The sequence below is a fragment of the Populus nigra genome, chromosome 1 (genome assembly GCF_951802175.1).
Source record: "Populus nigra chromosome 1, ddPopNigr1.1, whole genome shotgun sequence".
Lineage (NCBI taxonomy): Eukaryota > Viridiplantae > Streptophyta > Magnoliopsida > Malpighiales > Salicaceae > Populus > Populus nigra.
This window is the reverse complement of record NC_084852.1, coordinates 35,918,003-36,061,504: the sequence shown is the minus strand read 5'-3', so window position 1 is coordinate 36,061,504 and position 143,502 is coordinate 35,918,003. Positions and strand designations below refer to the sequence as shown.

At 34.2% G+C, this 143,502-nt stretch overlaps 13 protein-coding genes across 16 annotated transcripts in view; 9 read left to right on the top strand and 4 right to left on the bottom strand.

The window, feature by feature from the left end:
* The window catches only part of LOC133673066 (pectinesterase-like), a 4,891-nt gene extending 2,444 nt beyond the window's left edge, over positions 1-2,447 (top strand). Inside the window, exon 2 of the mRNA XM_062093692.1 lies at positions 1,494-2,447. Within this exon, the coding sequence (XP_061949676.1) occupies positions 1,494-2,185 (692 nt within the window). The 3' untranslated portion in view covers positions 2,186-2,447. The remainder of the gene's footprint in view (positions 1-1,493) is intronic.
* Positions 2,448-14,906: 12,459 nt separating this feature from the next.
* On the bottom strand, positions 14,907-17,135 carry LOC133676029 (pectinesterase-like). Its single transcript, XM_062097604.1, has 2 exons — positions 15,961-17,135; positions 14,907-15,832 (listed from the first exon to the last, which is right to left on the bottom strand). Exons 1-2 carry the CDS (start codon positions 17,033-17,035, stop codon positions 15,141-15,143), a joined length of 1,767 nt encoding a protein of 588 aa, XP_061953588.1. The 5' UTR covers positions 17,036-17,135; the 3' UTR covers positions 14,907-15,140.
* A 12,457-nt stretch (positions 17,136-29,592) lies between these two features.
* Positions 29,593-31,818, top strand: LOC133678058 (pectinesterase-like). Its single transcript, XM_062100231.1, has 2 exons — positions 29,593-30,764; positions 30,893-31,818. Exons 1-2 carry the CDS (start codon positions 29,690-29,692, stop codon positions 31,582-31,584), a joined length of 1,767 nt encoding a protein of 588 aa, XP_061956215.1. The 5' UTR covers positions 29,593-29,689; the 3' UTR covers positions 31,585-31,818.
* Positions 31,819-33,126: 1,308 nt separating this feature from the next.
* Positions 33,127-36,022, top strand: LOC133681064 (pectinesterase 3). Its single transcript, XM_062104152.1, has 2 exons — positions 33,127-34,349; positions 35,211-36,022. Exons 1-2 carry the CDS (start codon positions 33,263-33,265, stop codon positions 35,888-35,890), a joined length of 1,767 nt encoding a protein of 588 aa, XP_061960136.1. The 5' UTR covers positions 33,127-33,262; the 3' UTR covers positions 35,891-36,022.
* A 3,209-nt stretch (positions 36,023-39,231) lies between these two features.
* On the top strand, positions 39,232-43,969 carry LOC133692265 (alanine aminotransferase 1, mitochondrial-like). The gene is made up of 15 exons (XM_062113123.1): positions 39,232-39,388; positions 40,071-40,121; positions 40,267-40,317; positions 40,631-40,696; positions 40,778-40,839; positions 41,078-41,156; positions 41,259-41,363; positions 41,449-41,559; positions 41,807-41,944; positions 42,088-42,162; positions 42,268-42,388; positions 42,478-42,632; positions 42,830-42,904; positions 43,222-43,425; positions 43,534-43,969. The coding sequence occupies exons 1-15, from the start codon at positions 39,353-39,355 to the stop codon at positions 43,648-43,650; spliced, it is 1,446 nt and encodes a 481-aa protein (XP_061969107.1). The 5' UTR covers positions 39,232-39,352; the 3' UTR covers positions 43,651-43,969.
* Positions 43,970-45,402: 1,433 nt separating this feature from the next.
* On the bottom strand, positions 45,403-49,691 carry LOC133691129 (proteasome subunit alpha type-5). The gene is made up of 9 exons (XM_062111475.1): positions 49,535-49,691; positions 49,350-49,431; positions 48,279-48,359; positions 47,611-47,724; positions 47,413-47,514; positions 46,802-46,860; positions 46,174-46,276; positions 45,852-45,917; positions 45,403-45,678 (listed from the first exon to the last, which is right to left on the bottom strand). Exons 1-9 carry the CDS (start codon positions 49,546-49,548, stop codon positions 45,586-45,588), a joined length of 714 nt encoding a protein of 237 aa, XP_061967459.1. The 5' UTR covers positions 49,549-49,691; the 3' UTR covers positions 45,403-45,585.
* Positions 49,692-65,236: 15,545 nt separating this feature from the next.
* On the bottom strand, positions 65,237-69,083 carry LOC133702198 (uncharacterized). The gene is made up of 5 exons (XM_062126468.1): positions 68,601-69,083; positions 67,900-68,473; positions 66,741-67,251; positions 66,574-66,655; positions 65,237-65,531 (listed from the first exon to the last, which is right to left on the bottom strand). The coding sequence occupies exons 1-5, from the start codon at positions 68,655-68,657 to the stop codon at positions 65,307-65,309; spliced, it is 1,449 nt and encodes a 482-aa protein (XP_061982452.1). The 5' UTR covers positions 68,658-69,083; the 3' UTR covers positions 65,237-65,306.
* A 3,760-nt stretch (positions 69,084-72,843) lies between these two features.
* LOC133673050 (uncharacterized) lies at positions 72,844-73,705 on the top strand. Its single transcript, XM_062093668.1, has 3 exons — positions 72,844-73,099; positions 73,178-73,305; positions 73,427-73,705. Exons 1-3 carry the CDS (start codon positions 72,941-72,943, stop codon positions 73,560-73,562), a joined length of 423 nt encoding a protein of 140 aa, XP_061949652.1. The 5' UTR covers positions 72,844-72,940; the 3' UTR covers positions 73,563-73,705.
* A 771-nt stretch (positions 73,706-74,476) lies between these two features.
* LOC133673031 (1-phosphatidylinositol-3-phosphate 5-kinase FAB1B-like) lies at positions 74,477-84,375 on the bottom strand. Of its 4 annotated transcripts, none has more exons than XM_062093638.1 (12): positions 83,976-84,374; positions 82,749-83,884; positions 81,420-82,169; positions 80,986-81,139; positions 80,501-80,845; positions 79,292-80,140; positions 78,888-79,219; positions 78,423-78,546; positions 78,176-78,346; positions 76,030-77,577; positions 75,320-75,586; positions 74,477-75,163 (listed from the first exon to the last, which is right to left on the bottom strand). In XM_062093638.1, exons 2-12 carry the CDS (start codon positions 83,366-83,368, stop codon positions 74,837-74,839), a joined length of 5,487 nt encoding a protein of 1,828 aa, XP_061949622.1. In that variant the 5' UTR covers positions 83,369-83,884; positions 83,976-84,374; the 3' UTR covers positions 74,477-74,836. The 4 variants fall into 4 exon arrangements, with proteins under 4 accessions (XP_061949622.1, XP_061949630.1, XP_061949639.1 ...); XM_062093646.1 differs by having other exon boundaries at positions 82,749-83,829; XM_062093655.1 differs by having other exon boundaries at positions 81,420-82,163; positions 82,749-84,375.
* Positions 84,376-86,874: 2,499 nt separating this feature from the next.
* Positions 86,875-89,279, top strand: LOC133678152 (uncharacterized). The gene is made up of 5 exons (XM_062100376.1): positions 86,875-87,539; positions 87,761-87,913; positions 88,028-88,169; positions 88,544-88,785; positions 88,978-89,279. The coding sequence occupies exons 1-5, from the start codon at positions 87,093-87,095 to the stop codon at positions 89,182-89,184; spliced, it is 1,191 nt and encodes a 396-aa protein (XP_061956360.1). The 5' UTR covers positions 86,875-87,092; the 3' UTR covers positions 89,185-89,279.
* Positions 89,280-115,560: 26,281 nt separating this feature from the next.
* Positions 115,561-116,585, top strand: LOC133680929 (FCS-Like Zinc finger 17-like). Its single transcript, XM_062103978.1, has 2 exons — positions 115,561-115,911; positions 116,058-116,585. Exons 1-2 carry the CDS (start codon positions 115,640-115,642, stop codon positions 116,269-116,271), a joined length of 486 nt encoding a protein of 161 aa, XP_061959962.1. The 5' UTR covers positions 115,561-115,639; the 3' UTR covers positions 116,272-116,585.
* Positions 116,586-125,287: 8,702 nt separating this feature from the next.
* On the top strand, positions 125,288-128,053 carry LOC133674395 (subtilisin-like protease SBT1.5). The gene has a single exon (XM_062095480.1). The coding sequence runs from the start codon at positions 125,426-125,428 to the stop codon at positions 127,745-127,747; it is 2,322 nt and encodes a 773-aa protein (XP_061951464.1). The 5' UTR covers positions 125,288-125,425; the 3' UTR covers positions 127,748-128,053.
* Positions 128,054-137,193: 9,140 nt separating this feature from the next.
* LOC133673022 (ethylene-responsive transcription factor RAP2-12-like) lies at positions 137,194-139,930 on the top strand. The gene is made up of 3 exons (XM_062093618.1): positions 137,194-137,611; positions 138,672-139,584; positions 139,676-139,930. Exons 1-2 carry the CDS (start codon positions 137,338-137,340, stop codon positions 139,532-139,534), a joined length of 1,137 nt encoding a protein of 378 aa, XP_061949602.1. The 5' UTR covers positions 137,194-137,337; the 3' UTR covers positions 139,535-139,584; positions 139,676-139,930.
* Positions 139,931-143,502: the final 3,572 nt, after the last annotated feature.

The following is a 143,502-nucleotide window of genomic DNA, read 5'->3' as shown; positions in this document are numbered from 1 at the left end:
CATCTTTTCGGGATGTCTGAAAATATTTTTTAAAAATAACTAGAAATAAAAAAAATCAATTTTAAAACATAGAAACAATCGAGTCTTCCTCTCCGCGCGTTACCATGGTTTTCCTTCTGTCTTCTTTCGATCTTGTAAGCAATTGGAACAGTGTTAAAGTTTGAAAAGTAGTCGTTACGAACCGAGCATAGATATGTGTAAAAAACAAACTCCAAATTAATTGTAAGCTCAGGTGCCATTTTCTGTGATCTTTGTTTATGGAGGAAGTGCTGGACAGCTTGGGCATTTTCTAGTGGCAAGGAAGCTAGCTAGCTCATTGTCCTCTTGGACTTTTCCTCCTTTTTTCCTGCCATTAGATGCTTGCGCGAGGCTTCTTCGATGCTTCCCCATGTTGTTGCTTGTTTCCTTCAATTACGACTCGCTGGAAATTATTAATTAACTCTTATATATCCGACACATTTTGTATGTTTATGGGCTGTGGAGGAAGAGGATGGCTAACCGGCAATTGTCTCAGGTCACAAGTCATCTCCTTGCTTACTCTGTGTGCGCGCATCTAAAGTCCCATAACACATGAATTTTGGTCATTCTTCTTGACAATTAGAAATGTGAATTTCTGCTGGAGAAAGAGATGATTATGCTTCGACCACTTAAGTTCATTCAATTTGAAAATGAAGTTTATAGACCTCTTCTAGCATGTCATTTGGTGTCTGTTTAAATTTAGTGTGTTTTTTTTGTTTGAAAATATATTTAAATAATGATTTTTTTAAAAAAATTATTTTTAACATTAACCCATTAAAAAAAATCTAAAATCATAAAAAAATTAATTTAAAACAAAAAAAAAATTTAAATTTTTTCAGTAGCATTTTTAAAATGCAAAAACAAATGAAATCTTATGTTTTTACCTGCGTTTTTATTTTTAAAACATCTTTTGATGTATATAGAAACTCATTCCACGCTGAATTTCATGCTTTTATTGGAACCGTTTGTTTTTTATATTATTTGTTTGATATTTTTAGATCGTAAAAAATAAAAAATATATTTTTAATATAATTTCAAGCAAAAAAAAAAACATATTGAAAATTTGAAATATAACCATCAGCATGATAACAAGCTACTCCTATCATGGCTATATTTATTCTTGCCGGGCATGGATATCATTTTTTGACAAAAATAATTAGATTTGGATGCCTTCTTTCTCCATTCATTCTACTAGATATGTAATGCCAAAAGAGTAGATATATCAATAGCGCTGGACATCAATTAGAGGGGGTCTTGTTAGATGATGAGGTTTGAAATTGAATACCCCATAACTAGTTTTGTGCCCCAGCTAATATAACTAGTGGACTGGTATCTGCCTTTATTTTATTTAGTATTTATTAATTTATTTAGTTGAAAACGTAGCGGATTTTAGGTTAGGACCTTGTTGATTGTTTGGTAACAAAGATTAGTAGTTAAAACATTAATTACTTTAACTGTTTTCCTTAACATTGCAGCTGCGGTAGGTCAAGGGTTCCTAGCCAGGGGCGTAACTTTCGAAAACACAGCTGGTCCCTCTAAGCACCAAGCCGTGGCGCTGAGGGTCGGGTCTGACCTCTCAGCATTTTACGAATGTGACATGCTAGCCTACCAAGACACCCTCTATGCCCACTCAAACCGTCAGTTTTTCATAAATTGCTTCATAGCAGGCACCGTTGATTTCATTTTTGGCAATGCTGCTGCTGTTTTCCAGGACTGTGACATCCATGCTCGACGCCCCGATTCAGGCCAAAAGAACATGGTAACAGCCCAAGGCAGGACTGACCCTAATCAGAACACTGGCATTGTGATTCAAAAGAGTAGGATTGGTGCCACTTCTGACTTGCTACCTGTTCAGAGCAGTTTCCCAACGTATCTTGGGAGGCCCTGGAAGGAGTATTCAAGGACTGTCATCATGCAATCATCCATAACTGATGTGATACAACCAGCCGGGTGGCACGAGTGGAGTGGCACCTTTGCACTGAGCACATTGTTTTATGCAGAGTATCAGAATTCTGGGGCTGGTGCTGGGACCTCCAGTAGGGTCACATGGGAAGGATACAAAGTGATTACAAGTGCAACTGAGGCTCAAGCGTTCGCCCCTGGAAATTTCATTGCTGGCAGTAGCTGGTTGGGGTCTACCTCCTTCCCATTCTCTCTTGGTTTGTAAACTATATGTATTGTCTTCGTGGCGCAACCATGTTGCATGTACTTCTAGCAGTGTTGATCGGGTGTCTTGTGTGGCCAGTGAGCACGTGTTTTCACATGTTGTGTTTTCTAAGCCTCCGAAATCAAACAAGTGATGAGAAATGTCTGACTCACAAAGATTGATAGTCGAGATTCCATAACCTATTCAACAATCTCTCTCGAGATCATTGATTATTTTATATGATTAAGAAAATATATGATTATGTGTGGTGATTGTCAGTCAATCATGGATCAATTATGTAATAGTAGAGTTCAACATATCTTTCTGAGACATGATACTGTCATACAACTAATTGAGAATTGAATTATTTTTATAATTTATGTAAGGTCAGAAAGAAACTTAGCTGGTCCTAAGCAAGAAGGCTAGTGAATGAAACATCGAAGAAGATATGATTATTATGAATTATAATTACAGTTATTATAAAAAAATTAAAAGAACTCAGATATACACTGTGACTTCTGAGGTGATGCACTGTTGATTTAAGCAGTGCATATCGTTGTTTGCCTGCGATTTCTCACAAGATTTATCACTTTTGTTGGCTAATGCTGGCTGCGGTTGATTCAATTTTTTTTTTAATCGAAGACTGGTCTTGGGTCTTGGCTGTGACAGCTTGGGTGAGCCTCGCTGGTGGGCTGCTTGGCCGTTTATTGCTGTCTCTTGGCGCGGAACTTAGCCGATTGGCTGGGTCAAGTGGGCATTGCCTTCTATTGTTCAATGGATATGGAATGATTGTGCATTAATCTACTTGTATTGTCCTTTGTATGTTTCTTCTGTTCATTGGTGTAATGGGATTTCTTCGGGGAGACTTGTCGATTGCTTCATTGGTGGATCGTTCGGTTGCTGCTCTCTCTTCTCTGTTAGCTGGGCTCCGCCAGGTAAGTCCCCTTCTCTTTTGCTCATTTAGCCGGTCTCTGACTGCCTGTTTCTTGTGCTCTTTTCCAGGCAATTTCATGTCAGCTGCTTCTGTTTGTGATTGAGATGTTTGTGGTGTGGGTGATTGGGTTCGTGGTGTTTGTTGAATTTTAAATTCATTGGGTTTCGGATGTTGTTGGTTTGTGGGATGGTCTATTGGCTTTTCTATTTTTTTGCCTTTTCTTTTAGCAAAGAAGGTTCGGTTGTTTTGTGTTGTGGGGTGCTTAATTTGTTTCTTTGTTTGTTAGAAAGTATTTTTTTTGAAAAGTGAATTTTTTAAAATAAATTCTTAAAAAATAAATTATTTTTTTTATGTTTGATAGTGAAATGAAAAATAAGTTAGAAAATACTTTCCAGTGTTTGGTTATAAAATTATAATTATAATTATTTTAATTTCATCATCTTTCAATTTTTTTTATCTGTTAGATTTGATCTCTATTATTTTTTTTATTATTTATTTTATTTGAGATAATTTATGAAATTAGATTTTTTTTCAATTTCATTCTTATTTAATCTTTAAATTTATAAGATTTGTTCCTTATTATTTTAATAAATTAAAAAAAAAACATTAATAAGCTATTTTCCAACTTATTTTCCATAACATAACCAAATACTGGAAAATATTTTCCAACTTATTTTCCGATATTCAGTAGTATCATGGAAAATAAGTTGGAAAATATTTTCCTGAAAACCAAGCCAAATTTTCCTTAGACATTACCAAATATCAGAAAATAATTTACTTTCCCAAAATTCACTTTCCAAGGAAACCACTTTTCAAAAAGAAACTACTTTCCTATAAACAAACGAAGCCAAAAGAAAAACTCTTTCTTGAAAACCAAACCAATTTTTCTTAGACTGAAAAATGTTTTCCATAATTGAGAATAACAGAATGACTTAGGTTGGCCTTAGCCAACCTTTCCTATTTATATATGTAGGGCAGAATACAGCAGTAACCGTAGGGATTACAACATTGGAATAATCCTACTTTAATTTCCAATTCAGAGATATACATGTTATACATTCTATAATATACCCCCTCAAGCTGAGGGTGGAGGATCGACCCGAAGCTTGAACCTGAAAGCAGTAAAGGACGCAACGGAAAGTGGTTTGGTGAAGACATCAGCAAGTTGATCACTAGAAGGGATAAAGCGAATTTGAATTTCCTTCTTCGCAACCCAGTCGCGGACAAGATGATAATCTACCTCAACATGCTTAGTACGAGCATGAAAGATAAGATTCGCCAAGAGATAGGTTGCGCCAAGATTATCAAACCAAATGGTAGGAGCAGAGATCTGTTAACAAATATTGAAGCTAGATGACCTCAGCAGTACCATCTGCTAAGGCTTTATACTCAGCCTCAGTGGAGGAGTGGGCAACTGTACGTTGCTTACCGGATTTCCATGAAATTGGTGTCTGACTAAAGAAAACAAGATAGCCACTCATAGACTTGCGATCATCAATACTACCAGCCCAATCGGTATTTGGAAAACCATGAAGAGCAAAAGAAGTACCTCAAGTGATATGAAAACCATAAGATGCCGTTCCTTGGAGGTAGCAGAGTATGCGTTTAACAGCAGCCCAATAAGAATTTGTAGGAGCATGCATGTACTGACAGACTCTGTTAACAACAAAACAAATATTTGGACGAGTGAATATAAGATACTAAAGAGCACCCATAATTTGACGAAATTATGTGGGATCAGAGAATGGATGATCCGGATGTATAACAAGTTTGGAAGGAGAGACTGAAGTATCAACGGGTTTGCAAGAAGTCATACCAGCCCGAGTGAGGATGTTAAGAATATATTTGTGTTGGCGCAACATCAGACCCATACCTGTAGACTGAACCTCAATACCCAAAAAGTAGTGAACATCACCTAAGTCACGAAGCTTGAATTTAGAGCTTAGTAACTGGATTAGGCGATGAAGCATGGCAGAGTTGCTGCCCGTAAGCAGAATATCATCAACATAGATCAGGGGATAAAAGATATTAGTACCATCAAATAAGATAAATAGGGAGGTGTCAACCTTGGAGGCACGAAAACCAATAGAGAGTAAAAAATCACTCAGACAAGTGTACCATACCCTTGATGCTTGTTTTAAACCATATAATGACTTGTGCAATCTACATACATGAGATGGAAGAGTAGGGTCAACAAAACCTGGAGGTTGTTTAATGTAGACCTCTTCAGCAAGAACACCATTGAGAAAGACATTATGAATATCAAGCTGATGAATCTTTCAATGATGGGAAACTGCAATGGAAAAGACTAATATGACGGTGGCCTGTTTAATAACTGGGTTGAAAGTTTCAGAATAATCAATGCCTTCCTGTTGAGTAAAGCCTCTAGCAACTAGACGGGCTTTATAACGTTCAATGCTGCCATTAATACGATGTTTAATGTGATATACCCATCGACTGCCCACAACATTCATCGAAGGATGAAAGGGCACTAGGGACTAAGTGTGATTGGATCGCAAAGCCTTGATCTCATCACACATAGCATCATGCCAAACAACATATTTATCTGCATCAGAAAAGGCAACAGGTTCAGAGGAAGGAGAGAGCAATACCTGGGTGGCAGCTGTATCAGCTGCAGTAGAGGACACCATATTTGCGGTTTTGGGCTGCAGCGATCTAAGGACCATAGGGTGGCATCTGAGCAACGGTGGTGATGCAGGAGAGGTAGGCGTCACAAAGGTGTTCTGATGCAGTGGATAAGCGGAGAGATCAACCACAAGATTTAGACTAGAGGAAGAAGTCAGGGAAAAAGCTGTCGCAAGTAGAGGGCTGGCAGCAACAACCGGGCTGGCAACAGAGACAGAGTCTGCAGAAACTGGGTGACTAGCAGAATAAAGAGAGGCAGAGGAAGAACTAGAGGGTGCCCTAGCACTAGCAAAGACATCGTGCTAAAGAGCAGGGAAAACCGATCTGCAACCTGTACCTGCAATAGCATGGTGAGATAAAGATGCATGTGGTGAGCGGCAAAGGAAAGGTGAAGGCTGTGGTGTTTGGGTAGGAGGTGAAGGCAGGGCAGAGGCAGAGGCGAGATGGGGGGTGGTATGATCGGTGAACAATGGGGAGTGGGTTAAATTTGGGAGGATGGTAACAGGAGATAGGGTGTGGGTTTGAGTCGAGACCTTTGCAATCTGTTCAGATTTATCAAACGGAAAAACATGTTTATGAAAACGGACATGACGAGAGATATACATGCGATGAAATTCAATGTCAAAACATTGATAACTAAGGTGAGAGGAATTGTAGCCAAAAAACACACATGGGGAAGACTGAAAATCCAATTTATGATTATTATAAGGACACAAAAAAGGAAAATAGAGACATCTAAAAGTACGTAAAAAATGATAATCAGGAGACCGTTGAAACAAACAATCAAATGGAGATCGATTATCAAGAACAAGAGTAGGCATGAGATTAATGAGATAAACTGAAGTGTCAAAAGCATAATTCCAAAAACAAAATGGAGCTTTACATTCGCCTAGAAGAGTAAGGCCAGTTTCCACAATATGCCTATGGCGTCTTTCTACTGTTCTATTTTGTTCATGAGTATGAGGACATATCAGACGGTGATGAATACCAATAGTCTGAAAGAAAGTGGAGAGTTTGTGATATTCACCGCCCCAATTAGTTTGAACAGATTTTATTTTTAATGAAAACTGACGTTTGACAAGAGTTTGAAATTGATGAAAAACAGAATAAACATCAGATTTTGCAACAAGTGGATAATACCATATATATTTTGTGTGCGCATCAACAAAGATAACAAAAAAGGGGAGCAGGACCCCACACATCACTAAAAATTAATTCAAGCGGAGCAGAAGTTTTGTGACCAGTAGGTCTTAAAGACAAACACGATGATTTCCCTAAGGGACAACTTTGACATTGAAAATTAAGATGTTTGTTGTTACAAATGATCTTATTTTTCAAGACTAAAAATTGAAAAATACGAGAGGTAGGATGACCTAGGCGACGATGCCACAAATCAGCAGAAGCAAAGATGCAGGGAGACCAATAGGCTTGAGGAACTGACGGGATGGAAGACCTGAACTTCGACAAAGTATAGAGACCATCTTTACTCTGTCCTGAGAGGAGTACTTTTTTGGTGTTGAAATTCTTGACATAAAATAGAAAATGGTGAAATTCAAAATAAATATTATTATCGAGACAAAATTTCTGAACAGAAAGCAGGGGTTTCGTGATTGCAAGAACATGCAGGACATTAGATAAAGTGAACGAACGATGTGGGGTATATAGTTTTGTATGGCCAATATGAGATATGGGAAGTCCTTTACCATCACCAACATGCAAATTATCATTACCATTGTATGGTTCTGAAGCAGTCAAGGTTGCAAGGTCAAGTGTGATGTGTTGATTTGCACCGGTGTCTGGAAACCATTCAGCAGTACCTGCAGGATTATGCAGTGCCAGATTAACACTATGCTACTGTCCATAACCATGTTGCTGAAGTTGGGAGCACTGAGGAGCAGTATGTCCGAAGGCTTGACATAACTGGCAGCAGGAATTGGATCCTTTACTGCGCTGCCAATTTCCTCGCCAGTTGCTGTGTCTGTTGTCGTTGCTGGGAGTGCTATGGAAGCTACAAAAGTCAGGCCTCGAACCAGAAGTGCGAGACCCTCTGTGATGGAACTGTTGAGGACGCTAGTTGCCATGAGAATGACCCCTATTGCGTCCAAACTGAGCAGCAAGCTGCCGGTGAGAAAGGAGTGTTGAAGGAGGGATGTTTAGCGTGGGCAACAAGGGTGCATAAATTGCAGCAGACCCCATAGATAAATGGGAGGATTTATGAATAAATTCATGAGTTAGTAGATGGCTAAACAAATCTGCATACGGTAGAGGATCTGCCTTTGGAATAAGACTTGTCACTAAGTCTTTAAAATCTTCGCGAAGGCCACGAAACACATATTGATTGAAATCGGCTAGCGAAATAGGCCGGTCAACAGCTGCTAGCTCATCAAATAAAGCCTTAGATTTTTTCAAAAATTGAATTACTGAATCATCACCTTGTCGAAGGTCTTGAAGAGAGCCATGAAGTTGCATAATACGAGAATTGGATGTAGAAGCTAGAGCTTGCTCAAGTGTATGCCAGACAGAACGTAAGGTTGTGTCGATACACGACGTCGGGCGACGGCTCCCGCTTTTTTTGTTTATTTAACAAAAAGGGGTTTTTTTCTCGATTGGGGGAAATAAAGATTTTATTGGAGTCGCCATCTAGTAATTTGAGGGAACTAGAAATCCCAAATTAGACACTGGTCCCAGAGATTCGGGTACGATTAAGGGAAGTTAGACACCACCCTTAAAACATCCTTTCAATAGAAAGGTTACCCTTACTTGTGTGTTTTCTATTTGATTCAAATGCGATTATATTTTGGGCTGATTTGTAAATTTTTTTAATGATTAATGTCGGTCCCTAAAAATAGGAGACATTAAAAATGACATCAGTCCCTAAAAATTAGGAGACTCGTCTAAAATATTGACGCTTGTCCCTAAAAAGGAGAATTACGTCTGGATTACCAAAAGAAATAATGGATATAATCCATTATATTTTGGGTTTATTGGTAACTTGTTTTTTTTTTAAAATGGTTAACGTCGGTCCCTAAAAATAGGAGACGCGTTAAAAATGACATCAGTCCCTAAAAATTAGGAGACTTGTCAACTTTGGTTTTTGTATTTTTTTACAACATGCAAGAAAATTTACAAGCATTTATATATAAAAAATATCAAAAATACCAGTTGAAACCCAAAAAATTACCTGAGTGTCAATGTATAGGTAAAAGACTGAAATACACTCGGATTTCTCGAAAAATTACGAAAATGCCACTGGCGGCGCGTGTGGCACACGCGCGGTTACTGTGGGCGGCGGCGAGATTTCTGTCCAACCGACGGTCGATCCTGGTAGATCTGAGAACGAGGATTCTGATGGAGGTGGTATCGTCGGCCGTTGATGGCTGACGAAGGAGAATCGACGACTTGAAGCTTCGGTGGCCGCCGACAATCGCGGCCCTTTTCCGGCCAAATGAGGCGGCGAAATCAATGAAAACCACCGGGGTTTTTCTTTACATCAGGGGAGAAACCTTTATGTGGTGGTGCGGAGGCTGGAGACGGCCGGAGATGGGAGATCGGGGGAGAGAGAGAGAGTCGCCGGCGAGAGGAGAGAGAGACTCTGAGCTGTGCTATGGTGTGAACGCGCGCATGGTTCACCGGTGCATCTGAAGGCTGTGAACCGTTGGATCGTCGTTGAACTGATCCTGCGGCTGCGATTGGATGGATCTGCAAGTTGATCGGACGGTCCGGATGAGAGGAGCCTTGATCTGGTGTGGCGCGGTGCACCGAAAGCTCGGTACACCGAGTGACGTGGCGCCACCGGATCTAAGGGAGAATTGTTTTAAGGGCTGAGATTGATTTGGGTTTTAATTGGGTGTGGTAAGCCCTATTGTACCCTATTAAATCAACGGTTCAGATCTAAACACTATAGATCTAACGGTTAAGATATATTTGGTATTTTTCAAATTGTTTTTTTTGAAAATCAATATCCTACTCGCATGAAGAAATAGTGAAAAAACGTGAATAGTAAAGATTTTTTTTCTTTCTTTCTTTTCTTTTTTTTTTTCTTTCCTTCCCCCTCCTTTCTGGCGAACTATCACTGGCTATTTATAGTCAATGACAGGAGACAACATGGATCTGCTTTAAGAAAAATTGTATACGCACAACTACTCCGCCTACAATTAGTGTAACTGCCCTGCCTAATATAACAAATTTGTATTATTAATTTTGTTTTATTATATATAATAATAAACAAATCAGTATTAGAAAAATCTCGTTTCAACCGCTAAAAATCAATTTTAATGACCGAAAATAATAGTTTTGACCCAAAATAACCGGAAACTCATTTTTTACCCCGGTCGACATGGTTGGACCCGTATGGACTCGGTGGACTCGGTTTTGACCGAATATGACGGTTTTGACCCAAAACGACCTGACACTTATTTTTTACCCTGGTCGACATGGTTTGACCCGTATTGACTCGATGGACTCGGTTTTGACCGAAAATGACGGTTTTGACCCGAAACAGCCTGAAACTCATTTTTTACCATGGTCGACATGGTTTGACCCGTATTGACTTGGTAGACTCGGTTTTGGTCAAAAATGACGGTTTTGACCCGAAACGGCCCGAAACTCATTTTTTACCCTGGTTGACATGGTTTGACCCGTATTGACCCGGTGGACTCGGTTTGGACCGAAAATGACGGTTTTGACCCGAAACGGCCCGAAAATCATTTTTTACCCTGGTTGACATGGTTTGACCCGTATTGACGCGGTGGACTCGGTTTTGATGGAAAGATGCGGTTGACTCGAGAAAAGTATATTTTTGAATTTTTAAACTTTTTTCTTAATTTTTTTGGATTTTTATAAATAATAATAGAAATAAAATAACATTCGAGAAAATCTTGGTGGATCCAAAATTAGGTTACAACAGGTTGGACAATCAACAACAAGGTGAAGAACTTCCATGGATAGCAAAGAGAGTAGGGCACCTAGATAGAGTTGGTCATGTTGTTTTCAACGAAGAAAATGTTAAGATACGTGAAGAGAGACACCATCGACAACAAGAATATGTGGAGAAGGGCAGGAGTTTGAACCATCAACAAAGCTGAAAACTTCCTGGCCTAAAAGATATGGCTTCATCTGCATTTGCCAATACAGATAATTGGTGTTTGTCAGTTTCAGATAGATGTCCTGATGAGTGTGGGAGAGGGACACAATTGCCATGGAAGAAGCTGCAGCGACTTCAGCAGAAGGGGACGACAGCAGAGGAGCATTATTGGGTTGAAGAGAGCATGGCCAATATCTGTAAGTTGTGGCCACTACAGAACTGAAGCTAAAGAAGAAGGTGGTGCTGCGGCAGGAGAGCAGGATGGCACAACCGATGCTACTGTAGAGGAAGAGATGGTTGCCGGCCGGGAAGGATCCATTGCAGAGAGGAGAAGAGGTGTTTTAGTTTATTTAGGACTCTGATACCAAATTGAGAATAACAGAATGACTTAGGTTGGCTTTAACCAACCTTTCGTATTTATATATGTAGGGCAGAATACAGCAGTAACCGTAAGGATTACAACATTGGAATAATCCTACATTAATTTCCTATTTAGAGATATACATGCTATACATTCTATAATATCCGTTGACCAACTTTTCTAATGACAAACAAACACAAGAAAGTTTGAAAAGTGGTTTCATGAAAACCACTTTCCGGAAACAAACACACCCTTTATCTTTAAACTTTTTTTTGGCAGGGACTACCTTGGCATCCATCTTCAATTGCTGCTTTTAGTGGATGGGATGCTAGGTTGATATGTTGGTCTCATCTGTAGCGTCTTGGTCGTCATAGGGGAAGGAGGATATGGTTGTTTGTTTGTGCATGGGTTATAGCCTCTCCGAGCTATATATATTTGGGTTGTTGCTGCCTGCTGATCGTTTCGTTCGTGCATTTGCTACGTTTTCAGTTTATAAACTGCATGGCATTTATGGATTTATTGGCTTTTTAGTTTATAAAAACTAATGGCTGGTTTTGGCTGCTTTTCGATGGTGATTCAGTGGATATGCATGTTAAGTCGATTCTTTAAGATTCAAAGGACTTCACAACTTTGTCATTGTCTCAGGTCAGTAGAAGACTTCTTTAAGCTAAGGCTCATGATCACATCATGATCACGAGGTTAATGGTTGGCTGTCCCAGAATGAATGCAACACTGGAGTAAAATGCCTAAAAATCTAATTTTGTGCATCCATCCTGCCATGGTGACACAGCCAATAAGGCTATGTTTAACTATATGTTTTTCCATTTATTTATTTTTGTTTATTATTATTTCATTTTCCTTCGTAGCTACTTCTTTATCAGCTGCTCATGTCGCTCTGCATCAATTTTATATGTTCTGTTCATATTTTACTTGAATGGTTATCAGCTCTTTTGCCTTTTCCTTCGCAGGATTTGATCGCCTTCAACCTTTTATCCATTTTCTGTGACCCCTTTTTCTTAGCTTTGGTACCAATTTCAGCTTATTAACTTGTAATTTGCTTTGAAAATATTAACTTGCTGCTACATCCTCCTTGCCCTTTCTCACTGTGCTTGCTGCATCCTCAACAACTGCACTTCTTTTTAGGAGACTGCTCCTTAATTGTTGTTTCCCATGGCATCCGCTCATAGCTTATGCTCATCCTTGTCTACTTACTCACATTCATTATAGCTTTAGAATTCTTACATCAGCTGTATGCATGCCTTGGCAATTTGAATCTTTGTTTATTAACAGTGACAAACAACATGGACCTCTGTTAATATTTTGCGTATAGAATTCTCTAATGTTAGAATGCTTTAGGTTTGCTTTTTGAATGCAAGATAACAATGTCTGTGTTTATTTACCATACGGTGTTGCATTTCACAGTTGATTTTATTCTCTCCCTTGTAAACCATTCTAAAACTAAGAGTGATTATTTTCGGTTCGATTCGGTTTTTATATAAAAAAAATAATTAAACCGGTTTTTTTTAAAAACCAAAACTGGTTCAAACTGATCGGTTTTGGTTCGGTTATTTTAGAACAAAAACCAGTTTTTTTCCGGTTTGACTCGGTTTTTTTCTGGTTTGGCTTCGGTTCAGTTTTTTCTGTTTTAGGTTTATAAAACTGAAACCGAACTGAACCAGTTGATTTTTTAAAAATTCTAATTAATTTAATCAGTTTTTTGTATAGTTTTTTTTTCAATTATTTATTTTCTAGTTATCTCAATTGAATTGATTTTTTAATTTTTTTATCCATCCCTAACAGAGAAACATGTGATTCGCACAATGGAAGGTTATGCTTGCGGCGGAGCGCTGGCACCACAGTTAATACTATAGACTAAAAAAGTTGAGGTTTTGACATGGTGCTTCATAGTATTTTTTTTTTCTTCTGTTTTTTTCGTCTTGTTTGTCCTCAGTGTTTTTGGTTTAATCCTTGTATAAAAACAAAATTAAAAGAGGATCATAATGTAAAATGCATTGAATATGCATGGTCAAGCCCATATATTTCACATTTCTTATTTTGATTTTCAAGTTTATTTCTTATTTTTTTAGTTTATGGGAGAGAAAGTAATTGAAAAAGAATTCTAGTGATGACGTTGGTGCCAACATATTTATTTTAATGAGATGAGAGGAGTTTGATTTTTATTTTGTTGGCCAAAGTAGTTTGAGATTTGAAAAGATTATTAAGAGATATATTAATAAAAAAATTGAATTTATTTTCAACAAATACTTGTTCTCTATTTATTTCAATTAACTTAAATTTTTTTAAAGTTTTTATTTTAATCACTGCTCCCTTTTACTAGAAAAATGTACTCCCGATAACAATAAAAACCAAAGTTGTTCTTGAGAAGATTGCATAATTGTTTTAGATAATAGTATGTTTTTGTTTTATAGATAATTATGTATTAGCAAGATATATGAAATATTAATAATAATTATGATAATAAGATATCTTTATTTACTCACATTCTTTTTATTATTATTAAATTAAGAATATCTATGACCAAAAAATTATGTTTTTTTGTTGAGAAAATATATTAATTAGAAAAAGAAGGGATTATATGAGAATTGTTTTTTCAATGGAGTTTAAATTACCTTTTCTAATAAAAAATGATATTATTGTTGTATAATTAAATAAGAAAATTTGAAGAGCTTGACATAATATGACATTATATATTTTAATATATATTTTTATTTCAACTCTTTAACTTAAATTTTGGTTAGAATAAACAGACTTGTTATCATTTATTAGTATATATATATTAGATTCATGTATAAATTTTTTAATTGACCATTATAGTTTTTTTTCATGGGAAAAGAATTGCATCATCACCCATTTATTTCTTTGCATTAATTCCTTTTGCTTTATAAGCATGAAGAATCAAACTAATTAAAACACAAAATAACCTTTTTATGTTGGACCTAGTATTTATTTAAAAACTTAATCGAAATTATAGAATACTTATAAATTCTACCTCGAAAAGGAACAATTAGAGGAATATTTATTTATGAGAATATCGTATCATATGTGTGCACTTGTGATAGTGTAGTAATGTAAAATAAAAAAATTATTATTTTAATATATTTTTTTAAAAAATAACTATTATGATACTTTCAAATGTAAATAAAAGATTTTCAAGTACATAGAAATGATAATGGTAATGAGAAAGTGCACCACAATAGTCTTTATCTGAGAACTTGTTTATTTTTTCGTTTTAAAAACAGTTTTTTTAAATATTTTATTTTATTTTATTTTAAATTAATATTTTTTTAGTGTTTTAGATCATTTTAATTTTAATATATTAATTTTAAAAATAATTTTAAAAAACTAAAAAATAATATTATTTTAGTACTTTAAAAAACTTCAAAATCATTGCTTAACGGGCCAAGCTCAATTGGTGATGTGGTTGAAAATCATTGCTGGGCCTTGTGTTAGATTCTTCACGGCATGAAAACCATGAAAAAACACAGAATTGTTAACCATCATCTCTGTTCTTGTCTTTACGTGGAGAATCCTTATCCTTAATTTATATCGTAAGCGGGCGGGTTCCACAGAAAATGAACACATCTCTTGTAGGATGGACATGTTTTCATCTCTTAAAGAGGAAGAATGGATATCAACCCAACCAAGCACTGATAATAGCAAAGGTATATGCTTATAAATTTAAGCAGCATCAACAAAGTAAACTTCAATGATTTCACACACTATTATTCATAATTAAGAGTCCAAGCTAGGACCAAAAAGACAAGCTCCACAAACGGAGGAGAACGTGACGAACACCATAAACAGGAAGCGAAACTCTTAAACAAGGGAATGATAAACTAAGACATGCAGGTGATAAAAAGACAACCAATCGACAATCCAAGTACGCAGCGGAGGTAGTTAAGATGGTACGTAGCGTCATAAATAGACACGTTTAGAGATCCAAAGAGAATGGGAAGGTAGTGCATTTCAACCACGTACTACCAGCAATGAAATTGCGAGGAGTAAAGCTTTTAGCTTCAGTTGCAGCAGTAATCACCTTGTATCCTTTCCAGTTGACCCTTTCAGAGGTTGCAGCACCAGCCCCGCTGTTATTATACTCTCCGTAATACAACGTGTTCAGTGCATATTTTCCCCTCCACTCTAGCCACCCAGCCGGGTTTATCACATCACTTATGGTTGATTGCATGACAACCGTCCTTGAATACTCCTTCCAGGGTCTACCGAGATACGCAGAGAAATTGCTCGTGACTGGCAGTAGATCAGAAGTGGCGTGAATCCTGCTTTTCTGAATTACAATGCCAGTGTTTTGATTAGGATCGCTCCTCCCTTGGGCTGTTATTGTGATTCTTTGGCCTGGATTGGGACGACGAGCATGGATATCACAATCTTGGAAAACAGCTGCGGAATTGCCGAAGATGAAATCGACCGTGCCTGCTATCAAACAATTTATGAAGAACTGACGATTTGCGTGGACATGGAGGGTGTCTTGGTATCCAAGCACGTTGCATTTGTAGAATGCCGCGCGGTCAGAACTAACACGCAACGCCACGGCTTGGCGGTTGGACGGGCCGGCTGTGTTTTGGAAGGCGATGTCCCTGGCCAGGAATCCTTCACCCATTGCGGCTGCATTGTTCATGAGAAATGTAAGTATAAGAGCCTAAATATCTCTAGAATTATTCTATTTGTATCATTTTTTCTTAAAAAGAAAAGGAACAGTGTGAAAAATGAAGGGATCGAAAAACGAAAAATACCAACGGTGGCAGAACGGAAGGCTGTGATGCCATCCACCACACTCCTGCTTGCTGTAATGATCGTTTTCCTTCTTCCATCTCCAAGAAACATTAAGTTAGTCTTATTGACTGGTACTTGCACAGTTTCCCTGTAAACACCTGCCTTGATTCTGATAATGTACCTCTTACTGCTTCTCGTTGGGGCAGCAGCAACTGCAGCTGATACTGTACAATAATTCCCGCTGCCATCAGCAGCCACCACCACATCTGGTGTCAATGATGATGAGTACTGCAACAACCTCCTGTTGGCTACTGACAACCACTTTGGCCACCCACTTTCATTTCTACTGTTTTCCTCCTTGAGATTCCTCTTTGTGGTTTTAAGCTCATTGGCAACGCGAGTGGCTGTGATGTTCATGTTCATTGCCAGAGTATTCATGCACATTTTTCTAACATTATCTACTCCATCCGAAATATCTTTACGCACCTGCTTGTCTGCGGCGGTATGAGAGAAACCATCCATGATCGTGTCTTGGTAGGTTATGCAAGAACTCAGTGGGGTATTGATGTCCGGCTCAGTATCTTGATCGCTAAGAGGAATCTCGTTAGTATAGTACTGGAGACTGTTTAGAGCGTTTTGTAAATCACTTTGAGACAATTCATTGTTGTCCGTGGAAGCATCGAGAGCATCAGTTTGCTGATTGGTGAGTTTCATCTTATTGGTGGTTTTGTAACTCTCTATACCGGCGGTATTGGTGTCAATAGCTTGTTGAGTGGCTCTTATGGATTCTGTAAGAACATCGTTTTCGTCGTTGATAGCTGCCAAACTGGCGGCAGCTCCAGGGCCATTGGCAATCGCAGAGTAGCACAATTCTGGGTATCTTGTGGAGCTGCATGACATCTTTATAATGGAATGAGCAGCATCATTTTTGTTGGAGTTCTGTGAATTTACGGGAGTAACAACGGCAGCTATAGTGGCGACAAGCAAGAGAGAAACAAAGAGAGCTGAAGAGAGGCTTTTGTTTTTTTGGGAGAAGGAAATGTGCTTGCCAGAATCTGATATTTCGGTCAAGCTTCCATGATCCTCTTGGATCATTTTGATTCGACTGTGTAGAAAAAAAATGGAAAGAAATGAAGGGCGGGTATAGAGTCTGTAGACTTGCAGTGATGGTGTGTTTGATGGAGCATACACAAAACTGGACCATATATATAGAGACAAAGAAAGCAATTAATATTAAGACTTGGGATTTAGTGTTAATGTGTATGCATGCTGGTCTCCCTTGTGGCTCGCCGATCTAGTGTTTTGTGTTAATTTCTTTTTTGTAATCAGAAAACTCAAGTGGGGTCCTCCCTTTGTGATTGGAAGCTCTATATTAGGGAAGTCATTCCGATTCCTCTATCTTCTTCTGCTTTTCCTTTTCTTTTATTAAATTAACATATTAACTTTTCAATTTGTATTTACAATTCTTGTTGAATGTAAAAGAACAATATCATCACCCACATATTTTTTTTGTATTTAGAAAAAGATTGCTCCATCCGGCTAATTAAGTAGCGTGAAGAATCAAACTAGTTAAAACACTAAGTTACCTCCTAATTTTAGTCCTTGTTTTTATTTAAAAACTTAATTTAAGTCATCAAATACTTATAAATTCTACTTCGATGATGAACAATTAGAGGAATTACTTATGAGACTATCATATTACATGTGTGCACTTGTGATGGTGCACTTATCTACTCTTGAGAAGTTACACAGAAAATACCTATCGTATCAAAGATATTGTTTCAGGGACTCATGAAATAAGCTTAAAAAACAATGCTTTCTGTGTGATTCTATTAAAAGATCCTTCCCTCTTTCTTTTTTTAATCCATTTCTTATCTTTATTTGTCTAGCTAGTTCATGTTTATCCATAATATTTTGCCAGCAAGAACATCTAATGCCTGGCAATGTAGACGAGATTCTAATTATATATATTCTTGCTATATTCCGTTCTTCGTTCCCTCTTCTGCACTCCATGTCGATGCATTTTCCCTCTTTAGCATCTCCAGTTCTTTTTACGAGCAGTGATATAATGAATGAACGTTTAAAGGAAAAAGGAAGAATAAAGCGATAAGAAGATGGAGACCCAACATTATTAATTTATTACAAAGTAACATTTCTCTGGTAGATGTTCCTGCCTTCTGGGACCTTGTTGCCATAGCTCTACATCACGCCAATGATGCCATCAGAGTCTTCCATTGTTCCTTTCACTTTATAAATTGTTTTTTTTTCCTTCTTCTTTCAAAGATATAATTTTCATGTCGAGGGAGGTGTTGCACCCCATTGTCGTGATTAACGTGCATGTCTAAAGCTCCTGCACTAACATTACATAAGAATCAAGTAAAGTAGTATATAACATAAGAATTGAAAAGAGAGGAGAAGATAAGGACCCAGTAAATTAAGTAGTGTCAAATTAACGTGTAATACGAACACTGAAAAAAAAAAGCAGAAGAAGATGGAGGAATCGGAATGATGACTTGCTAGAGGAAAAAGTATACGATCACCTCGAGTTTGATTTTTTGGAGTGGCTGTTCATCTGTGAATTATGTCCAGAAAAGTATTCATAATATAAAAAGAAGAAGAAGAAGAAGAAGATAAACTCAAAATTCATTAGTCTAGTTTGAAAATTAAAGTATTTTTCCAGGTTTGTAAGTTAAGTTCTCACGCAGACCCAAGTGAGAGTTCAAGTAATACCCTACTATAGAACCATCTTTAACACAAACGTAGGATCCAACTTCAGTTTTCTGGTTACAAACAAGAAATTAACACAAAACACTCACAAATAATTAATTTCTTGGCAGATTCTTTATTTCAAAAATAATGGTTAAGGATGTAAAATTTTTGTTTTTAAATCATGATACCTTTTTTGATGTTGTTTTTTTTATAAGATTGAACATTATATATATGATGTTTATTATAAAGAAAGATAAATGGTGTGGTTATTTTATTGTTTGAAAATCGCTTTTCACCATCTTCCATATTATTATGGATTGGAACAATGATTTTTTTTAATTTTATTTAATTTTTAAATTTTTATTTTTTCATGATTGAACTCTTATCAACCCAAATTAGCATCCAATTACATGCTTTTTTAAAAAATAATTGAATTGAAAGATAAAGAACTGAAGTAAAAAAACACGGGTATAATAGATGGTGCCTTTCAATTTTATTTGAAAAATACATTTGGGTCCCCTATTTTTTTAAGCTATTAGGTGACCGGTCTATCTAATTATAAAAAAAACTATTTTGAAAACTAAAATTTATTTTCATCATTTTCTAGTTTATTAATTGCATGTATCAACTTTTTAATTAACAATTATAATTATTCATTAGTGTGAATAATCAAACTAGTTAAAACACTAAATAATCTTTTTATGCTGGACCTAGTATTTATTTAAAAACTTAATCGAAATCATAGAATACTTATAAATTCTACCTCGACAAGGAACAAATAGAGGAATATTTATTTATGAGAATATCGTATCCTATGTGTGCACTTGTGATGGTGCAGTAATCAAAGATATTGTTCAGGGACTCGTGAAAAACAATGCTTTCTGTGTGATTCTATTAAAAGATCCTTCCCTCTTTGGTTATATTCCGTTCTTGCTTCCCTCTTCTGCACTCCAAATATTTCGATGCATTTTCCCTCTTTAGCATCTCCAGTTCTTTTTATGAGTAGTCATATAATGAATGAACGTTTAAAGGAAAAGGAAGAATAAAGCGAGAAGAAGAAGAAGGAGAAGGAGGAGAAGAAGAAGGAGATTACCCTGCCCCAAGATTATTAATTTACTACAAAGTAACATTTCTCTGGTAGATGTTCCTGCCTTCTGGGACCTTGTTGCCATAGCTCTACATCACGCCAATGATGTCATCAGAGTCTTACATTGTTCCTTTCACTTTCTAAATTGTTTTTTTCCCCCCTACAAAGATATAATTTTCAATTACATTAAAAAAATCTTTTCACATCATGATTAATTAAGCTGGTTTAAAATAATATTCTCTGTGAATAGAAATAATAAGGTGTTTAAAGTCATCTATGAAAGCCAAAAAACATGCAAATAAGATTTTATAAAAAAGAAATAAAATACACGAAAAAGGGGTCACCAGGAGTGTATTTTCACCATTAATAAAAATATTGTTTGGTAATTAGTTGTTATATTTTTACTTAAAAAATAGTAGATCCGGCCTGTAATAAATTTATTTTTTTAATTAAAAAAACATGGGAAACAAAAACAGTTTTTTTTAATGTATTTTAATTTCAAATTACAAGAACTTAACAATTTTAAATAGACACATATACTCCTTGGATTTGGCTTATTTTCAGTTAGTGATAATTAACATGATATATATATTATTTCGGTGAAATCTTAAATCATTGGTTTTGAGATTAATAATTTAAATTTAAATAAAAAACCCACCAATTTTAAAAAGTTTCTAAGCATTCACTAATTTGCATGAAGTTTTAACGATTGAAAATCAGACTCATAATATGGATTCTACGCACTAGCTTTATTCGTAATTTTACTGTTAACTCAAGAGAAGCATAGTCAATCTTTGTGAAGGCACCCATGTTTTGATAAAAAATATTTACAAGTCGCGAGGGGTACTGTTGCACCCAATTGTCGTGATTAACGTGCTAACATTACACAAGAATCAAGTAAGGAATCAATTAAAGAAGTATATAACATAAGAACTGAGAAGAAAAGGACGACGAACCCAGTGAAGAAAAGGGCGAACCCAGTGAATTAAGTAGTGTCAAATTAACGCTGTAAATACAACAAGTGAAGGAAAAAAAGAAGCAGAAGCAGAAGAAGATAGAGGAATCGGAATGATTTGCTAGAGGGATACAAACAGGAAATTGACAGGAAAAAACTCTGACAAATCATTTATTGTTTATTTCAAAATAATGGGTAAGGGTGTAAATCTTGTTTTTGAAGCATGTTTTGTATACTAATTGAAGAATAAAATATTATAGAAAAAGAGAGAGAGATGTGAAGTGTTTTTATATGTGAATGATTAGGAATAAAAAGTAGAAGCTTAGGGTGTCGATACACAAAGATCAAAATTCATTAGTCTAAGTATGTGAGTTAAAGTATAAGTGTTTTTCAGGTTTATGAGTTAAAGTGTTTTTCATGTTTATATTTTAACTTCTCACGCAGACCTAAGTGTGAGTTCAAGTAATTCCCTAATATAGTCCTTCCCATCACAAAGGGAGGATGCAACTTGAGTTTCCTGATTACAAACAAGAAATTAACACAAAACACTCACAAATAATTTACTTAGCAGATTGTTTCTTTCTAGAATAAGATTTTGTTTTTTAAGCATGTTTTGTTAGTTTGTGTTTTGGCGAAAAAAAAAAGAGGAGGAAAAAAAGAAGAAGGAAAAGTAATAAGAGAAAAGAAAAACATGCATATTAATAAGGAATGATGAGAATTTGATGTAGTTGAGTTAGTGATAACAGCTGATTCTGAACAATTAGATGTGAGTTTGCTACAACTAGATGAGGATCTGTCTTAGAAAAATTACGTAGATGACCTATCAAATACATTTACGGACCAGTAAGACAGGTCCAGGTCTAAGATAAGGTTTGGTCGTGCCATACCAGAGTAACAGCTCAAAAAGGCCATAACTTTTGATCTGACCGTTGGATCGCGTTCAAATTTTTACACTAGTTTCTGAAGGCTGTTTTCTAGGACCTCGATTTTGGCAGTTTTTGTGATTTTCCTAGTTATTTTTGGATTTCATGCTATTTTTGGATTTTATGCTTCTTTCCTTTGTATTCTTGGATTCTTATTTTTGTTTTCTAGTTGAGGTAGGGTTTCTGTCATATTTAAAGTTTTGTAAACCTCTTAAGAAGGAGATTTTATCATTGTTATTCTAGAGAAAATAGAACCTGTGAACTTGAGGTTCATATTGGCAACCCCTTTTTCTCATTAAAATTCCTGTGTTTTTTCTTTGTTTTTACTATCTTTAGCTTCCGCCTGTATTAGTTGGTATCAGAGCACAATCATCCCAAGTTTATTGCGAGCTGTGTGTTGCAATCCTGTGGAAGAGAATTTGTTTACCGCTTTGTACACTAATAAAACATGGTGGGAAGAGATTGTGAAGCAGGGTGCGGCTATGAAAGGGATGAGGAGGACCCCTCCATTTTGAGAGTGGAATGTCTAAGAGCTTATCATCAAAGACATGCAAAGATAAATCGCACAATTAACCTGTAGACTAGAGAAGACGGAAAGCGTGACCAGGACTAGGAGAGTGATCATAGGTCCCTGGCCATAATTGAAAATCTGAGATAGATTCAAAGGAGACCACCCTTTAAGCGAGAAGAGAACAAATCTAAGGATTTTAGATTTCGTATCAAAATTCCTGAGTTTTCAGGGACTTTACAAAAGGAAGAATTCATTAACTAGTTAAATGAGATTGAACGGATTTTTAAATATAAAGATGTGACTGAACAGATACGGGTGAAGTTGGTTGCGATCAAATTAAAGGGTAGGGCATCTACTTGGTAGGTGTAGTTGAAGAAGATAAAAGAGTGACAAAGAAAAGCTAGAGTCAATGACTAGGACAAGATGAAGAAGAAGATGAGAGAACAATTTCTTCCTCTTGGCTACCCACAAACTTTATACCAGAGGCTTCACATGTTGAAAAAAAAAGGTAAATATGTCAATGACTACACTGATGAGTTTTACCAACTGGTTTCAAGGAATAATCTGGCATAAACAGAGGAACAACTAGTGGCATAATACCTTTGATGGCTTACAACAGTCCATTCATAATATATTGTGTCTTCAGTCTTTGTGGATAATGTTAGAAGTGTATCAGAGGGCTTTAACAATGAAGAAGTAATAGACTGTCAGGAATGTTACCTAAACTCAGAACAAACTAATAGAGGACGCAGTAGTGAACCAAGGCAGGCCACCAACCAAGCTATGCCAAACCAATAATATCAGCATGCAACATGCAACATGTTAAGGTTCTATTTTTAGACTTCGTTGCTTTAGATATGGTGGGTTGGGACATCAAATTAGCAAGTGTAGCAAATTAGAGAGTCGTCCAGGAAAGAATTTGCTTGTAGAAGAAGAGACATCGAATTTTACTAAGAATGATGATGATTCTAACAACGATGTTGATGTTTTGCATGGAGATGATGGTACTACCCTTGTGATTATAAAGAGTTTGTTGGCATCCAAGGGTGATTCTGATGAAAATTAGAGGCATATCAATATCTTCCACTCTATATGCACCATCAAAGACAAAGTCTGCAGTTTGATCATAGATAGTGGGAGATGCGAGAATGTGGTTTTTGTGGAGGTAGTAAGGAAACTTCAATTAGCGACTGAAAATCATCCCAAACCCTACAAGTTGACATGACTAAATAAAGATACCAATGTAATTGTGGATAAACGTTGCCTTATTTCTTTCTCTATGGGTCAAAAATACTTTGATAATGCTTGGTGTGATGTGGTCTCGATGGATGTCTGTCATAGCTTACTAAGGAGGCCGTGGAAGTTTGATAGGAGTATGGTTCATGGCAATAGGAAAAGCACGTATACCTTTAGTATTAAAGGGAAAAGTATAGTTTTGGCACCTAAGAGGGAGAATATTGAGATGAAGGCTGATAGTAGGAAGAATTTGTTGTCCTTATCACAGTTTATGAAGGAAATATGGATTGAGTGATTGGTGTTTACTCTAATACCTAGTAGTACAACCTGAAAAAAAAAGGAAGAAGAGGATGACAGTCCTTAAAAGGTATGGGATGCGTTGGTAGAATTTTTAAATTTAAGAGATAAAACACTAGATTGACTTGATGTTGGGTTCCAGCTCGCCAAACAAGGCAGCCTACAGTCCTAGTCCTAAAAAATCTGAAGAGTTGCATAGGCAAGTTTTGGAGTTGCTAGAAAAAAGGGATATCCAGAAATGTATGAGTCTTTACGTTATGCCAGCCTTTTTTATTCTAAAAAAAGATAGGTCATAGTGTATATGTTTGGATAGTCAAGCTTTAAATCGGATCATAATAAAATACAAATACCCCATACCACATCTAGATAACATGTTAGATCAGTTAGCAGGGTTTAAGGTATTTTCCAAGATTGATCTTAAGAGTGGGTATCATCAGATCATAATCAGACCGAGGGATAAATAGAAGACAACCTTTAAAACTCACCATGGGTTATATAAGTGGATGGTCATACCATTCAGACTGTTTAATGCTCCTAGCATATTCATGAGGCTTATGCATTAGGTATTAAGGTCATTCATGAGCAGATTTGTCATCGTCTATTTCGATGACATTTTTATTTATAGTCCCGCTCTAGAGTCTCAATCGGAACACCTACAAGTTGTTTTTGATACTTTGAGGAATGAACAATTGTATGTCAACCGAAATAAATGTAAGTTCTTTACTAATATTGTTGCTTTTTTGGGCTTTATTGTATTTATTGATGTGTGTTCAGGTTGATCAAAGTAAGATCTTTATAATTGTTGAGTGGCTGACAACGAAGAGCATCCACGATGTATGGAGATTTTATGGCCCTGTATATTTTTATAGAAGATTCATTAGAAACTCTAGTTCCCTTATTGTACCAATTATAGAATGCCTATAAAGATGTACCTTTTAATGAATAGATACGGTTGAAACTATTTTTCAGTTAATGAAGTAAAAGATGATGAAAGCTCTAGTTTTAACATTACCAAACATTGAGAAACAATTTGAATTAAATTATGATGCTTCAGGAGTAGACAACGAGGGAGTTCTTGGTCAAGATGGACACCTAATCGCCTATTTTAGTGAGAAATTACCCAGTTCAAAGAAGAACTATTCCACCTATGATTTGGAGTTTTACGTTATTGTTCAGGCTTTAAAGCATTGAAGGCACTACCTCGTGTAAAAGGAGTTTATTTTAATCACTAACCATAAAGCTCTAAAGTACATAAGTAGGTAGTATAAGCTGAGTCGTCGACATGCAAAATGAGTGTCATATTTGCAGGAGTTCACTTTTTAATTGAGACACCAAACATACAATTTAAATAAGTTGGTTGGTGATCTCAGTCAACGTGTGACTTTACTCAGTACCATACACACCTGTATGTTAGGATTTGATACTTCCTGCGAGCTATATTCAGGTTGTCATAACTCAATTTTTGATCATTTTATTTTAATAATAATAATTATTTTATTTACTAAAAAGGATAAAAAAATGATGATGATAAAAAAAATGATAAAAAACAAGTAAAATGAGATAAATGAAGAATGAATTAAAATTTGGGTTAAGGGCAACATGATTAGAATTTTTGGGGTTTAATTAAACTTTGAAATTAATCTAATTAAGCTTGGAATTAATTTAATTAATCCAATTAAGGGTTTAATTAGAGAATTGATAAGTTTTGAGACTTAATTGAGCTTGGAATTAATTGAATTAATCCAATCAAGGGTTTAATTAGAGAATTGATAAGTTTTGAGACTTAATTGAGCTTGGAATTAATTTAATTAATCCAATCAATGATTTAATTGGAGAATTGATAAGTTTTTGAGACTTAATTGAGCTTGAAATTAATTTAATTAATCCAATTAAGAGTTTAATTGAAGAATTGATAAGTTTTTGGACTTAATTGGCTTAGAATTAATTTAATTAATGAAATCAGGGACTTAATTAAAGAAATATCAAAGTTTGGGGTTTAATTGGAGTCCAAATTGCAAAAATTAAAATCCAAGGACCAGCATGAAAATGGCGCCGAAATGCAGGGGTCCAATTACAATTTAACTAGGGATTTATTACAAAATTGTCAAAAATGCAAGGTCCAAAATGCAAATAGCCATTAAACACCAAAAACGGCGTCGTTTTCCCATTACTGTTCATCTTTTTCCTGACTGAAACAGACGCACAGCGCCGCTCCCACCATTACACCTGCAATTAACACAATTTATGGCTTGAAGAAACGACATTGTTCTCTGGCTATAAAAGCCAGAGATAGTCCATGCAGGTGGGCGAAAAAGAACCCAGGAAAGAGAGGGCAGAACCGAAAAGCCACTGGAGACCCAGAACAGAGAAAAAAAAAGACCAGACTTTCATTCCTTTGTTTCTTCTCAAGGAAACAGAGGAGGTTAAAGAAAAAAAAGCAATGAACAGGGGGCAAAACTAGGGAAAGAAAAAGGCGGGCATCGCTAAAAAGCCCCTGGAGAAACACAGAACCAGGGGAAGAATAGAAAAAACTTTCATTCCTCTGTTTCTTCTTAAAGAAACAGAGGAGGCCACAGAGAGAGACCACGAGCAGCGGAGGAAGAAAGCAGCTAGCCCATCAGTCCTCCATCACATTTCCGTTTCTCTGCTTTTAGAGAGGAAGTAACACCGGGAACACAACAAGACGCAAGAACTGAAACTGTACAGAGCGGAGCAAGTTTTCTGCCCCTGTTTCTTCTCACAGAAACAGAGGCATTCATGCCTCACGATCATGAGGCACGAACGCTTGAAGAAAGGCCATTCTCTGGCCACAACAGGGGAATCACGGAACCAAGGACATACAGAGAGCAGAGAGAACCCGAAGAAAAACCAGGGGAAGGAGACTAGATAGAGAAAGAAAAACAGAAAAATAAAAAAGGGTAGAAAAAATAAAAAATGTGTATGCATGAATAAAAATAATGTAAATTTATTGGTTTATTCACTGACGTCAGAGTCAGAAATAAAAATACCGATTTAAATTTATATTATTTTTATTTTTTGTATTTTATTTTATTTAACTACAAAAAATAAAAAATATGTGCTTGCGTAAAAATAGATTTATTTTTATTTATTTATTCACTGACACTAGAGTAGGGAATAAAAAATATTGATCTAATTTTTCTTTGTAGCTACGAATTTTTACCAACGCCAGAGTTGGAATTATTCGAGCTCAAATATTCATTGACGCCAAAGTCAAAAATATTATAAACAAATCATCATAGTATAACCGAATAAATGTTTAGCAATTGAAGACAAAACCAACAATGCAGTTTGCTTTAGGCAGAACGTTTAAGGGGTGATAATATCTTCCCTTTTACGTAATCAATCCCGAACCATAGAATCTCTGTTGACTAGTTAGGGTTCCTAGTTACCATAATACTAGGTGGCGACTCCTCAAACAAGACCTTTTCCCTTAAAAGAACAAGATGCCAGAAATCTGTTCTTTTTCTATAATATAATTAAGAGATTATTTTGTGGGTCGCCGCGATGTCGGGTGCGACACAGGTGATGCCTCGTTCAGTTAGATTTATACTGAGTTATCGGAGGGAGGTAAACGAGATAACTATGTGCTTTTAAATGGTTATCTTTTTCATGATTTGCAACTTTGTGTTCTAGTTTTCTCTTTACGAGAGCATATCATTCATGAATTGTATTGTGAAGGGCATTTTAGACGGGATAAGACGTTGGCTTTGGTGTCCATAAATTATTATTGGCCTGAGTTACCTGGATAGGTTTCTAACTTTGTTAAGAGATGTGCTGTTTTTCAAAGGTCGAAGTGAACCTTATTGAATACTGGATTTTGTATTGGACTTACCCCGTACACAACAGGCTATAAATTCTATTTTTGTTGTAGTTAACAAGTTCTCGAAGATGACCCATTTTATAGCCTGCCGAAAGATTATAGATGCATCTTGGGTAGGCTAATTTTACTTCAACGAGATGGTTCGTTTGCATAACATTCCTAGGTCCATCACTTCAGATAGGGATGTCAAGTTCATGAGTAATTTCTTGGAAAGTTTGTGGGGAAGAATGGGAACTCAGTTGAACTTTAGCAGTGCTTATGACCCTCAAACAGATGGGCAGACAGAGGTGGTTAATCGCAGTCTCGATAATTTACTACGAAGCCTGGTTGGAGATAAGCCAAAATAATGAGATATGACATTCCCACAAGCGAAGTTTTTTTATAATAGGTCTTGAAATCGGACCACCCAATTGAGCCTCTTTGAGATTGTCAATGGACTGAATCCTTCTAGAGAATTTGAGTTAATTCTCGTTCCTCACATTAGACACTTGAGCATCTAAGATACCAACATGAAAAATTACTTGCATGAGATTTATAAGCATGTCAAGTAGACAATCAATGACAGTAATGCCACGTATAAGGTTCTAACTGATACTCATCATAAGAGAGTGTTGTTTGAAGTCGATGATTTGGTGTGGGCAGTTCTTACACGTGATAGGTTTTCAGTTGGAGAGTAGAACAAGCTAAAAAAAAGAAAAATAGGTCATTGTGAGGTGTTGAAGAAGATAAATGATAATGCCTACAAGATTTGTCTTCCTTATTATCACTTGACTTCCTATTTAGAGGAGGAATAGAACTCGAGGATGAGTTCTCTCCAACCCGAGGAGAATGATGTAGTTGAGGTAGTAATAACGAGTGATTCTAAGTAATCAGGTATGAGTCTACCACAACTATATGAGAATCTGCCCCAGACAGATTATGTGAATGACCTAGCAGATACATTTATGGACCAGTGGGGTAGGTCTAGGCCTAAGAGGAGGTTTGATCGCGCCATACCAGAGTAACAACTTAAAAGGGCCATAATTTTTTATCCGACCGTTAGATTGCGCTCAAATTTTTACAGGAGTTTCCAGAGGCACTTTTTCTTAGATTAGCATGGAATTGCTACTTTGATCATTAAGTCTTTTGATTTTTAAAATCTCACCCCGAGGGCTCAGGTTTGGCATTTTTTTTTATGATTTTTCTTGTTATTTTTTTGATTTTATGCTATTTTTAGATTTTATGCTTCCTTTCTTTGTAATCTCGGATTTTTATTTTTGTTTCCTAGTTGAGGTAGGGTTTCTGGCCTATTTAAGGCTTTGTAAACCTCTTAAAAAAAAGACTTTATCATTGTTATTCTAGAAAAAATAAAACTTGTGAACTTAAGGTTTGCATCGACAGCCCCTTTCGCTTATTAAAGTTCATGTGTTTTTTATTTGTTTTTACTGTATTCAGCTTTGGCCTGCATCAAAATTACTCACTAAATAAATACTCCAAGTATACATTTACTAGGATTATAAATCTGCAAAGCACACCCTATCGAGTCTTGATGTGCAAAAATAGTTAGCTCAACTTCACAAAAGACTAACAAATAAATCGAAGCTCAACAAGCCAAAAGGAGACCACCCTATACATTAACACTAAATCCTCAATCTCAATATTAACCCTTTAATTAATTGCTTTCTTTGTTTCTATATATATGGTCCTCCTCAATCTCAATATTAACCCTTTAATTAAATGCTTTCTTGGTTTCTTTATATATGGTCCCGTCTTATATTGTTCCTTTCACTTTATAAATTGTTTTTTTTTTCCTTCAAAGATTGAGAGGAATCGGAAATATTAATAGTTTCAAATTAACGTTGTAAATCCAAAAAGTGAAAGAAAAAGAAAAAGAAAAGCAGAAGAAGATAGAGGAATCGGAATGACTTCCCTAATATAGACCTTCCAATCACGAAGGGAGGACCCCACTTGAGTTTTCTGATTACAAAAAAGAAATTAACACAAAACACTAGATCGGCAAGCCACAAGGGAGACCAGCATGCATACACATTAACACTAAATCCCAAGTCTTAATATTAATTGCTTTCTTTGTCTCTATATATATGGTCCAGTTTTGTGTATGCTCCATCAAACACACCATCACTGCAAGTCTACAGACTCTATACCCGCCCTTCATTTCTTTCCATTTTTTTTCTACACAGTCGAATCAAAATGATCCAAGAGGATCATGGAAGCTTGACCGAAATATCAGATTCTGGCAAGCACATTTCCTTCTCCCAAAAAAACAAAAGCCTCTCTTCAGCTCTCTTTGTTTCTCTCTTGCTTGTCGCCACTATAGCTGCCGTTGTTACTCCCGTAAATTCACAGAACTCCAACAAAAATGATGCTGCTCATTCCATTATAAAGATGTCATGCAGCTCCACAAGATACCCAGAATTGTGCTACTCTGCGATTGCCAATGGCCCTGGAGCTGCCGCCAGTTTGGCAGCTATCAACGACGAAAACGATGTTCTTACAGAATCCATAAGAGCCACTCAACAAGCTATTGACACCAATACCGCCGGTATAGAGAGTTACAAAACCACCAATAAGATGAAACTCACCAATCAGCAAACTGATGCTCTCGATGCTTCCACGGACAACAATGAATTGTCTCAAAGTGATTTACAAAACGCTCTAAACAGTCTCCAGTACTATACTAACGAGATTCCTCTTAGCGATCAAGATACTGAGCCGGACATCAATACCCCACTGAGTTCTTGCATAACCTACCAAGACACGATCATGGATGGTTTCTCTCATACCGCCGCAGACAAGCAGGTGCGTAAAGATATTTCGGATGGAGTAGATAATGTTAGAAAAATGTGCATGAATACTCTGGCAATGAACATGAACATCACAGCCACTCGCGTTGCCAATGAGCTTAAAACCACAAAGAGGAATCTCAAGGAGGAAAACAGTAGAAATGAAAGTGGGTGGCCAAAGTGGTTGTCAGTAGCCAACAGGAGGTTGTTGCAGTACTCATCATCATTGACACCAGATGTGGTGGTGGCTGCTGATGGCAGCGGGAATTATTGTACAGTATCAGCTGCAGTTGCTGCTGCCCCAACGAGAAGCAGTAAGAGGTACATTATCAGAATCAAGGCAGGTGTTTACAGGGAAACTGTGCAAGTACCAGTCAATAAGACTAACTTAATGTTTCTTGGAGATGGAAGAAGGAAAACGATCATTACAGCAAGCAGGAGTGTGGTGGATGGCATCACAGCCTTCCGTTCTGCCACCGTTGGTATTTTTCGTTTTTCGATCCCTTCATTTTTCACACTGTTCCTTTTCTTTTTAAGAAAAAATGATACAAATAGAATAATTCTAGAGATATTTAGGCTCTTATACTTACATTTCTCATGAACAATGCAGCCGCAATGGGTGAAGGATTCCTGGCCAGGGACATCGCCTTCCAAAACACAGCCGGCCCGTCCAACCGCCAAGCCGTGGCGTTGCGTGTTAGTTCTGACCGCGCGGCATTCTACAAATGCAACGTGCTTGGATACCAAGACACCCTCCATGTCCACGCAAATCGTCAGTTCTTCATAAATTGTTTGATAGCAGGCACGGTCGATTTCATCTTCGGCAATTCCGCAGCTGTTTTCCAAGATTGTGATATCCATGCTCGTCGTCCCAATCCAGGCCAAAGAATCACAATAACAGCCCAAGGGAGGAGCGATCCTAATCAAAACACTGGCATTGTAATTCAGAAAAGCAGGATTCACGCCACTTCTGATCTACTGCCAGTCACGAGCAATTTCTCTGCGTATCTCGGTAGACCCTGGAAGGAGTATTCAAGGACGGTTGTCATGCAATCAACCATAAGTGATGTGATAAACCCGGCTGGGTGGCTAGAGTGGAGGGGAAAATATGCACTGAACACGTTGTATTACGGAGAGTATAATAACAGCGGGGCTGGTGCTGCAACCTCTGAAAGGGTCAACTGGAAAGGATACAAGGTGATTACTGCTGCAACTGAAGCTAAAAGCTTTACTCCTCGCAATTTCATTGCTGGTAGTACGTGGTTGAAATGCACTACCTTCCCATTCTCTTTGGATCTCTAAACGTGTCTATTTATGACGCTACGTACCATCTTAACTACCTCCGCTGCGTACTTGGATTGTCGATTGGTTGTCTTTTTATCACCTGGATGTCTTAGTTTATCATTCCCTTGTTTAAGAGTTTCGCTTCCTGTTTATGGTGTTCGTCACGTTCTCCTCCGTTTGTGGAGCTTGTCTTTTTGGTCCTAGCTTGGACTCTTAATTATGAATAATAGTGTGTGAAATCATTGAAGTTTACTTTGTTGATGCTGTTTAAATTTATAAGCATATACCTTTGCTATTATCAGTGCTTGGTTGGGTTGATATCCATTCTTCCTCTTTAAGAGATGAAGACATGTCCATCCTACAAGAGATGTGTTCACTTTCTGTGGAACCCGCCTGCTTACGATATAAATTAAGGATAAGGATTCTCCACGTAGAGACAAGAACAGAGATGATGGTTAACAATTCTGTGTTTTTTCACGGTTTTCATGCCGTGAAGAATCTAACACAAAGCACAGCAATGATTTTCAACCAACATCACTAATTATTTTAATTTTTTTAGCTTTTTTATAGCTTATTATTTTTTTATTTTTTATTATTCAACATTTTATTTGATAGAGACTAAGCTTTATCTTTTTTTCTTTTCATTTTATTTTTCGTGGAGTTATCATATTCTCATTTGATTTATTAGTAATTAATCTTCGAAGCCTTTTTTTTGCAATTTTTTTTTATGAGATTATCACAATTTTATATCTATGATTCGCGAAGTTTGCAAATTAACCCGATTTAACTAGTTTTTTATTTTTTTTTATTTTCATACTTGTTCTTTTTATCTATTTTTTTATTATCATTATTTTTTGTCGGTTTATTTTCTATTATTATATATTTTTTAATTACATTATTCAAATTACTAATTAAATCAAACTGGGGTCTTAAATATTTTTCCTCAACATCCCCTTTTTATGTTAAATTTTTTTTACTAGGCCCACAGCGCGAGCCACAAATCTAAGTTAAAACTAAGCAAGTTTTACCGGTTCCTAATTCATAAACATCCGGCCTAGAAAACAAAAACTAGCCTAAGGCCTATGGGCATTACAGTAAAATCAACTGACATATGCATAATTGCATATAGTGGGTTAAGTGTGTTGCCTGCCCCCATAGCATAATTAACCGCGTAAGCGTGAAGGATCTTTCTTTCCTTTTGTATTCATTCATTGTTGAGTACAATACTGCTGCAGTCTAGCAATTTCTTCCTGCAGTTTTTTTTGTTTTACAGCTCTGGCTCCGCGTACTGTACTGTTGTTTGTGTACACGGAATCGTGTTCCGCCTACCATCAGATAATGATAATTTGATGCTTGCATTAACACGAGGATTCCCAAATCTCTTGAAAATGGATCTGGCCTTTATTAAGGATTTTGTTGTAGATTTATTTATTTTTTAAAAAAACATTTTTTCTTGTTATGAAATGTTACAGACTCTGTATTAAAAATATGGTAATAATGATGTTTACTTCTTCACTAATTTTAAATTATAAATAGTATCTTGACATTATTAACGAAGCTCACACACCAATATCTGCACCGAGCCAAAGTCCCTCGCAGGTCCTATTTAACGAAGCTCACACGCCAATTAAAGTTTGAACTTCCCCTCAAAGCCCTCGCGCTGATTGTGCCGACAAAAAGCTAAGCTAAGCAGTTTATGGACTCCATCAATTCTTTCAAGGGATATGGTAAAGTAGACGAGGTCGAGCAGCAAGCCTTCCGGCGAAAGACACGTAAGCGTTTGATCATTGTCGTTGTCTCCTCCGTTGTTCTTTTAGCTGTGATCATCGGTGCTGTTATAGGAGTTGTTGTGCACAACCGAAACAACAACTCTTCGTCCAACCCGGTCCCTCCTCCCGAGTTGACTCCAGCCGCTTCACTCAAGGCTGTTTGCAGTGTGACCCGGTACCCAACCTCATGCTTCTCCAGCATCTCTGCCCTTGAAACAGGTAACACTACGGACCCAGAGGTGTTTTTCAAGCTCTCATTACGTGTTGCAATGAATGAGCTCTCCAGGCTCAAAGACTACCCAGATAAGCTCATACAGAGCATTGATGACGCTACCCTTCAAGATGCTTTGAAAGTCTGTGCCACCGTGTTTGATGATGCTGTAGATAGACTCAATGACTCCATATCATCGATGGCTGTCGGTGAAGGTGGAAAGATTTTATCAACAGCTAAGATGGATGACTTGAAGACTTGGATCAGCACTACAATTACTGACCAAGAAACATGTTTAGATGCGTTGCAAGAGTTGAACGTTACCAAGCATTTTAACCAGACACTTGTTGATCATGTCAAGGCAGAAATGGAGAACTCTACCGAGTTTGTTAGCAATAGTTTGGCTATTGTTGCAAAAATCCTGGGTTTGCTTTCTGATTTCAACATCCCAATTCATAGAAGGTTACTTGGATTTGAAAGATCCCATAATTCAGGGTTTCCACATTGGGTTGGTTTAGGAGATAGAAGACTACTTCAGATGTCCACTCCGAAGCCGGATGTCACGGTGGCGAAAGACGATAGCGGGGACTGCACGACCTTACGTGAGGCAGTAGGAAAAATTCCAAAAAAAAGTAAATCAAGATTCATCATATATGTTAAGGAAGGTGAATATTTGGAGAATGTGATTTTGGATAAAAGTAAGTGGAATGTAATGATCTATGGTGATGGGAAGGACAAGACTATTATTTCAGGCAGTCTGAATTTTGTTGATGGAACTCCCACCTTCTCTACTGCCAGTTTCGGTAAGCCCTGCTTTCTCTAATTATGAGCTCAAAATCCATCTATGCATTCCTGTTTTGAACATATCGGTCTATGCATCCATGATTCAAAGTTCACAATTGTTTTCTTGATTTCTCCATGTGTCTTTCTTACGTCACATTGCATCATGATTGCCCAAATTTCTGAACCTTGATGTCCATGTGCCATGTGAATCCTTCTGCAAAGGAAAAGAGCAACTGGGTAGTAGCAGAATGCCATCTTCTAATGAAAGGATTAGGAAAGACACATGGATTTGGATGTCCACCCCCCCATGTGAAATGATGTGCAACTCTTACCTGAAATTCTGCTAGTCCCGATGAATGCTGCTTTGAGCATAATTATGTTAAATTGCATCTCTGCATTAAAAATAAATAAAAAGAAGTTAAATCGCATCTAGGTTGGGTACCTACCATGTGCTTGTCTGTCTTGTGATTTATAATTATCTTCCCTCATGGCCCCAATGTTTCCTCATAATCCAACGCAAGTGAAGGCCTGAAGGGCCTGCAAGTGATGCATAGACATTACGACCTGGCTTTCGACATTAATGCACTTCAACGACAGCACACGTGACAGATGTTGTCTGCTTTATGACTGTAGTTTTGTTGGCCTGCAACACTTGCCACTAGAACATGCATTCCCCAATTTCTGTCTCCGTGTTCTCATCCCAAAAGGGCCTTCCAAACCCAAGAGAAAAGATTCACATTCAAGCTGATTTTTATAATGGAGCATGCCATGCCTTGCACATGCACTTCTCTAGAAGGATGTTGTTAGTGTTTCAGATATTTGGTTTTTTTCTTTTCTTTTTACATCCATAAAACGAGGACTAATACTGCTGTGATCACCAGCTGTTGCGGGCAAGGGCTTCTTCGCCAGAGATATCAAGTTCATTAACACGGCCGGGGCAGAAAAGCACCAAGCAGTGGCCTTCAGGTCCGGCTCGGACATCTCAGTACTTTTCCGGTGTGCATTTGATGGATTTCAGGACACACTCTATGCTCACTCAAATCGACAATTCTACCGTGACTGTGACATTACCGGCACCATTGACTTCATGTTCGGCAATGCCGCAGTCGTGTTCCAAAATTGCAACATCAAGCCCAGGCAACCGTTACCTAACCAATTCAACACCATCACAGCTCAGGGAAAGAAGGATCCTAATCAAAACACTGGCATTTCAATTCAGAATTGTAAATTTTCTGCATCGGGTAATGTTACAGCTCCAACTTACCTTGGTAGGCCTTGGAAAGATTATTCCACTACTGTCATTATGCAGTCCGATATTTGGCCGTTCTTGAGACCATCAGGTTGGATGTCATGGGTCAGTGGTGTGGATCCACCTGCCACTATATTTTATGCAGAGTATCAGAATACTGGGCCTGGTGCTAGAGTGGATGGAAGGGTCAAATGGGCCGGTTACAAGCCAGCTCTTACATTAGATGAGGCAGGGAAATTTACAGTGGACTCTTTCATCCAAGGAAGCGAGTGGCTGCCGGCAACCACTGTGACATTTCAATCAACCCTGTGATTTTAAAGTGTAAGGAGTAGTTGTTTGGTAATTCATACAAACCATCCATTCAAAAAAAATCTTTTAAATTTTTATTTAGAAGAGAAGAATTGCTATGCTTAAAATATTAGTTTTAATTTTATGTTTTTATAATTTTTTGTCTAATAGATAACCTCTTAAAAATAGAGAGGCGTAACTTATTATTTATAAGAAAATTTGAAAAACCATATAAATTGGTAAAATATCAATTTGTCTCCTAAATAATATTTATATATTAATTCAGAATAATTTTATAAATTAACTTAATAAAGTCTTTACTTGATTTTTTTTAGATCTAGAAATATAATCCATGTATTAATTATATTTTTAGTCCTTAATTTCTAAAATATATCTTAATCAAGTCATACTTAATTAAATCATCCCAGTTTAATTTTTTATTAATGTTTCTTAATGTATGTGACTCGTTAGATTTTTAATATATTGACCCAAATATAAATTATAATTCTAATTAAATAGAATTAAATAAATTAAACAATTTAACTTATTATCAATTAAATAATTGATTAATTTGTATTTGAAGACCAGATACATCGTTTAGCAACGTGTCATGATCCTAAAATATTAGAAAAGTCATTAGTAGCTTGACTTAATCTTTTAGTGACCGATTTCTCAGTGTAATTAATATTTTTTCATCAATAATGTTTTGATTTAATATTAAAGCATGAAATATATTTGTCATGGTAAATCATGTTTGTTCTCTACATAATAGTTATTAATCGTTTGAATAAGATTTGAAACTCTTTTGAGATCTCATTCCATCTTGGTCAATGATTTCTCAGTCAATACTATTTGAAAACAAATGAAATATTTTCATTGATTTACCTAGGATGATGATTCCTCTCTTAATCACTTAAGTATCTTCATATAATTCATGTTATATCCAATGACATTTCATCACCTCTATTAAGATAACATGTAACAAGATTAAAGCATAACATTCTCTATATAAAAATGACTTAGTGATATCAAATATAAGAATCACTTACACAACCATCACGTGAGCCTTTTCTTAAACATAAGTGATCTCTCCATATGGAATTCTCACGCAGTTTAGTTCAGTGTACATGTCTTGTGACAAACACCTACATATTAGTTTTAAGTATCTTTTATACCCCCAGCTTATGAGAACAACTGCTTTCTTTCATTAAAAAAATAACATAATATTACTAGTTTTTATAGCTCTAATGAATATCCGGTATTTAAGAGAGCGTCGACCATGGATATTTTAGGAACAATGCTTTGATATAATAGGAATATCAAGTTTACAACAATTTTATAATTTTCTTTGCAAATCATTTTTGTTTTATAAACTTTATTTTTACTCTAAATTCATTAATCTAATACAATATAAATATTTAAGATAAATTATATCTTTATTAATAATAAATATGTATTTATATAAATATTATAATGCAATATATAACCAATCAAATGACTATATAAAATATTAAATTAACAATAACATCGTAACCAAATACAAGTCAACCCTGGTAAATATCTCTAGAAGAGAATGATTTTATTGTCTTTATTCATTTTTTAAAGCATCAGTGTTATATATATATATATATATATATATATATATATATATATATATATATATATGTCCTTTTCAGCTTTTCTCATCTTTTAGAAGACTTTTCTATCTTGTAATGAAAAGTCCATGGAAATCATATCATCTTTTGGAATTAGTTCTAATAATATAACCTAGAACACAGAAGGCAAGATAGCCTTTTCTTCTAACCTAATTTGAATATTGTAAAGATGCCTCCTTCATGTAGTCAGGGAAGATGGCCTTCTCCCCTCCCTCATTTTAATATTGCAAGGATGCCTTCTTCATGTAGTCAAGAAGGCGGCTCTTTATCTTTTATTATTTCTCTAAGCTGTTAAGGGCAGGGCCTTGATTCTCAAAACTCGTTTGAGCATCGTGGCAAAAATATATATTAACTTGATTAAGCAGCAATTTAAACCCACAGTAAAAATTAATTATCAAGTGGTTTAATATTTATTTATTTTTTTTAAAAAATTAAATTTAATTCTTGTGTATAGAGCACATTATCGCTAGAAAAACTTTACTTGAAATTTAATGAATTGACTGATCAAATTAATCGGGATGAGCTTTAGATATTGAAATTTAAATAAAAGAAAAACCACCGGTAAAAGCCACGAAATGCGTGATGCAATGAAGGATATTGATAAAGGTCTCCGTGATCTTTAAAATAATAAAGGATATTTTAGTTGCTTTATAAATTAAAAATTAAATTAAAAATTACAAGTTTTTCAAGTTAAAATATATGATTACAACACATCTCAAATATATATAGATTTAAAAATATAATTACAGTTACTTTTTAAAATATTTTTTATGTAGAATTATATTAAAATAATATTTTTTTTTATTTTTAAAAATTTATTTTTAATATTAATATATTAAAATAATCTGAGTATATATTAAAAAAATATTAATTTAAAATAAAAAAATAAAAAAAAATTAAAAATATTTTTAAAACACAAAAAAAATATTTAAAATAATTGGTTAATTGTCGAGGAGCAAGGGCGTTCATCATGACTGCGTGCAATTCTTTGTCTTATCATGTCTAATTGTGTCATTACAATGGCCATTAAAATATGTTGATTGCAAAGGTCAAGAAAATATACGAAAGAGGAGCTTGTGCAGCAGCACGCGCGAAAGTGAGGTAATATTTATTTTTAAAATATTTTTTTATTAAATATATTAAAATAATATTTTTTTATTTTTAAAAATTATTTTTAATATTAACCTATTAAAATAATTTAAAAATATAAAAAATAAGTAAATTTATTTTTTTTTTAATATTTTTAAAATACAAAAATAACATCTGAAGTGGAACCGAGGAGAGGAGATGCACTTGCACCGGATTCAGACAAGTCCGTGGGCACCAAACTGAAAAACCAGACCAATGGCACGCAGAAACAACCCTTTCCTACCTAGTTTTTCGCGGTCGGTTTCATAAAAATAATCGGGTCTGCTTTTTTTTTTTTCCCTTCTCAGAAGCACAAAACGCCCACTGTCTCGGGGGCGTTTCTTGTAGTAAATTTTTGGTGTGATATAATACCATTTATCAAATAACATCTGTTATATTTAGTGGTGTTTAAAAGTTTAATTATGAATATTTTTAAAGTATTTTTTATTTAAAAATATATTAAAAATATATTTTTTTAATTTTTAAAAATTATTTTTTGATATTATATCAAAATAATTTGAATTTTTTTTAAAAATGTAAAAACAAACCTACACTTGTATAAAAAGGACGCGGAGATTCGTTATTGTATCAGCTAAATCCTTCCTGTCAAAATCAACGAAACGTGCTGCGTCCTTTATCCTCTTCTCATCCACGTTACCTGTTTTCTACCTCTCTTCTTGATTCTCCTCCTCCTCCTCCATCTATGGCTCCTGTTTCTCTTGATACCATAAATCCCAAGGTGCCTATCCTCTTTTCTTTTCCTTTTAACATCACTTCTGCTGCTTTATTATTATTGATTTACAGTTTGATTGCTTTTTCGTTGTTGATTTTTTCTGCGTTTTCATCTTTTTTTTTCTTTTTTTGGCTCTCGGGGTTTATGCTCTGGGTTTATATTATTTTTTGTCTTTTCTGTTTGTCTTTGTTGTTTTAGATTCCCTTTCTGGCTATTGGGTTGTGCGGTGCTTGATTTGTCTTTGCCCATTTCTTTTATGGATACATGTCTGTGTCCTTTTCTTGTTCTGCTCATGAACTGGACGTCCAGTAAGCAATGTTCACAGGCCTAGTGATTATCAAATTTTATAGCTTTATTTCTTTCATAGTATTAATTTTGCTTGGTGATAATATCATATTCTATAGAACTTGATTAAGGACATGCAAAAGCTCTTTCTGTGCTGTGCGCGCACTATCGATTTTAAAATTCTTAAACGCGATTCACCTGTAAAAAGACCATTAATCATTTTTACTAAAGTCAAGGAGTGTTTGGCCATGCGTTCAAATTGAATTTTATCGTGAAGTTTTTGAGATTGAGCTTGTAGTGTTTGGTTATTGGTAACTTTTCTCGAACTCTCTTGCATTTTTTTTTTGTTTTCTCCCCCCCTTGGTGTTCCTAGTTTATTAACTATGATTTTTTGTTTTCCCAGGTTTTGAAATGCGAATATGCTGTCCGTGGTGAGATTGTCACCCTTGCACAGGTAATTTTTATGACTGGCGGTATTATGCACTTCAAAGTTAAAAAGGGCAGGATGTTTCTATTTGAAGTTTTAGCTTTTCTTGTGATTGTGTTATTGGAGCTGCATGTACTGCATTTGATCATGAATTTTCCATCATCTTACACAGGCGGTACAGGAAGAGTTGAAGTCTAAGCCAGGCTCTCGTCCCTTTGATGAGGTGTGTTACTTTTATCCTTGACATTTTGTTCTTGTTGGGATCATAAACTTGGTATTTATCTAGCACGGTTAAGCTGCCCTAAGGTAGATTGATGATTTTGTTCCTGATGCTATCATTGTGTTGTGTTACTTTTTTGTTAGCGACTAGATTCAATGGAAATTTCACTTGACATTCTCTGTTTCAACTGAGATTATATAAAATGAGTTTGATCAACTCCTATAAGAACAAGAAAAAGGAGATGCTACATGCATGTTTCCTTTCAATTGATGCTCCCTAAAGACTCCATTTTGTTTTGTGATTCATCTTATGGCAGATACTTTACTGCAATATTGGAAATCCTCAGTCTCTTGGTCAGCAGCCTATTACCTTTTTCCGCGAGGTAAGTCTATAGTGGTGCATTGTAGGGACTGTGCTTTTTATTTAATTGAGGCGTTTCTCACCACTGATTATTTTTGCTTAGGTTCTTGCATTATGTGACCATCCTTCCATTCTGGACAAAAGTGAAACTCGGGGTTTGTTCAGGTATTTAAACTTTTCATGAGATCATTGGACTTCTCTGTATGCTTGTTTCCACCAAAATTGAAGAAAGCAGATCATACCATTTCTCATTACTAAGAACCAGTTAGGGAAATATAGTTAACCTTGAATTCTTGAGTCTGCCTATTTTTTTATCATTCAGATTTTATACAAGAACTCTCCCTTTTTTATTGAGTAGGTGAAATATTTTAGGACACTGATACATTTCTGTGAATTTTTATAGTGCTGATGCCATAGAGAGAGCTCGGCAGATTCTTAATCAAATTCCTGGAAGGGCCACTGGTGCTTATAGTCACAGTCAGGTTATCAATAAAGCTTACACCTTGTAGACTTTGAAAAGTTTCGTTCAAATGGAATATTTGTGGTGTAGATAGCATGAATCAAATTTTCCTTCTCCACATCAGGGAATCAAAGGACTGCGTGATGCAATTGCTGCTGGAATTGAAGCTCGCGATGGCTTTCCTGCTGATCCAAATGATATTTTCTTGACAGATGGTGCAAGCCCAGCGGTAACATTTAATCCCATATAGACAGAGATACGTGCATGTATTGTGCTCACATCACATGAAACTAGTTGTGTTTCTTTATTGCCAGGTCCACATGATGATGCAGTTACTGATACGATCAGAGAAGGATGGAATACTTTGTCCCATTCCTCAGTATCCCTTGTACTCTGCTTCAATTGCTCTCCATGGTGGTACTCTGGTTTGTCTTTTTTATATAAAAATGCTATTCAGAAACTCAAGTCAAGTTTTTTGGTTGCTCTCCATGTGTTGAGTTTTAGCTTTTTAGGTGACAAATGGCAGCGAGCCAAGCAAGGATTAACCAAGTTGCTAGTTGCTTTGTCAACTCTTCTTGTAGCATAGAGTTGAAATGAACTTGATAAAATAGAAAATTTGAACATTACCAGGCTGACTTTTGAGTTTGAAGTAGAACCTTACGCTTCTTTCAGGTTCCCTACTATCTTGATGAAGCAACTGGATGGGGCTTGGAAGTTTCTGAGCTGAAGAAGCAATGGGCAGATGCAAAGTCCAAGGGAATTACTCCTAGGGCCTTGGTTGTGATAAATCCAGGCAACCCAACAGGGCAGGTAAGCAGTAATTAGCTTTACAGAAATTGGATTAGATTTTCAAACGAGCAAGTATTTAAAACGTTGCAAATATTTTTCGTACAATGGAGCCAATAATTCTCTGGCTTGCTTGTATAATTTGACTTCCTTTGTCCATGTCTCAGGTTCTTGCAGAGAATAATCAGAAAGAGATCGTGGACTTCTGCAAGAAAGAAGGTCTTGTTCTTCTTGCAGACGAGGTAGGTGCATCCCAATAGTTTTGAACTAGCCTTAAATTCTTGGATTCTTACTACATTTGTCTAGATTGATCGGCCATGTAATTTTACCTAATGAATGTTATACAGGTTTATCAGGAAAATGTTTATGTTCCTGAAAAGAAGTTCCACTCATTTAAGAAGGTTGCTCGTTCTATGGGGTATGGTGAAAAAGATATATCTGTGGTATCTTTTCAGTCTGTCTCTAAAGGTAAAATTGATTTTCAAACTAAATTAAGAGTTCCTGCACTTTTTTTGAATTAAATATGTGAAGCACGTGCCTTTTTTGTAATGTTTCAGGTTACTATGGAGAGTGTGGAAAGAGAGGAGGTTACATGGAAGTCACTGGGTTTGGTCCTGAAATAAGAGAGCAGATATACAAACTTGCATCTGTGAATCTATGCTCCAACATTTCTGGTCAAATTCTTGCGAGTCTTGTCATGAGCCCACCTAAGGTCAATTTTTTAATAACTGACTTGTTTTCCTATGCCTGTGACATTTGGATTAATGATCTAAGATTAGACCAGCCTAAGCTTTGGTGAACTTGATTTAGCATTTTGTCATATTGTTAGTGAGAACACAGGGGAAAAAGAACAAGTAAGATTCTACTCATTTCTTATTTTAACTGATCTCCATTAGTGTATGTATGCAGGTTGGAGATGAATCATATGAATCATACTCTGCAGAGAAAGATGGAATCCTCTCTTCTTTAAAGAGACGTGCAAAGGTCAGTTCAATGTTGTCAATTTAATTTAGTTAACATAGTCAAGATAAAATATGAAATTACGAGGAAAAAACTGGTTTTTGGAATTTATTGGATGAAGTTATTGCAAACTTATGGTAATTTAAGTTTGAGTAAAAATTGTGTAGCAGAGACTCTCTAATACTGCTTTTTATACTGTATGTGTAGTGTATGCTTACTATTCTCTGGGCATTTCTGATGCACAGCTTGTAGAATTGCTTGGTAGTTAAACCTGCTCTTCTTTTTCTCCCACTTTTTTTTTTATCTTATAGTATTGATAATTGTTTGTTACATAACAACAGACTCTGGAAGACGCATTCAATAAGCTAGACGGTGTAACATGCAACAAAGCAGAAGGAGCAATGTATCTCTTCCCCTGCATCCGCTTGCCTGAAAAGGCAATTAAAGCTGCAGAAGCTGCAAAAACTACTCCGGATAACTTTTACTGTCGCAGCCTACTCAATGCCACAGGAATTGTTTTTGTTCCTGGCTCTGGCTTTGGGCAGGTGAGTTCGTTGTCTTTTTTCGTTGGAAGAGATGTACAAAACTAATTTATCTTCTCCTTTAACATTTTTGCATGACTGATTCTTTGAATTTATGTTTTTTCATAAAAGGTTCTGGGCACCTGGCATTTTAGGTGCACCATACTGCCTCAAGAAGATAAGATTCCAGCTGTTGTCTCCCGTCTCACGGAGTTTCACAAGAGTTTCATGGAGGAGTTTCGCGAGTGAGGGATGAAAAGTTACAAAATAAGATGTTGCCTTGAACTGTTTTCAGGGTTGACTAGTTCCCTTGAACTGTTTTTAGGGTTGACTAGTTTCACAAGAGTTTCATGTTGCCTTGAACTCTTTTTGAAAGGATATATAGGGTTTTTTTTTTGTTTTTTTAATGGCATGGACAGTTTCTTTTGCTTCGTTGTGATCGAGAAAACGAAGTTGAGAAATCTTCATTAAGAACAATTGGCCCTCAATAATGGATCCTTGCAAGTTGCAGGTAATAGAAGTCTCCAACTATGGATGGTCCCCATGGACCTCCGCATGGTTTGTGGCATTACAGGTCTATATAAAAATGGTGCTGAGTTCTATGTTTTGAGTTTTGACTAGTTGTGCGTCCGTCCCTGCTCAGCAGTTGTCAGTTCCCAGGATTTGTTTCTGGCTTTCGAAGGTGGTAGCCGGTAGGAGTATTTTTAATATCGTGATTCTTATTGTTATTATTATTTTTTTATTTTTTAAAAATTATTTTCAATATCAGTAATCAAAATAATAATAAAATTTTAAATTTTTAAAAAACATGTTTCAAAAGCTTTTCTAAACAGTCTAAAAAAAAATTATTTTTTGAAAAACAAACATAGCATGTGTATGCGCGCGGGGGTGTGTGTGTGTGTATATATATATATATATATATATATATATATATATATATATATATTTGCTAGTAATTAAATTGTGACTGCATGTTTATTAGTTTTACATTATTTATTTTTTTATACGCACAGTTACAAAAATGAAGTCATGCAACTCAGTGGTTCACTTTTATTAATTTTTTATATGATCAAGAAAAATGAAGTGCAGAATTGAAAACCAAATCTTCATGGAGTATAGTGGGCATTAACTAACAACAAGTAACAAATTACAGAATGCAACTGTGGTGAAATGGGCAGCTGTTGCTACGTATTTATTTAGATACTTCTTGGGATGATCCACGTAGAGCATGGCTTTGATGAGAAACCCACATTTGCGTTTTTATGTTCTTTTTATTCATAATATTTTTTTAATGTTTTAAAATTGTTTTTTTAATTATTTTTATTTTTATTTTTAAATTGTTTTGATATTTTAATATCAAAAATAAATTTTAAAAAATAACAACAAAATTATTTTAATATAGTTTTAAATAAAAAAAAACACCTAACAGTCTATACATGATGAATCTAGAATAATCAATATTTTCATTAAGAAATTTTTTTAGAATAATGTATTATCATTTATTTACCTATGACTTGATATCTATATGTATATACTTAATTCATATTAATTTCAGGTATGTAGGAATACGAAAGCCATGAGAGAAGAAAAAAAATACGTTGTGTCCTCTTACTTTCCGTATGATAATAGCCGGTTAAGGTACTCTACTAACATTTGGGCAAGTGCTGCAGACTTGTCTCTTTCGAGCCACTTTTAAGACACTGCCATGTCCCGATCTCACCTCATCCAATGGTAAATTTTGGATAGCAGCGAGCACAGAGTGCTAGCAAAAAATGGAGCGTTGGGCTTTGTTCAAGAGATTTGGGGGGCTGGATGGCTACAATTCCACCATGAACATAGCCTGGAAACAACTGGCTGCACGCAGACATGGTCTTCCGTAAAGAGGTTTGTCGATTGGAATTAGAAGGTTGCAGCCCCATGAGAACCGCAGTCTTTTGAGAGGCACATATTTTCATGCGGGAATATGGATAGATCACATTTTTGGGGTTAGGGACTTGAAAATAGAAGAAAAGCATGGACTCACATCAGTTACCAGTCAAATTAAAACATTTAGCTCTCACTCAAGTTGAGTCCCCAAATCCCATAACATAACACAATTTAGAAAAAAAAAAAAAAGGGTACCCTGTTCACTCAGTTTAGGAAACAACAGGGAAAATTCTTCAAGGAAATTTCAGAAGATTGTTTTCAAAGGCGGCTAATGACTTCCTCCACCTCAGCAGGGGTGTATAAATGGTATGTGGGTGCCACCTTGGCAATGTCGACGTTGTTGGGAGTCACCTGAAATCATTAGCATAAGAAACCAGTTAATGGTAATGAAGTGTAACACGCAAACACTGAAACAGTTTGATTGATTAAACAATTTGATCTTCAAATGAAAACGGACAGAGATTCCTGCGTTCATAAATACAAACAAATTTCACATTATACTACGCAGAATAAAGCTTTTTCACCTTTTCTTCCATGACTTGCTTTAGAATAGAGAGAGCGATTGCCTCAGCTTCTTTAAGAGTAAGGTCCTGCACATGATTACCAAAATCAGTCTCTCTTCCAACTTCTAATCTTAAAGTATACGATAAGATAGAGGGCATCAAGAAGGCTAATGAATTTGATTCATTAGCAAGGATGGCAACTTATTATTTGGGCACCTCAGATACAGAGGCTGAAAAGATACAAACATCAACCACCTTGTCATCCAAACTCCACGCATTGTATTACGAAGTCTTTCAGCGTTTTAGGGAGGGGGGGCTCAAATAGGAGTCTAAGCAGCAATACCTTGTTATATTGCTCCTGCAGAGTGCTGTCTGCACCTTCTGAACCTGAACCAATAGCCTTTGCATTGCACTGCCAAAATGTGCCGGATGGATCTGTGTAATACCTGCATAATGAAAGTTTCTTGTTTTAGGCCAAAGAGCAACGACAACAAAGAGCGTTTCCACAGGGCCTCAAGGAACGTGAAGTTTTCATTCAGTATTTACTGTACAGTTAATGTAACATATTTTGCAGCTAAAGAAGCATGGAGGAACGACAATTACAAATGCTAAGGTATCAGCTCGATTACATGAAACAGAGATGACGTCCATAGGCAGAGGGAGAAAGAGAGTGAATCAGGAAGAGATTATAGGCATTTTATGGGAGGTTAACTTGCTATACATTTGAAAACAGTAGTCCTCATCTTGGACATGCTCCTACTAGTTGGGGCCAAAGAGTAAGATCCAACAGGGTATCTTACATAAAAGAGGAAAAAAAGGAGCCTTGGAGAAAAAACCACCACCAGACAAGTACAAACTGTTTATGTGCCAATAAGAAAGCATCTGAAACCAAATGAAAAACTAATTTAAAGCCATTGTAACAAGTGGCAATGTAATGATTTTGTAGCAAATCAAACAGGAGCAATACTTACAAGCTGGGTCCATGCTCATCATGACCAGCAATGAGAAGAGACACCCCAAATGGTCGAGACTGCAAAGGAGAAAGATCTTCATAAATAACAAGTGTAGAATAAATGAATATAATATTGATATTTCCAGGTTCAACCTTAGATGATGGTATGAAAAATTGTTCCAAAAACATTCATTCACATAAATGCAGCAAGTACAGAAACTTGCTTTTCCTATCTTCCCAAAACACAGGAGGATGATCAGGCACAAAGTAAAAAATTTCAACATAAACCACTTGATGATAAATAGATGCGCCACAGCATCCAAAGCATCTTAACAAACAATGCTTATCATACATTTCTGGTATTTAAAATATCTAGGTATTGACGTGCTATGCCTAGAGATCATGAGTATCAAAATTGGATCTAAGAGATAAATACAGGAAACTGATATTCAAGAATAATCCTCATAAATCTTTGTCAGTAAAAGGAAGAGGATTTTAACATCTTTACTCTAGGGGCACATCATAATGAATAAAAACAGTTGTAGCTTAGGAAATGACCACAAAAAGAATATCATAAATGAAGAATTCAGAAAAATATAAACAAATTATCAAAAGGTAAGCAACTATTACCATGGATTCTTCATCACCTTCACCAAATCGCAGGGCCAAATCACAGAGTGCTTGTGTTGTGGACTCAACTGTCATGGGCTCACCGTATGAGAATCTATGGTTCTGCAAGACAAATTAAGAAGAAAAAAATCAGTGCAGGAGCTATTTCACCATGCCTAAGTCATGACAGCAGCAAAAAATTACAATCGACAACCATACCTGAGTTTCAACCCGTGCATGCTCAACAAGTGTACGAGCATCAGCAATCAATCCACTCATAGCACATCCAATATGATCATCAATTTCCATGACTTTCTCCACACTACTGGGCTCCTGAAAAGCAAATTAAAACAAAATGATGACTGAAACAAAGCTATAATCATTTAAATTTCAAACATTACCAAATGTGACCAGTAAACAAATTCTACATCTAAGTTAAAGTGTACTTCCTACACAAACAGGACGAACCTGTTACATAAAAACAGTAGGACTGCAGGACAATTCTTCTGAATATGACATACCAATCAGATTTTAGGATTGCTGCAGATAAATCATGGAACATGGAAAAAGTTCCAGAGCTTATGAATCATGAAGGAGATTGATTATTTAATTTAGAAAGCTCTTCAGAAATCAGAAGTCAAATATAAGGAACTGCCGCTTCTTTGAATCAACTAGAAAGACCAGATCCACTAGTCTCATTTCATAGGAGCTCCAATATGTAATTATGTCTATTGGAAATTCAAAATATTACATCCTCACAAAAAAACAAAGGAAATCATCAAACTAGCCTATCAAGGTGATCCATTCTTGGGTTTATCAAGTCAAAGCTGAATAAAAAATTTAATACCATAAAAATAAAAAGTGGATGCAAGGAGAAGAAGACAAACCAGCAGAGGTGAAGTGATACGCTTCTCAACTGCAAGTACAACACCTTCTTTCGTCTTTAAGCCAATAGCAGTTGAACCAAGCTGTAATTAAAATAACACAACTTCATTTTCAATCACGTAAACAGTAGCGCAACCTAATTAAGACCACAAAGGGAGAAGATTGAAAGGGAGGGGAGGGAAAATAAAAAGGCATTGTTGTGAAGTAAGGTTGGGACAAAAAAGCAAATAATAAGATAACGAACAATTTCCAAAAATTTTACAATTTTGCAGGTTACTTGGAAAGGAGAACTGATAGTTTCCACATTGCTATGGTTCTAAGTGAATATGTCATTAATGATGTATCCTGACAGTGGGTAATAATGCATCAACAAGGAAACTCCACAAACACTCATATTCCTACACTAAAGATCATATAATTAAAAAACTCTTAGGTTCTTCGATAACCAGAAATATCAATGCTTTCAAATGAACATATAACGAGAGAGAGAGAGAGAGAGAGAGAGAGAGATTCTCCAAGTTCTTATGAACACATATGAATACAATTAGTCATTCAAATTTTTAGCTTATTTAGATAGATCATGAGGACTTACAATTTAAACCACTTAATGCATTTAAAGGCAGTTACTAAAGTTAATTCGTTTCAAAAGGAGAACCACAAGCAAGATTTCCTAGAGAACATATAGCTAGTCATCAACATCTGCTTCTAAGACTTATAGCACCCATACGCACAAAAAATACAGTTGATAATAGAACAACTATCAGTAAATTCACGGGCTCCTAGTACTTGGCCACTCCATTATTATCATATAAGGAAAGCCCCAAAAACTTGCTACATCCTGTGGTTTTAAGAGTAACATCACAATGAATCACTACCAAACATCAGTTACCAAGACTAATTCTTCAAAACCCAGTTGAGAAATCCCAAAATAATCGTTTTCTAGCTAAATAAGGCGCACAAGATCGAACATTCAGTAATGGGTTTCGAGCAAAATTTCAGAAAAAAAGAAAAAGATGAGAACTTTTTTAATGGAAACATGAAAAGGGTTTTGAGGAAGGGTTTTAAAGGGTTACCTTGATGGCTTCAATGGCATATTCAACCTGAAATAATCTTCCTTCTGGAGAGAAAGTGTTCACTCCTCTATCATACTCAGTCCTTTATCAAAATTTAAAAACACAATCACAAATCGTCAAAAAAAAGAAAGAAAGAAGGAAACTATAATGAAAAGGAACCTAGTAACGAAGCCCCTATTCATTACCTTGTGAGAAACATCTTTGATTGGATCTAAAATGCTTTAACAATTACGTGTTCTTGGGAGTGAAAACCTTGCTTTGCTTTTGTAGGTAGTCAGATAGATGGGTTAAACTCTCTAGCCTCGCTCGACTTGTTTCACAAGACAACAAGTCCGAAACGTTTCGTGATTGGTGTTTCCAATAGTGGTGCTTTTGGGCCGAATCAAACAGAGTATTATGGATCTCCCTATCTTTAAAATCTAACATGCTTGCTTCTTTTGATCGATAATGGGCTTGTTTCTATGTTTTGATCCTCTCTTTTTAGTAAAAAGTCAATCCCCTCCTCTGCTTTTTATTTTTGGTCATTTCCCTACTAGTCGGGAAAACTAGATGACCGGCATGCGATATTTCGTGGATCTGAAAAGAAAATTAAACATAAAAAAAATATTTAAATCGTTAGAATTATTTGGAAGTGTTATTAAATTTAATATAATGATTTAATCTTTCAATCTACTTCTTTTTTTTTGTTTAATTTAAATTTTAAATTAAATCATATGAAAGTTGGCTTGATGTAATTTAATCGACTTAACAAATCTTAAAGTAACTTGAACGACAAGTAAAAACATGGCTTGACTGAAAAAACAAAATCCAAGATAACGTCTTTTTAAAAAAATATTGAGACAATGTATTATTGGATCAACCCAGATTTTGTGATTTCCTATCAAACCTTAGATCCAGGTCCATTAGGTAAAATAAATTTTCTTTTTAACTATTTCTTATTTAATTATAAGACAACAAAAATAAAAACTAGTAAAATTAAGCACCATCCAAATTTCTGATATTTGTCTGAAGTTATGATGACCTCTGAAAAACAAACTAAAATAAAATATGAAAAACGATTCAAAATTAATTAAATGTACTAAATTAGGTAGCATTTAATAAAAATTAATAAAAATAAAACGTTGAATAATAATTTTTTTTTTTTAAAAAATTAAGGTTAGCTAGTGCACTTGAGTTTTTGAAACAAATGCTAAGTATGTGGGCCTACTAACTTAGACCAGAGCGCCTAGGCCTTTCTTTATTATTTTTTAGGTCATATATCATTTCTCTTCTTAAAAAAAAATCCAAACAATTTACCTTGGCTGTGCCTAAAATCCAACAACCACTATAAAATCTATTTTTTAAATTGAGGATTTACTTTCACCAAAAAAAATATAAAAACACTATAAAAATTTATATAAACCACTTACCAACTAAAAAAGCCCCAAAATCACTAAAACAACAAAAATCAATCTCATAAAAGAAAATATAAACAAAACATATTGTACGTTTTCAGACATGTTTATAGAAAAAAACCTCATCACCATCGAACTTCTCTCATCAAATGAAACATGTTGACACCAATATTGACCATTTTCGCTACTGAATTGTGACGAAACAATAACTTTCTCTTTCCATGCCATAATTTGATCAATTCCTTTCTCTTCTCTTAAACATAGGGACTCAGAACTAGAACAATAAAATTTTAAACCAAAAGTAAAATTGCAAAACTCATAGGGACTAAAGAGGGAAAAAAAATAGGTGGACAAAAAATACTTTTTATAGTGAATTTGAGATTAGCCATGTGATTTCTCTATATTTTATACTTTCATTCTTTTTTATTGAATTGTTATTTTTTTTAATAATTTTTTAGAGATTGGCCATTAATTAGGTGTAGAAGGTTGCAATTGAAAAAAAAATGTGGTCAAAATTAAAAACAAATCGTGTTACTATGTATTGATGAAGTGATTTACCTAGTTGTTATAGTATATTCTATAATGTTTGCAAGATCCGGTGCCATTCATTTATTAGAATTTAATAAGTTTTTTGAATATATAAAATTCATATAGGGTTGCATCTTTAAAATTTCCATATGAGGAATTTAATCTTAGTTAATATGAAAACTATTCTAAAATTATTTTTATCGTTAAAAAAAATGAAAAATTTAAAAACTAAATGTTAAATAATAAACAATTTTTGATGTGCAAAGACCCATTTAAAAAAATAGAATAAAGCAAATTTAATTTTAGTTAACATGCAAGTTATTCTAGGTTACTTTTATTGTTGGAAGAACATGAAAATCTAAAGCTAAATAATAAACAAGTTTTTACGCGCAAGGATGATTTATGAAAACACTTTGATATGCAAAGAATAAGGTGAACTTATAAGGTTAAAAATAAATTTTTTATTTAAATTATGAGACGGAATGAGAATTGGATAATAATGCAAAAATTCTGAAAACCCCATTTAGCTAAAGTAGACTCCACATGTCTAACTTTAACTTTAACATATAGTGATTTTAATGTATTAATGTTGACTTATTTAAAAAAAAAACATGAAAAAAAACTCTAATAAAAAGTTGATTTATAGAAAAATTATTATTATTATTATATAATTTCAAAAATAAATAATTTCATCTCAAGTAAATTTTCTAAATTACACTAATATAAAATTTATTTATTTACTTTTTCAATAAAAAGAGACGAGAATTGATTACATGAAAAGAAAAAACTAATACAAGGCCAAACTTTATGGGTATTTGGTAAATTTAGGAGGGATCCAGGAACAATAACCTAAAAATTATTAATCCAACAATAATCTAGTCTCCAAGATATTCAAAAAAATGATGAACTCTAATATAAATAAATATATATAGTGAAATCCAAGAACTTTAAAATATAGCCAAACCAACTATAGACATATCATCATAATTCTAACATATTGCAATCTTTACTAAGAATAGAATGTTATTAAGTTAAATCTGTATATTTCTCATATAGTGATTAATATATACATGTTATAATAGTTAAATATTTTTGAACAATTAATTGTTAATTTACTACCAATGAGTCATGTAAAAAGTCTTACTTTTTATTTATGAACTAGTGAGACTTGGTTGAGCTCAATAAGAGATCTATTCACACCAAACATATAACTTGACATAAAAAAATCATAACGTTCGATCTTGTTGTTGGATTAGTCTTAAATTTCACTAGATGATTCTATAAGCTTAATTTTATAGAAGACCCGACTTACTCTAACTAGGTGAGCTTTGGAAAACCCTCAAACTAGACCTTAAATATGTTTTCAAGTTAATTTCATTGTTTTTCTTTTTTCTTTTTGGATTTATTATTGTGTTTCCTTTTTTATTTAGGATTTTAATTTTTCTATCTTTAAAGATCAATTATTGACCTAATTAAGGAGTTCAAAACTTTTTAGAAAAGCAAACTATATCAAAAGTATTCATTTAATAATAAAATATAAGTTTGATTTCTTCTATGAAAACCATATTTCATTTCATTTTATTTTAATTATATTCTTATTCTTGTTTGATATCTTTTTATATGTCCATCTATGCAAGTTGTTATTAAAGCTTAACTATTCCTTATCATTATTTTCTTATTATATCCTTCAATTATGGTTGGAAAAGAAGATACAAAATTAGATGTTCTTAGGTAAAAAAAAAATAAGGAGGTTCATCCTTGAGAAAATGACAGTTAAGATATGGTAATAGAGGACATAAAATGGTAGTATTGAGAGCCCTTATGTCCTCTCCTTCTACCAATTATTGAATCATCTCTACAATCTGTCTTTGCATAATGACCATAGATCCCTAGCTAATATTAAGAACCCTTTTAAAATAAGATATAAAAGAAAGCAATCTATTTATTAGAAAAAAGTATCGTAAATATTTATGATTTTATATAAAGCTTTTTGATTTTGTAAGAACCTTTCATGTAGAAAAGTTTATCAATTAATTGAATAAAATAGAAAGAATTTTTTAGTACAAGAAAATCATAAAAACAACAAGGACGAGAGTAATCACCAATATATTAAAAGGGTGGACTTTTGCTTAATGGGAGCAATTGAAGAGGTCATAAGAAAGGTAAGGTAAGCCAATGATTCATGATTGAAATAATATTAAGAAGAATTTCTATCCATTCAAATATGCCTAAACTTTACACTAGTGACTCCATACACTAAGAAAATAAAGTATGTGTGTTGATGATTACACTAATGGATTTTATTAGTTGGTAACAAGAAATGATTTTTCCAAAATAAAAGACCAACTAATGGCCAAATACAAAGTGTTTTATAGTAGTCCATCCAGGATGTGCTATGTTTGTAGTATTTATGAATAATTTTAAAAGCATATTAAAGGGATATAATGGTAGAGAAGTAATAGGTTGTTAGGGTAGCCAAAAATAAATTTCTAGACTGGCTAAAATTATAGAATAAAACGTAACAATGATAAAAAAAAAGTGATGGTTACTCAACCCAAACCAATCCCTCAGCAAACAATAAGTCAAGGTTTTGGTTTTATTTTTAGAATTTGATGTCATAGATATGGTGAGAAAAGGTATTAGACTAATGAGTATCATAAGCCAGATAGTCATTTGGATAAGAATTTGCAGCCAAAAAAGCATAATAAGGTATATGATTCTGTCTTTGATGATTCTAATAGCATTGGAGAGATATTTCACATAGATGAAAATGATAACGTGGTTATTCGAGAGAGTACGTTAACTCAAAAAAGTAACTCGAGTGAAAATTAGTGACACACCTATATCTTCTAGTCAACCTGTACCATTAAAGAAAAAATATGTAATTTGATAATTAATAGTGGTAGCTGTAAATATATAGAGTTTTCAAAGATAGTGAAAAAACTACAATTCAAAATAGAAAACCACTCTAGGTCTAAAAATCTGACTTGACTGAAAAAAGATACCGAGGTAGTCATATATAATTGATGTCGTCTCATTTCTCATGGAAGAAATATTATTACAATGTCTAATGTGATATGATGTTGATAGATACTTGTCATATGTTACTAAACATCCCTTGGCAATATGATAAAAGTGTTTTACATGATGGACAGTGTAATATGTACACCCTCAATATAAAAAGAAAGTATATAATATTAGCGTCTATAAAGAAAAGGGTAATTACTGAAACTAATTTAAATAAGGGGAAAACTTGTTATCTTTGTCTTAATTCATGAATGAGGTAGAGAATAAGGGGTGGTGTGTACTTTAATGCTCAGTAATGGTATTATAGATGAAAAGGCTGAAAACAGTCTTCTAGAATTTCAGGGAGTTTTGACAGAATTTGAAAATATAATACCAAAAGAATCTTCCTAAAGGTTGCCTTATATGAGAGACATTTAACATTGGATTGATGTGATCCTAGGTTCTGACCTATCAAATAAGCCAACATATGGACTCAACCTCAATGATTCTAAAGAATTATAGCGGTAAGTGGTAAAATTGTTGGAGAAATAGTATATCGGGAGAGCATAAGCCCTTGAGTAGTTTCAATTCTTTTGGTTTTGAAAAAAATGGGTCTTGGCATATGTGCATGAATAATAGTCATCTACCAAATCACGATAAAGTACAAATATCACATATTATAACTAGATAATATGTTGGATCACCTAGCTAGTTTTAAGGTATTTTAAAAAATTAACCTTAAAAGTTGCTACCATTATATTAGATCAAATTGGAGGATAAGTATAACATAGCTTTTAAGATGCGGCATAGGTTGTATGGGTGGTTGGTGATGTCGTTTAGGTTGTCCTATGTTTCTAGCATTTTTATAAGATATATACATAAGATATTAAGACTGTTCATAAACAGATTTATAGTATTCTACTTTGATGATATCTTAGTTTATAATTCATCTTAAGAGTCGTTTGTGGAGCACTAGAAAACTGTTTTTAACATATTAAGACTAAATCATTTGTATAATAATTGTAAGAAATGTAATTTCTTCACCAATACTATTATTTTCCTGGGTTCTGTTATTTTTTTTGTTAATGGTGTCTATGGTAATTAGTCCAAAGTGGTGGCAACTATAGAATGGCCAATTTCAAAAAGTATATATAATGTTCAGAGTTTCCATAAACTTGTATCTTTTTATAGTTAATTGATCTAAAAATTCAGTACTCTAATTTTCCTATTACTAAGTGTCTAAAATTGTATACCTTTCAATGAATAGAAGAAGCAAAAACTAGTTTTTAGTTGGTAAAATAAGAGATGACTAAGGCTTTTATATTAACAGTTTTTTATTTTGATAAATTATTTAAGGTGAACTGTGATGTATCGGGTTCAGGCATTAAAAGTGTTCTTAGCCAGGATAGGAGACCTATAACATTTTTCAGGAAGAAGTTGTAAAGCTTAAAGAATATTTTTTTATGTATGACTTAAGATTTTATGATATTGTTCAAACATTAATGTATTGGCAACATTACCCAATGCAAAAGGAATTCATACTTAGTACTAATCATGAGATTTTAAAGTATATTAACATCTAGCAAAAGTAGAGTCATTAACATGCTAAGTAGGTATCTTTTATATAAAATTTTATTTTTTCTCTAAGGCACCAATCCGACAGTCTGAATAAAGTTGTTGTTGCATTTAGTAGATGAGTTATCCAACTCAATATTACGCATACTTACATGGTATAATTTGAATCCTTTGAAAAGTTGTACCTAAAAGACCTAATTTTAGGTAAATTTATTTTAAGTTGATAGATGGAGGTAAACAAGGTATATGGTATTTGTGAATGGTTACTTATTTTATAGTGTATAGTTATGAATCCTAAATTATTATCTGCATGAACATGTCATTCATAAGTTATATTGTGAGGGTTGTTTTAGGCATGACAAGACCATAGTCCTCATGTCATCATATTACTATTGCCTAAACTGTCAAGTCAAGTATTGTAATTCATAAAGAAGTTTGTTATTTGTTAATCATCCAAGGATACCTTAACCAATATTGGGTTATATATTGCATTGTATGTTTTAGATTATCCTTAGTTGGATGTTAGTATGTATTTTATATTGGGTTTCACTTGTACCCAATGGAGTATGAGTTCAATCTTTATAGTAGTGGATAGGTTTTCAAAGATGACCTACTTTATTACATGGAAAAGGAACATAAATACTTCTTGGATTACCTACCTTTAATTTAAAGAGGTTATTTGCTTGCATGAAATACCTAGATCTATTACTTCTAATCAAGATACAAAGTTTATGAGTGATCTTTAGAAGAGTTTAAAAGATGAGTACTTAACTAAACTTAAACATGGCTTATCACTCCTAAATATATGGTTAGATTGAAGTGCTAAACCATTACTTATGAAATTTACTGCAAAGTTTAGTAGGAGAAAACCCTAAGCAACGAGATATGGCTTTGTCATAAATAGAGTTTGCCTATAACAGGTCTAAAAATTGAACTCTTAACTAAGTGTTTTTGAGATTATGTATAGATAAAGTCTTTTTAATGTGCTTAAGTTACCACATGTTCCTTGTATTGGATGGATGAGCATCCAGATTGAAGGTATAACATATTATCAAAGTGAAGTACACAAATAGGTTAAGCAAGCTATTTTAGGTAGTAATGCCAAGTATAAACCCCAAGACGATACTCATTATAGAAATTTCATATTTGAGGCAGGGAACTTTATATAGGCATTGCTTATTCAAGATAGATTTCCTATGAGAGGAGCACACCAACTTAAAGAGATGATGATCAGTCCATGAAAGGTGTTATAGAAAATCAATAATAATGCATAAAGACTCTATCTTCCAAGTTATTTAAAGATTTCTGATATTTTTAATGTGCAACATTTATCTCTGTCCTTTATAGATGACCAGAACTTGAGGGCGAGTTCTCTCCAACCCGAGAAGATTGATACATACAAGTTAGAAGAGCTAGATAATTTTGAATATTCAGTTGTAGATATGTTATCAGTGGATCATATAGAAATCTTAACATATTTATTTACGGACTAATGAAATAGAGTTAAGCCTAAAAAAAGCTTGTTTATGTCAAACATACAACTTAACATAAAAAAGTCATAACTTTTTATTTGACTATTGGATGGAGTTTTGATTTTATCAAATAATTTTACAGGCCTATATCTATAAGAGGCATGACTTGATGTAACCAACTAAGTTATAGAAGACCCTCAAACTAGGCCTCAAAGATGTTTGAGTCAATTTCATTATATTTCTTTTTCTTTTTTCTTTTTAAGTTTAATTTTGGATTTATTATTGTGTTTCTTTGTTTATTTAGGATTTTAATTTTTCTACCTTGTAAATATTAGTTTTTGACCTATTTCAAGAGTTCTAAACCTTTTAATGAGGCATATTATATTATAATTATTCATTTAGTAATAAAATACGAGTTAGGATTATCGTGTGAAAACCTTATTCAACTTCAATTTTGTTTTTATCCTTTCTTGTTGTCTTTTTATTTTTGTGTATGTTTGCATCAATAACTAAATCAAATTTAACCAATTTAGTGAATAACTCAGGCCTTTTGGTGCCTAGTGATGCAATTAGGCATGTGGAAACTAAAGGTTTTAAGTATTTATATGTGGATTTGTCATAATTGGATGAGTATCTACCATAAACAGACTATATAGATGATCTAACAAATACTTTTATGAACTAGTGGGACATGCTAGACCTAAAAAGAGGTCTGGTCGTGTCAAGCCATGATAGTGGTTAAAATAACAATAATAGAATATTTGACCATTGGTTCAGGCTTAATTTTTTTTCAAGTGATTCTACAAGTAGTTTTCTTTAAAAGAAACCATTTTGTTATCTATCGTACCATTGGATCCCATAAAATTAGGCCTAGAAGTTGTTATTTGGGCTAATTTTGTTAATTTTCCTAGTTTTTTTAATTTTGTTTTTGGATTTTTTATTGATTTCCTTTATGCTTTTGAATTTCTATTTACTTCTTAGCAGAGATAGAGTTTTTTTTTACTATTTAAATGTATTGTAAACCTCTAAGAAAGTTGACTCCATTAGTCTTATTTTTTAAAGAATAAAATTGTGAATTTAAGATTTACATCTGCAATCGTTTTTACTAATCGTTTTTACTTATAAAATATTTTATGTTTTCTATGTTGTCCTTATCCTTATAGTTTTTTTTTTATTTTGTTTTTGGATTTTTTATTGATTTCCTTTATGCTTTTGAATTTTTATTTATTTCTTAGCAAAGATAGAGTTTTTTTGGACTATTTAAATGTATTGTAAACCTCTAAGAAGGTTGACTCCATTAGTCTTATTTTTTAAAGAATAAAATTGTGAATTTAAGATTTACATCTGCAATCGTTTTTACTTATAAAATATTTTATGTTTTCTATGTTGTCCTATCCTTATAGTTTTTTTTTATTTTGTTTTTGGATTTTTTTTATTGATTTCCTTTATGCTTTTGAATTTCTATTTATTTCTTAGCAGAGATAGAGTTTTTTGGACTATTTAAATGTATTGTAAACCTCTAAGAAGGTTGACTCCATTAGTCTTATTTTTTAAAGAATAAAATTGTGAATTTAAGATTTACATCTGCAATCTTTTTTACTTATAAAATATTTTATGTTTTCTATGTTGTCCTTATCCTTATAGCTTTTGTTTGTGTCTATTTGTATCAGAGTCCAATAATGTTAAGTTTATTGTTTATTATGTGTTGTAATCTCATGAATATTTATTTGCTTGCTATGTGTTTCTAACAACCATTATAGAAAGAAGTTATAGAGGAGAGCATGGTCAAGGAAGGGACAAAAAGGCTTTTTATTAGGAGAGAAATGTTTAGGAGCTCATAATAAAGGACATGCAAGGGTAGATAACAGAGTTAACCTGCAGGTTGGAGGAAAGAGACCTATAAGACCAAGACTAGGAGAGTGATTATAGGTCACTGCCCACCAGTAAAAACCAGAGGCATAATCATAGGAGTTGACCTCTTTATCGAGAAAGAAATAAGTATAGATACTTCAGTTTTCATATAAAAATCCATGAGTTTATGTGAGCTTTATAGGTAGAGGATTTCATAAACTAGATGAACGAAGTTTAAAGGATTTTTCAGTGCAAGGAGTTTTCTAAATAAACACGAGTTAAGTTGATCATAATTAGATTGAAGAGCTAAGCATCTGTTTAGTGAGAACAGTTAAAGAAGATGCAATAAAGACAAGGAAAGTTAAAGTTCATTTATTGGGATAAAATTATGAGAAGACTCGTTATATTAACATAAACTTGCATCGGGTATTGAAGTCATTCATGAGAAGACTCGTGATTTATTTTGATAAAATTGTAATTTATAGTCCCACTTTAAATTCTCATTTAGAGTATTTACGAGTTGTTTTAAACACTTTAAAAAAGGACTAGTTAGTTGTGAACTACGAGAAATGTAAGTCTTTACTAATAATGTTTCTTTTCTAGGTTTTATCGTCTTTATTAATGGTGTTCAGGATGATCAGTCCAAGATTTTTGTAATTATAGAGTGCTTAACTCCAATGAGTATTCATGATGTTTAGAGCTTTCATAGACTTGCATCATTTTATAAGAAATTCATCTAAAACTTTAGTTATCTCACGGCACTCATTATTAAGTATCTAAAGAGAAGTACCTTTCAATGTATAGATGAAGCCAAATCTAGCTTTTAGTTAGTGAAATAGAAGATGATTGGAGTGTTAGTATATATGTCTAATAGCCAATCGATTGGTTACACGTGGCATTAACTTTGTTCATGTAAACATATTCAATTTTTAATAAAGGTTTTATTTATCTTTAATATTCATCAAATATTTGATTAATAAATTTAGAGTAAAGATAAAGTCCTAGGAAAAAAATGATTTACAAAGAAAATTATAAAATTATTATAATTACAGGATTCTTATTGCATTATAGTATTGTTCGTGATCAATACTCTATTAAAAACAAACATTAATTAGAGTTGTTGAGACTGATATATATTATGTTATTTTCTTTATTAAAAGAAGCAGTTTTTTTTATAAGTTAATGTATAAAAGATGTTTAGAATTAATATGTAGGTGTTTGTCCGATGACATGTATATTGAATTGATCAATATGAGAATTCCGTATGGAGAGCTTACATGTGTCTATGGAAAAGCTCTTGTTATGATTATGTAAGTGATCTTTATATTTGATATTACTAAGTTATCTTATATAAGAAATGTTATGTTTTGATCCTGACTATACATTGTCCTAATTAAAGGTAACAAACAAACAGATATTATATATAATATGAACTGTATGAAGGTATTTGAGTGATCAAGAGAGGATTCATCATCTTAGGTGAATTACAAAAAGATCAAGTAAGGACTTGATTGAATTTTTAAAAAAATTATCCTGAAATAATATATGTGATATTATTAAGGGGTAAATTAATATTTTATCATTTATATGGTTTTCAAGTTTTCCTATAAATAAAATGCTGGATCTTTTATTTTTTGTACAGTACAGACAAAGAGAAAAACTATGTAATTATAGAACACCTGAAAAACACAAAAGAAAAGAGCTAACACTCAAATACATAATAATCTCTCTCTTTTAAAAGGGTATAAGAGATTTTATATTGAAAGTTCGTATGGATTATCGTTAGAGGTCGAACATTTGAACGACTTGTGGCTTGTGATAACCCAGTCATGAAGTAATTATTCAAAGCAAAAAAAAACATATGATATTTAGGTAATTTTTGTATAAACCCTAAACAACTCTAAATTTGTCTAACGAGATTTTTGGAACTCCTAATTTTTTTTAATTTATTCTTTTCAAGAAACCCAACATGAAGCTCTTGTGTTGGCATTTCTAGATTTTAAGAAACTATTTGAGGTGGATTATGATGTATCCAAGACAGACATTGAAGGAGTCTTTTAGCCAAGATGGGCGACCAATTACCTTTTTCAATGAGAAGTTGTCCAACGTAAAAAAGAATTACTCAATGTATGACTAAAATTTTATGTTATTGTTTAGAGTCTCAGGTATTGGTGAAACTACCTAATGTATAAGGAGTTTATCCTAATCACATAACATAAAGCTTTAAAATATATAAATGAACAACATAAGTTAAGCCGACGACATGTAAAGTAGGTATCGTTTTTGTAAAAGTTTATATTTTTGCTAATACACCAATCGGGTAGCCTGAACAAAGTAGATGATGCACTCATTGGGCGAGTAACTTTGTTTAGTACCTTGCATACATAAATGATAGGATTTGATGCTTTTTGAGAGCTATATTCGGGTGATTTATTATTTAAGCAAATTTATGTTTAGTTGACAAATGAAAGTAAGTGAAATAACTTTGTACTTATTTATAGTTATCTATTTTATAGTTTACAATTGTGTATCTCATATTGTTCTTTACAAGAGCATATCATCTATGAATTGCACTAAGAGGGACATTTTGGGCAAGATGAGACATTGACCTTAGTGTTAACAGATTATTATTGGCTTAAGTTGCTATGCCAGGTATCCCAAAGAAGCCTTATCTAATGTTGGGTTATATGCTCTATTTTTTATTTTTGATGCTCCATGGCTAGATGTTAGTATAGATTTTATATTGCACTTATCTTTTACCTAACGAGCTATAGGTTCTATTTTTATTATTATGGATAGGTTCTCGAAGATGGTTTATCTCATAGCTTGTTAAAAGATCATGGATGTATCCCGAATAACCCAATTTTACTTCAACGAGGAGGTTTGTTTACATGGCATTCCTAATTCCATCACTTCAGATAAAGATGTGAAGTTTATGAGTAATTCCTAGAAGAGGTTATAGGGAAAATGTGGTTAACTGTAGACTTAAAAACTTGCTATGAAGTTTAGTAGGAGACAAGCCATATCGGTAGGATATAGCCTTGTTACAAGTAGAGTTTACTTATAATAGGTCTCAGAATTAGACTATACAACTAGGTTTATTTGAGATGGTTTATAGAAAGAATTCTTCTAAAATGTTGGAGTTATCACTTGTTCCTAATATCGGACGATTGAGCATCCAAGTTGAAGGTATGACATATTACTTGTATGATGTTCATGAGTAGGTCAAGAAGACAATCACCGACATTAATGTTAAGTATAAGACCCTGACTGATACTCATTATAAGAGAGTGACATTTGAGGTTGGTGATCTAGTATGGGCAATCCTTCAAGTTAAAGGTATGACATATTACTTGTATGGTGTTAATAAACAGGTCAAGAAGGCAATCACCAATATTAATGCTAGGTATAAAGCCCTGACTGATACTCATTATAGAAGAGTGGTGTTTGAGGTTGGTGATCTAGTATGAGCAATCCTTACTCATGACAAGTTTTTAATTGGTAAGTACAATAAGTTGAAGGAAAGAAAGATAAGAATTTGTGAGGTGTTATTGAAGATAAATGACAATGCTTATAAACTTCGCCTTCTCAATCATCTGAAGACTTCTGATATCTTTAATGTTCAACACTTGACATCTTATTTAAAGAAAAAACACAACTCAAGGATGAGTTCTTTCCAACCCAATAAGAATGATGCACTTGAGCTTATGGAAATTGAAGGTTTTGAGCATCCAGGTGAGGATATGCTATAAATGGATGGGGATTTGCCATAGACAGACTATATAGATGGCATAGTAGATGTTTTTACAAACCAATAAGATGTCTGGTCGCATCAAACCAAGATGGTGGCTTTAAATGGCGATAACAGGAGATTCGTCATTGAATCGGGTTTAGATTTTTCCAGGTGATTTTATAGGCAATTTTCTTATTAATAAACATTTTATCATTCAACAGATCATTGGATATCTTGAAATTAGATCTAAAAATTATTGTTTGGGCTAATTTTGTTAATCTTCTTAGGGTTTTGTTTTTGAATTTATCGATTTAGTTTAGATTTTGTGTTAATTTTCTTGATGCTTTCGAATTTTCATTTATTTCTTAGTAGATATATGATTTTATGACCTATTTAAAGTTCTTATGAACGTCTAAGTAGGCAACACCACTAACCTTATTTTTCATGGATATATAATTCATATTTATAACCTTCTTCTCTTTTTTTTCGAAGTTGTTTTTCTCTCGTAACTTCCCGCCTACATCACCTAACTTGGGTGTTCGCTTTCAGCACTCTAAAGTTGAAGACAACAAAGGTTAGAAAGGACAAGGTTGGATATCAAAGAAGAACATGGTGGATCCAATAAGTGCATGGCTTAGCCTAATTGTATATGTACTTCTAAGAGCACACTGACGTGCAAGCCACAAACAAACACAATATCTTTACTTGGATGCTCTGATAGCAATGCTGGAAAAAAAAAAGAAAAAAGAGGCTGCGCCTAAAAGAGTAAAGTAGCTCTGCAACTTTGTACAATAGTCGTTGCAGGGCAAACAAAAAAGTTTGCTTGCTTTGCTAATATTTCGGAGATCTAACTTTTTGTCATGAAGTGCCTTATGATAAATCTTCCTACATGGGAGTCCCAAATCTTAACACAGGTACAGTCAAAGTTTTGAGGATAATCTGAATGAATATTGCTTGTGATTTTTGTCAATCATTTCGTGCATATTAAGTTGTAGGGAGAAGGTGATCAAGGGTTTATAATCCTAGCTTAATTAGCTTGATTGGCACTGATCAGAAGGAAATTATATACGCAAGTTCTCCAAACTAAGAGCCTATCTAGTTTACTGAGTGCTGCTAATTCAGGCTTACTCAATAATTCAAAATTGCCTTGCGAGGAAAACCAACCAACACCAAGATATATAGGACGGATTCAGCTGATTTCTACGGGGACTGCCATGCCTTAAATGACAAATACTGTAAACGGTAGAAATTGGAAAGCTACCCCATATATTTAACTTCATTTCATGTTTCTAGATGACCAGTTTAAAGAACTGATCATGCATGTGTTTGATCAGCCTGATGAATTGATTTGTGATAGTATTAGTTATTTAATGTTTGATTTAACTACTACTATACTGAACAAAGAATTTTGACTCATTTGATTTTGTATGCTTGTCCTTGTGTAAATTAAACATAAAGCAGCAAAAGTCATCGTTGTTGCTTCGCCAGTGGGGTATGTTTTCACAGGTAAGGGATGCAGTTCCATGAAATAATACATGGAATAAGATGGCTGTATATTTAACATGAAGACAACAGTCTTATCAATACCCAAAACGCTAGTGTTATAAGGAGTTCAACAGGCAGCTTGAATACAAAATCATTCCTGATAGAAACTACCTAAACATTCAAATGGTGGTTGTAAGATAGTTGGAGAAGCCATGCGTTGATCAGCCTTCTTCTTGGATTAAACTGCTGATAAGCTTAACAAGTCCAAATAATGACATGGAGCCTGTAAAAGCATAACCTGCAATTAACATTGCTGTAAACAGCTAAATAGCAAAATTAACTTGTCACTGAACAGCAGAGCAGGCACATGAAGAGAATTGATGCCGGTGAAGCAACTGTGCCTTTGAATTTGTAATTAAACAACGAAATAGTTCTTATGATTGTTTTCTCGCTAAATCCTAGCGTGCATTAACGTGGGACAACAATGCCGGATGTAAGATTGCAAGAGAATCTGAAATTTATACACCCTTCCTTGTTCGAGGTAGGCTGCAAAAGAAGCTCAGCTTCCTGTCTTTCATTCTGGCATACACACCATCACTTTGCAATTTAAAATATATGGTAAATGACAGCCCACACATATCCCAATATGTCTTCTAATTGGGCGAGGCGGTTAAACCAGTGATCCAAGACCTTGGCCAGGTCAGGCAGGCTCCAGACCCAACATCTATGGTTTAAAATTGTATAATTATAGGCGACTACTGGCCTTGTCTGATATGACTAAAATTTAGTACCTTGACTTGATCGAGTTAGTGGATTCTTCAGATGCCAGCCTTGCAAAAAATATATAAAAAAAGATTTGCATTCTGATAGATATCCCTACAGAACTAAAGATACATCCATCTTTTGTTATGTTTCAATGATTATTGTTGCAAGGAAGGCAACCACAAGAAGTGTGGCCAGAAAATTGCATGTTATGTCTGTCTATGATTATCTTCTGTGCTTGTACACTAGCCCTTTGAGTCTGCTCAGTGTGCCGGTGGTGAGCTGCTGCTCTCCATTCTTCAGCTTTTCTGTGCACAACTGCCATCCTCTTCATCAACTTCTCTTCTAGATTTGATTTCATTTTCTGTATTTTCACCTGGAAAAATCATTTTGACAAGAAAAGATTTTCAATTATAGACTACACCATTGGCAGAAACCAGCCATTGTTGGCCAAAACCAGTAAGGTGACAAGCAAAAATGCATAGAAAATTAATGTGGTTTCTCATTGGAATTACGTTTTGTTATATTTTCCAATTGGAAATCAGTGACCCCCTGTGCGCCCCACCTCCTACCAATTTCGTACTAAACTCCGGCGCACGTTGCAAAGTGTGAATGCAAGGCACGAAAAGTAGAGCATGGAGGAGTGCTGCCTTTGTTAATTGTGTACTTGGGCATTATTTTATTGATATGAACTAAAAACTACGCCTTCCAAGCATAAGGTAGCCTAAGTTCAAGTGAATATTCCTATTCACTGCGAACTTCAAAACGATAGAAATCCACTTGGGCTAAAAAATTTACAACAAAGACTACAGAATTATTTATTCAAACAATGATGACTTCTAGTTTTCTTCTTAGTTGTTTAATCTTGAAGCATGTAGTTAAGAATATACGGAACCAAAGAAGACACACTAAACGAGGTGGACCAGTCAAGAAAACAAAAAGAAGAGAGGTGTCAAAGAGCTGTGAGGGACTCGAGGCGACTAAGCCAACAATAAGTCCGACAAAACCCTCCAACTATAGGAAACATTTGGTAGATATGCCCAAGCATGAATTGATAGACATGGATAATCTGTAGTTCTGTACATACTCTTAACACCAAGGGTAACTCAGATCATCTTCACTTAATTTCTAATACCAAAATACAACTACTTCGCATGGCTTGTTCCATCCCAACTATGAGGAGTTCAATAAGTTGCTAGTTTGCCTATGATTACTGTTGCTATTAGCAACAAAGTGGAGTATTATTGGGCAGAAACTTTAAGGAAAAGCGCCAGTAGCAAAACAAAGGAGAGGACTATTGCAAAGAAAAGTACTGAGACTTTATATTCTCATGTTCGATTGTCCATGGTGCTTGATTATTCATCAAAGAAAGAACAGCATGAAACAACTAAAATGAATCAGACAGATGACGAATGTACCTCGAGCTTTCTTGATTGCGCTTCTGCTTTTGCGCTTTCGAGGTTAACCCAAGCTTGAATTTTCGCCTCCTCTCTCTGATACCTGTATTTTAAATTACAATTGATAACTCACTTAAAAAACAAATCAACTGCTAAATGCTGAAAAATCTGTGAGCTCATATTATTACCTAAGGCAGCACTTTGTCTTTTCCTCTTCTTCCCATGCAGCAGCTCTCGAGTCTGAAACACTTTTCTGAGATACAATGCCTGTTTCAAAATGTCTCAGGCTCTTTGATATTTCCTCTTCTTCCTCTTCCCTTGAGCTCCAATTTGATGTGACAGAACCATATTGCGTCCCAAGATGTAGCTTAGCCAAATGACATTCTTGCAGCTGTGAAATGTCAATAGAATTATTGCCACTGCCCGAGTTCCCTAATGCCAATGGGCCTGACCTACTGGCAGGTGTGTTATGACGAGCAGGCGATGAACTCTTGAATGGGGTGTGGCACCTAGAATTCATGGAACTGCCTAGTGGAGTCATCTCTGTCCCGACATCTCTGTGTTTCACCTCATGAATTATTTCAGTGCCGGCATCTTTCATGCTTTCATTGTCTAAGTTTCTAAAGAGAAAACCTTCTTTCGATGGCCCTGAATATATAAAACTTGGTAAAACCGGCTCCACCTCGCTTGTGAATTTATCTACAATCATTATCAAACTTCAAATAAGTACTCGTTCCATTTGATTGAGATGAATCCAAGTTGTGAACATAATTTAACTGGTCAAGAATTGGATAGTAAATACAAATTCAATGAGAAAGGGCATTCTAAATGGAACTGTGAAGATTTTGCACAATGATTTTATACATATTAATTGGACTTGTTATGCAGACTTCATGAAGCTAAAATATAACATGAGCGAGGTAAAGTACTACCATTTAGAAGAATCGACTCACTCCTTTGGTTGCACAATAAAGGTGAAAAAGCAAAGCAACAAAAACTCTGCATCATTTTTTCCCCAGCAAAAAAACGATTTGCATATAATTTCATACCAGTCCATATTCTGTTGCTTTTCTCAAATTCTGGGCATCTTAATTCTAAGTTGAATAACATTGTCCACATTACTTAATTTGCTGCAGCAACAAAAACTCCCATAAACAAGCACAGTCAAACAGCAGTGTATAGTTGAAGTGGACCAGGAAGTTAAAACAGTGGAGAGAAAAGTTCGAGTCTCTGTTGAGCTTTTAAAAGATAGGTGAATAATAATAGTGTGCAAAAAATGGACAATGAGAAGTAAACGCCAAATGGGTCATCGAGGTCCATTAAAGCTGAAATGAAGATAAATCCTACCTTTTAGAAGCATATCAGCAGAAACAGAAGTCCCATTAAAAGCTGTGGCTGAGTTATGTTGGTCCAAAGCCACTGACCCTTGAAAGCTGGTAGTGACTTTTGGTGCTTTCTCCTCCGTAACCTTTGATTTCTCCGCAAATACCTCTATTTGCTGCTTAAAATTATCACATTGTTTGTGAATCTTTGAAGACTCTGGTGATGGCTTTATGACATGAGCAGGAGACTCGTGGCAAGAACTGCTTATCAGCCACTTCTCTGCATCATCCCACTTGGATGGAAAGCTCTTTTTTGCAAGATTACCAACACTGAAGCTAAATACTGGCCTACCAGGAGTAGGAGGAGCTTCTACTCTTCTCTGTGTAACTGAGTTCACTCCCTCTGTTCTCCTTGGAACTGAAACTTCAAGAAATCCTCTGCATTCGGCGCTGCTATTTGCCATTGGAAATGATTTGACAAACTCAGATGTCTCCTTGAGATTGAGCTTGCACAGTGGGTCTTGAAAGGAGTCTGCAAATGGATTTTCCTTAACCTTCACATAGAAGCTTGTGCTGGTCTTGGTCTCCAATGCTGGTTCCTAAAATCACAAACACACCCCCACAACACAACAAGCCAACATGTTATCAGTACCGAAAATCTCAAAACCCAAATGAGACATAAAAAGACAATAAGAGAAGAAAAACAAATTATGTGAATTCTTATACCCCATTAGGAACAAAAACAGGAGGAGGTTGAAAATATTTTGGAGCAGTGAGATCCATGGTTGTGAGGAGGGTCACTGCAATGTTCTAGATTTAAAACAAGTAGAGGAATCTTCTGGACTAGTCTCTGGTGAAGTTTATACCTTAGGTCTGGTAGTCCCTAGTGAGAGGTTTGGTTACAGGCATGTGCCTCATTTTTATGTAAAGCACAAGTGATGAGAGAAAGAGAGGAAGCAGTTGAACAGTGAAGCTGAAGAGGGAAACAGCATTGACTACCCGAGAATCATGGTCTAAAAAGGGCTACTGTTACACTCAATATTGACCCCACATGTGATATAACAACTTAGACAGTAATGCTACAGTGTTCTTTCTGAAAAAAACAAAAGAAAAGAAAAGGAGACCACCAGTATACATCACAGTTACATTACATGCATGCATAGTTCAAAGTTCAAACTCTATATAATCTGAGGAAGGAGACGAAATAGTACTTCATGAAAAGAAGTGTTGGAGGGGCTTTGAGGGTTGCAAAACAATTTTCTGTTCATCTTTTTGGATTTGTTCATTTTTTTATCCCTCTGCTAGTGTGTAACAGTGTCTCACCTGTTCCACGACAGGAAAAAGCTTTAAAGATAACCTTTTCCTTTCCGTTCTTTCCGTGAACCTGGAAATGGGTTTCACCAACGAGGGCTAAACCCAATCCATACAAGGATGGCCCAGGAACAGAAATCAAGCTCTAATGAGATATAAAACGGGCCCTCGTAATTGATTATTCTGATATTCTTGAAAAGTTCTCTTCTGGTAGAATTCTTTTAGTTCATCACACATAGTAGAATCGGTTTAAGGCTATTCTGGACCCCAATACATGGAGTTGGAGGAGCAGGCCATGTATGTTTGTGTGCTGGCAAGTGTTCTCCTAGCTGCAAGGTCGAGGCTTAAGGACACACATACTCCACTCATCATGCATCATGATTCATGAACGATCTTATTCACGTACAACTGTGGGTGAATAATTGAATATAGTTAAAGCTCAGGGTACCAAATGTTCTTGCAATAAAAAATACAAATAAGATTTTAGATTTGGTAAATTATGGGCAGAGCTTATAAATGTGTTTCGGTAGAAATAGTGAAGAGAGGGGAGAGACAGAGAAGGGATGAGGAAAACTTTTAAGTATACAGATGCTGTTTTTACTGCATCGCGACACAATGCAGATTGCAGTGCAAACTTCAAAATTTTAAATTTTTTTTTTGAAGTTCTTAGAAAAGTTCAATTTGTTGTCTAAATCTTTTATGTTTCTTTTTATCCTTTTTACTCTTGTTTCAATTCTAAAACTTTATTTTTCTCATGTATTAAACATGATTATTGAAAAGATTTTAATTTAGTTCTTGAAGTTTATGTAAAAGTTCAATTTAGTTTCTAAAGTTTTTTATTTTGACATTTTTATCCATTTAGTTTTAAGAGTGTTTGGTATTGCGATAGCTGTTGTGGTTGTGGTTTGAAAAAAATTGTTTTATAAAAAGTACTTTTAGTTGAGATTGGTTTGAAAAAATAGGTGTTTGGTTAAAATTGTGATTGAAATTAAGGTTGAAGAAAAAATAGTTTAATGTGTTTAGTTAAGAGTGCTTTTGAAATTGAGATTATAAAATAATTTTAAAAAATATATATTAATATTTATGGTTTTTAATTTAAATATTGTGGATTTAACTATTGCTATTACATCATGAAATAAATCATACTTTATATATAAAAAATTTTATTATTCTATTAAATTATCTACAATTCCATTACGTACAAAATTCATCCGACAAGAACTACAAAATTAGGTAAAATATTATCAGGAATAAAATTGAGATTACAGTACGAATAAATTTAATTCACCTTAAACTAATTTTTGAAAAAAATAAAAAAAAATTGTTGTTCACGTTCACGTGAACAGTGCAAGTAAAATTAATTAACTGCACTGATTTTTTGAGGAAAAAAAACTGTTCAGTGAACAGTGGAGGCATGCATCCATCTAAACAGTAGAGCACGATTCTTTTATTTTAACGCGCAGGAAGCAGCTCCTAGCTCCTTCCTTTTTTCTTGCATTTCAAACGCAGCAAATCATAGGACCCATGAACAGTAACAAGCGTTTGTTAATTAACCAAACAACTTGCAAAATGAAACCGCAAGAAACATGGACGCTACCACGTAGCCAAACGGGTTCTAAATGTACATTTTGATCCTATAACTTCATTTTCAATTAGGTTCCTGATATACTGTAAAAAAGTTCAATTTAATCCTTTTTTCTAGTTTTATATTTTTTTTTAATCTATGTAGTTTTAGGTATTTATGTTTATATATAAGAATTCATTTCTATTCAAGTAATTAAAATTTTGAAGAAAAAATGTATATCTTTGGTCAAAATTCTCATTTCTAATTTTTGTGTTTTTTTCATGTTTTTTTATGTATCATATTCTTTTTATTAACAACATGATTTTTAGACCTCCGAAAACCAAGGTTTCATCTTGTTTTTCATATAAAAAAATCTTGAAAACCTTCAATAACTCCATTTCTAATACAAAAACACCTTCTAATCAATATAAAAAAAATTATAAACACCTATCTATTTTTTTTATTGTTAATAAAATCATGTTGGTAATGAAAAAAAATATCTTTCGTGAAAATACATGAAAAAAAAACATAAATAGAAATGAATTGACGTGGTGGCTAGTTGCCTAACTCGTTAATATTTTTCCATGAATATTGAAAAGATGTTAATTTAGTAGTTCTTGTAAAAGTTTAATTTACTCTCTAAATTTTTTTATCTTGACATTTTTATCCCTTTAGTTTTAGGTGTCTACTTTTTGATCCTATAACTTTATTTTCAATTTGGTTTTGGTGTCGTAAAAAAATCCAATTTAATCCCATTTTTTAGTTTAATAATTTTTTTATATATGTAGTAGTTTTAGATATTTATTAGTATATTAGTCTGCGCTCTGCAGGGAGTTAATATCAATTTATTTTTAAATATAAAAAAATATTAAGAGTTCAAAGAATATTATTTTAAACACTTGAATCTTACATCTATATAAAATTTAAAAAAAAGGATAATTATGCTAACTCAAATAACTTGAATCTAAAAACCATGTTAATCCAAAGCCATGCTGATAAAGAACAATTATACATTTTAATTGTTAAAAAAAAATATAAAATACAAACGTCTTGGATTATAATGATGTTGATAAAGAATAATAATGCACTTTAGATGTAGGAGAGAGAAAAGATATCTTCGCTGTTAAAAGCATCTATAGCCGTAGCTATACTCTGTTTTCTGAATTATATGCCACAGCCTGCGATGAATGTTGATCGCCAGCTTAACTGTTGACTCGAATAAAATAGCCATCTCACAGAGGACATCTGAAACTGATTGATGGAGAATTCTTCCACGAATAGGTACACGGTGCTGCCATTTGAAGAAAAGGTCTGATTGATGCTAAGCTCGTGACAGAGTATGCTTTACCTTTTCCTTTCAGCAACCGTTGGAATTCTGAGGAGGCGGCCCCGCTTCTGAATGACCGGAATATAATTATAATCTTTAACCATCACCACTGTTTAATACGTATCAGTGTTGACTGTGATAGTAAAATTTATCTGGGTATATTGCATAATTAAAAGTTATTATATGTTCAGCGAGTTCATATCATTTATGCCATAAAAAAACACATACGAGAAATATTTTAAGATCGAATTTATAAAATTATATTTTTTTAGTATTTTAAAAGGATAAAAACAAATTTTATAGTTAAAATTGTGTAACAACGTATTTATTTTAATGTGATAATATTAAATATAAATTTTTAAAAATATTATTTAATATATTGTTAAATAAAAAAACTTTAAGAACTCGAATCAATCACTTGTGTAAATTTCTTTCCTTCCATGTTGCTCTGGTCGACCCACGTTCAGCCTTGGATCAAAAAAGGAAAACAACTATGATCATTGATAAGATGCGCACATACATCGATACTTAAGCATATTTAATGTGTGACAATGAATAGACCCGCCAACCAATGGATCAGAAACACGGAAGCATCACCTAACTACAAGACAAGTAAGGGCTCACCAATCTCAGGAACAGGTATAAGATAAGCAACATGGGACCCATTTGTAAGCTCTGTATTTTACGGGCCCTACAATGCATGCTGACATGACATAACCTAACAATAATTGAATTTTATATCCTTTTAGACCTACAAATACCTGGCGATCAAAACTACCTTATCATGTTCTTGCAGAGCCAGGCACAGATCCTGAGACAACAAACAAAACTCCTCCTCCTTCCTCTTCTTCTGGCATATGATCAATGGCTGTACCATGCTTGTCTTCTCCTCACATCCTGGTTCAAAAATCCGGACCTGTTATGAAACCTGCAGGCAGGATTTTGATGCTTCAACGGAATAGTAGTCATGTTCCACTCAAGAAAGCACCTACTCTTCCAGTCAGATCCTCATTAAAAGCCAAGGTATTAAATATTCGTACACTTGTTCCATGTTTCTTGATGCGATACATAAATAAACATAACTCTCTGTTTAATTTCTAGCTGGTTTTCGAGAATCGAGCCGAGGGCATAGTTTGTTATAGAGATGAAAGCGGGGAGATAATCTGTGAAGGATTCGATGAAGGCCCTCGATTTCACCAACAGCTTCAATGTTCATCATACCATCCAAGGTTTGATTTTTCTCAACCAAGTAGCATATTGTAATTTAGTCCTCTATTGTAATATGTAACATAATGTTAAGATCCGAAATCAATACCTGAAAAAGATTTCTCAATCTTTGGTTGACTTCAGGGATGCTGAGATCATCAATCTTCTTCAACAAAGATTGCTTCAGATTGTCAATGGCGGTGAGTTTAACAACACTGAAAATGGTGTTATTGTTGTGCAAGAGGACTGTAATCGGAATGGCTTTAACAAATTCTACTGATCAGTAACTAACTCCTGTAAGTTTAACCAACGTTATCTGAAATAAGTCCCAGCATAACGGGGAAAAAACACCTTTCTTCCAATCACAGAATGTAAATGGTGACCATAAAATCACTCGTCTGTATTGAAGCATTTCATTTTTCATTTTTTCCAGTCTCTGATCAATATTTCAACTTTCTCCCCGTCTGCTGGCGCTTTTTTTCTTCATTGAAGCGAATATGCGTGCGCACTCACCCCTTTTGACACAAATAGAGAACAACAATGACAGCTTTCTAAAACTGATTCTTAATGCTGTTTCAAAGCTAAATGGGTGAAATGGTTGGGCCTATGAAAAATCACCCGCAATCATTTGCAAACGCCATCATATTTTACCTCGGATGCAATCAGTAAGGAGAGAATTTGACAAAAATGAAGCGCAGGAAACGCACCTTGCAGAACACAGGACATGATATTCTTGTGCTAGAAATCAAACAGTTTGAATATTTTCGAATATATTATGCATCAGAGCGTCTACAAAGAGATTTGAATATGCTAGTAACAAGGTGGAAAGATGAAAATGTGAATCTGCATATCATGTTTGACAAGCAATTACCAACTGGCTGCAAGTTTTACTCTAATACAAAGCTCGTTTGACCAAGTAATTCTACCCCCAAAGTCAATTTGCAACACATTCATTGGGCACTTGTTTCAGCAAAGTAATCCAAGGTTCATTATGCCACAAAAACGAAAAATGGCATCTCGATTTACAGAGATCAGAATGCCAAACAATGCTACACAGACATGCTACCACCAAATCAACTGCTACATTTTGAACGTGTCCTTTATCTCATCTACTTTACTCTTAGTCCTTACAAAGTACCAGGCTATAGTATGTCCTTCCGAGGGAAAGAAGCAGTTGGGGAAGAGATCAAATGATTTAGGGAATGGATATCAAAATCAGCACTAAAACATAAGACATAATATTCACTTTTGATACATGTACATGTTGCAATGCTTCTTTTTTTTTTCTTTTTTCTTTTTTTTTTTGTACAAAGATTTCAGGGAAGGACATCCAATATTATATACCCTCGACTGAATCTCATGGCTTTGACAGCCTTGTTCTGCATCTCCTAACTAATAATTATGAGCTTCTCTTCTTAACTAAAGTTACAAAAGTAAATTCTATAGAAAAAGATAAAAAAAAAATGAAATGAAATATCAAGAATGAGAGAAAAACTGTTGGAGGAATGTTCCAAAAATTCAAGTTTAAATGTGCATGAACGCAGACCCGAAATATCAGTCAACTGAAGCCGCACCTTGTGTATTCTCTTCGCCCAAATCAGACTGGGATTTACTTGGAATGATAGAGGGAGGGGACCATTGATCTGGGACCATTAGAAAATAGGTAGTCATCGCTTTCCTAAACCTTTTCTTATATTGCTTCGGAGAAATAACAGTTGGAGATTCATTCTTTGGCCCACCAAGTATGCCTGAAGCCTTAACCCATGTTTCCAAATGTTTGTCCCATGTATACTGCCTCATGAAATCAATTATCCCAAGAGCCAACTCATGCTTCTCCTCATCAACCCCAACCAATAATGAGTAATCCATTACATCAATAGACTGCATATTTATAACCATGACAAATTAAAAGCCGACAACGAAGACATATTCATCTTCAAATGCTAAATAACCACAGCAACTAGACACTTTTGATGAAAAATAATAAAAGTAAATAAAATAAATGGAAAGAAAGAAAGAAACAGATTTAGAACTTACTGCAAGAAAAGAAGTATCATTCCAAACAGCTCTCTCCAGCAGCCGCTTTGACTTGTTTCCCACAAAAATGGGAGAGGTTGGCATTGCTTCAATCAAGTTCTGATCCAGCAGAACCTTGTTGCTCCCACTAGAATCAGGATTATACCGTGACCTGGAAGATCCTTTAAGATCATAAAGGCGGGTCACTTTCCTCCTATATAGAAGGTTCTCCATAACTAGAACATCCATCTTCGTTTCTTTCCCACCTTTCAGATTCTTCGATGTAACCTTTCAACAAGAAAGAAAAAAACAAAGCAATAAGTTGCCAGGAACATATTCAATGCCCTGCATGAAGTTTTTAATACAAAATCTCCTTCATTGGCTGCAAAAGTGACGGTCTAGCATCCTCAAATTTTTCTTACAACTATTTTCATACAAGACCGCCGATCAGATTGTATGAGCATTTTAATTTTAAAAATCAAGAGCTTTTTAAAAATTTCTAAAGCTCCACTTGCACCAACCAGCTGGCAGAAGCAGAAACTTGGCAGATACTGATAGCCAGGTGTTCACAAACTTTTGTGGTCACCCATAAGATTACTTACGTATTTGGCATAAGGTACAGACAGTCAAACAAAGTTTCAATTGACTGGTGAACCAGGCAAGACGTCAGTCAAACTAAATAACTATGATAATTTTGCCTACTTTTCATTTAAGGTTTCAAGAATAAGCACCTGGTAAATTCCCAAAATCTTTGCCAGGCATGTTGGACTTCTTGAGCTAATTGATTCAGAGAGGTACTTGAAGTAAGCAGGGGCAAATTTTATAAACGACTCCAATTCTGTTTTTGTGACTTGTTTGATGATAAAACGATCGTCCAAGGTTTTTGCAAAGAAGACATTGCTCTTGCCACCTTGAGCTCCCCACTTCTTACAACGACTAAGAGACCTTACAAAATCAAGTTCAGATGGGCAGCATATCCTCCTCAAGGTTTCAAACCGCTTAGCATAGTAACAAGTCACAGAATATCTTGCCTTACCATCTGGGCTGTCATCTCCAAAAGAAACTTTGACATGCATAGCCTTCGTGTAGGAGAGTGGGTCCAAAATCAAAGAGCTACGTGATCCAGACATGGATAAGATGCTCTCATCTGTAGATCCAAAACTTTTATACAAATCAAAGCTTACTTCTTCGAGAGAGTGGAATGATTCAGACAAACTTGAGAAAGAACTGGATTCTCCAGTGTCTTTTATTCTTTCCCCCTCATCAGTTAGTTGGGCATGATATTCTGGTGATGCTAAAGCATAAGATATCAGACTCGTGGGTTCATCATCATACACAGGAATGACCGTGTCGTTCACACCCACAGGCAGAAGTAGCCTAGCCCCACCTTGGAGTTCCAAACTCCTGAAGGATGAAACATAGACAGGGTTATACTCACCCAGAGTACCAAGCTTCTCAGAGCTTGTTAGAAAATTCTTGTTCAATGAACGATAGAAATTCAAAAATGGCATCCTTAGCCAGCTCATATAATCTTCCATGTTATCAGGGTCCTTAGCAGACAACACAGGTGAAGGAGAATAGCACACTTTGGATCCATCTTGGTCTTTGGCACGGCCCTCCAAATCTACCCCCTCCAATCCCACAGCAGTGGTTGAAGATTCTTCCATAGCTGAATCAGAAAGCCTATTGTTATCGTCCTTTAGTGTCCCAACTCCAGGGTGATTCTCACCAGTCCATGCAGCATCAAGGGTATCCGATAGATTTGCCATGATAGGAACCTGTCCATCAGAAAGGGTCCTAAAAAAATTTCCACCAGATTCCTTAATGTCAGATAGATCATGGGCAGACATGGTAGTGCAAAGATTAGCATGGCCTTCTTTTCCATGACCGGGGCCTAGACACACATCCATTTCTTGATCAACCTTGTCAGATAGGTTTGTGTTGCTACCAAAGCCTCCTTGCTGGTCAGAGCCCTTAAGCAGCTTGGCATCAACAGAAGGAAAGTCACAGCTACTGAAACCGTTTCCTGGCCTGTGTCCCATGTTTTCCTCAACGAGCCTATCACTATTATCTGGCTCCAGCAGTTTCTCCTCATATCCTGAGGTTGAGCTGTTTGAATCATCATGGAAGCTGTTATCTAAACTGGCTGCATAAATCAGACGGTTGTCCCACATGTAAGACTGGAAGAGTAACTGCCTCCGCAGTCTGTTGATCTCAAGAATGTCAATAACAGGTTGCCCGTTTTTCACTTCCCTGCTCAAGACTTTGTGGAGCGACTCCTGAACAGCAATGAGAACGATTTAAACTATAAGTATTTTTATATAACAAATTCACACAAAAACTTTTAAGAAAGATTTCTGAGAAATCATAGAAACCACAAGGATGCAACAGATTTGATATTTGTTTCAACTATATGCACTTTTTTAAACAAAAACAAATATTGATGAAAATAATTGTGAGGAAAAACAGATTTCTAAGGGAACTTTATAGAAGTCAGAAGATGCTTTCCATAGTTACATAGATGTGAACTTAATAAATAAAGCTATGAATACTTCAATTTTTACAAACATTTTGACTAAATGACAGAGCATTTTGTGTATAGTGAATTGTTAATTTTCCATGATTGTGATTCTGTTAATAAACATGACAACATTCACATTCTATGAGTTGAAAGTAAATTTAAGCGAAGTTTTAGTGGGGGTGGGGGTGTTAAAGATGGTTAACATTCAGAAAGTAGCAGAATTAGGGAAGATTTTGAACATAATATTACTTTAAAGAGTCCCTATTCACATGCACAAGTGTTCACTACAGAAATGGCTCACCTATGATGCTTGTGTAACTAAAGACTAGAAAATCAAAAGGTATAGTAAACCTCACCTCAAATTCTGCCATCTCCTTTTGCAACATCAATTCAAGTTCTGCTATCTGGCGTCTCAATTCAGGTAGTTTCATGCCACTGTTAAGTTGCTCAATCTTACATCGTTTCTCTGAGATTTGACTAAGAGCATTGAGTACTTCAGAAAGTAGAAGTTCTGCCCGATTGACCACCTGTTATAATCAGACAATGTAATCACCCATATAAAGGTGTAAGATAATGAAAAGTCCAAAATGGGGATCACTGCACCTCATCTGTTTCTTTCTGCATCCACTCTTGATTCTCAAAGCTGAAATCAACTCTCGAGGGAGGAAGGTATACAGAGAGAACATTAATTGACGCATATCGAAAGCAGGCAACCATTTGCCCGAAACTGCACGTGTAAAGACAGTTTTAGAGTGAGAGGACTTGTTTATGAAAAGGATTTTTCTCCTGCTATAGATTGTCAAATGGACACACAAGCTTAAAAATTATATAACTAGAAACATTCAGTAAATATACAAGAACATTGAAGAAAGAGGTGTTTTAGCAGAGATAACCCAACATGGTCCTGACTGACATCTTGGTTCCATAATGTTTATAAAACAATTGTCAAGATTAAATCCAGCAGAAATGCCATTATTATATATTTTCACAAGATGTAGTGACTGTAGATAATAATGAATTTGTATGATAATTTACAGCATAACATGATGAAGAGAATAACAAAATTACCCATAGAAACGAAGACAATCCCTGTGAAGAGAATGACCACAGCTTGCCACCCTGCTTGCAGCTGCATGATTTGAAAAACTAAGCTCCAAAAATTTCCCAAAAGATAAACCCCAAGCAGCATCTGACATTACTACTCTCCGAGTAGCTGGAGGAAAACCATTGATACGTGGACACCTCAAACATCTGTGCCACATCCAAATTTTCCCATCCCGTTCACCTGGTAACAGTATTTCAGGTAGCTTCTTAACAGATATAGTAAGGGTTCCTTGCCTGTGAGTATAACAATGAACATGTGCTTCTGATGGCATCTCACAAGAACGGCAGCTGTAACTCTGCGAGTATAACAGATATAGTAATGACCAAATTTCTACAAGATATAACAAATTTGAGAAAAAAGATTTTACCTGATCAAATAAATGGTCTCGCAAAAACCGACCCAAAGGTTTGTCAAAGCTTCCATAGTATTTAATGCGGAAGAGATGGGACCTCTCACAGACTGTCCCCTTCCACACACACCGGGAAGACAAGGAAACCAAAATGCTCAGATGATCTGAAGGTGATGGAGGAAACTCTTCTTTTAAAGGTTCTGGCTCCTCAAGATTCCTTCTAGAATCTTGTTGAGCAGATGATACCTCTGAACTGTGTGGCTGAGTTGTGATGATTTCATTGAAATTGTTCAGGGAAGAGTTCATTGCAACACCATCTGAAGACCCAAAGCCACTAGCAGTAAGATGATCAGCCGCAGCAATTTCAGCAACCAGAGAAGCTCCAGAAACCATTTTGGTTTTTTCCACAAATGCGTGGTAAGAACCTGATACAGCTTTCTCAGTATAAGGAACGGCAGAAAGAAATTCAGTTGAATTGAAGCGAGATGAAGTGGATTCTGAGGATTGAGAGCTGGGACAATCTGCTGCAGGTACATTGTCAACAGAAGAACCAATGATGGTTGAGACCAGACTTGCAGTAGGGGCGCTATAGGATCTTTGTGGTTCATTGCTAGATTGCAGTCCTTGAGGTTTTTCATTGGCAGCAATAGTGAAACCAGGTACAGTTGATATTGATCTCTCAATGCTTGATGGTTTATCTGGAAGTGCAACGGTTATTGGAGTGTTCAACGGGAGTTCTGGCAGAGATGCTCCTTCATCAGCAAGAAAAGATGTCTCCAAAGCCAAGTGATATGCTGCAAAAACACCATATTGGACCACGTGTTTCACTTTCTTCAACTCATCCCCATTAGCACCTCTAAGTAAAATCTGAGATAATAGAAATTAAAGAGATAAATACAAATTAGTAGTAGGCCCAGCAATCAAATTGAAAGTAGCCTGCAAAGTCAAAGGACGAATATATCAATGGCAAAGCTACTAGCTACACAATTGCATAGGTGCATGCAGCTGGGACCACCAACCATTCCATAGTCCAACCAGGATTATTTCCTGAACAATAACTCAGAAAATGTTTTCAACTTCGTTACAATGTGTAAAATCACCAGAGTAGATAAAGCATCGATTGGCCAAAAACAATGCAATTCAGAAACCTGATCAAGTGTCCATCAAAACTTTTAACCTTTAACCTCGGCAACTTGTTCTAAAATGACTCAAGTTTCAGGGACTTACAGTAAAACCCAATGGCTTTGGGCAGCCTTCAAAATACATTAATGTCTTCACCAGTTTTTTCCCACCATGCCCAGCAGTACCAAGATCTTCCAAAAACCTCTCCACATGGAACTTTTCACAGTACCCCAACTTTGGGGAAGATAGATGATCAATTGAAGGGACTATTTGAGCACCTGTGCAGCGGGCTATACGTTCTAAAAGTGGCCTCTTGATATTCAGAACAAGAGATATGTCTTTAGCAAGAAGGTATTCCTGTGCATGTCTTGAAACTGAATTCTCCACTAAAAGGACATCAGGGTTGTGTGCATCTATCTTTGCCACTGCCATCTTCAAATGGTCCATTTCCTAGATAATGAGACAACTCATAAGAAACCGAAAAGGAAAAAAAAGTTCAAGCAAAAACACATAATTGCTCTGGTACATTGAGAGCAATGAGGAAGAAACTAAAGCATAAAGGGTTGAGACAAGTGTCTAGAAATCAGAACCTGCTGTAATAGAGTATCAAAACATGACAGCTGCTTAGAAACTCGCTGGTACTCAAGAGCCCCTCCAAGGATCAATAATCGAGGTTTCTCTATTTTTGAAGTCATTCGACGATGAGCAACATTTTTCTTACAAACAACACCTTTGACCACCATACTAGAAGATAAATCAAAATCAAAGCAGGTAAAAATAAACTTATAGAAACAGCAACAAGAAGTGTAGCAAAAAATAAATTCACTTTTAAAAGCAAATACCTTTCCTGATGGAGTTATACAAACTTAAAATATGCAAGTTAGTTAATGTTATTTATGATATAGCTTCACAACCTTTCACCTTGATTATCCATGGAGTGAGAAATCCATATTGAGTAGTATCTTAAAAAAAAGTGGAACAGGGCAGCCTATCCATGGGAAGTGTAAATCAAGGTAGCGATTACCTCTCACAGCAGCGTCCAGAAGCAATGCATTTTACTTTCACATATCCACCAGGATCCATTCCTCCACCTTTGCTCATATCTGGCTTTAATAAAGTAGCAGCCTCCCATGACAAAGATGTGATGATCTCCAACCAGCTCTCTTTATCATTTTCATCTCCCACAGGAACATTCTCAACCTGTAATAGCTGAGATACCAAAGCCCTAAAATGCCCATCAACCACATTCTTCATGACCTTCTTGTGCTCCTCGCTTGTCCTATCCCTGTTATGAAATTCTCCACTTCTGAAACTTCCAGATGCCTGTAAATATCCCCACTCTCCTGCAGCATCCCTATCGTCATCATCATCTTCAAATAAACCAACTTCCCTCTCATCTTCTTCATCTTCTGGCTCGGGGGGGAGCCAAAGCACTCCACTGTTCTCAAAATCCACAGGTTCAGTGTTACCATCTTCTCCAGTATACATAGAGGATGGTACTTCACATTCATCATCCATCTCTCGTTCATCCATTTTCCTTAGCTGTGGCATTCCTTCCAAATTCTGTGGACCAAAACTGTGCCTTATTGGAGAACTGCTTGAACTTTTTGGTTCAATAGTTTCTCCATCAAGATGAGCCTTGTGAGATCCACCGTCATTACTCATGTCATCAAACTCAACTTGACGATAGTAATCATTGACTTGAGGAGAATGCCTCGTTTCAGAATCAGATCGATATGCACCATACTCGTCGTCGTCGTCATCACTTCTGGCACTAAAACAGAACCAAGGATTTAATAATTAATAGCTATGCATGAAAACTAACATCTTCTACATGGTGGAGCTACAAATTCCAAATATTACCAGGCTTGTAAGCAGAGACAAATCTAGGACTCAATCTTCTGCCGAGGGGGCTGATTTTGGCATGCTAAACTTTATACATAAGCAAAAGATCCTTTTATCTTTGAGTGCAAAAGGTTAATCCTTTTGGCTCGAGGGGCCATTGCACACACACATATCTCAACAAACCTAGGTTGCTTCCATGGGAGCTAAGGATCTTTTATTATGAGGAGAATAAAGAGTGAATTCTTTTGGTTTGAGAAGCGTTTACATGGTAAACATATGTAAACAAACCTAGACAGCAACGAGTAACAGTGGATGATCATAAAGGAATTAGCTAATCGCTATACTCTAAAAAAGAACCACTCTCTCTGGCTAATAAATGGCATATCAATTTATTCAACCTCAATGCCTTGAAAAAAAGCATATTAGATTGTTACATTTCTTTACATTTCTGATGCATGCACCAAATAATAACTGTATATTTAGTGCTAAAAGAAGACCATCATCATACCTGTTCACCGAAAATGCATATCCGTCTGGAGATCTATATTCAATGTCAGCAACAGGGTCTTTGCACCTAGCCGATTCCACTTCCCCTTGCTTATCAGAACTGGTCTCCATTTCTGTTGCTTGAGGAGGGCTGAGACGTGAACTATGCTGAGCTTGCCGATTAGGCCGAACCATGTATGGCAATGAACCACCGGTTATGCTACTACTGTTAGCTGTGCCACAAGATCTAGTGCTGATAAAACTTGCTGCAGAAGGTGAACTACTAAGATCTAGGCTGGGAATCTGTATTCCATTATCAAAAGTAGCTAAACCTTGCTGCCATTGCTTGGAACAATAATTACATACCCGAATCTTCTCCAAGTCTTCCTGAACAGTCCTCTGATCACTTGATGGAACAGGAACTGAGTTGGTTGTACACTTGGCACAGAAAACTCGGCCACAAAGTCGACAATGATGTCTGCGGTTAAATATTGTAAATTGAGAATCACACTCGTAGCATACCCTACAACTCTGATCGGGCATCCAAAAATCCCTTGACACGCTAGCTGGCTCAGAGCGCCAAGGGATCCAGGATTTCAAAAGGCAAATTAGCTCAGAAAACGTCTTGCCGGAAGGTTTCATCTAAAACCAATCCTTACTGCCCCGTTCATTATGCTATATTCATTTGCCACTCTTAACCAACTAACAATATCCAAAAATTTTCATCTCGAATCAAGAGATACAAACATCGCAATCAAGAAATCAAAATCTCCCCCACTATCTAACACCAATTATTCATTTCATCAGTAAGCAGACAATCACGAAAATACCCTAATCGATCCAAAATTGAAAGATACCATCCCACCTCCAATAACCTCAAGCATGCACCTTCAACCTCTTTATCACTCCTTGACCCAGAACTGACCTCAACACACCTATGATAACCTAACCCAGTTCAAGAAACAACTTACCACTCACAAAAATACACTAAACTAAAAATACCCAGAAGCTCAAAACAGCGAAAGGCCATGCAACGCGATCTCAACCAGTAGAATTCACATAAAAAACTTCTTCTTTTCAAAACACCGCCACCAGCTTTACAACTAAATTGATCAAATCCAACACCCAAAACAAAAGGAGCATCAATCTGTCTCTAATCTTTCCTTACAGAGATAGAGAAAGGAAAAGGTCTGATTGAATGATACAACACAATACCGTGAAAAAAAAATACAAACTTTAATTTTATTACCTTGAAAAGACAATTAACAACAACAGCATAAGATCTTGTTCTCCAAGAGATTTATGACACGTAGTCAAATCAATCCGTGACAAACGGGGTAGGTGCGGATTTGCAATAAAAAAGCCTGGCTGTCTACCTAGATAGGGATTCTCTAAAGAAGCAATCAAATTTTTGTATGAAGCTGCTAAATTATCACCGTCATCGTCATCGTCATCGTCATCGTCATCGTCATCACCATGTATTGCTTCCTCTCCTCTTTCTTGTATATATATAAACAAGCTGCTCCATTTAATGACATGAGGGAAGAAGCATAAAAATGCTAACAAATGAAAAATCTAAGAGCACCTGGAATTGGAAATAAATAAATAAATTTGTGCGTGTATTGACAGGGACATAGGGTTAATGATGTGCATGTGTGTGTGTATTGTTAATTTGTTATGATAAGGAACTAAAAAAAAAAAAAGGTTCGATGAGCGAAAAAAACTGAAAATTGAAAAGTTCAAGAATGCCCTCAAATTATAGTCAGGAGGGGGCAAGTGTTGGGGAGATAGTGGATAAGAAGGGATTGGTATTTGAGTATTGACTGTTGACTTTTTATACCAACTGTGTGTGTGTCTTTTTTGCTTTTATTTTCTTGCTCCAAACATATTTGTTCATATTTTTTTCTCTCTCTCTAGATTTGTTGTTTCCCAAGAACGCGTTTTTTGCTTTTTGCTGACGCGACGCATTTCATGCCTCTTTTGTTTTAGCAAGCAAAGTATGCACGTAGAATGTTTGTTTTGCTGATAATAATAATAATAATAACAATAATACATAATAAATTCTCAAATTCATCAATTAAGTCCTCGTGGCAAGCTTTTTATAATTATAATTATTTTTTAAAATATTTTTATTTAAAAATATATTAAAATAATATTTTTTTATTTTTAAAAAATTATTTTTGATATTAGTATATCATAATAATCTAAAAATATCTAAAAATATTAATTTAAAATAAAAAAAATTAATTTTTTTTTAAAATATTTTTAAAACATAAAAATTAATAATTTTAGTGCCATCGAAGCAAAAGGATAAGGGTTTTAGGAAGAAATCTTTGAAGCAAGACTCGCTTAACTGGAGAACCACATCGTCAGAAAAAAATTATATATTTAAATGTCATTTCAGAAAAGTTAATTAACAGATCATCAATAGGTTTAATTGCTAGCAATTGAATAATTTGGTTTCAACTGAACAAATTAAAATAAAAGAGACTTAAATGATAATTTGGGGATAACATCAAGAGGGATTTTTAGCCCTCATCTCTTGCAGTTTACACATATAGGAAAATGATTAAATATTAGTCTAAGAGTATGACCAGTATTAAATAAAAATAAATGCGTAGGGATGGAATTGAAAAAAAAACATTATTCAATAAAATAATTCAAAATAAAATAAATAATAATTAAAAAAATGGAACCGAATTTGAAAACGAATCACAAAAATCAAATGATCAAGAATGGAAAAAAAAACAAAGTCTTGTTAGAAATAATCAATGTAAATAAAACAATTACAAATAAGAGAAGAATAATTAAATTAAAAGAAAAAAACAAATAAAAAGGCTGATATGATTTTTTGCATGGACATCACACAACCGGAGGAAGAATGAGAAGGAAAATTAAGAAAGAAAATAAAAGCAATTTCGAGTCAAACGACGCCAAAATATCATACATGCGCCACCTAAAGGGAAAAAAAAAAAGCTGAGACGAATAAAATGATGCAGCAAAATCACAGTTACAATCAGTAGAGCCAGTCGTACGTGCCACTAGAAAGCGGTTGATGCGTGCGAGGCACACATCATCAGCTTTTTCATTTTTTTGTTCAAAATTAAAAATGCTCTTAGGACTAAACAATAACAACAAACAAACCATGATGAAATTATAATCAAACCCTTAAAGCCCAGGTTAAAAAATTCAAACATTAAAGGTAATATAATAATTATATTATTTTATCAAATATAAAAATACAAAAACATAATTATTTTATTAAATGTTTATATTAGTAATTTTGTTGTGCATTAAAAAATATAATTATCAAAATAACCCATATAATTTTCGAAAGTCATTTATATCATGACAACAAAATCACCTTACTCTCGAAATAAATATAAAAAATAAAATGACCAATAAACAAAATAGTAATTATAATGAATAGTAATATCTCTTGAGGTACAAGAATATCACCAAGGGGATTATTATTTTTTTCATTTATAATATTATAAGTAATTTTTATCTTGAGCTCGAGCTTCTTTGTTCTTAGTTTTTTGGACGTGAATTGACCATTGCCTAAACTTCTTATATGCTTCCAAACGCTAACAAATACTTGAGATGTCATGCAAATGATTATATAATGGCTCGTATAGTTCGCTTCTAGATAATATTTTTTTAATTTTTGTTTTTTATAAAATACTTTGCAGAAAAATTAGTTAATAAAAATATTTTATAGTTAATTTTTAAATTTAATTTATTTATTAAAAAATACTTTTAACTTGTAAAGTTATATAAAATATTTTATAAATGATAATTTATTTATAATATCTTTCAATTATTAACATACATGTCACATTATCTAATAAAACTTGGTAATGAACTAGCATGATTTTTAAAATGAGTTACAAAGGAGCTTAATTGTAAGATCATTTCAACATAAGGACTAAAACATATTTATAAAAAAATAGGACTGTAAAAACAATAAAAAAGAGGGACTACTGTGAAGTTTTCAAGAATTAAAGTGTTATTTCCATGTCAATACATTATTACATTCTCGATTGCATTACATAATTCGTTTCATTAAATAATATTAAACATAATAGGAGTGTTTTTGGATTAAAATTAAATTATCTATAGATAATTGGATTTACAAGAAGAATACTTTCTTAATCCAAATTCCAAACCTTTTGTATAATCTATGGTGGGCGTTGAAAGAATCCAAATTGATCTTTTCCTCCCAGAACATGAGAAGAGAAGGGTTGTGCACGGCGTCAGCTTCCCTCCTTGTATAATTTATTAGTTTACTGTACTCTAATCACATCTCACCGGAGTTATCCCCTCCCATAAACTTTAAACGACACACAAAAACACGCGCGCATAAATGTGGTGGAGATCGGCGTCTTTCATTCTCGACAAACAACAGAACGACGCTGTTCCCAAACTACGCAACCCGCCCGACACTCTCACTCCCCCATCTCCACCGCCTCTCTCCATGCCCGACACTCTCCAAAACCCTAACCCTCAAAACAACATCTCCGCTTATTACCAGACACGCGCCGCCCACCACGCTGTCGTCACCAGCGACTGGCTCGCCCAGGCCCAGGCAGCCGTCAGCAGTGACCCGGACGGAGCGCCGGAGACCGCTGTCCCCACAGTCGCTGGAAAGCCGTTTAGTGTGATCGATGAGTTTAATAGCTGGAGGAAGCAGCCTGACTTGGCGGAGGCTGTGGCAGCGATCAGGGCTCTTGCGGCCGTTATTAGGAACTGTCAGGCTACTACTATGATGGAGCTTGAAATTGAGCTTAAAAAGGCCTCTGATTCGCTTAAAGTGAGTGTGTTTTGTTGCTTCTTAAGGATTTTTTTTTTGTGCTAATTGTGATTTCGTGATAAAGTTTTGATCTTGAAGAACAGCTATGTGCTTAGAATTGGAAATGAAGGTTTTCACTCTTTGTAATTAACAATGATTTTTAATCAACGAAGAGGGATTTTATAGAAGTGATTTGTTTTTAGTGTTTGCTTGTGATGATTTACACTGGTAGCTGTTTCCAGTTGTGGGACACGACCTCCATATCTTTGACAGCAGGTTGCGATCTGTTCATGCGGTATGTGACCAGAACTTCTGCTTTAGAATACGAGGACTTTAATTCAGCTAAATCTCGGTTGATTGAACGTGCAGAGAAGTTTGGGGAGATATCTTGCAAGGTATTTTAGCTAATTACAGCTTTATGTCGCAATTGTTTTGCTATCGGGTTGTTTCCATGTGCTGCTATTCATATGAATTTTGAGAGTAGAAGGAATTGTTGCTTGATATTGCAGGCGCGCAGGATCATTGCCATGCTTAGTCAAGATTTTATCTTTGATGGTTGCACTATTTTGGTGCATGGTTTCTCCAGAGTTGTGTTGGAAGTTCTGAAAACAGCGGCTCAAAGTAAAAAACTGTTTAGAGTTTTCTGCACAGGTTTTGTTTCTCAACACTCTTGCACCTGCTTAGAGTGTCCCTATCTTACTTAACATCACCTTGAACATTTATTAGCACAAATTTTGTGACTTGCATATTGCATATTTTCTCATCGCCATTTGCTTAGTAAAAAGCAGGAGTAGAGAGAGAAACAAAAATCTTAATTGAAATGTGCTTTGCCCATCTGTTAAGCATGGTGCTGGGCTCAAGAAAGGAAACTGGTGCCGCTCATTTTCAGCATAATTACCTACTTATTTTGTTTTTAATGTATAGCTGCTCTGTCTTTGGCCTTTAGATTTGAGACCAACCTTTACTTTTATGTGCTTCTATACTGGGCTACCAATTTACTAACTTTTCATACTTGTAAATTGCAGAGGGAAGGCCTGATAGGACAGGCTTACGGTTGTCCAATGAGCTGGCCAAGCTTGATGTTCCTGTGAAACTCCTTATAGACTCTGCTGTGGCATATACTATGGATGAGGTAGACATGGTGTTTGTTGGAGCAGATGGAGTGGTTGAAAGTGGAGGTATAATTAACATGATGGGAACATACCAGATTGCATTGGTTGCCCACAGCATGAATAAGCCTGTTTACGTGGCTGCTGAAAGCTACAAGGTATGCCAATCTGTACCTTTAGGGTTAAATAGATATTCTATCAACGCTAACTCTTTGGTAATCAATCAGCTGGAGGCAGCACATTTTATTGAACCAGTATTTTATTATCAACAGAAATTTAACATTGGAGTTTGGCCTATGGGTTTGGTTTTCAAATTTCTTATAGTTACATATTGACACTCTATTTTGCAGTTTGCTCGTCTCTATCCATTGGACCAGAAAGACATGGGTCCTGCTTTACGCCCTATTGATTTCGGGGTTCCTATTCCATCAAAGGTCGAGGTTGAGACATCGGCTTGGGATTATACTCCTCCTCAGTATCTTACTTTGCTCTTCACTGATCTTGGTGTATTGACACCATCTGTAGTCAGTGATGAGCTCATTCAGCTATACTTGTAGTCGTATTTGAATGTAATTTTAGACACAGTGCATATCTTGGATGCGTTTGTATTTTATTTTGACAATTTTGAATTCAATGCATGAGTATTCAAGTAGAGTCTCACAGAGGCAAAGTTGTAATTTCCCAAGTTCGATCTTAGGTGAAATTTTGGTGAGGAGGCGAATTCGATGATCAAGAGCAAATGAGATCAAGTCCTTTGCGGGTTGCAACTTCAAGAATTTTCTTGAGCGGATGCAACTGGCAGAAGCCGATGAAGGTCAATCATCAACTCAACCAAGCCCTTCTATCAATGGCAACTTTCCTCTTCTTAGCCATCTTTTTTTTTGGTTTTTTGTTCTTGCAGTTTCATCACTTGTTTGGAGAAATTCTTCAAAAAATACACTGCTACAGGATCAAAATAAAGTTGCAGTAGTAAACACGTAGCTGAACTTCTGGTAAAGAGCAATGAAGCATTTTTTTTCACAATCTGGGGTACAGACCCCAGAGGATGGGTTTAGAAGTTTAGGGGTACAACCTAAATCTTCGTTGCTCACTCGCATTTGAAATTTGTCAGAATTAGTTTGGTTTGGTAGAAGAGCTAATGCTACTGCATGCAGTCCAGAATGTCGAGGCAATATCAATGTCCTGTAACTGGGTTGTCACTTGTTAATCACCTGTATGAGCTCCAACGTGTTCTTTTTTAGTGAACAAATTTTTCATGAACACTGCGCACACAACTTTTCTATGCAGACACTATTTTATACGCCATTACCAACATTTCTATCAATGAGTAAGCATGACACAAAAAATCAACTGTAAATCATGTAAAAGCATAACTAATTGTAAATATGCTTTCAATACAAAAATAGTAATAGAATATTAGCATGCATACTAAGCATATATTTAAACTTGTAATTGATATAAAAAAAAAAAACTACATACTAATAATAAAATTAACCATGCTTAAATAAAAACAAGAATGGTACTTGTTGAAGCACTTTAAAGTGATGAACAATTTGTCCTTGAGGTTTTATTACTTATCACTTATGCAATTAGGATGTTTGCAATATGCCTCATAAGATTTCAAAAAAATCACATTGGTTTAGATGTACTTCTAAACAAGGTTTCTAAATAAAAGATTATGTAACTCAAATATCACTTAATAAGATAAACCTAAGCTCTAGATTTGAAAGAAAAACCAAAGCATAAAAGAAGAAAAACACTAAAAATAAGACAAGGAAGAGCGGGTAAAAATCTAAAACATCCAAGTTGAAAACTCTTCCTCAACCCCCCTATTTATAGTGAATTTTGAAAGTTAAAAGTTCGAAGAATTAATTCCCACTATTATCAACTTTTGATTTGCTACCATAAATCAAGAATTAAATCTAGAAAAATCAAGGGTTCTTTAAGTATGAAAACCAAAGGTCATTTGAGATTAATTTCTTATTCACCCTTAACTTATTTAAATCATGTTAATTAAAATAAATTTTCAATAATCCCCTCTATGAATGGAAATTGTCTCACTAGTTTGGAAACAATTTAAAGATTTATTGAGAGATAATGATTTGGTAGATTACTATATCATGATAGGTAGTTTTTGACTTTGAACATTTCTTAGTAAAATACCATCGAATTTACTCGGCTAAATAATAAACGCGGTGTCATGAACTATTTAACATTTTGTGTAAACCAAGACAATAATACTCACACAGTCCTCTATCTAGAGATTTCCTTTAGTTCTTACTGTTGTGTTCATTTTGGCCCTGAACAACTCTTGGGTTCATGAGTGCTTTAGAAAATCCAGCCTTTATCAAAATTCTCAAAGAAATAGCTACATTTTTCACTCTTATAGGTGATATTTTATTAAGAGTATTCTGTTATACTTCACTTGGTGTATCAAGGTATAAAAATCATTACGAGCTCAGCTCACTTTTTATCACGCTGCATCTAACACTTATTTCATTATAGAAATAAGTAGGAAATAATAATTTTTTAGTACCACCAATAATGTTATATGGCTTAATTTTCCATTTAAACCTAGATCTTGGTATCTTTAATCAACTAGGTATGACTATTATCTACACTCTTTCATCTTTCAAGGGCTTTAAGCCCATTCCCCTTGATGAATTATAAAGGCTATGTGTAAGATTTTACCTATAAATAAAAGAGAATATGCTAGGGTGTGGTATCAATATAAGTATTCCAACCAAAAAAGCATGACAAAGCTCTTCATCATGTCCAAATAAGAGGATGAAAGCCCCAAAGCATGCTTCTAGAGACTTATGAAAAAATAATTGAACCCATCATCACTAAAGCCCTGATTAGTAGAGTCTATAATTATTTCTTCTAAGAAAACATATACAATCTCTATGACATAACTCTTATTATAATAAAATAACTAATAGAGAACCATATTCGAGTAGAGAAAGCTAACATGAATAAACATGGTCACCCTCGTTTTAAAAAAGTAAAAGCTACACAATGCCATTCGTCTCCCATTAAAGCATCCAAAAGGAATACTAGGGGGAATATTTATGATCGCCTAACTATACCTCTCATCACCATATATGACGAGGTATTGACAACCATTAAATGAAAATACTTCGTGCAATACCCATTTCTTATAAAAAGTGATTCAAACATTAAAAAAAAACCCTAACAAGTTCTATCTCCTTCATTATGACTATGAGCATGACACTAAGGAATACCATACCCTAAAAGAGAGTTAGAAAGATGGATCATTAGAGGATATCTCTAATAATTTATCAAGAAAGAGAGGCAATCTGAATAAGAAGGAAAACAAATTTGCACATTCCATATGAGCTACATGAAATCAGATAATCTTTGGATTATCTCTAGAATTGTATATTCATCATTTGAATTTTTTTAATAAATTAGTGTTTCTCTATAAAAATCTCTATGATAAATATTCATGTCTCTGTTAAAATTCTCTAAGTCTTTGTGACCACCTATCTAAAAAAAAAAAAAGAATCAGGGAACCTTCTTCAAATCTTTTAACCACTTAACTCTAAAAATACCAAATAATCAGGGATCTTTCTTCAAACCTCGTGACCACTTATCTTTAAAAGAATCAAAAATTATTCTTCAGTCTCTATGACTGCTTATGTGTCCTTGATGTACACACAAACCATATCATTTACTTTTATCTATTTGTTATTATTAATAGAATGCTTTATTTAACAGACAAGAAAATTAAAACTCTCATTTCTCTTGTAGAAACATTTATAAAATTATATGAAGAAATCTCATATAGAAATATTAACATAAGCCACAAAATTAAATCATTTATTTCTTGTAAAGGCAAAGGCACAACCACGGTAACATTATCTTGCACGAATAATAAAAAGGTAATATTTGTATAATAAGTATTTTCTCCTCTATTTTTGTTAATCAAAGTCTCCTAAACATGTTTTTTTTAAAAGGCTTTGAAGGACAAATGATGATTCCTAAAATTTAAAAAAAAAAGGTCATTTAGGTCGCGCCAAGATGACTAGCCTGAACTAGCTTTTCTTTTCTTTTTCTACCCCCTATCTCTTTTTTCTTTTCTTTCCTTCCAGACTATCCTTGCCCTAACACACACCTCTATGTACTTTTTATTCTTTGTGCAAGCTTACACGATCACTAGAAACTATCATGCTTTGCTTTAAAAATATGGACATACCTTTTATAATCATGCATACTAAGGTTGGGGTTTGATAAAAAAAATGGGAGGAGTTTTACTTTAGAAGAGCTAGAAAGGCAGAGGAAGGAAAAATAGAATATAGTAGAAGAGCTTGCGAAGGATGATGAAGTGAACAAACTAATAAGTAATGAAGAAGCCACCAAGTTTCTCAAATTAATGAAATATAGTGACTACAACATGGTTCACCAACTAAAGAAAACCCCATCTTGAATATTGCTGCTCTCTCAACTTGAGTTTGGAACCACACTGAAAGGATCTTTATATGGTTTTAAATGAAGCATATGTTTTTTAAGATATCACATTCAATTCTATAGAGCATCTAGTAGGAAGAATCCAGGGTACCAATTACCTATATTTTTGTGTCATGATAGACTTTAAGAGGTTGTGGAGGTTGAGCGTTTTTAAGTGACATAAACAAAAGATGAGATTGTTTATCGTGTGAGTGTTAAGAATGATGGTCCTTCCAAGAGCATTCTATACCCTTTCTACGAGTTAGGGTGATATTGGTGCTGACCATTACACGGATGCTACAAACATGTCTTCGAGTTGGAGAAGTTGGGGTGGTGGAGTAGGTCCGTCCACGAGTGTCTTATGCCAATTCAAAAGCTAGAGTGATATTGTTCCTGACCCTTCACATATGCTACACACCCGTTCTCTAGTTGAATGAGATGGAGTGCCGCTCCAGAACCATCCACAACTTGGGTCGATTATTAGTTGTAATCATATGTCATAATAATTTTGAATAGATGATTATATGTAATTTTAATAAAATGTTATGCCAAGCTAATATTTGTGTTTAATTATGTTAGTTAGGATTGGATTGTGTTCAACTGAATGTGCTGCTTATGTAAATTATGATTTGAAATTGGCTGAAAAAATTATGTTGTGGATTGCTGTGTATTATGGTTTTGTTGGGCAGGGAGTTATAGATTGAAAAAACCGCTCCTGAAAATATTTATTTAGCGAGTCGCAGTTGTTATTTGCGACTCATGTTTCACATGTTAATTATGACATGTGAGTCATAAATAATAACCGGAACTTGTAAGATAATGCTAGATCTCTAAATATTTTTGGGGTTATGTTGTTTCACCAGTCAGATATCCTTTTGATAACATTTCAATATGCAATTATTTGTTTTCTTAGCGTTATTCTTATATATATAAAAAAATTCTTAGCATCAGTATGCGTGAACATTTTATTAAAGGTGGGCTACTCATTGGCATACAACAATGTTTGATCACTAGCTAGTTGACAAATTCACCTTCTAATTTTTTTTATTTTTTTTAAAAAAGATTCATATTCTAAACGAAGTTGCTTTAATCATCACTTAATTTCATCAAATGTCTTCAGTTGATTATTGATTAAAACCAAAGCATTTGGTTTTAGCCGTATGCGACTGGCTTTCAACTACGTAATTATTTAACATGAGCAAAAGTCTCCTTATCTCTTATTCTTCTATCATTTGGAACGATGGATATTTTATTTCTGATCATCAGTATCTAAAACTTGATTAATCATTAACAATTTGGTTGGATTAAAAGCAACGATATTTTTGTTTGTAATTATAGAAATTGAATACAAAATCAGTTAATGATGGGTTTTAATATTTGGAGCGTGTTTGGTATTGTGGTAGCTTTTGTGGTTGTGGTTTAAAAAAAGCAGTTTAATAAAAAGTACTTTTTGTGAGGTTGATTTCAAAAAAAGTTGGTGTTTGGTTAAAATTGTGGTTGAAGTTGTGGTTTTAAAAAAAGCAGTTTCTTGTGTTTGGTTAAAAAACTGTGGTTGAAATTGTAGTATAAAAAAACAGTTTTGTGTTTGGTAAAACTGTGGTTTAAATTGTGGTTAAAAAAATAGTTTTTTTTGTTTGGTTAATATGGTTTGTGTTTTATATTTGATTTGAATTAATTAAAAGGACATATATAGACACACACATATAATTCCAAAACATAGATGTTTTGTAATTATGATTACATAACAAAATGAAATATCATTATACATTAATGTACTCCTTTATTGTTCCATCAAACTATTTGCAATTCCATCGCGTACAAAATCCATACGTGAAGGCCTTTGTAAGCCTTGAACGGCCGAAACCTGAACAATATCAGGTAAAAAGTCATCTAGAATTAAATTGGGGTTGCGATAATACTCAGAAAAAACTTCATCATCTTGCGATCTCCTTCTAATATAGTTATGTAGTGCCATTGATGCAACTACAATCTCAACTTGTGTTTTGTATGGATAAGCAGGCATGTTTTGCAAAATTTTCCACCTCTGTTTCCATACCCCAAAAGAACGTTCGATCACGTTACGTAGTAACGAGTGTGCACGATTAAACACTTCTTTCCGACCACTTGGTTGTCCACGCCGCCTAAATTCTTGGAAGTGATACCTCTCGCCTTTGTAGGGACCTAAATACCCATATTCGTTTGGATATCCAGCATCAACCAAATAGTATTTTCCTGCAAATAATAACAACATGGTAATTAATAACAGAACTTAAAAAAAAATATTATATTCCTTCAATTACCAAATCTTCAATTTAGTCAAAATCATAACCTTCTGGACGTTTTGGAAATTTGATATTGCTATTGTCAATAGCCTCCAAAAAAATATGCGTATCGTGTGCACGGCCTTCCCATCCTGCCCACACGAACATGAATTGCATGTCGAAACTACAAGCGGCCATGACATTTTGTGTTGGTACACCTTTTCTTCCAATATATGGAATTTGATTTGCAGATGGTATGCAGGCACGAACATGTGTTCCATCAATTGCACCGACACAATTCTACAGGCAAAAAAAACATTAAGTACTCATAAACATTTATAACATATTTCATATTCATTTGAACAACTTAATTAAACTACTTAATTAAACAAAAAATCATCTTACCTTGAAATGTGGCATAAATCTTGGAATCATAGCAATTTCTCTTGGTATGCTCGTAAATTCTGGATCTACTGGTTTTATGACTTCCACAGCAAACAAACGTAATGATTTAAGCACTTCTTTAAAACATCTACTAATAGTTTCACCTGAATGCTGAAATCGTTCCTGCACTTGTCTATTTGACGCCCCAACTGCTATTGTAAATAGAAACATTGCCACTTTTTCAATAACGATCATTCTTCTTGACGGTTTTAAGCCATGGTGCGTTTCTAATTCAATGCACAAACTCAACAAAGTGGTTGCATCCATCCTAAACATGTTAACACTTCGTTTCCAATGACCTCTTAAAACCTCTGTTAACCAACGCATCCCTGTATTATACGAAACCATACATGGTTCTTTATACATATAATTAATATAACACATGTTTATAGCTCCAACTGTGTATATAATTAATTTTTTCATATAAAAATGCGTCATTAAAATAAATTCATCGTCATCATCACTGTCATCGTCACTGTCATCATCACTGTCATCGTTACTATCATCGGCGTCGTTTCCATCACTGTCATCTCCAGCACCAGAAAATGAGGCACCACTACCTTCACAACTAGGATATTTAATGTGGTCTACAATGCGGTTCATTACATTATCATAATTGCCATCGAAATCCCCATTAAATATGTCATTTAACCGTGAATCATCCATAACTTCAATTACATGAAAACAAAAAAAAATTATATGTTGTTAATAAAAATATTTAAATAATTAAATATCATTCAATAAAAAAAAACTATCAAATAGTTGGTGCAACATAAGTTTTTTCATACCTGTAAAGCCAAACAAAAACAATGTTCAACTTGCTTGTATGAAATGCAGTTGAAGAGGTTTGAGAGGTTTGTTATGAAGCAAAAAAGTTCTTTGAAAGTTGGCTTACAAACAATCCTCTTTATATAGAAAAAACTCACTGCTTTTTACGTCTCTTTTACAAGCAATTTTATTCAGCTTACAATACCAGTACATTATCACATGTATAGACTGTAAAAGTAACATATAATGTTACTTTTACAGCTAATATATTCTGACTTGTATTTTTTCACCTTTTGTTCTTATTATATTATTCAAGATTCCTTGGCCCACTGTTTTTTCTTTTCTTATCACCATGGCAGTGCACACCAACATGTACAAAAATCATCTAAAAAGCTAAAAATATTGTATTCCAAGAACTGTAACTGCAGATTCAATTGACACCTCACAAAATAAACATCATTTATATATATGAACTCCAACAGCAACGCACAAAAGAGAGCAGCATGTATTCCAATAATAGGTGACAAATCCAGCAGCTCAAACAGCAATGACAGTAGCACATACACATATATTTCATGCACTGGCTCCCATGCACACAGTAGCTAAGATAATATTCAAAACTCACTTGCACACAATAGCTGAAACAGTCATGTTAACAACAATGAATATCATTAAAACAAACAAGGCATCAGCTTCCATCAATTCTCACTGCAGAACAGAACACAAATGCTCCTTATCATACTGCACAAGCACACAGTAGCTGCACATGGTATCTCAATTACTTGCAGCTTTCTTATCACCATGCAGCACACATCAACTCACAGCAGAAAAAGAAAACAAACAAATATTCACACAGTAGCTGCACATGGTATATCAATGAATACAGCTTCACACACAAGGTTGCAGCTCCCATCACCTCACGGCAGAAAAGAAAACACACCAACATTTCACACAGTAGCTGCACATGGTTTATTACAATTACAGCTGGACACACAAGGCAACAGATCCCATCAACTCACGGCATAAAAGAAAACAAACAAGGCTGCACATGGTATATTATAATAGAACATACATTTTAACAACAACAATCAATATTCAAAACCTTCAGGGAACAACACAGTGAAGGAAAATTACCAACAAATTCAATCCAATGGTCAACCATTTAACATTAATAACAACAGAAGTGACAGTTTTAATACATTGATAAAATACAACATTAAAAACCAACAATATCCTCATACAAGTATATTAGCTCCTGAAAAGTACTTTAATATAAATACAACAATAAACAAATTACCGCAAATGGAAATGCCCATATATCTCAACATGAAATGTGGAAGAATACAATGACTCGGATAAACTTCGGCAATTGGAAAAAACTCATTTTTGAAACCGGCATCCCATTATTCTGCAACAATAAAATAAAATTATATAAATACATTAAGCAAATGAATAGTTAATTGATTAACGGTTAAGAAAATGTAATAATACCATGTCAGCTAAGCATGTTTAGTGCGTGCATACATTCGTTGCAACCATCTCAACTTCTGCTCCTTATCATCCATACTAGCCCACATTTCTCTTTTCCTTCTTAAACTCAAATACTCTGTAGCAAAGTCGTGGAACTCATCTTCAATTGAAACTCCAGGAATTGAGTGCAGCTCGGCCATCACCTCGCGAATACTACAGCCTTCGTGATCCAAATTAATAGACGTGGAATCACTCTTAGTCGATATACTCTCAAGTAGTTGATTGCACCTTGACAGTAGCTGAATTCCAGATGTTTTCTTCTTTCTACCCGCACATCATAATGATCTCGTTCTTTTCTTTTGTCACCACTTTTTATGTTGCTGCTGCTAGACATATTTACCCCTCCAACCATTCGAGCCATGTCAGTCTGGAAATCTGGAATCACATCTTCCTCCGAATCACTGTTGCCCTCTTCCAAACCATCATGAGCAATGTCAACATTGCTTGTACCAGGATTAACATCACTGTCAGCAGGTACACTTGATGAAGGAGCCCATGCATACGCTCCAATTGCGACAATGTTGGAATACATTCGGTCAAATTTATTCTTCAAAGACTGCTCAATACCGACATGTCTGAATTTTTTAGCTCCTCTAATTTCCTGCATATAAATTAAATCAAGTAATGAAGGATCAAGACTAGTAAAATTTTGGTGTTGGAATTTGACAACAATAAAAGAAATTGTTAGGATGACAAGGAATATACCTGAATTTTTTGTTTCCACCACTCATCGCTAGCTGAAATTGTGCCTAATTCACTATTCCAGCCAACACTAGTTTCAGAAACCAGCTTATTCCATATCCTCCAATCCTTTTTGCATCCATCCCGTTTGTTTTTCAATTGTGTTTTGGTGAATGCATGACCAGTTTGTTCTTTGAAGGATGTTATGAGAAATTTCCACTCCGTTTTATCGAAATAAGTATTAGGTCTCATTCTCATATCAATTGCATTAATGCATATATCACAAAATATATGCACCATTTCCTTTGTCCAAGCAACCTTATCAAAAGATTCAAGACCTTCCATGATATCTTTTAAAACATTTAACAAAAGTTTGAAATCAATCAATGATATCAATTACATTGTGGCACATACATAAACCGTGGACTAAAACAATAATAAAACACTCAATGTTCAGCATTTATAAAAGTTGTGTGGTTAGTAACAAACATTAACCATGCATGTATTTGAATGAAAATGTTCCCATTAATGCATAATGAAAACTAATTGAAACCCATTAATTTTCAACTGTTCAGAAAACTCAATTTCAGCCATGATATAATATTTGAATTATCAAGCAATACTTCATTGTCATCATGTTGTTTGGAAGCTTAAAAAAGAGGGAAAAAAACAAACAGAACATAATCTATTTCTACATTCAAAGTAACCCAACTTTCTTTCACAGCATGCAAACACACAAAAGGAAACTCAAAAATCTGATTTTGACTGCACAAGTAGAAATAAAAGTAATCCTACATGACATGCTAACAGGGCACTCATTACGATTACAATAAACACACACACAGTAAAGAAATCTACGGTTGCTCAAACAGAAACAACATCAATGTGCATAGTAAACATATCAGACCATGAAGAACAACACATAAATGAAATTTCAAAGCATCACATTGTTTCCAGTAAGCAAATAATCCAGTAGCAGCACTATCAGCTGGTAGTAGACATAAAAACGAAACCAGATTTAAACAAAGAACAACAGCAGACAAGCAGTACATATAAGCAATTAAACACTTCTTTCCGACCACTTGGTTGTCCACGACGCCTAAATTCTTGAAAGTGATACCTCTAGCCTTTATTACTATATATTGTGGTCAAGGTTATCACAATCTATCATAATATCCATGTCCAATATTACAAATCACAAAAGTGTGAGCTATACTAGAATTTGGCCTCTGCAGGTCTCATTTTTTCCAGCAATAATCAAGGTTTTGCTATCTACTGGCGTTATGAGAAACTAGAAAACTAAGAGATCTACATACATGTATTATTGACCATGTCTTGTATGAAAATCTTGTTAAAGAGATAAGGGAAATATCTAAACCAACAACCAAAAAAAAGTCAACATTTATGGACAAGACCATCAAATTCAACAAACAAGTGCATATTATGAAATGAAAAGCAGAGAAATAAATCAGTTTGTATTGTAACAGTAGGAAACTACCAACCAACAAAGTGGGCCGAGATATTTCAACTGGGAACAGAATACAATAGAGCAAATAATCCAATTGACCCAAAATTAATTTCATGGTACCTTAATTCCAATATAAAACACATGTAATGTGCACAGTAAAGAACTCTACAGTTTATCAAGCAGAAACAACCTCAATATGCATAGTAAACAGATCAGCATGGATGCATGACATTGTTTCTAGATTAATTAATTTTAATGAAGCAACAGCATTGTAGGCTAGACATCAACAGAAAAACAAATTTCAACAAAGAACAACACATAATTACGCACAGTACAAAGACCAAACAGCAGCACAGAAATGAAATTTTTAGCTCAAGTAAAAAAAATTAAAGAAAACACATTACAGGTCATGAAGCAACACAGAAATGCAATGAAATTTGCTCAATTAAAAAAATTGACGAAGGCACAATAAACAGAAGAGAAGCAGCAACATCAAACTACTCTTTTTAGCTTAATTCAAACAAACCAAGAACGCACAATAAACAAATCATGCAGCATCACAGAAATGCAATTTTTAGCTAAAAAAATGAAGATGGAGATAAAGGCAAGAACTTACATCTGTCTCTCTCTTATGTGACTTTTCCCAGCACGGTTCTGCAGTGTTTTTCTGCAAAAAGAAACAATGGAGACCCAAAACAGAAATGAAATTTTGAGCTAAATTTTAAAAAAAAATTAATGATGGTAAGGCAGGTACTTACGGGTCTCTAGCTTGTGTGACCTTTCCCAGCATGAAGCTGTTGGGTTTTTCTTCAATGGTAACAATGGAGGGACAGATCGGTGAAGGTTTAGGTGACGATCTTTGTGGGTGTTTGGAAAGAAGAAGGGACTGGGGAAAATGCTCTCAGAACTGGCGTCGTCCTGTACGTGGTTGTTTTTGCAAAATTTTGAAAAGGGGTTGTTGTCGGCAAGAGACAAGAGAGGGGAATACTCTGGGGAAGGTGGAAAATGGGAGTTTGTAGATCAATGGCCAAATTGATTTGTCAATTAACCGTGCTGTGAACAATTTGGGTGAGGGTTGGGAAAGTTTTGTGACTGTTGGGAAAGTGAGGGGAAAGTGTCGGTGATGAGAGAGAAGAGAAAATGCATGAAAAGCAATTGGTAATTGCTTTTCAAAAACTGCAGTCCAACCTTAGTTTTGGACTGAGACCCACACTAATAAAAAACATGGTTGGTGTTAACCAAACACTATGTTATAGATTTTCATTTCAACCGCGACCGCAATAGCAAATCCAAACAGCATCTTGGTTTGTCATTGTGATCTAACTGCACTTTTATTTTTTTTTTAATTTTTTCAACTTTAAATTATTACTTCTTTGGTGTTTTTGAATCATTTTTATGTCATGATGTCAAATATATATATATATATAATCTTATTTTGTAAATCAACGATTTTCTTTTGTAAATCAGGGTTTTGGAGTTGTTTAGTTATACGACAAAAAGAAACATGGTTTTGTAAATCATGTAAATGGAATTTTTTGCCATGGATTAGTGCATTGATGTGATAAGTATGTATGGAGCATGCTTTAATTAAATTCAAATTTCTAGTTTTAGACTGTTCTAAAAATGGGAAAACAAGTTTGATGCCGTTAATTTTGGAAATAATGCAATTATGATGTGCTTGGTATGGAGTGATCATGTCAATGAATGGGGTTCCGAGAATGATGGTATGATTAATATCTTTTGTAATAACAAAAAATGTCTTAAGAGAGAGACCGTTGTTGAAAACAGAGGCTTGAGTTTTTCCTGCAATATGTAATTTTGAATTATTAGCAGCAGAGAGTTTTTCAGATGTATGTTGCAAAAATCTTTTTGGAACCACTCCTTCTTTGATGCAGTTCAAATCTGCACCTGTGTCAAATAAGGCGATGGTGTCAAGTTTGAAATCTTTTGAGAAAATAAGAGTAATACTAATTAAATATTTTTTGAAAGATATTTGTGTTAATACGTTTAGAAAATCATCTGGAATATGCTCAATATTTGTAAGTGTATGTGGTAATGCATGAGTTTCAATGGTCTGATCTTCTGTATCAGACTCACTATCAGACTGGCTTTCAATTTTGGATAAAAGATGTTGTAGTATGACAGAGTCTTTTTGTTGGGCTTTTTTAAGGGATTGTAATTCGGTTTTGAGGGTTTTTATCTCAGAATGTAATTCTGGAATGGTAACAGTGGTTTTGGATTTCTTTTTATTAAGGATTTTTGTAAGATCATAGGTATTGGTACTGGTAGAGGGTAATATAGAGCGGTTAGATGATGGAGGGTTTTCTGGCTGATTGAAATCTTTCAATAATTTGTCTAGATAGGTCTTTTGAAGTTGAGGATCATCAAGTCGTTTGATAGCCTCAAGAATGAATTCTTGATCTTGTGTTAAGACGTTGATTTGTTTAGAATTTGTAGAAGTATCTGAAGTAGCACTGGTGGTTGCTATTTCATCTATTTGGAATTCTTCTTCAGAAGTGTCTGAAGGAGAGTGGTCAGTGTCTGTAGCCTCAATGTAGAGATTTTGTATTTGGTTGATGGTATCTTCATCTATTTGGAGTTCATGAAGTTTGGTATTGACCTTGCAGAAACGGGTTGTATGTCCTTTCTGGTTACATTTGTAACAGGTAATGTTTTTGGGGTCAAATTTTGTTTTAGGTTTCGACTGAAAGGGTTTGTGGGGCTTAGTGAATTTGTAGGGTTTTTTGTAGTAGGGTTGATCTGGTTTGGAATAGAATTGTTGTCGGTTTTTATGTAGTGATCGTCTATGGGGAGGTTTTTGGCTTGAATATTTTTTTGGATGTGAACAATTTCCGTTACAAGAGGGTTTTTTGGTGGAAAGGTCGAACTGGTGACATAAACTACCAAGTTCTTGTCTGGTACGTTTCATTTCCCATTTTAGGTGCTTCTGGAGTTTAAGATCTTGGCAGATCTTCAGACCTTCCTTTTGAGTAAAGCTTACAAGTTCACCGTATGTGAGCTGGTCATAGGGGATGGTTTTTGTAGTGAAGGTATCTTTGATTTTATTCCGAACCTTTTCTCCTAAGAGAATAGGTAGGCCTGCAAGGAATTTTTCTTTCCAAAAGGGTTGGTTTGAATCTTCCCTAAGCATGACTCGGGTAAGGAAGGTGTTTTTGTACCATTGAAAGTCATTTAGTTTCTTACATCTAAGGTTGGAAAGGAGTTCAGCATTTTTGTCTTTCAAGTGGGAAGGGTCTCCAACAAAATGTAAAGAAATTGTAAGAATAAGGGTTGACACAGCGTCTTGGATGGTGTTTCCGGATGGGTCAAGGATGGGTGTTTGGTCCTCATAGGTTTGGAAGGAGTTTAGGATATGCAGGTGATCGGTGTCAGTGAGATGGTAATCCCACCATCCTTTTAACTGGCTAGAGAAACCAGCAATAAGGAGCTCGGCAATGGCTTTATCTGGGGTTCCGGTCTGAGTTTTGTAGGCATTTGCTGCCATGGTCATTTGTTGGAGAGTGTTTAGGATGTTATATTCGGACATTCCATCTATATTCCATTCATAGAGGGAAGAGGCATTATACTTGTGTTGAGTGAGAATAGTTGGTTCATTAGTGATGGAAATGTCTGGGGCAATGGGTGTTTTGGGAGTTTGCCAGGTAAGTCTGTTTAGAGTAAGAGGTTGGTTTGGAGAAGTAACTTCATCAGAAGATTCCTGAGGACTATTCTGTAAAGCGTTGACTTGATTTGTAGAAGTAGAAGGGTTGGTTATTTGTGGTGTGTCAGGGACAGTTAAAGATGAACTGTCAAGGTGTTGTAGATGTGTTTTAATAGCTTTAAGAAAATCTGTTTGGTTTTCTTGGATCTGTGTTTGGCTGGTTTTTGTAATTTGGTAGGGTTTGAAGACTGGGTTTTTTAGCTTTAAGTCAGTTGAGGTTTTAATATCAACTGAACTTGTAGCAGCTCTTTGTATGTGTTTCTCAAGCCGTGTAAGCTGCTTTCCCAAGGTATTGAGGTTGGTGTTTGTAAAGTTGTTTTGGTTAATGATGTGTTTTGTATTGGAAAGGGTATCATCAGTGGATAATTTGTAAGGGGCTGCCTCGACAGTCTGGTTATTATGGGTTATTTGGATATTTCTCAAAGGTGGATGTTCAGACTCAACTGTAGGTCCACTGGTGAGGTTCCATACAGGGGTTTTTGACCTTGATGTGACCGGGCATGCATGTTTAATGGATGCAAAAGGATATGAAATGTGATGTTCTGATGCATAATATAATTCGAACCAATCAAAGAATAGAATCTGTATTTTATGTAGCTCAATGAAATTATAGAATTGTTTTTGTATTTCACTTCGATGTTCAAGAAAGTTTTGAAAAAACCAATTTCGTTTTGTAGAGTTATGGGCCGAATAAAAATCCTTTTTGAAAAGTGTTTTGTCAAGAACAAAATGTTTTTCTGAAGTCAAAACATTCAGCTCGTTTTGGATATTTTCAGTAATAGCTGAAAAGGTCGGTGAAGTTGGAGGAGATGGTTGCTCAAGGTTTGTATAAACAGGTTTTGGTATATTTGTAGTATAGTCTGCATTTTGGAAACTAGGAGAAGGGATATCGGATGTAGATTTTCTTGGAAGGTTGTCGTGGTAAGGGATATTGATAACAGAAGGGATTTTGGAAATTCTTCCCAAATCTATTGTACTAGAAGAGGAAGAGGCTTCTGAGAATCTGGAACTTGTAGAGTGTCGGTGGAAAGACAGTTTGACTTTTCCATCTGTATATTGGGTAATATTTTTAATTTGGACATTGGGTTGAGGTGGTGGTGGTAGTTCTGGTGGTGCTGCACCTTCAAGGATCCAATCTTCTGGTAGGGATATGTCTTTCCATTGGATTGCTTTTGGGACAACAGTGTTTGAGCGGGATAAATCTGTCTGTAGTAGGAGTGTTTCACCTTTTTGAGATTGGAATTTGTGTTTGCTGGCAAAGGCTGAGAACATGGCTTTGTAATGGATTTTGAATATGAGAGCAACAGGGATAGATCCTTCGAGCATGTCATAATTGTGGGTCTTTATTTGTAGTAGCATACTTTGCAAGATATTTTTGTCTTGGAGGGATATGGTTATGTTTGGATAACAATCAAATGATACCGGCCCACTGCAAAGGCTAGACTCAATAGAACTGAGGAGGGAGTCTTGGAAGTTTTGAAATCTAGCATCACGGAGGACAGCTAGAATGGAAGTGTTTAATCCTTCTTTTGTAAGGGGTTTTATCCCGACTTGGACAAGGCCAACATGAATATATTTATAATTTCGGGCTAGATGTTTTTGTAGGGACTTTTGAGAGAGGAGTTGAATGGTTTCAAAAGGTTTGGTAAGCTGAATATCTCGCTCTTCAGTTTTGATAGTAAAATCCGTTTTGAAAATATCATATTTAGATTTTTGATAAATCTGGGTTTGAGAAATTTTTGGAATCTTCCAGTCATCAATGTTTTTTGTAAAATCTTCAATAGTTATCTCTTCACTTTGTACTATCCTTCTGCTTTCAGAAGATTCAGAGGTAGAAGAAGCTGAAATAGAAGTAGTCCTATGAAAGACGGAATCCATTGAAAGGAAAGATAAACTAGGAAACAGGCTGCAGGTTATATGGATTTATGGCCCTAAAACTCAAACGGGACTTACACCATTCAGTTGCATACCTAGAGTCTAATGGTCTCTTGTTCTTTCTAAGAATACTGGCTTTTATGTTACTATTCCTACCCAGATCCCAATAGGCTCTGATACCAGATAAGGTATCAAAGGCCAAAGACAAGGGGAAAGCCCCTCAAACCCAGCCTCCAAAACCAGAGAACCCCAAACCTTTTACAAAACTCATGTCTTCAGCTATCTCAGCTGCTCAACCAATCAAATCTTGGTATGAGGCAGTTATTGAAGAACAAGAACAAGAAGCTACAAAACCCCAACAGGACCAAGCAGACACCGTCCAGCATTGGGTCGACACCATTTTCAAATCCCCAGAATTACTCCTGGCACTACAAAAAGTTTGTTTCTTACATCTAAGGTTGGAAAGGAGTTCAGCATTTTTGTCTTTCAAGTGGGAAGGGTCTCCAACAAAATGTAAAGAAATTGTAAGAATAAGGGTTGACACAGCGTCTTGGATGGTGTTTCCGGATGGGTCAAGGATGGGTGTTTGGTCCTCATAGGTTTGGAAGGAGTTTAGGATATGCAGGTGATCGGTGTCAGTGAGATGGTAATCCCACCATCCTTTTAACTGGCCAGAGAAACCAGCAATAAGGAGCTCGGCAATGGCTTTTACCCGAGTCATGCTTAGGGAAGATTCAAACCAACCCTTTTGGAAAGAAAAATTCCTTGCAGGCCTACCTATTCTCTTAGGAGAAAAGGTTCGGAATAAAATCAAAGATACCTTCACTACAAAAACCATCCCCTATGACCAGCTCACATACGGTGAACTTGTAAGCTTTACTCAAAAGGAAGGTCTGAAGATCTGCCAAGATCTTAAACTCCAGAAGCACCTAAAATGGGAAATGAAACGTACTAGACAAGAACTTGGTAGTTTCTGTCACCAGTTCGACCTTTCCACCAAAAAACCCTCTTGTAACGGAAATTGTTCACATCCAAAAAAATATTCAAGCCAAAAACCTCCCCATAGACGATCACTACATAAAAACCGACAACAATTCTATTCCAAACCAGATCAACCCTACTACAAAAAACCCTACAAATTCACTAAGCCCCACAAACCCTTTCAGTCAAAACCTAAAACAAAATTTGACCGTTTGATGCCGTTAATTTTGGAAATAATGCAATTATGATGTGCTTGGTATGGAGTGATCATGTCAATGAATGGGGTTCCGAGAATGATGGTATGATTAATATCTTTTGTAATAACAAAAAATGTCTTAAGAGAGAGACCGTTGTTGAAAACAGAGGCTTGAGTTTTTCCTGCAATATGTAATTTTGAATTATTAGCAGCAGAGAGTTTTTCAGATGTATGTTGCAAAAATCTTTTTGGAACCACTCCTTCTTTGATGCAGTTCAAATCTGCACCTGTGTCAAATAAGGCGATGGTGTCAAGTTCGAATTATATTATGCATCAGAACATCACATTTCATATCCTTTTGCATCCATTAAACATGCATGCCCGGTCACATCAAGGTCAAAAACCCCTGTATGGAACCTCACCAGTGGACCTACAGTTGAGTCTGAACATCCACCTTTGAGAAATATCCAAATAACCCATAATAACCAGACTGTCGAGGCAGCCCCTTACAAATTATCCACTGATGATACCCTTTCCAATACAAAACACATCATTAACCAAAACAACTTTACAGAATAGTCGGTGGATGAGCTGGAGATTGAGCAACAGATTTGTTCGGACCTACCTAATGCTTTTTGGAAAAGAAAACAACACATTGTTGATCTTCCTTATGAAGATACTTTTTCAGAAAAACTAATACCTACAAAAGCAAGGCCCATACAAATGAATGCTGATTTAGAACAGCATTGTAGACTTGAAATCCATGATCTCGAGTCTAAAGGTCTTATCCAAAAGTCTCGATCACCCTGGTCGTGTGCCGCCTTTTATGTGAATAAAAATTCTGAAATCGAAAGAGGCACACCAAGACTTGTAATCAATTACAAACCTCTGAATACCGCTCTCAAATGGATCAGATATCCAATCCCTAACAAAAAAGATTTGTTACAAAAATTGCACTCTGCATTCATATTTTCTAAGTTCGATATGAAATCTGGCTTTTGGCAAATCCAGATTGACCCAAAAGATAGATACAAAACTGCTTTTACAGTTCCCTTTGGTCAATATGAATGGAATGTCATGCCCTTTGGTCTAAAAAATGCTCCATCTGAATTTCAGCGCATCATGAATGACATTTTCAATGCACATTCCAAATTCTGCATTGTTTACATTGACGATGTGCTTATTTTTTCACATTCCATTGATCAACATTTCAAACATCTACATATTTTCTTTCATACTGCCAAACAAAATGGTCTTGTTGTTTCTAAAACAAAAATTTCTCTCTTTCAAACTCGTGTCCGATTCCTAGGCCATTATATTTGCCAAGGCATTGTAACACCAATAGAGAGGTCCCTTACCTTTACAAACAAATTTCCTGATAAGATCACCGATAAAACCCAATTGCAACGGTTTTTAGGCAGTCTTAATTATGTTCTGGATTACTACCCAAATCTTAGCCGTCTAGCAAAACCTTTACATGATAGGTTAAAAACAAACCCCATTCCTTGGTCCGATCTTCATACCAACCTCGTCAAACAAATTAAGAAACAGGTCCAAACCATTCCCCTCCTCCATCTAGCTAACCCGTTAGCTCCTAAGATAGTTGAGACCGATGCCTCTGACATAGGTTATGGTGGAATTCTCAAACAAGTTCACAATGACAAAGAACAGATCCTCCAATATACATCTGCCCACTGGAATGATTGCCAGAAAAATTACTCTACTATAAAAAAGGAGATTCTTTCAATTGTTCTCTGTATTACAAAATTTCAAAGTGATTTATTAAATCAAAAATTTCTTCTACGTGTTGATTATAAATCCGCAATAGAAGTTCTGCAAAAAGATGTCCAAAATCTTGCTTCAAAACAAATTTTTGCCCGATGGCAAGCTATTTTAAGCATTTTTGATTTTGATATTGTGTACATTAAAGGAGATTCAAATTCCATTCCAGATTTCCTAACCCGCGAATTCCTTCAAAACAGGTCTTGATGCCTCCGAAAGCAAAGGCCAAAGACAAGGGGAAAGCCCCTCAAACCCAGCCTCCAAAACCAGAGAACCCCAAACCTTTTACAAAACTCATGTCTTCAGCTATCTCAGCTGCTCAACCAATCAAATCTTGGTATGAGGCAGTTATTGAAGAACAAGAACAAGAAGCTACAAAACCCCAACAGGACCAAGCAGACGCCGTCCAGCATTGGGTCGACACCATTTCCAAATCCCCAGAATTACTCCTGGCACTACAAAAAGTTTCTCAACAGACCTCCGGTGATTCTGTCTCTCAAACAGGTAGTATTTCTAAACCACTTTCAAAACATCAAGGAGGCATTTCCACTTCAAAACCCCTCCTTTCTTTACAACAAACCAGTTTTCCAAAAACCAAATCCAAATATATTTTCAAAAATGCTTTCCAAAATATTTTGACTATGGAAGATGGATTTTACCATGAAAACCCTTCCATTGCTGCTTCAAAAATATTCCCTCCAAAATGGCACTATAAACCTTGGAATTTAGCCCAACCACAATCCTATTATGCAACTATCCTTGAAATTACCGATTCCGTCAAATTCAAACACTTCAAATTACATTCTGATCACACTGAACCCGCATACTCTACATGCATTATTCACAAAGTTATCCACCCTAAAGATTGGGGACAACCTCTGTATCAACCTGTCTCCTTCCCCATACAATACCGCACAAGCCCCCAAGACTTCAATACCACCTACACATATTGGGATTACCAACAGGCATGGTTTAATGCCTTCCTCATACAAAATCAAAATCATAGCCATTCTTGGCTCTTCTACTTTCACAATACCATGAATACTACAAATCTCCCCCTCTGGTTCCTTCAATGGTGGGACTTTTATGGTTGTCATGTTGACTACCTTAAAGAACATCCTTTAGTTGAAAATGGTTATCTGCATTTCAAAAACAATTTCCAACCGGCTCCCTCTGAAAGAAAGTTTTCTTCCCTCCTCATCTTCTGTACAAAATTTTTTGTTCCGTGGGTATGTTCATGGTTCTTTGATTATCATTTACAAAACGGAAATCCAGTACTTATTCGCAAATTCAAAATCAAGTGGTGGGATTCCTTTTGCAGCTGAGTCCAAAAGTTCAAAATTAGCTGTTACGGAATGGCTACACAAACATCAAACAACCCCCATCATTGATCCTCATCCTCAATCAAAGTTCTTAGCCAGAAAGGCCCAAACAGCAGCTCTCCTTGCCTCTGCTAGAACTGAAGAAGAATACCTACAAATCGTACAAGGAATTATACAAAGCCAAGACCCAGAAACGGTCTTGTCCCAATCCAGCTCATCTGCCTCAACATCTCCTGCCATTTCCCTCGGCAATGATAATGAAGATGACTGTTTTGGTATCCTGCCATCTATCAAGCGACATTAATAAATAAATATATATATATATATATATATATAATAATAATAATAATAATAATAATAAATCCCAAACTTTCTTAGGCTCATCTGTTCCAGAGCCCTATTTTCGACTCACCTGTTTTGAGTCTTTTTTTATTTTTTTATTTTTATTTTTTTTTAAGCCTGTTTGTTTTAGGCTTTCTTTCTACAAATATTACTTGTTACTACAAACAACCAATATCAGTGTCGGTAGCAGTAAGACAACAGATGAAGGTCCCATAAGAAACATGGGCATCTTCCTTTTCTGTCACCACATGGGCATCTTCTGTCACCATATGGGCATCTTCCTTTCCTGTCACCACATGGGCAACCTCTGTCACCACATGGGCATCTTCCTTTCCTGTCACCACATGGGCAACTTCTATCACCACATGGGCATCTTCCTTTCCTGTCACCACATGGGCATCTTCTGTCACCACATGGGCATCTTCCTCTTCTATCATCACATGGGCATCTTCCTTTTTTGTCTCCAGGCATTTTGGCTTCTTCCATGCCAACTCGTCTATAAAAAGGGACTCCAAATGCTTCAGAGGACAGACTAATCTTTTCTCTAGAAAATTTTATTCTCGCCTAAAAATTTGTAACCCATCTCCATTCTCCTCTGTAACCAATATCTCCTGTCTTAATTTTGTTACAAATTTAAGTAAGATAATCTTATTTTTATCTACATTTTTGTTATATCTGTTGTTGTTCTTTTATTTAAGTATGCTCTGTGTTTAATCAAGGATCCTGACATTGTTGGTCTTGCCTTGATCATTCACATCAGAAATCTGTTTATATTGTTCTTTTCTTTATTCTTGTTCTTTTATATAAACAGTATATAGGCTGGAAACCTGTGACCCGATCTTTTAAGATCATTCTCAGGTCTAACAACGCCACGTACTGTTAACTATTTATCTTGTTACTATTTATCTGTTCACTTCTTGTTTACTATTTATCTGTGTTTACCTTATCTGGTATGGCAGGAGATGTTGAGGCAGATGAGCTGGATTGGGACAAGACCGTTTCTGGGTCTTGGCTTTGTATAATTCCTTGTACGATTTGTAGGTATTCTTCTTCAGTTCTAGCAGAGGCAAGGAGAGCTGCTGTTTGGGCCTTTCTGGCTAAGAACTTTGATTGAGGATGAGGATCAATGATAGGGGTTGTTTGATGTTTGTGTAGCCATTCCGTAACAGCTAATTTTGAACTTTTGGACTCAGCTGCAAAGGAATCCCACCACTTGATTTTGAATTTGCGAATAAGTACTGGATTTCCGTTTTGTAAATGATAATCAAAGAACCATGAACATACCCACGGAACAAAAAATTTTGTACAGAAGATGAGGAGGGAAGAAAACTTTCTTTCAGAGGGAGCCGGTTGGAAATTGTTTTTGAAATGCAGATAACCATTTTCAACTAAAGGATGTTCTTTAAGGTAGTCAACATGACAACCATAAAAGTCCCACCATTGAAGGAACCAGAGGGGGAGATTTGTAGTATTCATGGTATTGTGAAAGAAACCCTTGTATGGAACCTCACCAGTGGACCTACAGTTGAGTCTGAACATCCACCTTTGAGAAATATCCAAATAACCCATAATAACCAGACTGTCGAGGCGGCCCCTTACAAATTATCCACTGATGATACCCTTTCCAATACAAAACACATCATTAACCAAAACAACTTTACAAACACCAACCTCAATACCTTGGGAAAGCAGCTTACACGGCTTGAGAAACACATACAAAGAGCTGCTACAAGTTCAGTTGATATTAAAACCTCAACTGACTTAAAGCTAAAAAACCCAGTCTTCAAACCCTACCAAATTACAAAAACCAGCCAAACACAGATCCAAGAAAACCAAACAGATTTTCTTAAAGCTATTAAAACACATCTACAACACCTTGACAGTTCATCTTTAACTGTCCCTGACACACCACAAATAACCAACCCTTCTACTTCTACAAATCAAGTCAACGCTTTACAGAATAGTCCTCAGGAATCTTCTGATGAAGTTACTTCTCCAAACCAACCTCTTACCCTAAACAGACTTACCTGGCAAACTCCCAAAACACCCATTGCCCCAGACATTTCCATCACTAATGAACCAACTATTCTCACTCAACACAAGTATAATGCCTCTTCCCTCTATGAATGGAATATAGATGGAATGTCCGAATATAACATCCTAAACACTCTCCAACAAATGACCATGGCAGCAAATGCCTACAAAACTCAGACCGGAACCCCAGATAAAGCCATTGCCGAGCTCCTTATTGCTGGTTTCTCTGGCCAGTTAAAAGGATGGTGGGATTACCATCTCACTGACACCGATCACCTGCATATCCTAAACTCCTTCCAAACCTATAAGGACCAAACACCCATCCTTGACCCATCCGGAAACACCATCCAATATGTAAATGATAATCAAAGAACCTTTGCGGTAGGATATATATATATATATATATATATATATATATATATATTAAAAAATATCATTTTGATGCATTTCAAGCAAAAAACACTTTAAAAAATAATATGTAACACTTTCAGACAACCCCTAAATCTATAGCTTATGCCGATAATATTATATTTTTGTTGCAAAGTTGGAGGTGACACTTTCAGACAACCCCTAAATCTATAGCTTATGCCGGTAATATTATATTTTTGTTGCAAAGTTGGAGGTGAGAAAGGGTAGTTCTAGAAATTAGTGTACATCAAAGTTTGTGAATGTATTAGACTAGTAAGAAAAGATATTTAATTTATTATTATAAAGAGCCCATTTTGCTATGTGTCTAGGTGTGCTTTTGTCAAAATTTCAATTTTTTTTTGCTTCAAAATAATTTTTTTTAGTGTTTTTGAATCGTTTTGATGTACTGATGACAACAATGAATTTTTTTAAAATAAAAAAATATTTTTTTGATGCATTTCTAAGCAAAAAGTAATTTGAAAAACAATCACTACCACAATATCAAATACTACTGAAGTCGTGCTAAATAAAATATGTCCAACAAAAGCCTAGAGTTTATAAATGTTTAAAATTATAAGCATGTAAAAGAATAACTAATGACAAATATTTTTTTAACACAAAAATAATAATAAAATTCTAGCATGCATACTAAGCATATAATCAAACTTGTTATAAGAGTACTTACTCATTGAAACACTTTAAAGTAATAAAAATTTTGTTGTTGTTAATGATAAATTATTTGTCCTTAAAATTTTATTACTCCTCACGCATGCATCTAGGATGTTTGTAATATATCTTTCAAAATTTCAACATCGCCACCTTAGTTTATATGCATTTTCTAAATAAGATATTTAAACTAAAAAATATGAAACTCAAATATTTTTCAATAAGTTGAAGTTAAGCTCTAGATTATAGATGAAAATGAAAACTTAAATGATTAAAAAAAACACTAAAATCAAAACTTAAAAATATATAAAAATCTAAAAAATTAAAAATTAAAATTCTTCTTTCACCCTTTTTTTATAGTGAATTTTAAAATCTAAAAGATTAAAGAATTAATTTACATCATTATCAATCTTTTATTAATCACTATAAATCAATAATTAAATTTAAAAAAATTAGGGGTTCTTTAAATAAAAAAAATCAAATATTTTTTAAGATTAATTTTTTATTCATTCATGTATTATTTAAATTTCCATAATTATGCTTGACAGACAATTGTTCCAATGCAAATTGCAAAAGCCCGCTGATTCTCAATTTTAAAAGCCAGCAAAAAAACGTGTAATTTAGCAAATTGTGGAAACACGAGCAGATATTCCCCCACAATCAGAGGATATATATTTTGTCATGAAAATACCTTTGAATAGTCATAATTCTCTTTTCTTTTAAAACAACTTTTTTGTAAATTAATGGCAACAGCAGACGTGTTATCGCCTAGCCTTGTATATTTAAAAGTATAATTATGGTTGTTTTTTAAAGTATTTTTCATATTGAAATGTATTAAAATAATAATTTTTATTTTTTTAAAATTATTTTTTAGATCAACACATTAAAACGATCCAAAATATATAAAACAATAAATTTTTAACAAAAAATAATTAAATATTTTAGAAACGTGGATACAACCGCGCTCACTTATACTCCACTAATTAAGCATGCTCTTTGAAGTTTAGGCAGAGCATCTTTGCAATATGTATTGGCACATGCATATCACTGATGTTTATACAGATAATCTATTGTCAATTGATAGTTATTAAGATTCTTAACTTGATAGTTTTATATTAGGCTAAGCTATAGAGTAAAGTTTTTTTTGTAGGTAATTAAAAATCTAATGTATTAATACGACATCAATTATGAATTTTCTTTGTGGGCTACCATGATGTTCTTGTTTAAAAACTTAAATCAGATGGATTCATGTTATCTCTTATAATTATCTGTGTCTCATAATCTGTTCAGTGAAAAAATATGATAAAATTATAAATATATATTAGAGGTTATCTAGAAAGAAAATGCTCATGTCCTGGAGGATAATGATGCTATTCTATCCTGTATTAAAAAAATTATCCTTTTTCCAGAATCTGGAATTATGAACATCATTGAGTGACAATGATGCTTCGTTTTTCCTGAGAAGTGATGATCATGTTATTAACGGAGCCGTGGATATTCTTCTGGACTGGACTTTGTTGGATATGATGTGGCCTAGATGTAGAAATCAGCCCAAACTATTGGCCTGCAAGTTCTTAGCCCAGACATTTCCATCATGCCTCATGTTCAGGAGGTCAAAAACAGCAGTGTGGTTTTATCTTATTTTATTTTCCGGCCGATCAATGCCATTAAATTACAAGTCAGCAGTAGTTCTGAATCCATAATTCCTTTTTATTTTCACAACTTTCACGTTTCTTATAGTGGACGTACAGCAGACAAAAAGCTGAGTCTTATTCTTGGTGGGTCAAAGACATACTCGAAGGCTTTAACTCCCAAGTTATTTAATAATAAATTACTTTTGAGAAAGCAAGCAAACGCGGTGAAGGTTATATCAGCATGTGAATTGCACGAAAAACAACATACAGTAATGAAAATTAAGCTTCCTGTTGCTATGTCTTGTACTATATGGTGTTTTATTATTTATTTTAAAGACAAGTGGCCACAATCTGCTTTTATATAACCATATCTCTCCATCACTTCACATTTCACATTACTACTAACTTTCCTTATCTTCTTCATAGAAAATGCTAGCAAAACTCAAGATTGCCTTCAAAATGGAAGGACGTTTCAATGAGGAAGCCATGGCTAAATCCACATGTGCAAGCTCGAGGAAGGGCTTAGTGGTTGCTGGGTTGCAAAGCCTTTTACTAGAAGGAGATTCTAATGTTGTCACAAAATCTGCTCTGAAAATACAGCGTCTTCGAGTCCGGGCTACCACCATTGAATATTGCTACCTCATATCGTGTAACTTGTGTAACAAGATGTTGAGCCCAGACAAAGATATCTACATGTACAGGTGATCATACGAAGTTAACCATTCCTGGGGTTTAGAAAGCCATGTCATATGGATTAATTTCATACGAATTAAATTGTACTCTTCCGATATTTAAGATTTTCTTGACAAGCTTTCTGAAAGTTGCTATTGAATCTTTGTGATTGCAGGGGTGATCAAGGCTTTTGTAGCACAGAGTGCAGAAATAGGCAGATAGTTTTGGATGAAATGAGAGAACTAGAAGCATCCACCAAGGAAAGACTAAAATCTTATAAGCACTGTAGTACTGCTGCCGGCCGGCATGAGACTCGCCGAGTCCTAGAAGACCTCCGCCTGCGTCATAAACCACTTCCTCGTCAAAACCACTGGACAATAGCCTCCTAGTCTTCATAACTTTTCTTACTCCTAGTTTTCCTTTTATTTCTTTCTTCCTGAGTTTGTACTAGACGGAAATTAAGTTCAATGGAAAGGGTTACTGTAGAGTGCAATAAGAAAGAAAACAGTGGGGTAGATGTCAAATGAAACAGGAGATAAAAATGATCTCTAAGACGATATTTTGTTCATCTTTCGATTAGATGAGCGTTGTTACGCCATCACCATCATTCCTTTGTCTCTTACGATATGAGTAAAAGACAGTGTATAGATGGAATCAAATCATAACCATTTTGAATGGCAATAGTGCAGATACTTCGCTGTCATTCTCTTCTCTCTTTCTCAATTTTCCCCCCACAAGTTCTATTATTAATTTGTAGCATTTAATTAATTGTTGCTTTACTTTTTGATATACATAAACGAAAATATAACATTCCCGGAAAATAAAGAAAGTAAAAAAAAAGTGATAGTATGCTGACAGTTTCCTGGATTATGCAGAAGACTTCATGACACCTTATGACTTAATTTTATCTTTCAATCATCTTGGAGTCTTGTTTTGTTGAATCCTCTCTCTAAACATATATTTCTCCCAATCATTTTTTGTACGGCATGCAAATCACCAAAAAAGGTGCCTTTGGTTGGCTGGTTTGTCATTCATAACATAAAATCATCAAAATATCTTTTTCAACATAACTAAAAAGTTAACCAATTGACATTCGCTATAGGAGAACTTCTAATGGCTCCAACCTAGATTTACTGTATCGGGGTTGGAACATTTATACAATCATGAGGACTAGAAGTTCCTAAATGATTTTAATCGGTGACAAACCAATCGTTGAAGATCATAATGTTAATGAGTGAAGAAAGATTTATGGTGGCATTAAATTTCGTTTTCAACAGCAAACTGGTACCACGGGCTTCTTTTTTCTACTGTCAGCGGCGGCAGCAGGCTTAACAAGGTTTAGATTCGAATCCCCAACCCTGACAAAACCCTCAACAGCAAAACCAGACTATCTTCTTCAACAAAGGTGAGGAAGTCGAAGTAAGCAGTGACAAGGAAGGTTTTAGGGGTGCTTGGTATTTAGCTACCATTTTAGAATTCCCGAAACCACAACCACAAGCAACTGTGAAATCAGCTTCGAAAAAGAAAAGGAAAACAATTGTTCAATACAAAACTTTGGTTACTGAAGATGATTTTGCTCCTCTTGTAGAACAAGTTGACCTTCATCTCATTGGGCCTTTGCCCCGCAACATTTACTGGAAAATGGAGGGTTTTTTCATGAAAACGAAGTCATTGATGCTAGAGATGGCTGGTGGTCTGGTGTTGTAAAGAAGGTTCTTGATGGAGAGTGTGATACATGGTTTATTTTGATAACCCACATGATGTTCTTGAATTTGATGCCAAAGATTTAAGACTTCATTTGGATTGGGTTGATGACAACTGGGTCCGACCCAAAATGCAGCGGCAAACAATAGGTTCGGTTTTAAGCTCAAGGACAGTAGTAGAAGTGAACCTTGAAAAAGATAATATACGTGATATTTGGTTGCCTGCAATTGTTATAAGAACAAAACGAGGATAAGACTTTCTCGGTGAAGTGTCTAAGCTCGCGAAGTAGTGATGAGGCTGGAACAATGAAAACGATTGTGGATTCTCTTTGCATTCTACCCACACCTCCTCATTATGCAGACAGAAATTACCAGTTGCTGGAAAGGGTAGATACATGTTATGGCTTTGGTTGGAGATCTGGGAGGAGATACATTGACTTTTCTAAGCAGGGATATGAGGACAAGGAGCTTAGTCATTCAAAGATAAGGCCTCATCTGGAATGGGCTGATGGAAAATGGATTAGTAAATCAAAGGTATAATATTTACTTGGGTCATTTTATTAGTTTTTGTTCTTAACTGTAGCAGTGGGCTGTGGTGTATCTAGATTTTGTTCCTATGTGCGGAAGATGGAGGCCATTCCCTGGCAGTGTGAGCCATCAGATTTAGATCTCCTTTGCCATTCCATTTAATCTGAAGCCTCCTCTTTATACAGAGTGATTTCCATCTCTTGCTCTGTATTTGAACATCAACTGATCAACACAAGACATTTAAGGCTTTCATGGTCAATCATTTTAAGATTGGTAGCAGATTAATCTGGCCCTTAAAGGAGAAAAGGAAGGGAGAATTACAGTGTATGGTTGGATCTGATTCACTTTTGTATTGCTTCATACGATCTATGGTTTCATCTGCGTGTGTGTGCTAAGCCCATACAGGCACCTGTTTATTATCAGCATTTTTCGTATAAGAAACTTCACTTGTTTGCACTTTGTACCGCTACTATTTTGAATGCATAATTAAGTGACTAATCTAGCATAGGGAGTGCAACAAATTATTGACAGTGGACAAACTCAGTAAATGAGGCAGTAGACAAATTATTGACAAAAAGAAAAAAGATGCTGAAAGTTATAAGGAGCAATTTGCAGGCAGCCTAACACAGATTGGTTGAGGAGTGGGAGGTCGTTTTCTATTACGGATATAGTTTACCTTAAACTGCAACCCTATAAACAGAAATCAATAGCTTAGAGAACTTCACAGAAATTAGCATCTAAATATTATGGCCCTCACTTAGTTATGAAGAAGATTAGAATTATGTCTTATAGGCTGAACTTGCCCTCATCTACAACAATTCACCTTGTGTTTCACGTATCTTAGTTGAAGAAGCATGTGGGAAACTTAATTATGCAGAATAATTTGCCCAATTTTCATGGTGAACCTGAGTTACTGCCTCAACTTGTTTTACATAGAAGGATGATTAAGAAATGAAATTGGGATGCTACTCAGGTTTTGATTCACTGGAATAACTTGCCTCCATCTGAGGCAACATGGGAATTTGCTAATGATATTTGCTTAAAGTTCCCTGGGTTCTACCTTAAGAATAAGGTCGATCTAAAAGAACAGGACCTGTTAAATTATTTATTGATCTCTAGAGACTATTAACATCGGCTCTATTGAAATCATACTTGGTACAACTTCTCTCTTTATCCTCCCCAACTCCCAATCTCATTCCTTCTCTCTAAATTTTCTACTCTTATTTTGTTTCTTGATAGAATTTCATGTAACTTGCATCCTCTTTATAATCTAATTATGAGAAAATGGAAGAATTGAAGGAGGAAGAAAAAAAATCCCCAAATTTTCTCTCCCCAAGAGAAAGGGAAGAAATTTTTCTTGATTTATTTTATTTTTTCCGAGTTCTTATACTACTTAATACAACAATTTTCATATGTAGTGATAAAAAATTTCCTTTAAAATTATTTTTTATTGGGAATTTTGGTATTTAACAAGAGGTTTACATTGCAATTTTGGACAAATCAAAGTGATAATTGATGAGAGAATAGAAGAGATAAAAAAAAAGAGAGAAAGAGGAGAAGAAAGAAAAGATTATTGAACCTTTATCACCGCTCATCTATTATCATGCATCGCCTCCTATAAATGACCTCGTCGAATAGCTTTCAACACCACCAAAGATGGCGGTGTTCTAACATAGAAGGAAATCACGCGCTCCATCGAAGCATGGTGGATTCCTTCACAAGATAACACAAGGGTTGCATACACCCACTAGTTTAACATTTCTTATTCACTCCAGTCGCTCACACTTTTTTTATATCAAATTTAGTTACTCAAGTCTCAATTGTTTTAAATCAATAAGATTTTATTTTATTTTGACAAATAAAACATTAGTTGAGTTCCATAATTTTTCTTGATATTACAATATTCTCATATATAAGCAACCAAAACAAATAATTAAGTTTGATCTTAAATAAACTCAATGTGAAATGATCAAGTCAACAAAAAAAAAAGTTTGAGTGATAAAAAAAAAGTTGGACTTTTTCCCTTCCCATGCAATTCAATCCCCAGTGCTAGCAAGAAAAAGAAGTTGAATATTTTTTTAATATTCAAATTCAGTCCTCAAAGCTTTAATTTTTCAAAATTAATAAAATTTCATTTAACTTCAACAACCAAGCATCAACTAAGTAACAAATTTTTTTCTCAACACCATGTAATCCCCTAACCCAGTCATAACAAATCACCAAACCAAATCCTAAATAAACCCAAGGTCATATAATCAATGAACCACCTCAATTTTTGTTTTAATTTAACTTATCCTTTTCTTTTTATTTTTTATTGGATCCTTGAGGTGTCAGATTTTTTATGCACATTCTTAATTTTTTTTAAGAAATAAATTTGGTTAATGTTCAATTTAAAAAAATCAAATTTAGTTTTGTTAAAAAAATGATTGAATCCTTTGTAGCCAAATTAATGAGTTATTGGTGAAATTTCTAATTAAAAAAAAAAGAAAAATTAAAGAAAAAAAATTAACATATATAATTCTTGATTTATTATAATCAAGGTAGACTTGCAGGGAATCAAACTAGTTTCAACTAAAAAATTAAAATGGGATGAAACTAAAATTAAAAAAATAAATTAATGTGAAGTCCAAAAAATAGTTTTAAATTACTTTTAAACAGTTTGTATAAATCAAATAAAGAAACACACGGGTCACCATCGCCCCCCCTCTAAATTGCTTCTTCTTGTGTAATCAATTCAATTGACCTTTGACCATATAAAATGTTAATTTGCTCTCTTCCCACAAACAAATAGGTCCACGTAGAAATATTTTTCTTTTCTCAGATTTGCTGTCAATTCATTATTGAATATGGAAATATTTTACTGTTCTTGTACTAGAATTCTATTCGAAAAAAGAAAAAGAAAAAGAAAAGAAAAGAAAAGCATATTTATGAGGGAAAATCTACGGACTTATGATGTACATGCTATTGAAAGGGAAAAATACAGCAAGAAGCGGTGTAGAACCGCGTTTCAAATGGTATTTTTTAAAAAACAATTTAAAAATATTTTATTTAAAAATATGTTTTTAATGTTTTCTGATTATTTTAATATTTAAAAATTAAAAAATATATTATTTTAATATTCCAAATACAACAAAATATCACGCGCTTCCTTCGATTCCCTTCAGATGCTGCTTTGACATCACTGTTTTAGCTTTTCGGACAAAAACCACCAAGTTCAAAAAAGCTAGGGTTTATTGAAAGAGATTAGAATGGGAAAAGTTCCTAATATTTATTGAAAGCTTTTTGATTCAAGCATCAAACAAAGGCCACAACCATTCTCCCCGTCTTTACTCCCGCAAATAACGAAACCCTAAATAATTGCATGTAAAATGCATCGGCCTCACTTGCCTTCTCCCGGCATCCAAATTTTAAAGTTTGTTTCAATGTGTTAAGGGGCCCCGTGTTCCCTCCCTGTGCATGCTGCTCCTTCCCTCTCTTCTTCTCAGTTTTTTTTTTTCTTTTTATTATTATTATTATTAACAATGGTGTTTGGATTAACTTGTCGATATCTTAACTATTTTTTTTTTATTCGAGAAAACTCCACCTCTCAGAAAACATATCTTGTGGGTCCAAGTGAGCGAGTAAAACCCGATTGTCCCAAACTTTTACAAGAGGTGCACGCCCTGACTTGAACTCGAGACCTGCTGTGTAGATTTCAAATCCTTTGTCATCACGCTACGTCCTTTAGAGACTTTAACTAATCTCATGGGTTTTCAAGTTAACAATCATACAAATCTCTAATAGTTTTAAGATTTGTTAAACTCAAATTAATAATTTTTAGAAAATAAACCCGAAACATTACTACTTAAACTATACACCTCAAAATTAACTCATTTCTATTTTTAATTATCTTAGATTTTATCCTTCTTTTTGACAAATCATGGCCTACTCTTTCTCTATTTTCTCGCCTCTAGCCAGTAAAGCACTGCCTATGCTCGCTTTCCCCTGCGGTCTCCATTAAAATTCAAAGATCTCTCCATCGCAGACGCTATAGAAATGTGTCTTCCCCACCATCTCATGTTTCGTTGAAAGTCTTCGTAATGCGAAGCAGAAAAAGGTCAAGCATTTGTCCAATCTTCAAAAACTCATTCATGATTCAACCTTACAGACAACTGTCTGAGACATGGGCAGTTGGTCCCACCTTAGGAATTTATCATCAATTATGAAAAAGAAACCACTTTGCAAGAAACTTCGACAAAATCTACAATGTACATGGAAGAATTATTGGCCCTCTTTGAAGCTATTATGTTGTGTATTCAAGTCGAGGGAGTGGATGGCATTTGCATCATAGTTAAATAGTTTTTTTTAAGTGTTTTTAAATTATTATTATTATTTTATTTTTAAATTATTTTATAAAGTTTTATATCAAAAATAAATTTTAAAAAATAAAAAAATATATTTTTAATTTAAAAAACAATCACTACTATATAAAAAAATAAAAAATCTAGGTAATTATAAATATATTTGCAGTTGAACAACATAAAAACAAATATTATCTTATTCCTTTGGATAGATATCTTCTCTCTTTTTCTTTTTCTTCTTCTTCTTTTAACTTAAAAGACTCCAACTTGATCTTTTTATTTATAAGTTGATAGTGCATCAGCTCAGTTATTCAGAAGTGTGGTTGTGATTGTTTTTTAAAATATTTTTTATGTTGAAATATATCAAAATAATATATTTTTTATTTTTTTTTAAATTTTTTTTAAGATTAAGGCATCAAAACGATTTAAAATATATAAAAAATTTTAAAAAAATAATTTTTTAAAAATACAAATATAACCGCATTTCCAAACACTTTTTTTATCGGTTGCAGCTATCGAAGGAAGATTTAAACATTCCAATTTAATATGTTGAATTTGAATGATTATCAAGTTTCGGCTGATATGAAGACATAAAGGCTAAAGCTGAAAGAGCTAATGGATGACACCTTAGCGATTTCAATTTTTTTGTAACGTCCAAAATTAAAGGTTGAAAAAAATGAAGAGGAGACAAATCGATTTGGTAGGTTATTGGCTTTGGTTGTTTACTTTTTTAGCCATAGCACCGTTTCTTATTAAAAAAAAAAGACAAAAGACTTGTCTTCTCCTTTCCAAAATCCAGCTACTATAGATATTGTTAAAAAAAATAATTAAGAAGATAATATTTTTTACTAAAAATACTATCTTTTTACTTAAAAATATCTAAAAAAAACACCACAAAACATCTTTAAATCATCCAATAACACTAAAAAAACTTGAAAAGCACTTGATAAAACCAAAATCAATTGGGAAAAAAATACGAACTAAACTCAGTCTCCTTTTTAATGGATTCTTAGAGATAAAACAATTATTGTCAAGCTCCCCTTATTTAATGGAAACCTTAACACTAAAATAAATCTTTTTCATGATTAGAATAAGTGATTATCAATAACTCTCTCTTCTTTATTAGAATCCAGCAATTTTCTTTTTCATTTCCAAAACTCGTTAACTAAAAAATAAAAAATAAATAAATTTTTATATAAAAATTAAATTTTGAAAAAATAAATGAACTGTAAAGGTTGTCAAATATAAGTAGAATGATGGAAATGATGTTTACCCCCGAAGTTTATGTTAGCCACGATATTTTTTCATGTTTTCCACTTTGATTCCTTATTATTAAAATTTTCCTCTCTTAAAAAAAATTGACAAATTGGGCACATAGGACGCAATTGAAAAAAAAAATGAAGACAAAAAAAAAATGCTACTATATGCATAGTAACCAACCCCCATTCTGATTTAGTTGTTAGTATACTTAGGGTATAAAGAGATATTAGTACAATTAAAAAGGAATCTAGCTGCAAACTATTCCGTAATTTAGAAGAAGCTATTTTACAGGTATGCGTCATGTTCAGGCTAAAATCAAATTTTTATGAAGCTAATAAAAAATATTTAGATTATAGGGAATTATTTAGTATTTTTTATTAAATTTTACCCAATATGTTAACCATGAATCTCTTGATCTGACACTTTATTAAACTCGGGTTTAAAATTAAATTGAGTAGGGGTAGCATCAACATGATACTGTCAACTTAGCTGGTTCAAAGACATTCCAATCGACTGGTAAAAAAATTCTAACATTGAAATTGAGAGAAAACAATAAAATTAACATAAAAAAACTTTTAACCCAACTTCTTACCTAGCTTAGGTTTAAAATTAAATTGTGTGCGAGTTTCCTTAACATGACTCAATTGACTTAATAGATATAAAGGTAACCTAATCGACTGTTAGAAAAAGATTTGAGGATGAAATTGATAAAAACAAAAGTTTTTTAAAAAATACTTCTCCACAACTCATTGCTTAGCCTGAGTTTAAAATTAAACCATGTGAATGTTGTCCCGATTTAATTCAATTGAATTTGTTAATCAAAAAACAACCCAGATAACTTTTAAAAGAAATTTAAATATGAAATTAAAAAGAAAAAAAATACAAAATTAAAATAGAAAAGAAAAAAAAAATGGGGGGTTGAATTGAAAAACAAATAAGAGATTTTTTACAAATAAAAAATTATATACAATAATAATGATATGAAAAATATAACAACAACAATGACAATGATAATGATAAATTATGGTGAATGATAATATGTTTATAGTGATAATGATGAAGATGATATCGCAATGAAATTAATAGTAGCATTGATAAATATAGTGATTATATTAAAATAGTGATAGAAACAACAATAATAAAAATTATTTTTTAAAATTTTGATTAAAAAATAATTATAATTTTTATTTTTTAAAAAAATTAATTTTTTTTAAATCATAACTATAAAAAGTTATCGCAGTAACTAAAAAAATAATTATTAGTGTGATGGTTATAATGGTAGCATGAAGAAAATAGTAGTGGTGGACGCGGAGGCGGTATCAAGGAAGATGGTGATGATGGAGGTTATATGCTAAAGACAACCTTCCACAAATTTCAAAGGAACAACAGAAAAATTTCCCAGCAGGGCATTTTATGTTACAATTGTCTATGAAACGAAGCTTTGATCCACCCGTATAACGCAACTCATACATAAAATGTTTTAAATCAAAAAGAAAATAATAATAACAATAATCCAAATCAAAAATTCCCGAGAGGCACAGAACCCCATTACAAAGACACAAACTTTGTTGTCTCTTTGCTTGCACACACCCCAACTTGTTCAATGGGACACGCGCTCTCTCTCTCTTTCCCTACTTCCTTTTCTACCACTTTCACTTTAAGCTCAGTCAGTAGCAGAACTCAAAATCAATCCCCACTTCCATTCCTTCACGATGCTCTCTCTCCTCTCCTTTCTTTCTCTCCTCGCCATTGCAACTTCTTCTTCAACTAATGAGCAACCAAGAACCTTCATTGTCCAAGTCCAGCATGACTCAAAACCCTTAATTTTCCCCACCCACCAGCAATGGTACACTTCCTCTCTCTCCTCCATCTCCCCTGGAACCACTCCCCATTTACTCCACACTTACGACACCGTTTTCCATGGCTTCTCTGCCAAACTTTCCCTTACTGAAGCTCTCAAGCTCCAGACTCTCCCTCATATCGTTGCTGTCATCCCTGAACGAGTGCGTCACGTGCACACCACGCGCTCCCCTCAATTCCTCGGCTTGAAAACAACCGACGGAGCTGGTTTGCTCAAAGAGTCGGATTTTGGGTCCGATCTTGTGATCGGAGTTATCGACACGGGTATTTGGCCTGAACGGCAGAGCTTCAATGACCGGGATTTGGGTCCTGTCCCGTCAAGATGGAAAGGGGTTTGTGCTAGTGGCAAAGACTTCTCTTCAAGTTCCTGTAATAGAAAGTTAATAGGAGCTCGCTATTTCTGCAATGGATACGAGGCAACAAACGGCAAAATGAATGAAACGACCGAGTACCGGTCGCCACGTGACTCTGATGGCCACGGCACTCACACTGCTTCCATTGCTGCCGGAAGATACGTGTTTCCGGCATCAACATTTGGGTATGCACGTGGGGTTGCTGCAGGAATGGCACCAAAAGCTAGACTTGCTGCTTATAAGGTTTGTTGGAATGCCGGTTGTTATGATTCTGACATTTTAGCTGCATTTGATGCTGCTGTTTCTGACGGGGTTGATGTTATTTCGTTAAGTGTTGGAGGCGTTGTAGTGCCTTATTATTTAGACGCCATTGCAATTGGGTCTTTTGGAGCAGTGGATCGTGGGGTTTTTGTATCAGCTAGTGCTGGGAACGGTGGACCTGGAGGTTTAACTGTTACTAATGTAGCTCCATGGGTAACTACTGTTGGTGCTGGGACGATTGATAGGGATTTTCCGGCTGATGTTAAGCTTGGAAACGGGAAAGTGATTTCTGGTGTAAGTCTTTATGGTGGGCCAGGTCTGGCTCCAGGGAAGATGTATCCAGTGGTTCATGCTGGGAGTAGTGGAGGTGGAGACGAGTATTCTAGCTCATTGTGTTTAGAGGGTTCTTTAGATCCCAAGTTGGTTGAAGGGAAAATTGTGGTGTGTGATAGAGGGATTAATTCAAGGGCTGCTAAAGGTGAGGTTGTGAAGAAAGCTGGAGGGGTTGGGATGATTTTGGCAAATGGGGTATTCGATGGTGAAGGTTTAGTCGCTGATTGTCATGTTTTGCCTGCTACTGCTGTTGGTGCTTCTGGTGGTGATGAAATTAGGAGGTACATGTCTGCGGCTTCTAAATCAAAGTCATCACCACCTACTGCTACTATTGTTTTTAGAGGGACTAGAGTTGATGTTCGGCCAGCACCAGTGGTAGCCTCATTTTCAGCTAGAGGGCCAAATCCCGAGTCCCCTGAAATTTTGAAGCCTGATGTTATTGCTCCTGGTTTGAACATACTTGCTGCTTGGCCTGATAAAGTCGGACCCTCTGGGATTCCGTCTGACCAGCGAAAAATTGAATTTAACATTCTTTCAGGTACATCAATGGCTTGTCCACATGTTTCCGGATTAGCCGCTTTGTTAAAGGCAGCTCACCCTGAATGGAGTTCGGCAGCAATAAGGTCGGCATTGATGACAACTGCGTATACTGTTGATAATCGAGGCGGAGAAATGATTGACGAGTCCACTGGAAATGTTTCTACTGTGTTAGATTTCGGTGCTGGTCATGTTCACCCGCAAAAGGCCATGAATCCTGGGTTGATCTATGATATTTCATCATTTGATTATATGGATTTCCTTTGCAATTCAAATTATACACTTACCAACATTCAAGTGGTCACTAGGAGGAATGCAGATTGCAGTGGAGCCAAAAGGGCAGGCCACTCAGGGAACTTGAATTACCCTTCATTAACTGTTGTGTTCCAACAATATGGCAAGCATCAGATGTCCACACATTTTATTAGGACAGTGACTAATGTCGGGGATCCAAATTCCGTGTACAAAGTTACAATTAGGCCACCTAGTGGGACTTCGGTCACCGTACAGCCGGAGAAGCTTGTGTTTAGGAGGGTGGGGCAGAAATTGAACTTCCTTGTTAGAGTGGAAACCACAGCAGTGAAGCTCGCACCTGGGGCCTCTAGCATGAAGAGTGGTTCAGTAATCTGGGCAGATGGAAAGCACACAGTCACTAGTCCCGTAGTTGTGACAATGCAGCAACCTCTTTAATCACTTTGGTCCGTTAGGGGTTTGGGGTTTTAGGAATTTTGCTCTATTTTCACTCTCTATAAAGGGTTTTTATATATATATATCATATGTATCTCTGTAAGATGAAAATGTGTTGGGGTTTTCTATATCAGAAAGCTAGCGGAGTCGGGGTTTGGAACGCAGAGTGAAGGCATAATTTGCCTGGGATGAGAGGTGAAGATCGAAGGTGTAATCTTTGTAGAATCAAGAATATGCATGTAGAGAAAATGCTGTGTATGGACTAAGAATTAAGCCAAAACATAATGAAAAGACCTCCCTTTTCTTTTTGGTGTAGAATCTTCAACTAATAATTCTATATCAGTTGAGTTCATGCACTATGTGCATGTGAGAAAAAGATGCCTATCGCTGCTTGTTGAAATGTTTTTCCTAGCCAAGGTTAACTGGGTGGGAGCCAAGGAGCTGAAGAACAAAGCCATCATATAATGACGATAATTAGGTTTCTTTTTTCTTGACATTATGACAGTGTTTTGGAGTTTTGCCTCGACTTAAAACAGAAGAAACCCATGTAATTAAGCTAATTTTTTTAAAAAAAATATTTGAAGATATTTTATCAATCTTTTGAGCAATAAAAGAGGAAAAGGTTAGAAACTTTTTGTCAAATAAAGATGAGGCCATGTTTCTGTCTTTAATTGCACCACACAAGGAGAAAGCCAACAAGGTAAATATTTTGTCGACATCCAATTGTGCGTTGTAATGATGATCTCCAGCTCTCGAAGATACTCTAGGTCCTACTAACAGTAAGGTTTTTTCTTTTTCTTTTGACTTCGTTTATGTATTTTTTACTTTTAAATAGCAAAAAATCACGCTAAAAGAAAAAAAAAATCACAACTGTTATTACCAATATTATTTAAAAGATATTTAGAAGGATGGTAGTTGTTATTTTTTATAGTATTTTTATTAAAAAAATATTTTTTAAAATTTAATTTTTTTTATTAACGCATTAAAACTATATAAAAGTGCTAACAAATTAATTTAAAATAAAAAATTTAATAAAAATAAAAATAAGGTTTGCTGATGATGGTTTGCATTTATTACTTTTAATATATGATATTGATTGTGACGTAATCCAAGTCATAGACATACATACTTCTACTTCTGTGAACGCATCGTATCTGTCTATCATACACGCATGAAGATGGGCGAGCGTGCAAATTAGTGATGGATCATGATCTAGGACATAACTGCCCCTCTGATGAAAGCAACTTCTATGCTACACGTGTACTTGGAATTGGAAACACGGTTTTTTAAAACGGCTTTGCGTTCCTTGTCGGCACACCACAATAATGATGTCACCTTCAGCCACTCGTCTTGGAATGTGACAGAAATCGATATATTGTATTTATTTAGTTATGGACTAGTTTACACCACGCTGTAGTATAGTGAAGTGGATAATAAAAAAACCAAGAATTTAATATCCGTGACTAATTTACTATATTTTAACTGGAAAAAAACTAAAGGATAAAAAAAAGCTAAACAGAAAAACTAAAAACTATTTAAAAAAGATTTAAAAAAAATTAGAAAGACCATTCTTCGTGCTACACTCAGCCTGTTTAAAAAGCTCAGGCATGTGGGCCAGAGTTTGGCTCATGTTAGGCTTGTATTTAAAGAAAAAATAAAATTACTAGGCCTTCAAATTAGAAATCTAAATATTATGCTAGGAACCTCAATATTATACTCTATGCCTTTTATTGTGCCACGGTAAAAGGCCGGAGCCTTTTAGTTATGTTTGTTTTTTCCTTTGTTTTTTATTTCAATTAATCTTTGTTTTGGTTAAATTAATTTTTAAATATTAAATTTTTTCTATTTAGTTATTTCACTCTCATTACACGAATCTTAAATTTGATAAGTTAATCTAGTTGACTCAATTTTTTTTAATTAGTTTTTTTTTCAATTTTATCATTTAATATTGATTTGATTGAGAATTAAATTTTCTAATTTGTTTTTTTTTATTTTTCATTAGATTATCTTGATCTTATAACATGAGAATAATTCTTAACGGATTAACCTGAGTTAACTCGGGTTGTTTTTTATATATTTTATTTAATTATTATTTTTTTAATTTTATCATTCGACATTCGATCAATTGGGAATTGAGTTTCATAATCTATTTTGATTTGCTTTTTATGAGGATATCTTGGCCTTAAGATTAAGGTCACGGGTTTTGGCATTTTAACCTTCGTTAAATTAGGTTATTTTTTTAAAAAAAATTAAAAGGTTATATTGGTCTCATTATCATTCAACATTGGGTCGGTTGAGAATTGAGTTTCATAATTTATTTTTAACTTAATTGACTCATTTTATCTCTCTTTTTTTAATTGATTTTGTTTCCTCAATTTCATCAATTAATATTGTGTTTAATTGAGAATTAGATTTCATGATTTGTTTTGGTTTGTTTTTCATTAGGTTATCATGGTCTCATGACTTGGTAATAATGCTAAACGATTAACTCAAGTTAACTTAACTTATTTTTTATGCTATTTTTTAATTAAAATTTTTATAATTTTCATTGTTCAATATTAGGTCCGACATAGACGATTAAAAATCGAGCTTTATAATTTGTTTTCTATCTCTTTATAGGGTTATCTTAGTCTCAAGATCAAAATCGTAGATTTGACATGTTAAACCGGGTTGAATCAAATTATTTTTTTTATAAAGTTATCTCAATCTGATGATCCGGGTCATGGGTTTGATAAATTGACTCGGACTGTTTTTATGTTATTTTTTTAATTGGTTATTTTTTTAATCTCATCCTTCAATATTAAGTTAGTTAGGGATTAAAATTTGTAATTTGTTTTTTGATTGGGTTATCTCGGTCTTATGACTCGGGTTGCAAATTTGATATGTTAACCTGAGTTGTTTTTTAGGTTCTTTGTTAATTGATTTTTTAAAAAAATTTCATTATTCAATATTGGGTTGATTGAGAATTAGGCTTAATAATTTATTTTGATTTGTTTTCTCTAGGGTTATCATAGTTTCATAACTTAGGTCATGAATTTGACACGTTAACCTGAGTTGTCCAAGGTCAATCCAATATGTTGTTATTTTTAATATTAAGAAAACATATCATCTTAAAATTTTGTTTAGTCAAAATATGTTTTCACGGGTTATATGGGTTGTTTTGGAACCAATAAAGTCAACCAGGTTATATCGAGTAAACCTTCACATGATTTATTTTTTTCTGTTAGGGAAAAAACATTAGCAATATTTAAATATATTTTTTATGTTCAAAAAAATTTGACTTGACCCGTAGCTTCCATGAAGCAATTAACCAAATAAATAAAAAATAATATTAATCTAGTATCGTTTATATATTTTAATTGTTTTAGTAAATAGTTTAATAGAGAGAAGACATCTAAATAGAACATATAAATTACCATGTGGGATTTATAGAACTTTTTATTCCTATGGGACTCGTTTATTAACGAGTTGGTAAATTGAATCGGGACCATGATTTCCTTTGCTTGTGTTAAAAAAAATACAGTTTTGTCAAAAGCTTAATGCGTGCAATGCTCTCCGGAGCTGTACTTGGAGGCCAAACCCCCCGGGGGGGTTGTTATTTTATTATTTGAAATTATGATGGTGGTTGTGATTTAAAGTAATTTTTATTTATTTTTTAAAATTTATTTTTAAAATAATATATAAAAAAAATCTAAAAACATAAAATATATTTTTTAATAATTTTTTTAAAAAACATTTGAGGAACGCGATTAAAACGAACTCAATTAGCTGATGGAGTGAACAGGCTTGCTTGTCTTGATTCAACAATTGGCGACCCGAACAAATTAACTTGAAAGCGCGAATCATATTATTAGGCCCACTACATATGGCCCAGGTTTCGTGGCTGTCGGCTTGTCGGAGTTGAGTCGAGTAGCCCTGTTGTCTCAAGATTCAAATGATATTTTGTCATTATAAGACAACATCCAATAAGAACTAAACGAATGAAGTGATATTTTATTTTTTAATAAGATTGGAATAAAAAATAAAATTTAAATTTTTTATTCAAATGTAAATGTCTTTCTATTCAAAAAATAAAAAAAAATGAGATTCTTTATGGGTTTTATAAACAGGATTTTCTATATTTTATAAATGTAAAAAATTAAAGTGAAAAGTAAATAAAAAATTTATATGCACAAATATTTTTTTAGCGTTGTAAATCATTAAAAGTATTATTTTTATTTTTTTATATTTAGCTAGTTTTATTAATTTATTTACATTTATTATAAATCTAATATACGAAATTTTGTTTTTTAGTTACTAAGTATAAATTATAAATAATAATTTTGTATTTAAATAGAATAAAATTAATATTTAAAATTAGATTATTGTAACCAGAAAATATTAATTAGGATGACTATTATAAATCATGGTTTTGTTTTTTTATGAAAATATCTATAATTTTGATGCATTTCTTATTTCTTCACTGAAAAACATTATTTCGCATTATTAATGAATAAATATTAAAAACTGGAAATAAGGGGGAAATAAAAAATAAAAAGGAGAATAATTTTCTATTATTCAACAAACTTGACATGTTTAACTAAACAACTGTTAGAGTAAAATTTATGTATGAGTATTAGATATATTAGCTCATCATATACATGACTTGTGTTCAATTTGATAGTGTTCTTTCTACTCATCCATTGCAACTCTACTTTCATGTTATTCAATTTTGTTTTTTTTAATCAATATGGTATAATTTAATTCAACATTTTATATGTTATAGTATTATCATTAATTCAAATTAGGTTTATCTAATTGCATGAATGATATTGATTTCAAAAAGAAAATGATAGGTACAACTATTCTATGTCTCATCTCATTGTAAAAACTATACAAACTTTATCAATATTTTTAGTTTTTTTTTTTTTTTTTGTATTTGGTTGCACTTTAGAAAACTGAAGGGAATTCACTTTTAGTTAAAGAAAACCTAAACTTGATTTTAAAGAGTGAAAAACACTCATCATGAAGGATCAAAGAACTAAATTATCACAATACTTTATATATATATATATATATATATATATATATATATAATACTTTAAAATATATAATGTTATTGCAAAATAATGAATTACTATTAAGAAATAATTTATATATTTATACTATTTTTAGGAAATAGTACTATATTAAGATTTATTTATGTATAGTGTCCACAAATTATATTAATTTAATACATTAGTGTATATAAGTTATCATTAAAAATGTTTTAATTTATATAATATTATTCAAAATATATATCATAATACTTAACATGCTATAGTATACAATATACATAGAGATCATATAAATTTTATCATAATAGAAAAGAAAATTATTTTCAATGTACACTCACTACCAAAAAAACTGTCAAATACAAATGAGAAAACCGACAAAAAAATACTGATATTTGCCGATGGAAAATCACGACGTTGTTTCTGCCAGTAATAACCAACATAAAAAGTTTTGTTAGTGAATATATATGGAAACACTAGTGGGATTCAAAGAACAAAAAATAAGGTAAATATTCCTTCGTTAATTCCATCAGAAAATCTAATGTGTCAATATTTTCAATGAATTACCGATATAATTTACTCTTGTTAATTTTTGTCGGGGAATTCGTCGGTAATACTAAAGTTATAGCCAGCAAAACAACCCTCCTCCCTCATTTCTTTTTCTTCTTCTTCCTTTTTTTTTCTACAAAACAACACCCTTTCTCATTATTTTGCCACAAATTAATCTCTCATAATCACAAATCCAATTACCACAACAACCAAGTTATCAGTATCTCTGTCATGGTTCAATTTATTTCGAAGATTTGTCATATCAAGCAAGTAAACCTACTTATGTTTTATTATAATCTATTTTTATGTTAATTGTTCTGGTATTTTTATGTAGTATATGTAGTTTGTTTATGTGTTTATTTGTTTTATATTTTTTTTATATTTTTTTTATATAGAAATTTGTTGTACGATTTGTACATATTGGAGTTCTTTGAGGTTTTGAAAAATTATATTTGCTTTTTATTTGATAAATCAAGTTTGATTTTGTAACTTAGGTATTATAATTAAAAGAATAATGAGTTATTTAATAGGTATGTTTTATATTTTATTAATTTTATTGTTAAGTTGAATTTTTTTATAAATTTAGAGAAATTTAAATTTTTAGAGAAAACTGATGATGATTAAATGGTACAATTAAAATAGACTGAATATATTTGAATTGAACCAATGATAACTAATTAGTTTGGTACTGGTATTTTGTTTAGTTCATTATTAATCAATAGTTCATTATTGTCAATATTATATATAAGTTTCCTATGATCATTTTTAAATGTATCGAGTTTCATCCAAAGAGTTGCAACTGATGAATTATTATAATGGGATTGAAGGTTTTATTAATTATGCACTATTTAATCCATAAAATATTAGTGGAGGTGGTATTAGATATCTATATAAGAGGTGTAAAAATAAAAAGCTCATTGATCCAAATGTTGTTATAATGCATCTTTTATAAAAAAAATTCATGAAAAAAAAAAACTTATGTTAGTTTGCACACAAAAAACTCTATGTTCCTTATGAGACCATGATAGAAACGATGATTGGCTCAACTTCTAGTTCTAGAAATGTTCATGGAGTTGTAGATGATGATAATAATCATTATAGGAGTATGATGATGGATGCAATGAGAATAAATGAGGGTTATGCATTTGAATATTCAAGTGTAGATAAAGAATCAAATGTAGACATAGTTAGGTTCTTTAGAATTTTAAAATTTTTTTGACAAACTATTATGGGATAGATGCACAAATTACAATAAACTATCGATTGTTGTATCGGTATTTACCATCAAATTAGATCACGCGTTGAGTAAAGCCAATTATGACAGAATTATCAAATAGATAAGAAAAACTTTAATTAAAAGGAACAGGTTGAAAAAAAACTTCTATACTATTAAATTCATTACAAAACCCTTTCGTCTAAAATATCAAAAACTTAACATGTGTTCATATTTTCGCATGTTATACTATAGTAACAATATAAATTTTACCGAATATAGAGCTCATGAGCATGCTATATAAACTGATACTTGCAATTATAACATATACTAAAACTGCTTAGCGTTTCACTGTGCAGTCCATAGTGAAACGCTGAACTATTTTTTTTAATTTTTTTTGTTTTTTGTTTTTGTTTTTTATACCTTTATGGGTTTTTTTGCTTTTTTTCTTTGTGTTTTTTTTCTTTTATTGAATTTTTTTTGTTTAATTTAGTTTGTTAATGTTATTTTTTTATTTAGTTATCAGACTTTCATAACATGGATCCCGGACTTGACAGGTTAACCTGGTTTGATGAGTTAACCCGGATTTTTTTTTTGCTTTTTTGCTTTTTAATTAATTTTTTTTTGTTTAGTTTAGTTTGTTAATGTTAAATTTCTTTCTATTTAATTATCAAACTTTCATGACACGTATCTCGGGCCTGACAGGTTAACCCGTCGATTTTTTTTCTATTTAGTTATCAAACTCTCATAACACGAATCTCATATTTGATAGGTTAACCCAGTTAATTCAGATTTTTTTTTTCTTCATTAGTTTTTTTCTTCCTGTTGGTTTTTTTTCTAATTAATCTATTTAATGATCACACTTTTATGACACAACCTTGCAGCCAGACCTACATCCAAGGCTCTTGGGTTTGGTGTTGCAGCCAGACTCACTTAAATTTGAGTCATATAAGTTTAATATTATTATTAATATTATTAATATTACTCTTGGGTCAAGCGTTGCAGCTAGACCAAAGGCTTTTGGGCATATCTTTGTAAAAAGACCCTGACACTCTTAGATCTTAGTCTTTTTTGATATTTTTTATGCAAGAAAAAAAATTAACTCATGGCGTGTGCCTTTTTTTTTCTCCTTTTATTTTTAAGCCTTTTACTGTGGACTGCACTGAAAAAGCTGATGCTTTTAGTTTTTTTTTTTTTTATCTTTTTTCTTTTTTGTCTTTTTTTAATTTAGTTTCTTAATATTAAATTTTTTCTGTTTAATTATCAGAATCAGACTTTCATGACACGGATCCAAGGTTTGACGGGTTAACCCAGTTGATTCCGATTTTTTTTCTTTTCTTCATTAGTTTTTTTTCTTCTTGTAGGTTTTTTTTCTCTTTGCTTTTTTCTTTTTAATTAATATTTTTTTAATTTATTTCATTAATATTAAATCTTTTTTCTATTTAGTTATCACACTTTCATGACACGAATCCCAGGTTTGACGGGTTAACCTGATTTGACGGATTAACCTAGTTGATTCAGATTTTTTTTCTTTTTCCTCATTAATTTTGTTCTTCCGATTTCATCTTTTAATATTGTATACAGTCCACAGTGAAAAGGCTGATGCCTTTAGTTTTTTTTTGCATTTTTTATTTATTTTTATGCCTTTAATTGTGGACTGCACAGTGCAGTCCATGGTGAAAAGGCTGATGCCTTCTTCTTTTCTTTTTTAATTAATTTTTATTTATTTAATTTGTTGATATTAATTTTTTTTCTATTTAGTTATCGACTGATGCCTTTAGTTTTTTTTTATGCCTTTGACTGTGGACTGCATGGTGCAGTCCACAGTGAAAAAACTGATGCCTTTTTGTTTGTTTTTTTAATTTAATTTAGTTTGTTAATGTTTAATTTTTTTCTATTTAGTTATCAAACTTTCATGACACGGATCTCGGGTTTGACGGGCTAACTCGGTTTGACAGGTTAGCCCAGTTAATTCTGTGTTAACCCGTCAAATTTTTTTTCTTCTATTTAGTTATCAAACTTTTACGACACGAATCTAAGGTTTGACAGGTTAACCCAGTTAATTTAGATTTTTTTTCTTTCTTTTGGTTTTTTTCTTTATTTTTTTCTTTTTAATTAATCTATTTAACTATCATATTTTTATGACACGACTTTACAGCCAGACCCACATCCAAGACTATTGGATTTGATATTGCAGCTAGACCCACTTAAACTTGGGTCATGCAAGTTTAATGTTATTATTAATATTATAAATATTATTCTTGGATCAGGCGTTGCAGTCATACTCAAGACTTTTCGGTATAACTTTACAAAATCCTAACACTTTTAAATCTTAATTTTTATTTAGATTTTTTATATAAAAAAATTAACTCGTAGCATCGTGCGGGTGATATAACTATTCTAATTCTAAATCGGATGCCTCTAGATTATATGTTATAATTATGTCTCGCATAACAACTTACACGAATCAATAATAATAATAATAATAATGAGGATGAGGAAATAAAAGACGAGTAACAATATAAGATTACGTGTTTTGCAATCCTGTTGAATCAACAAAAACGAAAGAAAATCTCACGTGGACACTCAAAAGGCCAAAGTAGTAATTTCACATCCTACCTTCTCCTTTCCTCCCTCCATATAAAAATCCTCCTCCAACTAACTCTCCACTGACCGAACCCCAAAAATCATTTTCACAGAAGAAAAGGAAAATCACAATTTGACCACTTTCTCTCAAAAAACTCTCATTTACACCCCTGTGAAGCAAACCACCAGCATCATCAACCTCAAGCAGCAGCATGTGTGGCGGTGCTATCATCTCTGACTTCATACCTCCGACCACCACCGCTCGATCTTCTCGGCGGTTTGCGGAGGGATTGGAGTGGCTTGGTATGAAGAAACCCTTCAACAACAAGAAGTACTCGAAGCCAGTTGTTATTAATCTTGATGATGATTTCGAGGCTGACTTTCAAGAGTTTAAGGACGAGTCTGATGTCGATGAGAATTATGATGTCTTTGTTGATGCCAAGCCTTTTTCTTTCTCTGCTACTGCTTCTGCCCCTGCTAAGAAACGTGAGCTTTCTCGGGGTTATTATGTTCTTGCCTTTATTTGTTTTGTCTTAATTCTTCTTGCTTAATTATTACGGTTATGGGTTAGCTGGTAGTAGTTAAGAAATTGGGTTTTGTATTTTTTTTTTCTGGGAATGAAGTTTCTTGGTGATCGATGCTAGAGTATTGGGCTTATGCTTTCTAAATTTTTTATGGCCTTTTTCCTTCTTCTAAGTTTCATACTTCATATTACTAGACTTTGTGTCCTGAAGGTCATTGTTTTGGTAATTTTGAAATTGATCCAGATATATATGGTTTGTTATTTTGATGATAATTTATTGAGGTGGCTTATGGGTTTTGGTTTCTGGTCATATTGATATGAAACAAATTTCTAGTCGTGTATACTTGTTCACTGATCATTTTTGCAGGATTAGATTTGTTTTCATTTTTTTCCCCAGGGTTTTTATATACTCATGATCCAGATCTTGTAGTTGTTTGCTTTGACCAGTAAACTTATCTAGATTAAAGGCTGTTCCTTTCTTATTAATTTAGTTTTATTTTATTGTTTGTGTTGCTGTTGTTGTTAAATCTAGTACTTTGATTTGTGGAACGAGCTTTTTCATTTGAGAAAATGGAAATAGATGGCTTAATATCTTGTCAAACAATAAGTTCTGGGTGGTATAAAAGCATTGAATCGCAATAGGACTCCAGGTTAGAAAAATTTGACATTGAATTTTAATGTCATTTATGATTTAATGCAAATAAATTGGTTTTTTCTTATTTCTTTAAAGCCAAAACAATCTTCCTGCTGTTGTTTGCTTTCAGGCTTGCGATTGATTTTTTCTTATAAAATGATCCTAATATCACGGATATCAGAAATTAGGTTATATGTCTGTTTGGGTGCCTTTTTTCTAATAGGCCTCTTTCATATTTAGGATGTGAAATGAAGTTCACTGATGAATATTGTTTCTCTTTTCTGATATCTTTATAGCCATTACTCATGCAACATTGAAACTAACTGTACAGTCTGTGCTAGTGTATTTAATATCTTTCCCTTTTTTCTCTTTTGTTTTTCCTATCGAAGGTTCTGCACCTGTTAAATCTGCTGATTTCAGTGGGCAAGCTGAAAAATCAGCAAAGAGGAAGAGAAAGAACCAGTATAGAGGAATCCGGCAGCGCCCATGGGGAAAATGGGCTGCCGAGATTCGTGACCCCAGGAAAGGGGTACGTGTCTGGCTGGGAACGTTCAATACTGCAGAGGAAGCTGCAAGGGCGTATGATGCTGAGGCGCGTAGAATTCGTGGCAAGAAAGCTAAGGTGAACTTTCCTGATGAAGCTCCACTTGCTTCATCAAAGCAGTCAATTAAGGAAAACTCACGGAAACCACTTCCAAAGACAAATTCAAGCCAGTCTTTCAGTTACTTGAGCAACCCAGAACTGAATTATAATAATATGGGCTTTGTGGAAGAGAAACCACTAGTTAATCAGTTTGGATCAATGAATTCTTTTCCAGTCAATGGAGATTCTGGGATGAAGACCTTAGCTCCATCTGACAGTGCTCCTATGTGTTTCAATTCTGACCAGGGGAGCAACTCATTTGATTGTGACTTTGGGTGGGGAGAACAAACCCCAATGACTCCTGAAAGCTTGACTGTTCTTGCAGCTACACCAGAAGCTGATGAATATCTCCTTGCTAATCCTGAGGAGTTGGAATCATACTCCGAGAATGCAGTGCCTGCTGAAGAGAAGAATGGAAAATCCCTGTCTGAAGAGTTGCTGGCGTTTGACAGTCAGTTGAAATACCTTCAGATGCCAGATGCTGAGGTTAGTAGCTGGGAGGCTTCTCTTGATAGCTTCCTTAATGCAGAGACAACTCAGGATGGAACAAATGCAATGGACTTGTGGAGCTTCGATGACTTCCCCTCTATGGTTGGGGGAGTTTATTGAGCCAACTTTCTGTGCTTGCTAGGCTCTGTAAATAACAAGGCTACATGCTCGTGAGTTTCATCTCTATGTTTGGCTCTTAGTTACAGATGAAGTTTGTTTGAAGCATATCAATAATTGCCTTTCACGTTTTGTTGCTTGTAGGGATGGTTGTTTATCTGAGATGGGGCTGGAGTACAAACACAGCTGAACATGCATAAGCCTTAGTATGGGAGAAGCATTCTCAGGAGCTTTTGCCATATAAAAGTAGGAGTTGGGTATCTAGTTCTCGTTTTGTTACATTTGAAGTCATTGAACCTGGGAATGTTGGATTTGATGACTGTAAATGACAATATGGTGTGTGTGATTTGTGTTGAAGACTAAATCCATAAATTTCAACTCTTCTGTTGGTTTCCCTCATGGCCATCATTTTTGAATCATGACCGATCAAATTCTTCTCGGTTATATACTATTGAAAGGAGAAAGCTATTTTGAATAGTCTCCTTACGCCCAAATGCAGAGAATGATGGATGAAGTCAAAGTAGGGCCAATTTTATTATTTTTCTTCTATTACATGATGGTTTCTTTTCTTACTTGCAATTGCAGATGGAAAAGTGATGGAGTCTGTCAACAGTCATCATCTTTTCCTTCACAGAAAATGTCTTTAAACACACACAGCAGCACATGGATCATTCGAAGTAATCTCTTTTGCTTCTAATTAACAGATAATAAACTGTCTGGTTAAAATCATGTAGCCAGAGAGAGAAGTCAGTATTCACTGGAATAGTAGAGAGATAAATTTGCCTTTCTAACCACAAAAAAAACTATGAGGGATAAATGGGTCAAATGCCCTTATAAATAAAAAAAATTGTTAATTTGAATCTAGGAGCTAATTAGACCTTTTGATTTTGGTACCGTTTGGGAACGCGGCTGCGCGTTCCCAAAAAATTTGAAATTTTTTTTTTTTTGCTAAAATTTAATATGGTTTGTACGTTTTGGATTGTTTTGATGTGCTGATGTCAAAAATGATTTTTAAAAAATAAAAAAACATCGTTGGCATGCATTTTGGTACGAAAAGTTATTTGAAAAACACCCGCAACCACACTGTCAAACACGTTTTTATAGACATGGTGTAATGATTATATATAGCCTTTAGAATCTGATAATTTTCAGTCTTTTTTTAAGAGCTTATTAGTACTTTCCTCTTGGTTTTTTCATGGTTGTCGTATGGTATTAGTAGTATGTTGGTATTTTTATTGAATTTCAGTCTTTTTTTAAGAGCTTATTAGTACTTTCCTCTTGGTTTTTTCATGGTTGTCGTGTGGTATTAGTAGTATATTGGTATTTTTATTGAATTATAAAATAAAATAAAAAAATAGTTGGGAGTTCGGTTTCTTTATTGATTACAAGTCTAGAATTTAACAAGTTTTAAATTTAAAAAATTAACCATGAGAAAATTCACTTGAATTTATTTAATTTTTTATATTATTAAATTAAATGATTTCATGAAACCCAACCAAAGACTTTATTATAATTTTTTTTTACTCTTTATAAACACTTATGTCATCTTAACTTTTTTTTAATGTACATTTAAAACTTTTTTGGCTCATGGTCTTGCGCCAACTATCAATCTAGATTTACTTAAGTTATTATTTTAGATTTAGTGTGTTTTTTTAATTTTTAACCTTTAATGTTTAGTTTATCATAATTAACTTTTCTAATTTAATTTGGTGTAGGTTTTATGGGGTTATTATATTCATATTCTCTGAAACATGAGTTTTGCGGTTTAACTATAGTTAACTCGAGTTGATTTAATATACCGTCATTTTAATATTTAAAAATTAAATAAATAATATGCTATCTAATATGTCAATATTTTAGTATTTTTTAAAAAATATACATGCATCAAATTTTTTAATTTATAATGTATTTATATTTTTTTTCTTTTTAAGTTTGTAAAAGAAAAATATTCCGCGGAGTAACCGGTGTAAAAAAAACTATTATACACACACACACACAGAGCACGTGAAATGTACCTGTCTGCCTGGCAGGGGGTGGTGACTCGAGCTCCGGAGATTGAGCCATTTTCCCAACCATCTACCGCGTGGCATATGGTAAATGGTGGTAGTTTTCAAAGGGTGTATTGTTTATATATTAAAATAATATTTTTTAAATTATTTTTAATATTAATATTAATATATTAAAACTATTTAAAATTACAAAAACAAAGACGCTTTATCATCATCGCCCCCCAGTGGCTCCAAAATTGATGTCGAGGATTGGGGGAGGGATGGGCCCCACTGTAATATTTCTTGGAGATCACGACAACTAGGTTTGCGAGCCCCTCTGTCAGAGACTGACAAATACCGTACAAAAGAGACTGGGATTGGACGGTGCGTAAGAAGCTGTCGCGTGACAATTTTTGAGCGGAGCAGCATCGGCCATCAAGCACGTGCCACTGTTGTCTAGACAATTTTTGACCTCTCTGCCCTTTTTATAAGCACAGAAAAAAGTTTTTTCCCCCTTTCTTTTTTAAGAAATAAAAATCCAAGCTCGATTTTTTTAAAAAAAACTATTACATAAAACAACTAGCGGATTCACTAGAAATATTAATAGTTTTTTTTGAAGCTATAAATATGATTATATTTTAAAATATTTTTTATTTAAAAATATATTAAAATAATATTTTTTTTAGTTTTTAAAAATTATTTTTGATATCAATGTATCAAAATAATCTAAAAATATTAAAAAAATATTAATTTAAAACAAAAAAAATAAAAAAATTCAATATTTTAAAAAAATATTTCTAAAACATAAAATTAAACAAGCCTATGATCATGACAATTTAGATTTTATTAGATTTTAGAAGCAATTTCTCTCAATGACAGGGAGGGTTTTTTTTTTTTTTTTAATTAATAAAAAGTCAAAGGTTGTAGCTGTATAATTGCAAGATATCTTTATGAGCCAACAAATATTAATATTTCTAGTGTGGAAATCTGATGCCAATACAATGAACAATCAGATAAGGGGTCTCTTTCAAATAAATGTGTTTGTCTTCTTGGAAAGTAATTAATCAGAAAAAAATATCCCATGGGAAACCATCCCCCCTATTTGCTTTAATTTTTAACTTCCAATATCTTATTAATGCAGATTTTATAGACTATACTACAATAGTGCCCGTAACGCGATGTGGATCAACACTATTTTTTTAATAAAATATTTAGATATTTTAAGTATATTTTTTTAAAAAATTAATTACTCATGTTATAGTCCTGGCCAATTAAATATGCTAGTTTTACTTGATTAATATTGAAAAAAGGCAATAATAGTAAAAGCCATCACGATATCAAGGAGAAAAACAACATTATTCAAGCACAAAAAAAAAAACGTTGTTTAATTTTTAATTCATTAAATATGAAAAGATAAAACAAGATAAAACAAGTTGGCATGAGCCAATTTAAGTCAGCACAATAAACATGTAATATAAATATTAAAATGTGAACTAGTCAAAATTAACCTGATAAACTCACGTTTTAGATCATAAGGTCGAGATAATTCAATTAAAAAAGAAATTGAAGATAGCCACAAAGTCATTTTTAAATAAAAAAATATCGAACGATGATGTTGAAAAAAAAAAGACGTAAACTCCAATTAAATTTTCAAACTGGTAACCCAAGTCATCAGACCAGAAGCAGTATAAAAGAAAAAATCATGAAGCCCAAGGAAATAAAATGTTGAAGGATGATTTGAAAAAAAAAAATATAGACAAAACAATCCAAAAAAATAGCAATTAAAAAATAAGGGTTAAAATCAAAATAAAAAATAAATTAAAGGGCAACAACAAATTTTCATTTTGAGAGTTCAATTGAAAAGAATAAAAAAATTTTGAAAAAATGAGGAAAAAAATACACAATTAACTTGGATTGCAGGGTAAAATTAAAAACAATAAAACTTTTATAAAAATATCAAGAAAAAAATAAGTAATCAAAAGA

Excerpts from the sequence above, each read along its gene's own strand:
- LOC133676029 (XM_062097604.1), bottom strand. The coding sequence starts at position 17,035 with ATGATCCAAGAGGATCATGGAAGCTTGACCGAAATATCAGATTCTGGC. Across the intron at positions 15,833-15,960 it reads CTTCCGTTCTGCCACCGTTG|CCGCAATGGGTGAAGGATTC; the intron begins GTATTTTTCGTT and ends TGAACAATGCAG.
- LOC133678058 (XM_062100231.1), top strand. The coding sequence starts at position 29,690 with ATGATCCAAGAGGATCATGGAAGCTTGACCGAAATATCAGATTCTGGC. Across the intron at positions 30,765-30,892 it reads CTTCCGTTCTGCCACCGTTG|CCGCAATGGGTGAAGGATTC; the intron begins GTATTTTTCGTT and ends TGAACAATGCAG.
- LOC133681064 (XM_062104152.1), top strand. The coding sequence starts at position 33,263 with ATGGACTCCATCAATTCTTTCAAGGGATATGGTAAAGTAGACGAGGTC. Across the intron at positions 34,350-35,210 it reads CTTCTCTACTGCCAGTTTCG|CTGTTGCGGGCAAGGGCTTC; the intron begins GTAAGCCCTGCT and ends TGTGATCACCAG.
- LOC133692265 (XM_062113123.1), top strand. The coding sequence starts at position 39,353 with ATGGCTCCTGTTTCTCTTGATACCATAAATCCCAAG. Across the intron at positions 41,945-42,087 it reads CAGGCAACCCAACAGGGCAG|GTTCTTGCAGAGAATAATCA; the intron begins GTAAGCAGTAAT and ends TCCATGTCTCAG. Across the intron at positions 42,905-43,221 it reads CTTTAAAGAGACGTGCAAAG|ACTCTGGAAGACGCATTCAA; the intron begins GTCAGTTCAATG and ends ACATAACAACAG.
- LOC133691129 (XM_062111475.1), bottom strand. Across the intron at positions 46,861-47,412 it reads AAGGTGATGAAGAATCCATG|TCTCGACCATTTGGGGTGTC; the intron begins GTAATAGTTGCT and ends TCTCCTTTGCAG. Across the intron at positions 45,679-45,851 it reads AGCAAGTCATGGAAGAAAAG|GTGACTCCCAACAACGTCGA; the intron begins GTGAAAAAGCTT and ends TAATGATTTCAG.
- LOC133702198 (XM_062126468.1), bottom strand. The coding sequence starts at position 68,657 with ATGGATCTCACTGCTCCAAAATATTTTCAACCTCCTCCTGTTTTTGTT. Across the intron at positions 66,656-66,740 it reads AAGACAAAGTGCTGCCTTAG|GTATCAGAGAGAGGAGGCGA; the intron begins GTAATAATATGA and ends TTTAAAATACAG. Across the intron at positions 65,532-66,573 it reads CGCAATCAAGAAAGCTCGAG|GTGAAAATACAGAAAATGAA; the intron begins GTACATTCGTCA and ends TGATTTTTCCAG.
- LOC133673050 (XM_062093668.1), top strand. The coding sequence starts at position 72,941 with ATGGCTGTACCATGCTTGTCTTCTCCTCACATCCTGGTTCAAAAATCC. Across the intron at positions 73,100-73,177 it reads GATCCTCATTAAAAGCCAAG|CTGGTTTTCGAGAATCGAGC; the intron begins GTATTAAATATT and ends TTTAATTTCTAG. Across the intron at positions 73,306-73,426 it reads TGTTCATCATACCATCCAAG|GGATGCTGAGATCATCAATC; the intron begins GTTTGATTTTTC and ends GGTTGACTTCAG.
- LOC133673031 (XM_062093630.1), bottom strand. The coding sequence starts at position 83,368 with ATGAAACCTTCCGGCAAGACGTTTTCTGAGCTAATTTGCCTTTTGAAA. Across the intron at positions 80,846-80,985 it reads TTGATACTCTATTACAGCAG|GAAATGGACCATTTGAAGAT; the intron begins GTTCTGATTTCT and ends CTCATTATCTAG. Across the intron at positions 75,587-76,029 it reads AGATTTTGGGAATTTACCAG|GTTACATCGAAGAATCTGAA; the intron begins GTGCTTATTCTT and ends TCTTGTTGAAAG.
- LOC133678152 (XM_062100376.1), top strand. The coding sequence starts at position 87,093 with ATGTGGTGGAGATCGGCGTCTTTCATTCTCGACAAACAACAGAACGAC. Across the intron at positions 87,914-88,027 it reads TTGGGGAGATATCTTGCAAG|GCGCGCAGGATCATTGCCAT; the intron begins GTATTTTAGCTA and ends TTGATATTGCAG. Across the intron at positions 88,170-88,543 it reads GTTTAGAGTTTTCTGCACAG|AGGGAAGGCCTGATAGGACA; the intron begins GTTTTGTTTCTC and ends TGTAAATTGCAG.
- LOC133680929 (XM_062103978.1), top strand. The coding sequence starts at position 115,640 with ATGCTAGCAAAACTCAAGATTGCCTTCAAAATGGAAGGACGTTTCAAT. Across the intron at positions 115,912-116,057 it reads AAAGATATCTACATGTACAG|GGGTGATCAAGGCTTTTGTA; the intron begins GTGATCATACGA and ends TTGTGATTGCAG.
- LOC133674395 (XM_062095480.1), top strand. The coding sequence starts at position 125,426 with ATGCTCTCTCTCCTCTCCTTTCTTTCTCTCCTCGCCATTGCAACTTCT.
- LOC133673022 (XM_062093618.1), top strand. The coding sequence starts at position 137,338 with ATGTGTGGCGGTGCTATCATCTCTGACTTCATACCTCCGACCACCACC. Across the intron at positions 137,612-138,671 it reads TTCTGCCCCTGCTAAGAAAC|GTTCTGCACCTGTTAAATCT; the intron begins GTGAGCTTTCTC and ends TTCCTATCGAAG.